Consider the following 144,179-nt stretch of genomic DNA (forward strand, 5'->3'; position numbering starts at 1 on the left):
AAACAAGGAAATTTATAATTTCATTGAAAGCTGGTTTCAATTAACACTTAAAGTCTAGAATATATACATAACAAGAAAGGAAGTTTACTTTTTATTATTATAAGATAATATGTCACAGAGCCCCAAAAATATAATTTATTTCATATTATTTTCCTACAAATTTTACGATCGTTCCTATGACAACTATACGATACAGTCGTCTGATTTTTATAAAATTTAATTCGATATTCAGACATGACTAGATCGACTCGTCTTGTGATGCTGATCAAGAATATATATACTTTATCGGGTCGGAAACGTCTCCTTCACTCGTCGCAAACTTCTGACTGAAATTATAAGGGTATAAAAAGACAGTTTTGCTTATGAATGTATAATAAAAAAACATTAAAAAAAAACGAAAAAATAATACTAATTTTGCACCTTCGCAGGTAATTGCCACAAGAGACAACACCTGAGGGACACTACTCCATAAGACGCATCAACACACTAATTACTTATGTATTATAAAAAAAAAATGTAAGCACACACATAGAATACAAGACACTAAAAGCAGATTTATTTCTCCAGAAATAATAATAAACTAATTTAATGCCGAATATTTTCAAAGGAAAAGCCTACTACCAACTTACAAGATTACTAGTAGAGGCTGTAGTAAGAAACAGATCCCTAGCGAACAAACACCTCAGGAAAATTCTCTATCCCTAAGACCAATTATTAACCCCCATGGTTCGTGACCATGGACACTATAAACAATTTATCATCGTCCCATCTCAGCATGGCGGCTGCCAACCCTGCTGAATTGTTTGAGTTAATGAGGATCCCAGACTTAATTCGCTTATTACCTTCATACTCAGGGGACCCATTTATGCTAAACGAGTTTATCAACAACGTTGAGAAAATAATTCTGATGATCAGTGGCACAGATCAGACTCCGTAAGGTCAAAAATGTTGCTTAGCAGAAAATATAGGAAATGGCGAATAAGGCAGTCATTGCTTCAGGAGAGAACTTAATTTGGGACGACATTAAGGATGCACTAATAAGACACTGTATGGATAGGAGAGATGAAGAGACTCTAATGACAAAACTGTATATTTTGAAACAAAAACAACTGTTTCTGCTAAGATTTTACCACGAGATTACTAAGATCAAGTAAGCTTTGTTTAGAGTAATCAAAATAGAGGAAACCGAACCTCTTGCAATTAGAGTTAGGCAGAGAGTCCCAAACTTGCTTGACATCATTCCTCGCGGGACTTAGAGAAAATCTGAGTGGCATAGTCCGAGCCTTTAAGCCTGCAGGGTTACAGGAAGCATTCCGGTCAAATTAATACCACTACCAAAGCAGGGATTATAACCAAAATCAAAACAGGGATTATAATCGTTACAACAGAAATAAAAAATCTACCATTAACCGATCGAACTACGATAATAACTATCGTATCCAAAGAGTCCCGGCTATCATGGAAAACGATGACATACCCAGTACATCGAATGCCGCAGCTAAAAGGAACTCAAATAATAACAGGAATCAGTCTAGTGGGCAAAAAAAGTTTAATAAAGAAACAAAGTGTAAGACAGGCGAGACCGAGGCAGCACATAATATTGACGATGAAGGAAATTTTCAGTTAAAAGCCATGACAGTGCAAACAGGATTCTTAAGTAAATTTCGATTGGAAGACAAACCGCATATTGAACTTTCATTTCAAGACGGGTGCAGAGGGCTTCTTTATCAACCCTAAATTCATAGCAGACAAAGAAAATATCAATCTCGAAAATTAATCAAGAACATCGAATCCGAAAGATGACAAATGATCAAAGAAAGTTCCCTTTTCTACTATTTAACTTTAACCAATTTTTCGACGGACTAATTGGCATGAACATACTGACCCAACTCCCGGCAGTAATTGATATTTCTGAACTAATCTTCACTACACCAACGGCGGATATGCTATTGCTTATTAGACGAAATCGTTCCTCTGGTATATGTGAGATGAAGAGAAGAAGAAGAGAAGTCGAAATTGTTTATCAAAATTCCAGTAAGCGTTAAGGAAGGACCATTTTTTTGTGATCACATTCAATTAGAGCAGGTTTTTTTCATAACAGCAGGTATATTTACGGCACGCAAAATTTCGGGCTGATCGAAATTAATAATTTCCCGACCATACCTAAAAAGTCTAAACAGATTCAATAAGACAATTTCGCCCTTACTAATTTTATACCGAATAGTGTTAAATATAAAAAGGAACTTCGAGACTACTAGCACAAATCATTTAAGTGAGAAGGAGAAGCAACAACTGGTCCAACTTTGTAATAAGTTTCCTGGTTTAGTGTTTTATGAAGGTGATAAACTTTCATTCGCAAATCAATACATTCAAAACTACAGACGACAAGCCGGTACTCTTTAGACAGTTAAGATTCACCCCCACAGAGTCGACAGAAATTCAAAACCGAATAAACAAACTCTTTGGAACGCTCCAGTTTTCTTGGTTTCAAAAAAACTGGTTACGTAAAAAATAAAAAAATGAAAAATAGTTGTGGATTTTAGAAAACTTAATGAGAAAACAGTAAAAGACAAATATCCCATGCTTAAAATTAATGATGTTCTTGACTGAACCGGCAGAGCTAAATATTTCACAGCCATAGACCTGGCTAGCGGCTACCATCAAATTGAAATTGAACCTAGAGACACGCCTAAGACACAAGGAGGGCATTACGAGTTTATTCGTATGCCTTTCGGTCTTACAAACGCTCTAGCGTCTTTTCAAAGAGTGATAGATAACGTGTTGGCCGATCTCAACGGAGATTGCTTTCTAGTGAATTTGGACGATATTATAGTTTTCTCACCTTCCTTACAAGAACACATTGCCGATTTAAATTCCGTTTTTCGTAGATTAGAACAGGCCAACTTAAAAATTCAACGAGAAAAGTCTACACAAAGAAATACACTACTTAAGACCCATTGTCACAAAAGATGGCATTAAACCAAATCCTAAGAAAATTACAACAGTAAAGGCCTTCCCAATTCCGACCACCAAAAAAAAAGATAAAATCTTTTCTCGGTCTCTTAGGAAATTACAGTAAAAATTTCTCAATAACAACCAAACCTATGACGCGACAACTAAAAGGGAAAGCCACGGTATTACTTACCGAAAAATACAAAAAATCTTTTGAAACCTTTAAAACCTTACTTTCTAACGACCCTTTATTGATTTACCCGGACTTTAAAAATAGCTTCATTTTGACCACAGATGCCAGTAATGTTGCAATAGGAGCCGTCTTGTCGCCAGAAACTCTGGGTTCCGCAAGCAGAACACTCACAAAAGAAATGTTAGCCATTATTTGGGCAACCAAATACTTTCGACCTTATCTCTTTGGTCAAAAATTCCAAATAGTCACGAATCACAGGGTTTAACATGGCTGATGAATTTAAAAGAACCAGTTGCAAAATTAGTTAGGTGAAAATTGCAACTCTTAAAATGTGACTACAGAGTTGTATACAAAAAAGGATCCCAGAAGGTACTGGCCGATGGTTTGAGTCGTGTTACAATACCAAATGAATTGTTCGATCCCATATTTACATCTGATAGACCATTAAACTAGTTTAAAGCAAAATATATTTTCGAAATAGGAACTAAAGAGAAAAGTAAAAATTGCATCTTGTTCAAAAAAAAAATTCAGACGCATTGTGTTCAAAGTCAATTTTTATTTAAACTTGATTATTGAAATTTTACGAGAAATTTTAACTCCTAACAGATTACATGCCATTTTCGGCCCGAACCAATCTTTAAATTGATAAAAGTTCAAAAAATCTTCAATTACGCGCAGCTCTAAATACAACTGCAACAAAAACCTCGAAAACAAACAATACCAAAATAAATCTCAGTAAGCGGGTCCGACCATACAGACCGCAATAGATTTGCGCTTAAAGCTGAAAATAAATCAGAGCTAGGAAAAACTACTTCACGTACCAACTAATAAGCAGCAAGGGCCTGCAAGAGGTACACTGATAAAAAATTATAACAGTAAATTTAAATATCCACATATTGCATCCAAAATTTTATATTTAAATGTAATACAAAAAACATAGTATTTAATACGAAACATAATAATATGCATAGTTTGATATTAAAAATATTTAAATCAAAAAAGAGTATATTTATTATACCCTTGCAGAGGGTATAATGATTTCAGTCAGAAGTTTGCAACGCAGTGAAGGAGGCGTTTCCGATCCCATAAAGTACATACGAGTATATTCTTGATCAGCGTCACAAGACGAGTCGATCTAGCCATGTCCGTCTGTCCATCCGACTGTACCTTTCTAAGCTTGGATATAACATTTTTAAATTAGTTCTCAATTTCGAATTAAATTTTATCAAAATCTGACGACTATATCATATAGCTGTCATAGAAACGATCGGATAATTGGTGGGAAATAATAGGAAACAAATTATAACTTTGGGGCATTTTAACTTATCTTATATATTGGGAATATAAATTTTTATATTTTTAAAAATTTCGAATTCAATTTAATAAATTTAATGATTATTTTTTATATACGCAAGGGTAAAAAAACTTCGGCTTGCCGAAGCTAACTTACTTTCTTGTTTTTTCATATTTTCCAATTTTCCGATCGTTTTTATGGCAGCTATATGATATAATCGTCCGATTTTGATAAAATATAATTCGAAATTCAAAACCAATTAAAAAATGTTATTGCCAAGCTTAAGAGGTTATATGCTTAAAAACACCGAAGATATAATTTTTTCATATTATTTTACCATTAATTTTCCGATCGTTCCTCTGGCAGCTATATGATATAGATTTTGATAAAATTTAACACGAAACTAAGAACTAGTTAAAAAATGTTCGTTCCAAGCTTAGAAAGTTATATGTTAAAAAACACCGAAGATATAATTTCTTTTTAATTTTTTCCCCGATACTTCCTATGGAAGCAATAAAATATAGTTTTCCGAACCGGCTGGTTCCGACTTATATACTACCTGCAATAGAATGAAGACTTTTGGGAAAGTTTCAGCCCGATAGCTTTAAAACTGAGAGACTAGTTTGCGTAGAAACGGATGGACAGACGGACGGAGAGACGGACATTGCTAGATCGACTCGTCTTGTGACGCTGATCAAGAATATATATACTTAATGGAGTCGGAAACGTCTTCTTCAACGTAAAAAAAGGGTCAAATTAGACAATATAAGCTGGTATTTTATTAAAAAGAAAATAAAACTATACCCGAAAAGGAAATTATACCACGACAGCTTACAAATGTTCAAAATAATACACGTCAAGCTAGTTTCAGAAAACAGTTCTTGCTGATAGGTATTTGGAGAGGAGACAGCAAAATCGAGAAATAAGGTCCGTTGGACTTTTTTTTATGCAAGGAAGCACAGCAGAATTTTTTTCACATACGTTTCAAAGAGCAACGCAGACTTCGGAGTATTACATTTCATCGAGAAATTTAAGAAGGGGTAATCAGAAACATAATAGAGTTATTTTTTCAGCAGAAGTCGTAGAATTATTATTATCATTATCAATATTATCAACTGAAAAATTCGCAGAACAATATTTAGACGCAGCTGACTGATTTTTTTTTCTAAAATTTAAAAAAAATTCGGTGTTACTATCAAATAACTGAGTTTCATCACTCCCAGGAAAGTTTAGTCCTTCGCGTTAACTCTATTGTAGACTATCAGCTAAAAATTGCTGAAACAATAAGTAACAAGAAAGGAAGTTAACTTCGGCAAGCCAAAGTTTGTATACTCTTGCAGTTAAAAAAATTATAAATAATTTTATTAATTTGAATTCGATATTCTTGAAAATATAAAAATGTGTATTCCCAATATTATAAGATAATATGTCAAAAAGCCCCAAAGCTATAATTTGTTTCACATTATTTCCCACCCACTATTCGATCGTTCCTATGACAGCTATAGGATATAGTCGTCTGATTTTAATAAAATTTAATTTGAAATTCAGAAATAATTAAAAAATGTTATTTTCAAGCTTAGAAGGTTATATGTTAAAAAATCACTAAAGATATAATTTTTATTTCATGTTTTCCGACTAATTTTCCGATCGTTCCTATGGCAGCTATATGATATAGTCGTCCGATTTTGATAAAATTTAATTCGAAATTCAAAACCAAATAAAAAAAGTTATTTCCCAGCGTAGGAGGTCATAAGTTAAAAAACACCGAACATATAATATTTCAATATTATTTACCACTAATTTTCCGATTGTTCCTATGGGAGCTATATGATATAGTCATCCGATTTTGATAAAATTTAATCTAGAATTCTGAATTGATATAAAAATGTTATATCCAAGCTTAGAAAGAAATATGTTAAAAAACACGAAAGATATAATTTTTTGTAATTTTTTTCCCCTGTAGTTCCTATGGGATCTATAAGATATAGTTGTCCGATCCGGCTGGTTCCGACTTATATGCTACCTGCAATAGAAAGAAGACTTTTAGACTAGTTTGCGTAGAAACGGACGGACAGACGGACTTGGCTAGATCGACTCGTCTTGTGACGCTGATCAAGAATATATATTCTTTATGGTCGGAAACGTCTCCTTCACTGCGTTGCAAACTTCTTCTTCTCTTCAAGGGTATAAAAACTATTCAAATTTGGAAACGGTTTAACCTTTTGTGTTCGTAGATGGCCAGAGTGCAACTTTCCTAAAATCTTTCTTTGTTTATTTTGATAAAACTATTTATAGATTTGATTCATTTATTCAATCCTTAGATATTTCTTTTAAAACAACACGCTGAATTTAAAGTATCCCCCGGCTTTTGAAGTGCCATGGATTTTAATCCAACAGTATTTTTATAACTTATAGACGGAATACGATAAAAATCAGCCAATTTGAAATCCTTGCTAAGTTTCCTAAAAAGGTAAGTTTTAAATAAGCATCCTTGTTATAAATGCAAAAAAAGATTTAAAGATGGCGATATATTAATTAAGCACTTGCAGCTTTACCAATTAAAATAGTTAAAGCTCCCTCCATTGTCTAAGGCATTTTACAAAGCTGGCACAAATGACGAGGCCAAAAAAAAAGATTCAAGAATCGATTATTTCTTTCTACGCGAACCCTTTTGAAACCATACAATCCGGAACACTCGTTTTTCAAAACATTGTTTGAAGACCCTAAGCCGTACCCAGAATTAAATGTTATTGCTCCTAAAAATAAAAAGGGCAGAGCTTCCTTTCTTCCTAGTAAAGTAGACATAATTATGATGCCTGTAGGTTTTCAAATAAAGTTATTTTTTGAACTTCCAAATATCTTGAAAATAACTTGTCAAAATCAGACATTGCTCGAGGCCACTAACAATATTCGTAATTTTGTTAATACAGAGTCCAGGACGAAAAAACTTAAAAACTATAATGACGATGATATTGTTATATCGCTTTTTTTGCATTTTGACGATTTCCATATGGATATGTGTGTATGGAATTTGTCAAACTCTAACGGCCTTGATAAAAGATACAATTTTAAATATAGATTTGAAAAACAACAGAAAAAATATGTTTCCGTTTGGCGAATTGGATATAAAAAATATTTCACGACCTTTAAATTTAAATAAATTAAGAAAAAATGACCTTAGAATGACAGCCGTTGAAAAGCTTTGTTTTGCCAGATTTTTACCGTTAATGATTGCTAATGATATACCCGAAAATAATGATGTTTGGATACTGTATATGCTTATGCTAGAAATAATCGATATTTATAGAATGAAGACTTTTGGGAAAGTTTCAGCCCGATAACTTTAAAACTGAGAGACTAGTTTGCGTAGAAACGGATGGACAGACGGACGGAGAGACGGACATTGCTAGATCGACTCGTCTTGTGACGCTGATCAAGAATATATATACTTAATGGAGTCGGAAACGTCTTCTTCAACGTAAAAAAAGGGTCAAATTAGACAATATAAGCTGGTATTTTATTAAAAAGAAAATAAAACTATACCCGAAAAGGAAATTATACCACGACAGCTTACAAATGTTCAAAATAATACACGTCAAGCTAGTTTCAGAAAACAGTTCTTGCTGATAGGTATTTGGAGAGGAGACAGCAAAATCGAGAAATAAGGTCCGTTGGACTTTTTTTATGCAAGGAAGCACAGCAGAATTTTTTTCACATACGTTTCAAAGAGCAACGCAGACTTCGGAGTATTACATTTCATCGAGAAATTTAAGAAGGGGTAATCAGAAACATAATAGAGTTATTTTTTCAGCAGAAGTCGTAGAATTATTATTATCATTATCAATATTATCAACTGAAAAATTCGCAGAACAATATTTAGACGCAGCTGACTGATTTTTTTTTCTAAAATTTAAAAAAATTCGGTGTTACTATCAAATAACTGAGTTTCATCAAAAACATCAAGTACCAGGACAAAATGCACATTGCTCTACTCCCAGGAAAGTTTAGTCCTCCGCGTTAACTCTATTGTAGACTATCAGCTAAAAATTGCTGAAACAATAAGTAACAAGAAAGGAAGTTAACTTCGGCAAGCCAAAGTTTGTATACTCTTGCAGTTAAAAAAATTATAAATAATTTTATTAATTTGAATTCGATATTCTTGAAAATATAAAAATGTGTATTCCCAATATTATAAGATAATATGTCAAAAAGCCCCAAAGCTATAATTTGTTTCACATTATTTCCCACCCACTATTCGATCGTTCCTATGACAGCTATAGGATATAGTCGTCTGATTTTAATAAAATTTAATTTGAAATTCAGAAATAATTAAAAAATGTTATTTTCAAGCTTAGAAGGTTATATGTTAAAAAATCACTAAAGATATAATTTTTATTTCATGTTTTCCGACTAATTTTCCGATCGTTCCTATGGCAGCTATATGATATAGTCGTCCGATTTTGATAAAATTTAATTCGAAATTCAAAACCAAATAAAAAAAGTTATTTCCCAGCGTAAGAGGTCATAAGTTAAAAAACACCGAACATATAATATTTCAATATTATTTACCACTAATTTTCCGATTGTTCCTATGGGAGCTATATGATATAGTCATCCGATTTTGATAAAATTTAATCTAGAATTCTGAATTGATATAAAAATGTTATATCCAAGCTTAGAAAGAAATATGTTAAAAAACACGAAAGATATAATTTTTTGTAATTTTTTTCCCTGTAGTTCCTATGGGATCTATAAGATATAGTTGTCCGATCCGGCTGGTTCCGACTTATATGCTACCTGCAATAGAAAGAAGACTTTTAGACTAGTTTGCGTAGAAACGGACGGACAGACGGACTTGGCTAGATCGACTCGTCTTGTGACGCTGATCAAGAATATATATTCTTTATGGTCGGAAACGTCTCCTTCACTGCGTTGCAAACTTCTTCTTCTCTTCAAGGGTATAAAAACTATTCAAATTTGGAAACGGTTTAACCTTTTGTGTTCGTAGATGGCCAGAGTGCAACTTTCCTAAAATCTTTCTTTGTTTATTTTGATAAAACTATTTATAGATTTGATTCATTTATTCAATCCTTAGATATTTCTTTTAAAACAACACGCTGAATTTAAAGTATCCCCCGGCTTTTGAAGTGCCATGGATTTTAATCCAACAGTATTTTTATAACTTATAGACGGAATACGATAAAAATCAGCCAATTTGAAATCCTTACTAAGTTTCCTAAAAAGGTAAGTTTTAAATAAGCATCCTTGTTATAAATGCAAAAAAAGATTTAAAGATGGCGATATATTAATTAAGCACTTGCAGCTTTACCAATTAAAATAGTTAAAGCTCCCTCCATTGTCTAAGGCATTTTACAAAGCTGGCACAAATGACGAGGCCAAAAAAAAAGATTCAAGAATCGATTATTTCTTTCTACGCGAACCCTTTTGAAACCATACAATCCGGAACACTCGTTTTTCAAAACATTGTTTGAAGACCCTAAGCCGTACCCAGAATTAAATGTTATTGCTCCTAAAAATAAAAAGGGCAGAGCTTCCTTTCTTCCTAGTAAAGTAGACATAATTATGATGCCTGTAGGTTTTCAAATAAAGTTATTTTTTGAACTTCCAAATATCTTGAAAATAACTTGTCAAAATCAGACATTGCTCGAGGCCACTAACAATATTCGTAATTTTGTTAATACAGAGTCCAGGACGAAAAAACTTAAAAACTATAATGACGATGATATTGTTATATCGCTTTTTTTGCATTTTGACGATTTCCATATGGATATGTGTGTATGGAATTTGTCAAACTCTAACGGCCTTGATAAAAGATACAATTTTAAATATAGATTTGAAAAACAACAGAAAAAATATGTTTCCGTTTGGCGAATTGGATATAAAAAATATTTCACGACCTTTAAATTTAAATAAATTAAGAAAAAATGACCTTAGAATGACAGCCGTTGAAAAGCTTTGTTTTGCCAGATTTTTACCGTTAATGATTGCTAATGATATACCCGAAAATAATGATGTTTGGATACTGTATATGCTTATGCTAGAAATAATCGATATTTTGTTTAAAAATGTATTCACTACTCATGATTTAAACGTTTTAGAAGGTAAAGTTAATTCGCATCATAAGATATTTGTACAACTATATTGTCCTTGTTTAAAACCAAAGCATCATTTCCTTTTACATTACCCTACTGGTATAAACAATTGTGGGCCAATTAAATATGCATGGGTAATTAGGTTTGAAGCTAAACATAGAGTGTCAAAGACGTATTTAAGTTCAATAACATTGCGGAGAAATCAATGCCGATCAGCAGAATCTTTAAAGTTTGCAAATTTTATAATGAATTTTAAAAATGAAATTCCCCCAATTTTTGATAAATATGGTTTTAAAAATGTGAATGTTGAAATTATAGAATCTGTAAAATTATTAAATCGATTTTTGTTCAAAACTAAAAATTTTGAATATGCAGAAAACTTTGTATACAAACGAATAACTTATAAAAAAAAATTCTTGTTTAGCTATTAAATTTGGTAATACTCTAAGTCTGTTTAAGGTACTTTTTTATATCCTTGCAGAGGGTATAATGATTTCAGTCAGAAGTTTGCAACGCAGCGAAGAAAACGTTTCCGACCCCATAAAGTATATATATTATTGATCAGCGTCACTAGACCAGTCGATCTACCATGTCCGTCCGTCCGTTTCTACGCAAGCTAGTCTCTCAGTTTTAAAGTTATCGGGCTGAAACTTTCCCAGAAGTCTTCTTTCTTTTGCAGGTAGTATATAAGTCGGGACCAGCCGGATCGGACAACTATATCTTATAGCTCCCATAAGAACTATAGGGAAAAAAATTTTTTAAAAATTTTATCTTTCGTGTTTTTTAACATATACCTTTCTAAGCTTGGATATAACATTTCTAAATTAGTTCTGAATTTTGGATTAAATTTTATCAAAATCGGACGACTACATCATATAGCTCCCATAGTAACAATCGAAAAACTAGTGGTAAAGTAATATTGAAAAATTATATCTTCGGTGTTTTTTAAAATATAACCTCCTACGCTTGGAAATAACATTTTTTATTTGATTTTGAATTTCGAATTAAATTTGATCAAAATCGGACGACTGTATCATATAGCCCATAGGAACGATCGGATAATTGGTGGGAAATAATATGAAACAAATTATAGCTTAGGGGCTTTTTGACATATTATCTTATAATATTGGGAATATACATTTTTATATTTTTAAGAATTTCGAATTCAATTTAATAAAATTATTGATTTCTTTTTACAACTGCAAGGGTATACAAACTTTGGCTTGCCGAAGTTAATTATCTTTCTTGTTAATATTTTAAATCAGATAGTTATTGTATTGATTTGAAATATGCATTGTATTTATGTTAAATATGTCTTATAATTAACTTAATTATTTAAAATACTAAAACCTATTCCAAAAATATTTAAATATAATATGAAAAAAAAGTTAATATGCGCATATTTAATGTTAATAAAAACCGCAATAGATGAAAATCGAAGCGAAAAATATTTGGGTTGAATATGAAATATTTGGATTTACTACTTTTTTATTATTGTACTAAAAGGAATCGAGCCCGATGTAACCGGGCTCTAAAGAAAAAGGTTTTTTTGCTAAGAGCGTCAGTAACATTATAAGCAGGAAAAAAGATCTGCAACCACAACACTTTTTAATTGGTTTTGAATTTCGAATTAAATTTCATCAAAATCGGACGACTATATCATAAAGCTGCCATAGAAACAATCGGAAAACTATTTGGAAAATATGAAAAAATTATATCTTTGGTGTTTTTTAGCATATATTTTTTTGACATCTGTATGTTAGAGTGGTCCGACTTTTATTAAATTGAATTTGAAATTCTTAAAAATATAAAATATTATATTCCCAATATTATAAGATATTATTTCAAAAAGCCCCAAAAGCTATAATTTGATTAAAATTTGATAAAATTTAATTTGAAATTCAAAACCAATTACAAAATGTTATTTCCAATCGTAGGAGATTATATGTTAAAAAACACCGAAGATATAATTTTGTCATATTATTTTACCACTAATTTTTCGATTTTTCCTATGGCAGCTATATGATATAGTCGTCCGATTTTGAAAATATTTAATTCGAAATTCAGAACTAATAAAAAAATGCTATTTCCAAGCTTAGAAGGTTATATATTAAAAAACACTCAAGACAAAATGTTTTTTTAAATTTTTTCCCCGATAGTTCCTATGGGAGCTAAAAGATTAAGTTGTCCGATCCGGCTGGTTCCGACTTATATACTACCTGCATATAAAGAAGACTTCTGGAAAAGTTTCAGCACGATAGCTTTAAAACTGAGAGACTAGTTTGCGTATGCAGGAAAAAAGATCCGCAACCACTCGTTACGGTTGAGCTGGAGTCAGACAGCAGAATTTTGAAGAAAAATTAAGTGCACCGCATTTATAACCTGCAATATTTATAACAACCAAGAATTAACGTGGAAGAGCCACATAAAAGGATTGGCCCAGTGCAGTGTACAAATTGTTAGGAGTATGGACACACCAGGGCATACTGTTCGATTCGTACAGTCTGTGTAGCCGGTGAAGACCTTTACAACTCGGGTGACAGCCCTGCCAACAAAGAAGACCCCAAAAAGATAAAATGTGTTAACTACCAAGGTAACCACAACAGGAAATGCTCAGCAGATCCAAGTAAAGTCACAAAGCACTCTGGCATCTATGATGGTCACCATGCAACACAATGTGATGGAATTCATGTCATTCATGAAAACGACCATGCAAAACACTGGTTTTAAACCAGAACATGGTGCTACAGCTAGTTGCAGCTAATCAGTGGAAATAACAGATGGCAAATCTACTAAAAAAAATGTGGAAAGCCAATGGCGTTTCACGGCACAATCTTAAAGTAACACAGCCCCTGAATGATAATCATATCGAAATTAAGTAAACCTTTAATTAATATTGTAAACAATTTATTTTGGCAAAACTTGCTATTGAGTTCTCACAACTTCTTATCATATAAACATTCCCACACTCCCAATGAAATATATAAATGAAATAAAAGTTTATAAATTCAAGTTAAATAATTCGGTATAAGTTATTTTTAATTTGCTCCCAACGTAGTCCCGCGAAGTTAAAAATAACGAAGTATTAAAAAAGACATTCGTGAGTGCTCCCAGATTTAATGATTTAATATTCAAAGACCCGAAAAAAAAGAAAAAATGCAAAAATCAGAGCAGATAATTAAATACAAAAAATTGTTTTTGTGCTAACCAAAAAAGTCAAAATTTAAAACAGAAAAGCAAATACAAAACATTATTTTGTGCTAACCAAAAATGTGCAGAAAACAAAACAGAACGTTAAATAAAAAATAGTGATTTAGGGATTCTAAAATAAAAGCAAGAAGACGTCAAGTATTCAAAAAACAAAAACTACAACCAAAACAAAATATTTCCAAAAAAATTAAATCAAAAATTAAAAAAAAAAAACTATGTATAAAAAAGACCAAACACAAATACCAAAATTAAATAAACACAGGAAGTGTAAAATCGAACTAATAAAGTCAACAAATAAGACGCATTTGTAACCAGGAAGATCCTAAAACAACCGAAGAACACTAGAAAAAAAAGCCAACTGTAAGAGGACTACGAAGACTTAGGATCAAAGAAGCCATCGTCGAACTAAACGGATAACCTGGACTACTGAAGAAAGCAATTCGTAAGAGTAGAATTACTTTTTAATATTCAAACAAATGAATATAAATATTCGGTTTCGCTAAAAGTGATAGACTAATCATGGAGGAACCAAAAGACGCATTAAAAAATTTTAAAATAACTCATTTAAATGGTTTAGCCACCAGCCAAAGCGCTAACAGACAAACACCCGAACAAACGTTAACCGCAGACTGAATCGTCCGATTGATCGCTAGTCACGTAACACCTTTACAAGACAAATTAAAAAAATAACCTACCCTTTTAGACTCAAAAGTTAATAAAGTAACCGATTTTGTAATCAAACAAATCGACGATAGCATAACATGCGAAGAAACTTTGGAGGTAGTTCAATTCCTTCCCCAGTGTTCAGGAAAATTAGAAAATTATGTGGGCTGGCGTAAAGCCGCAGAAACCACAATGGGTTTATACGTTCGTAAAAGTCGCTGATATTTTGTAGCACTAACCATTCTAAGAAATAAAATAAAGGAAAAAGCCAATGATGCCTTCATTTTAGCCAGGCGTCTTTAGCGACAAGCCACCTATTCACATAATTGAACAAGAACTAAACGTCCTTAGAAAAAATAAACTCTCAGTTATGGACTTCTATAATTTGGTTAACAAGAAGTTGACCCTATTAATACATAAAACCATAATGACTTATGGGAAAGAAAATCTCATAACTACAGAAATAAACCTCACACACCGGCAAAACGCCTTAAGAGTGTTTATAACTGGCCTGAACGGCCCAATTTCCGCCAATTTATTTTCGCTTAATCCTTCTGACTTTCCAAACGCATTAGACGCATTAGGCAAGAAATGGAAAGCAACCAATTGAAGGCACAGTTTTAGCTCGCCTCAACGCCGCTTTAACGAAAAATCCAAGAACTTTATATTATAAATCTCATATTATAAATCTGACAACTATAATCAGGGCAATAATTTACGGCTGAATAAAATCAATGATAATAATCAAAATTATCATGGAGATAATACAAACTATCAGACAAAAAGTTATCAAAATAATCATAGCTATCGACCTTTTAATAACTATTAAAATGTTAACAGCTTTCATAATGCTAATTTAATATTAATAGAAACCGGGGCTATAGACTGATACATAAAGAATGGTCTATACCAAAACGGTATAGAATTACCCATTTATAAAAGAGTGTCCACCGTCAACGGATACTCAATAATCAAAATATACCATTACATAACAATATTTCATACCAAACACATTTTTATGAAATAAAAGATTTAAATGCTGATCTATTATTAGGACATAATTTACTAAGAAAGATAGGAGCGATCATTGACATAAGCAATGATACACTGAACTATATTGGTAAAACCGAAAAATAACATTATGAGGAAAAATTAAATTCTTTATTAATTCAAAGATGAATCAAACAGTTTGGGCCTCTCAGATGCCGAACACTCCGTCGATGTCAAGCCCGACATAAACAAAACAAACACTTCAGAATATAATAATACCCCCGACATAAATCATTTAGAATCCACTGCAAACGAAGCAATGATAGTCAGTAATACAAAAAAAATAAAAGTATAAGATATAAATATAATATAAATATACAGAAATACACAATAAATACGAATTTTCCATTCCGGACAGATGTCCGATGCGAGATAGATACCATTAATAATAAACCTTTTTACTCAAGGCAATACCCATACTCACAAGCAGTAAATGGGTCTGTGAATCAAAAAGTATGTCGTATGCTTAAGACGAAATCATTAGACCTAGCAAAGGCCTTTATACTTATACTAGAATTTACCAGAGAGCAATGGACGATATAGAACATATTGGGAAATTTTGCCATGTTTACATGGACGATATAATTATATCGTCATAAAAATATCATTAGAAAAAACTGAATTCTTTAAACTAGAAACATCATTCCTAGGATATGTAGTGTCACAAAACGTTATTAAGACCGACCCTCAAAAAATATTATGATAATGATAAGGTTATCAAAATATCCAATTCCAAATAATATCAGGTAGCTACGTAGCTTTCTAGGTCTCACTGTATATTATAAAAAATTTGCAAAAAAAATTACGCGTAATAGACGCAAAACCACTAGATTTTTAGAACTCTCCAATGGGAAAATTTCCAAGAGAATGTCAAAAAATGTCTCAATTACTCCTTGACGAGCCCGCAATCCAAACCATTGATGGATGACAGCTATAGTAGCAGTACTTTCCCAAAACGGAAACCCAATCACTTTTATATCTAAAACTTAATAACTTTTAGCGATAGTTTGGGCACTAAAAAATTTAAGAAATTATTTATACGGATTATCAGGACTAGAATTTTATCACTCTCTTACGCTATTTCGAATAAAAATTTAAATGTTGAATTAAGAGGATGGTTCAATTATTTAGAAAGTTTGAACCCAATAATAATATATAAGCCCGGTACTACTAATGTAGTAGCTGATGCCCTGTCTTGAATTGAAGTAAATCATATTACAGAAGATAGGAATAAAGAACCTGATACGTACGCCCTCAATATAGAAAAATTCATCGACGAATCTTAAGTCGGAGGGAGGGGTGCATTTAACTAACCACACTTAGGATACTAAGGCCAAAGGAAAATTGCAATTCGGCATATTACTGGTATCGCGTGGCCAGAACAACGGCAACGATCGACCTACTGGTAACCATACCCCGGTACCCTGTTGACTCCAAAGATATTGGATACCGAGATATAGTAATCCTAGGTGGGAACACCTACTTTATCCGCTTCAAACTAGCAGCTAAGTAAAAGGTCTACTAGGGTATAAAAGACCTTAGACAATTAGAAAATGGGACAGAATCCATTCTGGTGTCTTGCTGACGGAAGCCGCCGGCTCCAAGGAAAGGCGACCTTTCCAGGGCAGTCGTCCTCTCCTCCAGGATCAGCCACCAAGGCCCGAACGGCCCAATTTCCGCCAATTTATTTTCGCTTAATCCTTCTGACTTTCCAAACGCATTAGACGCATTAGGCAAGAAATGGAAAGCAACCAATTGAAGGCACAGTTTTAGCTCGCCTCAACGCCGCTTTAACGAAAAATCCAAGAACTTTATATTATAAATCTCATATTATAAATCTGACAACTATAATCAGGGCAATAATTTACGGCTGAATAAAATCAATGATAATAATCAAAATTATCATGGAGATAATACAAACTATCAGACAAAAAGTTATCAAAATAATCATAGCTATCAACCTTTTAATAACTATTAAAATGTTAACAGCTTTCATAATGCTAATATTTAATATTAATAGAAACCGGGGCTATAGACTGATACATAAAGAATGGTCTATACCAAAACGGTATAGAATTACCCATTTATAAAAGAGTGTCCACCGTCAACGGATACTCAATAATCAAAATATACCATTACATAACAATATTTCATACCAAACACATTTTTATGAAATAAAAGATTTAAATGCTGATCTATTATTAGGACATAATTTATTAAGAAAGATAGGAGCGATCATTGACATAAGCAATGATACACTGAACTATATTGGTAAAACCGAAAAATAACATTATGAGGAAAAATTAAATTCTTTATTAATTCAAAGATGAATCAAACAGTTTGGGCCTCTCAGATGCCGAACACTCCGTCGATGTCAAGCCCGACATAAACAAAACAAACACTTCAGAATATAATAATACCCCCGACATAAATCATTTAGATTCCACTGCAAACGAAGCAATGATAGTCAGTAATACAAAAAAAAATAAAAGTATAAGATATAAATATAATATAAATATACAGAAATACACAATAAATACGAATTTTCCATTCCGGACAGATGTCCGATGCGAGATAGATACCATTAATAATAAACCTTTTTACTCAAGGCAATACCCATACTCACAAGCAGTAAATGGGTCTGTGAATCAAAAAGTATGTCGTATGCTTAAGACGAAATCATTAGACCTAGCAAAGGCCTTTATACTTCACCGGTAATTGTAGTATCAAAGAAAGGTATAAATGAAGACGGTACTCCCAAACACAGTCTCTGCATAGATTTTAAAAAATTAAACCTCAACACAATTCCAGACAGATACCCTATGCAGGATCCATCAGCTATTTTATCTTATCTAGGGAAGGCTAAGTATTTCAGTACCATAGAATTGGAATCAGGCTTTTATCAATTCTTAATGAAAGAATCAGACCATTAACAATAGAAAATACGAATTTATAAGAATGCTTTTTGGTCTTACAAACGCGCCTAGAATTTACCAGAGAGCAATGGACGATATAGAACATATTGGGAAATTTTGCCATGTTTACATGGACGATATAATTATATCGTCATAAAAATATCATTAGAAAAAACTGAATTCTTTAAACTAGAAACATCATTCCTAGGATATGTAGTGTCACAAAACGTTATTAAGACCGACCCTCAAAAAATATTATGATAATGATAAGGTTATCAAAATATCCAATTCCAAATAATATCAGGTAGCTACGTAGCTTTCTAGGTCTCACTGTATATTATAAAAAATTTGCAAAAAAAATTACGCGTAATAGACGCAAAACCACTAGATTTTTAGAACTCTCCAATGGGAAAATTTCCAAGAGAATGTCAAAAAATGTCTCAATTACTCCTTGACGAGCCCGCAATCCAAACCATTGATGGATGACAGCTATAGTAGCAGTACTTTCCCAAAACGGAAACCCAATCACTTTTATATCTAAAACTTAATAACTTTTAGCGATAGTTTGGGCACTAAAAAATTTAAGAAATTATTTATACGGATTATCAGGACTAGAATTTTATCACTCTCTTACGCTATTTCGAATAAAAATTTAAATGTTGAATTAAGAGGATGGTTCAATTATTTAGAAAGTTTGAACCCAATAATAATATATAAGCCCGGTACTACTAATGTAGTAGCTGATGCCCTGTCTTGAATTGAAGTAAATCATATTACAGAAGATAGGAATAAAGAACCTGATACGTACGCCCTCAATATAGAAAAATTCATCGACGAATCTTAAGTCGGAGGGAGGGGTGCATTTAACTAACCACACTTAGGATACTAAGGCCAAAGGAAAATTGCAATTCGGCATATTACTGGTATCGCGTGGCCAGAACAACGGCAACGATCGACCTACTGGTAACCATACCCCGGTACCCTGTTGACTCCAAAGATATTGGATACCGAGATATAGTAATCCTAGGTGGGAACACCTACTTTATCCGCTTCAAACTAGCAGCTAAGTAAAAGGTCTACTAGGGTATAAAAGACCTTAGACAATTAGAAAATGGGACAGAATCCATTCTGGTGTCTTGCTGACGGAAGCCGCCGGCTCCAAGGAAAGGCGACCTTTCCAGGGCAGTCGTCCTCTCCTCCAGGATCAGCCACCAAGGTCCAGCAGCCCTTAAGGAGGACACCTATAGCTCAAAAGATTTTCATGTGTCGGACCATCGCCGCCATTATAATCAAAGAAGGAGGGAATATCATCCGCAAGGACGACATTAGACATACTGGGATGCCGCAGTACTCGAAATCCTCATAAATCCTCAGAGGCTAAGTGACCGACTGCATACTTCGAAAAAGTTGAATCAATCATTGAATCAATCCAAGCTAAAGTGAAATTATGATTAACCAAAGGCAAATAGCCTTTGGTGTCATTGCAGCATTTTTCAAGCCCTTTTCAATGGTATAATTTTCTCTGTTCTAAAATAAAAACTGCACATTTTGAACAAAACTCACAAAATTAAAATTTCACACCTTCGCGCACAAGCAGTCATGAGCAAGGATTCGAGGGTAGGGGTGAGATTCGGGTTCGTGGGTACGCACGTTCACTTTCTCCTCCTCATTTTCAGAAGATAACGAGGGGTCACAATATTTGAAATGCAATAAAAAGGGAGGGTTCCGTGGAATACCAAACACACTGATTCTGGGATGAGTATACGCTTGCAATTAAAAACAACTCATACAAAATACATTTAAAACCGCCTAAAAAACCTCCGCAACCGCTTTTAATAGCTACTCTTAGCTTACGGCTTAGGAAATTCGAATGGTTGCATCGCGACATCTTATGCCAATGCTGGCCCGACCTTAACTGACCATTTATTCATATCTTGCTTACACAGAGATTGCCTTTCCTTAACCTATGTCGAAATTGCACACCTTCGATATTTACCTACATCCAGCCCCCTCCTACACCACGTTCACCCCCGGTAACTTGTTATCAATCCTTGTGTTCGTTTTCCTTCTAATAACCATTCTACTGGAGTATTGGGCTGCTCCTTATGTTCGAGAACCAAAAGGATTGGTTCTAGGAATACAACATGCCTGTATGCACTCCCTGTAGATGTCAACCTGTTAAGTGAACATTCTGGACTATAAAAATGACACCACTCAAATTGCTCAGGATCAGTTCTTTAAATGCCTCAGTACTGTATTCTAATAAAATAATTAGATCGACATCGGTTCTTGCAATCGCGCCTAACAATTCTAATCGTGCTTTTTACCTTTTAAACGAGTGGGTGAAAATTGTTAACAACATTATCGTGCTTTTTACCTTTATAACGAGTGGGTGAAAATTGTTAAGAACATTACACATATAACAATATATTTTTTGAATAAAAATATTAAAACCAAAACCCTAAAAATGGAGTCATTCGTTGCTTGCGATTTGTGCACCAAAAATGTGGAGATGAGTGAGTTTAAAATTCATTATGTTCAGTGCTCAAAGCCTCGGAATGCCTTCGAGGTTTTAATGTGTAAATCAAAAATAAGGTGTGACTTATGCTCTACCTTAGTTCATAATTATGAATTTGACGAGCACTATCAAAATTGTAATGGACCTATAAATGCCTTCAATGTTTTAATGAATGTTGAAAAACGGCAACCACAAAACAGAAGCCCAAATCATTTGGACAATCATCCCACAACAGCATCAAGTGCTCTCAAACGGATGAGAATGGATGAGGGTAAGCAAGTACTCAAACAAGGAAAAAAAGCTAAGATTAGCGAAAATAAAAATGATTTAAAATTAGAACTTTTATGTCCTACTTGTGGTGACAAATATCTTGCATCAAGGGAACGACAACATATATTGACTGATAAGCATAAAAATGCATCAGCCAGAGAAGTAAAAAATAATGAAAACATAATTCTTCTTAACTCTCAAACTGTTTTTCCTGTTAAATCATATCGAATCAATAGTACAGTCCAAAACACTATTGATTTAAAAGATTTTTATCAGCATTGCCAAAAAAATATAAATGAAATTATAAAGCATTGCATGATAGAATATATAGCCATTAAATTCAACCTAAGAGTTTATGGTACCTATATTAAACAAACAGACGAAGGAGTTACTGTTGAAACAACAAAACATTTTGGGACATCATATAAATCTGTATACCAAAATGAAAGCATTATCGATGAACTTAATATGGCAGTAGATAGCTTACTAGCATCGAGCAGTGAGTTTCAAGAAAAAGACTCTGGTTGGGCAATACAAAATTTCCATTATTTTGAAATTACTATAATAAAGCTAGAAAACATTCCTGCTAGCGGATACATTCAGGCCCCGAAGAATATAAGAGCCCGAAATGCACTTATAAACGTACAGAGTACTGACGTATTTGGTTTCAAATGGTGCATACTGGCATTCATAGCTAACAAAACTCATGAGAGTGCTACCTTTACAACAGCAAAGCAAAAAAAGTATTCACGAGAGAAAATGACAAAGCCCACAACTTACCACATTAATAATATTAATGAAATAATTGTATATGACGGAATAAGATTGGATTTTTCAGTAATCGAGTTTCCAATAACGAATATAGGGATTATCCATTTCGAGAAAAATAATAAATGTTTATGAGATCGACGCTGATGGTGATAAAATTATCGGCCCAACGTTTAGAACCAAATGTATTCAAACTAACCACATCAATATATTAGGAATAAATAACGTAAACCAAGACAGTATGCATTACGCTTACATTACAAGTGTAAAAAGATTATGCTACTCACAGCATTCCAAGGCAAAATCAGGAGGATATTTTTGTGATAACTGTCTACAGTTTTTCACAGTTAATAATACCACCCACAAAAAACTTGTATGCGGAAAATTGGCCTCGTTTTACCCTGAACCAAACTCTAGAACTTCATTCAAGGGCTTTCATAAAAAATTATCTCCTCCGGTGGTGATATATGCCGATATTGAGGCTGTTCTTGAAAACTGTAGAACATGCCTAAATTCGTCTTCAACGTCGTCAACAACAAAAGTGCAGAAGCATACATGATACAGCATGCATGTGCCGCATCATTTTATATAGCACATAAATATAATCCGGATCTTAACAAATTGAGGACATATGAAGGTATGTAAAAACAATAAATAATTAATTTCTTAGTATTTTAAAAACTAATTCAAATTTTGTATAATTTTATAGGCGCTGACTGCATACAAAAATTCTGCAAATCACTAAAGGAGCTTGTTTGACATGTACTGGTCGACCCCCAAAAACCCGATTGCTAGCACAATCCATGAACAGGAAGGAAATGGCTGTGCCTGTGAAAAGGAAATAAACGCTGACGACCTGGACAAATATTTTGATCAATTTTCTGGAAAATACATGGGTCCCATTCATAAAAATTGTAAACCAAAGTACAAATTAAGTGATCCCTTCTTTCCTGTAGTATTTCATAACTTATCTAAATATGACATACATTTATTCATTACTGAATTAGAAGGAGACTTAAGCCCCATACCCTGTAATAAAGAGCTTTATATAGCGCTAACGCAGACAATTAAAATAAATGCATCAAATAGATATAAAATAAGATATATCGATTCGATTAGATTTTTAAATTTTAGTTTAGAAAAACTATTGAGCTACATGGAGGACAAAGATTTTAAAATTCTAAGTACTAAATTTCAGGGAGAAAAATTTAAGCAAATGCGTAGGAAGGGTGTTTTCCCTTACGACTATTTAGATAGTTTTGAAAAATTTGAGGATACCCAGCTTCCTGACATTGATAGTTTTTACAATTCTCTCAGCGAAGAAAATTGTAGTATAGAGTATTAAAATTTTGCACAAAAGGTTTGGAAAACTTTCAACTGTAATACTATAAAAGATTATATAAAACTTTATTTAGAAAGTGATGTTTTAATTTAGACCGATGTTTTCGAAAATTTTAGAAAAATTTTTCAGAACATTTATAAGCTTGACCCTATTAACTATGTTACAGCACCGTCAATATCTTGGAATGCTATGCTCAAGAATACTACTGTAAATTTAGAACTTATTAGTGACGGGGACATGTACAACTTTTTAAAAAGAGCGATAAGGGTAACCTACCCCTCCCCACTCAATGTACTTAAAGAATTTCTACAGCTAATAATAAATATATAACTAACTTCGATTCAAGTAAGCCAAATAACTACCTCAGCTATATTGATGGAAATAATTTATATGGTTGGGCAATGAGTCAACCCTTACCGCTTTCAGGATTTAAATTTTTAAGTAATGATCAATAAGAATCTTTCCATTACAAAAATATTTCTGCTGAGGGAAATGTAGGATATATATTAGAAGTGGATTTAGAATATCCTACTGATCGACATGACTCGCATAACTACTTGCCTTTCTGTCCAGAAAACAAAGTTCCTCCAGGAGGCAAGCAGAAAAAACTAATAGCTGATTTATCGAATAAAAGCGAATACATTATCCACTTAAAACAGCTTCAACTTTGAATACAGCATGGTTTAATTGTAAAAAAATACATTGGGTTTTGTCTTTTACACAATCATGCTGGTTAAAGCCCTATATTGATTTAAACACTGATCAAAAAAAAAAGCCGAAAATGACTTTGATAAAAAATTTTTTTAAGTTAATGAATAATGCAGTATACGGCAAAACAATGGAAAATGTCGCCAAGCGTAGAAATATAGTATTAGTAAAACATTATAAATCAAGACAAAATTCGCCAGGCTTCAGGCAACGCATAGCTAGACATGACTTCCATAACGTTGAGATATTTGGGACAGATCTTGCAGCGATTGAATCAACACCATCAAAAATTATGTATGATAAGCCAATATACATAGGAGTTGCTGTTTTAGAACTATCTAAAGGGTTAATGTATGAATTTTATAATAATTTTCTATTTCTTAAAAGTCCTTCTTCGAAAATAATTTATATGGATACAGATTCATTTATTTTATCTTCAGAGGAAAACTTTTACGAAACTATAAAAGAAAATCCTGAACGATTTGATACCTCAAATTATAAACTAGAAAACCAATTTAATATAGTTCAAGCTAATAATAGGGAACCTGGCAAAATGAAGGATGAACAAGCAGGTAGGGTTATGACTTCTTTTGCTGGACTTAAGGCTAAGGCATATTCTTGTTTAGTTGATAAGGAAGGATACGAAAACGAATATATAAAAAAAATTAAAGGAGTTAAGAAATCAGTTATTAAAAAACTGAATCATGAAGATTATATAGAATGTATAAAATATAAAAAACATTTTATGGATCCCAGCGAGTTATTCGAAGTAGGTCGCACATCCTCTATAAATAAATAAATAAGTCTTAATTATAAGGATGATAAGAGATATATTTTACCAGATAATTGTAATACATTGGCTCATGGTCATTATAATATTGAAGATATATTAAGTAGTCAAAATTAAACCCGTTATTAAATAAATGTTTATATGTTTATATTATAAGAATAAAAATTTGTAAATAAATAGATAAAAAATTAAACTTTTTATTGTTGCGTTTTATTACTTTAGCAGGTCATTTACAGATATCCATGAGTTGTGGCTGGAATCGAAACCGCTCCATTTTACAAAAACTTGATTATTTTTCCTTTTTAGTATTTTCTCTACTAGGAAAGCATTTTTGTATTTCACTTTTTGAAGTTTCTCTTCATAAAATGACCCATTAATAGGGGTACCCATATAATCTTGCATTTCATATGTTACGGGGTATGTCGAATTGACTTTTAAAACTTTAAAAACTTCTGTGGTTCAATTAGGTTCGTATCCCTTCATAAATGTTCCCTTGTATTTACTTATTCTAACAAAATCACCTACTAAAAATTTATTTTTTGGAAATATTTTTGGTATATTATATACCGATTTTAAAATAAACTCTTCATTTTTCGTGCAGACATCTATAGGCTTCATTTTAATTGTTCGGTGATATGAATTATTGTATTGATTTACGAGATAATTGATGTTATGAATCCACTTATATTTACCCTGCATACTAAACATTTTCCACATACGATTTTTTAATGTTCTATTAAGCGTTCACATATAGAAGCCTTGAGATGCGTATAAGTATGATAATGATTTATATCAAATTTATCCATTAATTTCCTAAATGTGAAATTAAAAAATTGTTTCCCTTGATCTGACTGAATATTCTTGGGTGAACTTTTACTCCTTTTAAAAAAAGATTTCATTGCCTCTGCTACATCCAAGGCAGACTTTGACTTAACTGCCTCGGCGTATGCATACTTTGAGAACGTGTCAATAACGTTCAGTAAATATCTAAAACCCTTTTTTTCTTTCCAAAATGGTATCATTTTAACTAAATCAATTTGCCATGTGTCATTTATCCCTTTTTGAACGAACTTTCGCAGTATGAAGTTTTTTCGCGCTGCCTTATGAATTTCATCGACAACTTGTTGTTTGCTCGTCTTAAGGTGTTGATTTATTAGTGTTATTTTTTATTTGATGACAATGGTTGCTTAGTCAATAATGCTTGCTTATATAGAAGAACATCCCTTTTTATTTCTGAACGCATCTTTTTTGAAATTTCAAAACATAATCGTGTTAAATCAATTTGCACATCCTTATCATAGGTACCTTCTAAATCAGATAGTTGAATATCAAATTTTTGTAAAGATACACACTTAGGAATAATATGATTATTGTAAAGATATATATACTTGCTGTCGTAATATGGAGTTCCAACATAAAAATGTAGTACAAAATATGCCTAGTCTTAGTAATGATCTCCAGGACTCAGAATCAAACTCAATTTTGTTACCATACTGATTAATCACAAAAACGTACTGATTATCTGATTTCCTAAATCTAAAGTTGCATTTTATGGAGTGCAAGCACGGATGATCAATAATTGTATCAGGCATAAAGAAGTCATACTGGTCCAGTTTCAACTGAATAAATTCCTTATACGTAAGCAGTTGCATCCATTCGCCTTTGTCAAATCCAATGAAATTATTTTTACTTTGCTGCATCCAAACCATCGTCAAAAATTTTCGAGTAGTTGACAGACCACATTTCAATTTTAAGTTATGAACAACATAATACTCGAATCCAAAAATGACTTCGTGGTTTTGTTTCTTTCGAGAAGTTTTATTTCTTTTAGTTACACACATGTCCATCAGGTAAGAATACTTTAAATAAACTGTAAATATATTCTAGTCTTACCGGTATATAAAGGAGAAGCCCTAGCAAGCACACTCTCAGTTGATTAAAAAATCTCAACCAATGATGAACACAGTCGATCGTAATTCAAGCAATATAGTAGATTTTCAGAATGTACTTGGTAACAACAAACAAGTTTTCATTATGTTTATGCCTGCTGGAACTGTTATACCTAATTTTTTCCATTTCAAACCGCTATATAACATAAAAGAATTGGATTCTCTTAAGCAGCAGCACCTTAACCAGCAGAACATAAACGGATTGGATTGGTCAGCTGGAGATATTCCATACACAAGTCTTGAAGAAATACTCACACCACTCAATAAGTATCACACAGTTCTTGTTCGTGATGGAATTAAAAAGAATTTTTTAATTAAGTATTTATCAACAAACATTATCGATATAGATATCGGAAGAAGCTTAACTCAACTACCCAATTTTTTTCGAATTGTAGAATACACAAGAAAAAACTTTCACTTCGATGTTCATTAAATAATTTATTTAAGATGTTTGTATTCTTAGAAAACACCAATTATGAAATATATAGTAATGGTGCACATGTGTTTAAAATTTAGTAAAAATAAATTCATGGTGCTATCAGGTTGTCTCTTATTATGGATTCTTTTAAGAGATTTTTTGGAAATGATCCCCGTAAAAATGGATAAACGCAACTTATTTATTGTAATTATTGCGGATCTGATACTCGTTTCGAGAAGAACTGCTCCAAGAAACGCGATCAAGAGAATATTAATAAAACCTAGTATAACTTAAAAACATTATATAAGCAATTAGTAATAATATAATATATTAAAATTCATTCCGAATAAAATAAATTTTTTTAATAAAAAATGTTTACACAATTTGTACATCCTTTTACAATGCTTATTTGTGGACCCTGAGGATCGGGAAAAACAACCTTTAGAAAATCTAATCACCAAAAAGAATGATCTTTTTAATATTTCAATAGATCGAATTATTTGGTGTTATGCAGAGGAGAGTGCCAAGCCCAATTTCGAAAAGATTGAATATTTTAAAGGAGGTTCTGAAACAGTTGAAAATGAAACGAATGAACCAATTCTTTTAATATTGGATGACTTGATGATGGGAGCCTTTAATAAAAATGTGTGTGAGCTGTTTACAAAAGGATCACACCATAGGAATTTATCAGAAATAGTGGTAACTCAGAATATATTTCATAAATCTTCGCACACCAGAGATATTTCACTAAATACCAAATACATTGTTGCTTTAAAAAATCCTCCTGATAAGCTTCAATTTCAATGTTTAGCAAGACAAATTTACCCAGAAAACCCCACGGAGTTATTTAGAACATATAAAGAAGTAACGGTGCAACCTCACGGATATTTACTTATTGATCTCACTCAGGGCATTAACGATCTCTTAAGATTTAGATCTGACATTTTTAATTCAAAATATTCTGTGTGCTATTCAAATGAAAATGGTTTACAAAAAGAGCTTAAATCGCTTGAAAGCGAACAAACATTTATTGTATGTGCTCAAAAAAGCCGACAATAGACTACGTAAGGCAATTATAAGCAATAGTAATAGTGAACTGGTAAAAACAATAGTAGAGATTGTATTGAACACATTACACGGAAACCATAAAGTTACTAAATCCCATCTTAATGCTCTAAAAAAGTATAAAAATGCATTGCGCAACCTTTCGTGCCCAAAGCGTACATTAAACTCAAAGAGAAAAGTCCTTATTCAAAAAGGGGGATTTCTAATAACTTCATTGCTTTCTGGAATTTTTGGAAAACTATTAAAAAATGATTAAGAATAAACATAATTTAAGCAAAGTAATTTTAATGCATCCTAAAAGCTATCAGAAATTGATAAACAATGATAGAGGAAATGAATTAATAAATATAAAATTTTTACCAATATTAAATAACAACAAAATAAGTGATTTCGAAAAATGGATAAAAATTCGTCAAGAATTAAGTTACTATCAAAATAAAAAACGTAATAAATCATGGAATTTTCAAAATTAACAAAAAGCCACTGGGATTCAATTGTTTTGGTTGTAATAGGATTCGATTTTGTTCATTTTAAAAATTCCAATCACTCACGTCCGGAAAAATTTAAGTTTCCCGATTTACCACCTGAAAGTGATAATGAGGATTTTAGTTCAAATAAAAAAGAAAATGTTGTTTCAGATAAACGAAAAGTGAGTGATACCTCTTTTTTAGATAGTGAAACAGATAAAAAGAAAATATGATTAATGCGAAAGGTTAGAACAAAAATTCCAGTACAAACTGGTAAAAATAAATTAAATTGGATTTCGTATCATTAACTTCCATAAATATCAAATATGGGTTATTTAAATGAGATTTTTATCACATTGTTAAGTAATGACTCAATGAATGTATTTCCTGACAACGTAAAGTGTGCATTTACAAACATTGTTAACATTCCAGAAGACATGAACGATGATTGGGAAGTCGGTATTTCAGACATATATTTGAATAATTACATTAAATATACACCTAACCAAGATAAAAATGTCGTTGAAGAAACCGAGTTTGTTAGTCTTGTAAATGCTTAAACATTTAGGTATAAAAATGTATCCGTTCAAACGAATATTCCTGAAAATGGATTGACTTTTATTTACACTGACATAATAAAACCAAGGTCATTAGGTAGTAAAAGACCGCGATGTCTTCGTGTAATGCATTATAATGGAAAGGAAAGAAATATTCAATTTAAAAATATTGAATATTACCCTTTGGACATATGGTCGCCAAATGAAATCTCAATACTCATTACTGATTCCAATGGATATAAGGTACCATTTGAAACTTCAGCTGTTCCGATTTTTGTTACTCTTACCTTTAGAAGAAGAAGAAGGTCAGAACTATAAATAATACATACCCAAATATTATTTATTTAGAACCAAAATAGTCATCATGGTGAAATCTTATCAGGATTATTAAGTAAATCAGTGTGGTGGGGGCATAAGCAACATCGGAAGTCTTTACATATCTCCGCATATAGTGCAACAAGGACGAGGAATCGGAAATTTTTTTAGCGGTCTTATTAATTACCTAAAACTACTTTGTCTTTCGGGCATAACTGCTATAAAAAATCAGGCTGCTGAGACTGGTAAGGCTGTAATCAATGAATTTGGGAGAAAGCCTTTAAGAAATATAATTCAAGAACAAAGTAAAATCGCTTTACAAAATCTTTCAAATAAAGCAATTGATAAAATTACCCGTTTTCAAAGTGGAAGTGGAAAATGAAATAAAAGGCTAGGTAATAGAAATAAACGACTTCATTACACATCTAAACGACCACGTAAACATACCCAAACGCAACATAAAAAAAAATCAACAAGAAACTTAAATATTAAAGATATTTTTTCTAAAACAAAATGAGTATGCATATCGAATGTATGAAAAGTGAATTAGATTTGTTTGCGGCACACCCCACGCATAGTTCTATTCTAAGAACTGAAGAAGTCTCATACAACCCAATTGCTTCTTTGGACGATGCCTCTTCAATCGAATTTGTTTGCTTGGGAAATGGTGAAACGTATCGAAATTTATCCAGTGTTTATTTACGACTTGTTGTGCAACTTAAAAAAAATGATAACAACAGCATTGAAGGAAATGCTGTTGGTGTTGTAAACAATATTCTACATTCAATATTTAGAAGTTCGTCAGTTTATTTAAATAATATACTGGCATCGCAAAGTTATAATAATTATCACTATAGAGCGTATTTGCAAACAATTTTAAACTGTGGGAGTGACGCCTCTGAAAGTCACTTGGCCTCCCAAGGTTATTTTCCCAATTTTGGAAGAATAACAGCAGGGAAATATGTTTATCCGGACTCGAATGAAACCCTTAAAAATATGTTTCAAAATAGTAACAAGGTTGAGTTATTCGGAAAAGGTCATGGAGATATTTTCAATCAAAAAAAACTGCTTGTTAACAATGTTGATTTAAGAATCAATTTCAATATTGAAAAAACAGCGTTTTATTTAATGGAAACTGGTACTGAATCAAATTTAAAGATACTTGAAGCACAACTTTTCATGAACCACATAACAGTTAACCCAAGCACTTTATTGGCTCATCATCATGTTTTACAAACAAAAAATGCTCTGTACCCATTCAGCAAGGTTGAAGTCAAATCATTTACAATATATCCGGGCAACAATACACTGTCGATAGATAACGCAGTTATTGGTCAAATACCAAATTTTCTGGCCTTTTGTATGGTTAAGAACCGCTCATACTCAGGAAACCGAGGCTTAGACCCATTTCAATTTGAACATTTTAAAATTCAACGCTTTAACCTATTGGTTAACGGAGTTCTAGTTCCTTCCGAGGCTCTGGAGTTTGATTACTCGAACGCTGAAAAGGTTCAGAGCTCAAGAGGTTATAATAAGCTTTTTAGATCATGTGGAATTAAACATTACGATCTTGGACTACAAATTACCAATGCTACAATGTTTGATTCAAACAGTTTTATATTAGCCTTTGACTTAACTGCTGATCAATCAAATTCAACTAAATGTTCAAATTTAATCTCTCAAGGTACTATAAGAATCAAAGGAAGATTTTCGAAACCACTTGCTGAAGAAGTTACTTGCTTGGTATACTGTAAATACGATTCAATGATTGATACTGATAAGTATAGAAATATTCGTACGCTCTTTTAAAATGAATACTTTACAAATTGAACATTTTCTTTCTAAGCATTCAAAGACAAAATCTATTTTTAAAGGAGTTTTTCCTTCTGGTAGGTTACCAAAAACTATTTTAAAGTATCCCGCACTAATAATTGCGAATACCAACACTTCAGATCAACATGGAACTCATTGCATTGCATTTTATTTTGATAGTCGTAGGTCAGCAGAATTTTTCGATTCATATGGTCAATATCCCCAGAAAAAAGAATTTTTAAAATTTTTAAAATCTAACGCTTATAAATTTTGTGTTAATAAGAAACAACTGCAGGGATATTTTTCTAACACTGGCGGACATTATTGTATGCTGTTCGGTCTTTTTAAAAGTAAAAAGAAAACACTTAATTTCTTTTTTAAGAAAATTCAAGAAAAGCGACTATTCATTTAATGATAAATTAATAATAAAAATGTTTAAGAACCATTTTAAAAAATAAAAAACATATATATATATTTAAGTAAAATTAATTCGTTTTATTTATGGTTTTGGAGCAAGACGTTTTTTTAACATATAATATTTAATCATTAGACTAAGGGCTTCCTCTTTCAGTGCAGGCAGCATATGACACTGACATGTGTCTGGTCCAGATGAGGCATCATCGTCGCTCCAGGGACAAAGTTTATAATGGAATCCAAACTTCGAATGGATCAACTCTTTTTCCTCTAAATCCTCCAAAGTAGCTTTTAGGAACTCCATCCTTTGTAGGTGTTGCTCGAAAAGCATGCCTTCAAATTGCATCAAGAATAGTTCTATCTGTTGAGCGTACATTTTTAAGGAAAACTATTTCTTTTTAAGACTGATTTAAGACTGTTGTTGGATTTAAAAACTCAGCTCTTCATATTGAAGAATCTTATTTACTTTACTTATTTACTGATAAAAATTCAATTTGAGCACAACTAAATTTATTTCCTTTTCCCTTATATACCATATGAGTTATTCCATTCTCATTTAATTTCTTAAATGGTGTCTTTGTAGAAAATTTGTTCACATAACTTTTAGGTAGCAATATCCAAACATCTTTATCGTTCTTATCAGTTAAATACAGAGCTATTTTAGTTCCATATGGTGTCTTTTTCAGCTTACATCCAGTGATCTTATACTCAAATCCGATACATAGATTTTCAATTTTTGTGTAGCCAATCACAGGCTTCATGTCATTTAAGGTCTCTAAGATGTCCTATAAAATTCAACAAAATTAGGTGATAAAGTATTTACTTTTAATTTATATGCATACCATTTTTGATCAGCGTAAGATTGGATTCGTCGTGCACTAGTACCTAACTGTTGTATACTAATTCTTAAACCATAAATTACATGGTCTTTTATACTTGTCAAAAACTATACATTTCTATCAATTCATGTGGAGTAAATGAGATAACAATATTTCTTCATTATATGCACAAAAATACTTATTCAAACTATGTAATACTTGACAATAAAGTCAGAAATACATATCAGTATTTCTATCTCTTTTTATATTTATATATATCTTTCAATAGCGTTAAAATAAAGTTAGTATATATAACGTAAGAATTGTCCCTCAAATGCTATATAAGATACATTTTTCATAGAAAAGTCAGTTTATTTTTAAAAACATCGAAATGGTATAGTACCATTGCGAGTTGTGTTCAGAAACAAAATACTTTACTACTCGCAGCGGTCTAAAAGCGCACACATTAAAAATACACAACTTCCCCTATCAGAAATCTAAGTCCTCCTTTTATTATTGTTATTTCTGTCTTAAAGTACGGATAACTTGGTTGCGGTACGACTTTAATATGCATCGTCTATTGGTTCACAACGCAGAGCTAAAAAGTATTTGTAAGGCAAAGAAAAATTGTTCAATAAATAAAAAACAATTATGAGCCCTCAATTTTAAAAAAGTTTTTACTTTATTTTTCTTTATGCATGTTGTATTTATAATTAAAAATTTAAGAATCTAGGTCAAATAAAACATCTAGTAAAACGTCGTCATCTCCATCATCCAGCAAAGTTTAATAATGGTTAGGCGGTGGCGGTTGAAGTCCCATAATTTCACACCTTCGCGCACAAGCAGTCATGAGCAAGGACTCGAGGGTAAGGGGTGAGATTCGGGTTCGTGGGTACGCACGTTCACTTTCTCCTGCTCATTCTCAGAAGATAACGAGGGATAACAATATTTGAAATGCAATAAAAAGGGAGGGTTCCGTGGAATACCAAACACACTGATTCTGGGATGAGTATACGCTTGCAATTAAAAACAACTCATACAAAATACATTTAAAACCGCCTAAAAAACCTCCGCAACCGCTTTTAATAGCTACTATAAACAAATAACTAGACTCTACTATTAATCAAACTTTTACAAAAAATCAAAAAAATAAATAAGAAATTGCTAAATTTACAATACAAACAAACATAACATAAATTTAACAACAGTTCCGAATCGGAGAAGCTCCTATTCCGAGAATAGAAGGTCAACACTTAGATATTATTTTTACGCCCAATATCTAATGTTTTTCACTTGCCGATGCAAGTTTATTCATACTCTAAATACCTCGTTGTAAAGGAAATAGTAACAAAAAGAACATCGAATCAAATTGTATGAAATACTTAAAACATTTCCACTAGCAAAAACCATTATGACCGTATAGTTCATATTTTTCTTACCCCAGGCATAGCTTATCTAATGGACAAGTCGAAAGAATCCATTCAACCTTAACAGAGATAGCTCGTTGTATTAAAGACGAGTACCACCTACTAGATTATTCTGAAATTATTATAGGATCAGCAAAAAATTACAATTTAACAATTCACTCAGTGACAAACCAAAAGCCTTACGACATCCTTTTTAACAAAACTAACCACAGTGACTTACTAGTAAGATTACAGATAGCACAAACTAAAATGTTAGACTATCAAAATAAAAATAAATTAGAAAATAATTAAAACGTAAAGAACGTATACTGAAACCATTAAAGAAAACGAGACTTAAAATAATCTTAAAATAACATTTGCAGAACTCAAAAATAGAATTTCCTCTCTCACAACCCAAGTGTAATAAGTAAATCGGGGGGATTCATCTTAAGGGGGAAAATTAACAATACTTTTAATTAATTTTGTAAACAATTTATTTTGGCAAAGCTTACTACTTAGTTCTCAGAAGTTCTTATCACATAAACATTCCAACACTCGCACCCAATAAACAAACTGCGACCCAAGCTTGAGACTGATGTAAACAACTTCCCCCTAGCTAGAGAGCAACGTCGAGACAAGCTCAAGTCTAAACATCCGCTAGAGTATCCGCGATCGTTTATTTTAGGCGTCGCTTTGTTTCAAAATTATCCATGCTGATCACAGCAATCCTACTCGGTTATTAACTTTGGAATCAAGACAGGCAACGGAAATCTCACCATGGCCGCTGCCTACTGCCCGCCTCGCTTTAAAATTTCTGAAAGACAATTTATGTACTTCTACAACTTGCTTGGAGATCGCTTTATAGCTGCAGGGAACGCCTTGTGCCTCACAAAAGAAGGTAATTATACAATAAAATCATAAAATCGAAAAACAAATTAGACTATGTTTCCCCTGGCTGCCCCACATATTGGCCAACAGACCCCATTCGCTAGTGCTAATAACTCTTCTTCAAAGCACAAAAACAACAGATCCCCCCCTCAGGCTAACGTCGCACAGAGCCAACGGGTTAAAGTATAAAAAGTATGCAAACTCACACATCAAATTAACCCCTCACTTCAACATCGAAGCGAACACCAACTGTTCTACCGATGCTCTTGAAGAAGTATTCGTGGCAGCTTAACACCACTAGGCAGGGACGTGCAAACCAACCACTTTAAAACTAATCTGCAAATTGAACGGCTAGTCCTAGAAAAAAAGAGCCTGCGACGGGCCTGGCAAACCAACAGATTGCCGTCATCAAAACAAAGTCTTAAGGAAACCACTCGCACACTAAATCGAGCTCTAAAGCAAGAAACAGAAAATGCACAGCTGCGGTACATTAAAAAACTTTCGTCAGCCAGTACAAACCATCCTTTGTGGAGGGCTCACCCAAATCTTAACTCTCCAATCAAAACAGTCACTCCAAAAAGAAATTCATCCGCAGCTACGAAGATAGAGCCATACATTTGCTTTACATTTCAGAAACGTCTTCCAGCCAAACCCTGCCACTGGTTCACTTGTCCTACACAAATCGAATCTGAACCTATTTCCCTACCACCATTGTTTCAGCCAAAAGAGATCGCGGAAGTCATTGGGGAAGAGAAAACGAACGTGAAAAGAAGTTAACTTACAGTTATAAGAAATAATCAACGTCAGTAACACCGTGTGAAATTTTTAAAGATTGTTGGTATCTTCAGTGATATTAAAAAAAATAAAAATTTTATTATTTCTCTGAAGTGATCATTAATGATAACTTTCGCCTACTATCCGAAAAAATGGAAAAAATCTTTTATCATTATAATATCGAAGCCCGGAAAAGACCACATAATTCCGTCATCCTGCAGACCAATTAGTTTATTATCGTGTCTGTCTAAGTGGTTCGAAAAATCTTTTCTAACTCGCGTAATACTATATCTGGGAACACACAATTTTTATCCTGCTCATCAATTTGGATTTCGTCAAAGCCATGGAACAATGGAACAAGTTAACAGAATAACATCTGAAATACGCACAGCCTTAGAGCATGGAGAAATCTGCAGAGGAATATTCCTCGATGTATCTCAAGCCTTCGGTCGAATACGGCTAGATGACCTAAGACAAAAAATCAAAACACTTGGTTGATTACACTCACAAGCTTCTTGAGTCGTATCTATACAACACAACCTTCGCAGTAAGGTGCATCACAACAACATCCGACGACTACATTATCAAAGCTGAAGGCCCGCAAGGAAGCGCGCTAGGGCATACTCTGTTTCTCCTCTACACAGCAGATATTCCCACGAACAAGCAGCTAACAACATCTACGTTCGCTAACGACACCGCAATTTGAAGTCGCTCGAGGTGCCCAGGCCGAGCCACAACACAGCCAACATTCCATCTCCTATCGGATTAAAATAAATTAACAAAAATGTAAACACATAACCTTTACTTTCAACAGGCAAACATGGCCTCCACTATCACTGAACATTGAAATCGTATATTTTCAACAAAAGCATCCACAGGGACCTAAGCATTCGAACTGTAAAATATGTAGACGAACAAAAAGCGTCCTACAACGAAAAAATTTCTGTGTCGCCAGAATTTTTTTTAAATAAATAGCGAAGCATGAAAAGTATTGTAGTATTTGCTAAATTACAAATTGGTCAGATGCAAATACCTTTTTACAGATATCACGACTAAAACGGAACAAGAATCAGTAATTAGTGATTATGATCGGAAAACAAACCATCGCTGAACAGAAGAACGATTAAACCATCTAAAGAGAAAAATCTACTTCCCTACATGAAACAGAAAAAATAGCAGATAATTAACAAACACTCAAGTATGACAGAAGATCACAAAGACCGATATAACAAGAGACTGAAATTTCCGAAGTACTATTACAAATAGTACACATCGACATTTATACGATAAATGGCCAGACAATTTTTACACTGATTGGCAAGTATTCCAGCAAAACTAATATTGACCGGGTCGCAGAATTCTCAGGAAAAATGTTTGCTAGCAATATGATATCATCACTAATGTCACACCATTCCAACAATCTACGAAAGATTGCGCTCGTCCCTGCTTCTGTGAATGTTGGTGGTTAACAAAAGAGAGCAGTTACGTCCAGATGGTTTCTCATCTCGCTGTAGGGCTGTTTACAGTCTTTACCCCCGCTCTCCTAACATTAGAGTTAAGTAATAACTGCTAGTTCCAATTAAATCTGAAACAGGGACCACGCATTGGCCAATATATTGAAGTATTCTTGAAAGTTTCAAAAGTGCCTTCTAATTTCGAGACAGGAACCAGACGACCACAGACCCCAGGAAAGCCGCCACCCTTCATTTCATGATCCATCGACTGGATATTTCCAGGAGTTGACAAGTTCCAGCGTTCAGCTGCGGAGTTTCCAAGTTCTTAAAAAAAAAATCCAAGACAAGTACGAACCAGATATGGTACAAGCCAGATATTTCCCAAAAACTTATTTTATTTTTTTATATCTGTCTGATCGGCTATTTCCATTGTGCATACGATCGCCATATTTCGGCTTCCTTTTCGTATTCGCCATTTCCATACATATTCATATTCATATACACATATTTCCATGCGTAATGGACAAGTTCAATAAAAGTAAGTTAACTGAAATATATATAACTTTGTGCAAAATGCGAACGCATGTATGTATATGTGCGAGTATTTGATCTTCATTTCCAAATAAAAAATTTCCCAGGGGGATTCCAAGGGGACATGTCCTGGCGCACGGGGGGATATCCGTTTTTTCCGATGGGAAAATGCAAAGAAACATTTTTTGGAAGTCCCCTTGATTTTCCCCTGTTGCTTATACACAGTTTTCCATGGCGATTTTCCATCGCGATTTTTCCATTCAAATATTCAATATTCAAAAAATATACATATTTTATTTAAATTGTATAATTTAAATTTTCTGTAGAATTACAATTATTATTAAATGCAAGTCTATTTTTATACCCTTGCAGAGGGTATAATAATTTCAGTCAGAAGTTTGCAACGCAGTGAAGGAGAAGTATATATATTCTTGATCAGCATCACTAGACGAATCCATCTAGCCGTGTCCGTCTGTCCGTCTGTCTGTCTGTCCGTCTATCCGTCCGTCTGTCCGTCCCTTTCTACGCAAACTAGTCTCTCAGTTTAAAAGCTAGCGGGCTGAAACTTTCCCAAAAGTCTTCATTCTATTGCAGGTATATAGGTTGGACCCAGTTGGATCGGATAACAATATCTTATAGCTCCCATAAGAACTATCGGAAAAAAAATGTAAAAAAAGGATTTCTTCGGTGTTTTTAACATATACCTTTCTAAGCTTTATATAACATTTTTAAATTAGTTCTGAATTTCGAATTAATTTTTATCAAAATCGGACGACTATATCATATAGCTCCCATAGGAGCAATCGGAAAATTAGTGGTAAAATAAAAAAAAAAAAAATTATATCTTCGGTGTTTTTTAACTTTTAATCTTCTACGCTTCGAAATAATATTTTTTATTTGGTTTTGAATTAAATTTTATCAAAATCGGACGACTAAATCATATAGCTGCCATAGGTACGGTCGGAAAATTAGTAGTAAAACATGAAAAAAATGATATCCTTTGTGTTTTTAACATATAACCTTATAAGCTAGAAATAAAATTTTTTAATTAGTTCTGAATTTCGAATTTAATTTTATTAAAATCAGACGACTAAATCATATAGCTATCATAGGAACGATCGGATAATTGGTGGGAAATAATGTGAAACAAACAAACAAAAAAGCTTTGGGGCTTTTTGACATAACATCTTATAATATAAGGAATATACATTTTAAGAATTTTGAATTCAATTTAATAAAATGATTATTTTTTTTTTTATAACTGCAAGGGTATACAAACTTCAGCTTGCCGAAGTTAACTTCCTTTCTTGTGTTTTTAATATATTGTTTTTAATATTTAACATTGCTTTTCGGTCCGGGTCCTCGGAGTCCCTGCCCAACGCTCCTGAAAAAATTAATGGCATGTGCTTAAAAAAATGTTTTACTTGTATACTTGTACATTTACCTTTTCAAACTGTGTAAAACCCTTGAGGGATTTCATCACACCACTATATAAAATCTCAAAAAAGGAATTCTTTAAACGTGGATCAACGCACAACATCTTCAACTTGAAAAAGCACTTACCTGACTTGATTATTTTTCAAAAATTATCACTTTTATTAATAAATGCAAATGTGTCGCAGAGCACAATTTAAACAGCCGCTACTTCTTTTTTTATAACTCAAACAGAATACACAAGGTCTTCTTTTTCTTTTGGTTTCTTTCTAAACATAACTGAGACATGCAAAAAAGAGGACCGAGGAAGGTTGCTCTCTGAGAGCCGAGGGCAGGCAGATTATAAGACACAGAAAGAGAGGGTAATATCCGAAGATCTGCCTCTTTTTCTTGCCGAACTGCTTTCGTCTACGCTGCTCCGAATTCTCTGCTGACGTCGACAGCAGCATACAGTTTCAGGCAGAAAAAAAAACCAAAAAAGCTTTTTGCGCTCGCACATATCCCGGTGACCGGACTGCGGAACTGAAGGGTATGTAAATGATATGTATTCTCCCTTTTTCACATACGTGTACATATGTACATACATACTTTAATTAACTAATTAACACTTATTTTTCTTTAAATACAGGAAGCGGAACTGTGTTGAACGATGAGAACGCAGAAAACATTCCAAGTCCCAAACGGACAAAAAATGAAATATTAAAGGTATGGGAGTTTTTCAAAAAGGGCTCTAATCAAACAGCGACTTGTTTAAAATGCGATAAAGTCTATAAGACTTCTGGAAATACCAGTAATTTAATTCAGCACTAAAATACTGCTCATTCAGAAAGTGTGCAAAGCCCTACAAGTTCGTTGTCGCCATGTATCGACAAATTCCCCAACAAAAAAGTAAACAATACGAAAATGGCTCTGCGCGGAAGGCTACAATTGACAAAGCAGCTGGTAAAAAACTTGGATCCCATGTATAAACTGCCAAGCAAAACACATATGCGTAACGTTACACTTAATAGAGAGTACGAGACCTTAAGGGTAAAACTACAAATTATTTTAAATCAAGTGGAATATGTTACAGCATTACAACAGATTGCTGGACGTCAAAAGCCAATGAAGGATATAAAACAGTTTCTGTTCACTTCATTTCACCAACGTTTGAGCTCCAATCGGCAGTTTTATCGACGGTTGATTACTCCAAAAAGCCATTCAGCCGATACAAAAGCGGCTTCTTTAAGAAATGTATTAACAGAGAGGGATCTACTTATAAAAGTAAGCACTATTGTCACTGATAATGACGCGAGCATGGTAAAGGCTTGTCGAAATTTAGAGTATAAGCACTTCCCATGCTTCGTTCCCATCCGCTGGAACTCTGCTAGCTACAGTAGAACGTTTCGCCCATTATCAGGTTAGAACAGTCCCAAGAGTCGCAACTATTTTCGATTCGATGTTCAAAAAAGATAGTTTTCTCTCTCAGTCAAATGCAGACCAAGCTGCAAAGGCTTAAGAGAATGAATTATACAACACATTGTCCAAAACACAGCACGATCTGCCAACACCACCAAATCCTACTTTCCTACAGCAGAAAGTCGCAGTTAAATCTAAGTCGGCCAGGACAGACGCTGTTATAGCTCTAGGGCAATATTTGGAGGCTCCAAATTCCCCGATAACATATAGCCCCTAGCGTTTTTCAACGTTTGAAATTGTACTATATACCCTTTTATGTCTAATGGTTTTTTTTATAGATGTGCCCAAATTCCATGGAAGCTTTGAAAAGCATTGCAAGACAATACTTTTGCGTTCCAGCATCTTCCACGGCGTACGAGAGGATCTTCAGCGAAGCTGGCCAAGTCATTAGCGAGCGCAGGAGCTTTCTTAAACCAAAAATTCTTAATATGTTCCTATTTTTTAAATAAAACAGCTTTCTGTATGATCTCACTTAAATTAGTTAAATTTAAACGGAAAACAAATATTCGTTTTTTTTACGATAATCGATTATAATCGATGTTTTCATCCCAAAACATCAAAAACATCGATTGTGGCCAGTTTTTCCAGCTCTACCATACATACACACATGTAACTCCGATGCATGCTTACCCTGAAAGCATTTTCTATCGCGGAAGACACTTCTAAGTGACTTCTAGAAGATGGAAACTATCGTCCGCGATATCGCGTTCGGATCGCGGAAGTCACTCCCGTGGGGAAGAAATGTGCCACTTCGGCGGCACTTCTTGAAGTCACTTCGGCGACACTTCGGGAAGTCACTTCGGCGACTCTTCTTGAAGTGTGTTCGGCGACACTTCCAGGAGTGACTTCGGCGAAACTTCTGGAAGTGTCGCCGAAGTGACTTCGAGAAGTGCCGCCGAAGTGGCACATTTCTTACCGACGGGAGTGACTTCCGCGATCCGAATGCGATATCGCGGAAGTCACTTCTGGAGGATACTTAGAAGTGACTTAACAGACGCTTGTGGAAGATACCAAAAGTGCCTTTCCCCATTGGAAATCTTAAATATCTTGAATAAAAAAACTTGTTACATGTTAGGCAATATTTTGCATTTACTTTTTCCATAAGGTCTTTGAGCACTTGTAGACACGGTCCTTGGCATATCGGAAATGCTGCTTTATAATTTTATTTATGTCCAGCTCCGTTCACATAAGAAATTTAATAATAACCATTTTTAAAATAATTAGATGTAAAATTTCTTCTATATTTAAAATAAAAATAAATTTGGAGGAATTAGCTTTTATAATTAGGTGGAGAATCTTTGAATGCTTATTTCACTGCAATCGAGCCAGGTAAAGTAAAAATATCTTCAAGTAATCGTACAGCTACACGTAAATTCGCACTCTTCGTTGAGTTGGACATTTTAATGTGTTAACAATTTTAATTAATTACGAAAAACAAAGCAATACACAAACTTTATAAAAACCTTGACTGATCACAAGCAAAGTGTGAAATAAGACAATAGCGTAGGTAAAAAGGAAGTGGAATTTTCAGAAATAAAGGGTAATGGCACTTATCGTGTCCTCATTTTTCTCAGTAACTTTGTTTTTGTATCGTCTAACTATCGTCCAGAACTGTCTCAGAAGTTACTTCTTCGCGATCACGACCCTTTTTGTTTTTGTAAAATGTGTGCTATCTTCTAACTATCGCCCAAAAGTGTCTCAGAAGTTACTTCTTTGCGATCGAAATGTGTGCTATCGCCTTTCTATCTTCCAGAAGTGACTTAAAAGTGACTTCTGGACGATAGGCGGTAGAATTATCGTCTTTTTGCTTGCAGGGTTATAGTACACATCCCTGAAAGCATTTTCTATCGCGGAAGACACTTCTAAGTGATTTCTAGAAGATGAAAAATATCGTTCGCGATATCGAATTCGGATCGCGGAAGTCACTCCCGTCGGGAAGAAATGTGCCACTTCGGCACTTCGGGAAGTCACTTCGGCGACTCTTCTTGAAGTGTCGCCGAAGTCACTCTTGGTTCCGGCCTTATGAGCCATTTCAGAGCGATGATTGAAACTCCAGGACCGTCATCTCCGTCTGTCCACGCCTCCAAGTCTGTAAAGAACAAGTCCGCTCACTTTGGGACAAATCCGAGAAAGAATTTGAAGCGTGTCTACACACGATTTCCATCATGACGACTGAAGGTGCGGAAGAGATTCTGGCTACTCTGGACAGGCTACTCTGTACGAGGAGCTAGCGGCTCAGCTCAATGAGATAATCGATCGAACCAATTCTCAGCATCCGCCCACGAGAACCAATAATCTGTCCACTTACATTCCGTCTGGGTGCCGGTTACCGCCATGCGATACGGAAGTATTCGAAGGGGACTATCTGAAATGGCCTACATTTAGGGATCTTTTTACAGCCGTTTATGTCAACAATTCTAGGTTGGCATCGGTCGAAAAATTTTTTCATCTCAATGCTAAAACTAGCGGCGAGGCTAAGACAATCTTAGCCAAGCATGAGCAGCGCTTAAAAACGTTTCGAAAATAGGAGACTGCTAGTAAACAGCCAACTTAAACTGACCTAAGTTCTGAATCTGACCAGGCTCCGAAAGACCTACAGAGCACAATACAATTTAATAGCGCTGGCTCATTCCAACATTCCAACCCAGCTAAGAGTCAACCCTTTTCCAGGAAACTAAACTCATTCGAAGCTAAGGTGATCACAAAACCAAAGAGTTGCAATCTGTGCTCAAAATAGAGTCATTCAGTGCGCTTATGGCAGCGTTTTCTTCAGATGTCTGTGGATGCGCGAAAGAACTACATCAATAAAAGCAGCTTTGCACAAATTCGAACGCAGCATCATACACTGTTGCATAAAGGCAACCCCAATTCCCGTGGATCAACTTCCGCAGTTAGTCCTTCAGCAAGCCCACAAAATCCAGCTGTACAGGGGAGGCCAACAGTATATAAAATCTGCCCAGTTTGCAGAACTCTTTCGCAACCGGTGCTAGAGCGGTTTTGCTAAGCACGGTCATTATGGACATATTCCACTTGAGAACGAACTACAGGGCTCGCGCTCTAATAGCCTCGGGTTCTGAGGCTACGTTTGTTACGGAACGCCTGTTCAATCTGATTAAGCTGCCATTCCGCCATATCCAAGCCCAAGTTTCGGGCTTAAATCAGACCGTTTCTGCTCAGGCGACCAGGCTCCGCCATTTTTCTATTCGAGCCCCTAATAAGCAAGGCCTTCAGCTCGAAACCGCAGCTTACGTTTTGCCTGAATTGGCCGGAAAGTTACCGTCTTACTTAATTCCACCTTTACCTGCCATGCCCCTGGCAAATCCAACATTTTTAAAGAGTTCCCAGATAGATGTTCTGATCGGAGCCGACATTTTACCGTCCGTGTTGCTGAGCGGCACACGCACAAACATTTGTTGTTCTCTCCTAGGTCAGGAAACTATTTTCGGCAAGGTGCTTACCGGTCCAGTTTCTAGTACATCTAGCCAAAATCTGGTATAAGCTTTCACGACACAGATAACCGAAACGAGTGACAGGGTCTTGGAAAAACTTCTCACTAAGTTTTGGGAGGTCGAGAACATACCAACGAAGAGATTAAAAAAATCCGATTTCTATTGCAAGAGCAATTTTCTATAAACCCCACTAGAGACGCAAGTGGGAGATACGTCGTAACTTTATCGTTTTGCGAACCCGAAAATTGCGGATCCAAATTAGGACACTCGCGATCCATTGCCCTAGCTCACTTTCTTAAAAACGAAAACCGTTTGACTAGAGACTTGCTATTAATAGAGCAATATGACTCAGTCATTTAAGCGTATTTGGATTTGGTCACATGAGAGAAGTCCCCCCCGTCTTACGATTCTCCAAGCTATTATCTTCCACACCACGTGGTAATCAAACCTAAAAGTACCACCACCAAACTTAGCGTGGTATTCAATGCTTCTAGCCCTTCAGCAAGCTTGAACGGTATTCTTCATGCTGGTTCAGTCCTACAATCTGATTTAACCATTCAGATCTTGAAGTGGCGTTAATTCCAATTCATGTTCAGTGCAGAAATTACAAAAATCAACGTTTCTGTCACTCCGCATACTCCAACAATTGCCAGATGCCGTAGAAAGGGAAATATTTTTTGGTATTTTATGTACGTAGAAGACGTTCTGGCGGGGGACAATTCCATTCAAGAGGCTCAACTTTTGATCAGCGAGTTTCACCACGCTTTTAACCGCGCCGGGCTTCCATTGAAATAGTGGACAGCTAATCAGAAGAGCATATTCGAAGATATCCCAAACGAGCATTTACTCCGCGTAGACTTTCGTCCACTTAATACCGAAATACCGAAAGCTTTGCGAGCTTTGTTCGGTGCAATGCGACCTCGAATGAGTTCTATTTTGTCCCATCGCCAGTTTCGATTGAATCTACTTATTCCCAAATCGCGAAACTTTTGACCCAGCCGGATGGCTGTCTCCGTTTATTCTCCGCTCAAAAATCTTAATGCAAGAGATTTGGCAAATATCCCCACAGAAATGAATCAAAGATGGCAAGAATTTTCGCGCAGCTATTACGAGCTTGAACCGTATTCCAAGGTGGGTTGGTTTCCAGTCAGAGGTGAATGTAGATGATGCGTCGCAGAAGGCATACGCGGCCGCTGTTGTCAGAAATGATCGCAGCTATCCTTCCGAATATGTCAATTTCCAAATCCGACATTGTCTGTTGAACTGATTTCACCTTCGTCCTCTCCTAGTTGAATAAACCGGCATGCCACTGGACAACGTTTGTAGCCAATCGAGTGACCAAGATTACTCAGGTGACAAGCGCTGGGCATTGGGCCCATGTACGATCTGACCACAATTCCGCGGACCTAGCCAGTCGATGCGTTTCGCTGCGGGAGACGTTTCATAGGCAACTGTGGTGGGAAGGACCGGTTTGGTCACAACAGCCAAAAGACATGTGGCCAACACTGGGGTCACAGACTTAGAGGAGCGTGCTGTGAAGGTCAATTTCGCAAAGGACCCATACGGTACTCTGCGGGTGCTTGCGTACCTGTTACGGTTCGTTCAAGTTTATAGCCAATCTGTTTCCATTTCTAGACCAGCGAGGCCTGTTAAGGGCATGTGGTTGAATTACCGCCCCAACGACCTTTCAGTATGACGAGCGACATCCTATTATACGGCCATACAACCATCGACTAGCTCGTCTGCTCATCCTTTTTTCACACCAGACTTCCCTGCAAGGCGGCAACCAATTGGTGGTACGCCTCATTCATTCGATACTGGATTCCTAAAATCAAGAATTTGGTAAAAGCTATGTTAAACTCCTGTAAGGTGTACACTATTTACAAGAAAAGAGTACAGACGCAATTAATGGGCGATCTTCCTACCGATCGAGTTTCCTTTTCCAGGACATTTACATATACTGGCATTGATTATGCAGGCCCGTTTGAGATTAAAAAAAAGGGCAGCGACTCTACTTACTGTGACTGATACCTATAGCCATCAATGACATTTGTGGCGGTTCATGCCACCAGGAGTGAAAAGCACCAAGTCACTTTTCCACAAGTCGACGTCAAGTCGGAAGTACACGTTTGAAGAGTTCTCAACTCTTTTATCCAACTTTGAAGCATGCCTCAATTCCAGGCCGCTGTCTCCCATAACCGAAAATCCTTCTGAGTGATTGGCATTGACGCCAGGCCACATTCTGATTGGGGGTTCGTTGCATTCCACAGCTGAAACCGAAATTAAGGGCGAAGCTAAATCGATTATAAATCGCTGGTAACACTTAACGGCCCTGCATCAGCAGTTTAGTGCGCGATGGAAAAAGGAGTAAAATTACTTAAAAAAAACTTCACAAGCACAATAAGTGGCAGAATCCTTTTAGAGGTATCCATGTCGATGATATGGTGGTCGTCAAAGAAGACAATATGCCATCAAACGAGTGGCGGCAGAGTTATATATATATATTATATATTATATTATATTTTCGACACGGGAACCAACCCTGATCGACCCCTGTACACCAGTGAGCACCATCGACCGGTCGCTGGCCGCGGCGTTCTGGCTTCCCACTACGAGCGTCGGGGACGAGACGGTCTGTTGGGCGACCATAATGTCACGAACGGGCACCTTCAAAATCGACGTGGTGCTGAAGGTGAGACCCAATTTCTGCACTTGCACTCCAATCCGTGTCAGCCGACGATGTTTCCGCTAGGTTCAACGACAACCGCCTCGCTGACGAACAATTTCATCGTCCAGCGAATATATCCGTGGTGTTGGGCTCTGACGTGTATCGTGACGTCATCCAACCCGGGATGAAACTGGATAAGGGTTTGCCTGTGGCGCAAAGCACTGTGTTCGGCTGGTTTGTCTCGGGATCATGTCGACAATCTTAAGGAGAATGTCCGCGTCAAGGAGGTGCTAGTGGTTAACAGACGAGAGCAGTTACGTCCAGATGGTCTCTCGTCTCGCTCTCGGGCTGTTAACAGTCTCTACCCCCGCTCTCCTAACATTAGTTAGTTATAGTTAATTAGAAGCTGCTAGTTCTAGTTTACAAGTGAAACAGAGCCCACTCATTGGCCAATAAATTGAAGTATTCTTGAATGTTTCAAAAGTGCCTTCTAATTTCGAGACAGGAACCAGACGACCACAGACCCCAGGAAAGCCGCCACCCTTCATTTCATTGAGAAAAATAGGAAAATTGGTGGAAAAATAATATAAAATAAATTATATCTTTGGTGCTTTTTAACATATGTAAACGGCTCTTTCCAGGTGTTTTTTGTTTGGTGGTTGCAGCAAAAATGATCTTTATTGCATAGATTTGTACAGGCTTAGTCTATTTGTTATGTTTAATAAAGTTATTATGTTTAATAAAAGGGTTACCTAACGTATAGTAGTATGTATGTATAACAGATGCTTAGGGATATATGTGTGTGTGTCTGCTTGTTACCATTGGGCCATCCCCACCAGAAAGCTCCTGATATCTTCTCTATTATTTTAATTATTATTCCATGTTCGTTTATTTGCGAAAGCGTATATTTGTTGAAGACCTTCAACATTCTTCCAGACATACCTATCATTATAAAGTAACTCTGTCACTCTGTAAGGGCCTTTAAGTTTTCGATTAATTATCTTTTTCGATACGCCCACATAAGAATCGAAGTATTTGATCATTACTAAACCGTCCGTTTGGTACTCTTAATGATTATCTCTCTTGAGGTCTGTCCGTAACTTATTGTATTCTTGCACCTTATTAGTGCTGTCACTAGCTTTTTCTCTAATTACTTCTAAATTTCTACTTTTTCTTTTTGATACACTCCCAGCTGATCTTTGGATCGTACTCCTAAGTGCTTGTTCTACTGCTTTTAAAACTTTATCCCAGAACAATCCTTTGTCGGGCACAGTCAATTTAGCGATAATGGGTCCTATGCTTCTATTTAGACATTCGACTTGCAGGCTAATGCCTGCGGCCGGCGATCCAGTGGCTGACTTAATGTGTTTTACTTAATTTCCTCTTAAATGTTATTATTGCTTCATTAGACTTTGTAGTTTATGCCGGATAAAGCTTTAAACATTTTTGTTGGCAGTCTTGTCAACCGGGCCATAATGGTCAATGTGCATGACATCAAAGAGAATTCTTATTTTAAAAAACCTTATCGGAATAAGGGTAACTAAAAAGAACGTGGCTTTCCATTTCTCTTGACAAATAAAACAAAAGACCATCCTTATCCTTCCTTTTGTAAGCTATTCATTTTTTTGAGATAGATTTTAAAGTGTTGTATCGAGTAAACTACAGCGAGCATTTTTAGTTTGAAGCTATGGTATTTTGCCTAGCTTAGAAAAATAAAATACCAAAAGATTTATTTCAAATATTTCAAAACGCTGTAACTCTTTTGCACCGATTTCGAACTATCTGTCCTTTCTTACAAAATCATACGATGGCTTTGTTTTGTTAAAAAGTGTCTGAAATAAGATCACAGTCCAAGAAAACTTTTAGCTTTATGTGTTTTTGTCTGTACTGGAAAGTCTTTCACTGCCTCTTCCGATATTATGTACCCTAAATACTTTATTTCTCTTTGATGGATCTCAGACTTGTCTTACCTAAGCTCAATATTTTGTTCCAAAATCTTTGAAAAACTGCTGATGCCTTTCTTAAGCCAAATGGCATACTGAGGCATTTATACTGACCCATTGGTTTTGTTAAAGCGGTATATTTAGTTGAATTCTCCTGCAAGTGCACGTGAAAGAACCCATTTTAAAGTCTCACTTGGTAAAAATAGTTTTTTCGGACAGCTATCAATACAGTAATCTGGGCTGGGGTAGATATCTTAAAGCATGTTTTTGTTAAGGTTTCGGTAATCCACATTCTTAATTTTCCAGACTTTTCCTTATCTATAACTATCAGTGATGCATACTCAGACTTGCTTACTCGAATAATATCGTTTTTTATCATCAAATACATTTTGAACTTGAATTTTCTCTGCGAATGATAGACGCCTTCGAGGGTTTTAGCTTTATCAAAATTCAGTTTCATTTGCCATTTTACTAAGGGGATCTTCGGCCGTTCCGGTTTTGTTTAATACTTATAAAAAATATCTATCAATTTTTTTATTTAACATAAACTTACACTTACCGCTATTATTTAACAGGTTGCATTCGGCTAGATCAGGGTACTCAATTGACATAATTTAATTTTACACGAATCACTTTGCCGTTCTTTTTCAGCTATCAGTAGCACAATCGTTTCCAATCTGACCAACATTTAAGTAATACAATCTAGAACTACTATCCTTTTCACTATTACTACCATCTGAGCAATGATTTGGAATCTTTTGAACAACTATCATTTGAACAATAATCAACACAATTATCATTTGAACAATAATTTTCCCTAACAATCCTAAAGTTGTTAATGTTTATGAAATTTCAAAATTAAATTTAACTTTTTTCATAATAACAAAACATGATATCTATCCATATATATTTAAAGGGCTGTGGATCAAGCCAAAGTAATGTAAAAATTTGTTTCCATTAATGTTTATAATATTACTACTTAGAATGTTTTCAACACAGGATAACTTCGTTAAACTAATTAGACTCCCAGAATCGATTAGGCATTCTGCGACTGTTAAACTGTGAATTAAAGTAAATTTTTAACGGTCTCACATATTCATTTTTGGTTGCGTTCTTTTTCTCGTTGCAATGGGATATCAGATGCTCCGCAAAGCCACTTTGGAGAAAGCCTGCAACAGCTGGGCAGACGAATTAAAACTGTGCATGTGTGCCTGTTGTCGTCGAAGAGTATCGGGTATTCCTTCGATGATACTGTCGATTAACTCCTCGTCGTCCATTCGGATGTGTGCAGCCAACAGGGTCTTGTCGTTGAAATATGGACCTAGGCATTATCTTACTCTCTTTTGACTGAAAAGCCTCTGCGAATTGAGATAAGAGTTCCTTGGCTGGCAGGGAGAGAAAGTTCTTAGAAGAGTGCAATCAGATTTGGGCACGGTCTTTCAACCAGCATGCGGGTTATGTCTTCACTCAGCTTGTACATTTTTATGATCGCGTTGAACTGTGCGATCCACGTGCTAACTAACACTTTGCTGTTAGCAGCACTGTCAAAAGGTAAAAGCGTTTCTTTAACAAACAATATTTTCCAAATTTGTTATGATGACATTGTTTTGTTTTGGTGTGGAAGCATTATTCTGGACTTCTGGCAAGTTGCTTTTCGAAGTTGCGGTCCCTCTATGCAATGGCTGACGCCGGGAACTTCCAACTTGAAAAAATAATTTTTCAATTGGAGCAATTAAGAGATTATAATTGCATTGAAATTTCTGAAACGCACATGTTGTTGCTGGCTGCTTTGTCGTTGTTTTGAGCGTGTTGATCGGTTCTATAGTCTGCAGTTGTATTTAATCTTTCTTCGGACCCAGCTTCAATGTCGGTAATGTCCGCACACCTTTGCCTGCTAGTGTTGCCTTAGTGCCGCTTTTCGCCAACACAAGTAGTAGTTTAAAATAACTCACTGAATAACTTTTGCTTTTGTGCAGAGTTTTGCATTGAGTTGCTTAAGAGTAACATAAATATATATATGTTATTTTTAATAATGTAGTATGTACCCTTCATTTCCGAAAAAGTTTCCATTGGGAATCCCCTTGCGATTCCGGAGGGACGTGTCCGCTTGCACGGGGGAAGAACAAGGGACGCCCCATATAGAAAATTTTATGGTATGTCGGCTATTTTCCAGGAAAAAAATGCAAAGGAAACTTTTTCGATGTGCCTTCGGATTTTCCTTGTTCCTTATACTCCTTTGTTGTATGACCTCTCCCCTGCAAGGAAAACGTTCGAGGGAAATCACTTCGGAAATTCTGAATTTATTCAACGAGTTTCACCTGTGAAGACAATTGTCCAAGGGAAATCACTTCGGAAATTCTTAATTTTTCCATTGAGTTTTGAAAAGGTTTCAAATATTACATTTAAAATACATACATAGTCATTTACATTTTACTATATTTTATTTTAACTATATCACTTTAATTTGTTTTGTGCAATTAGAGTTATTTTTTGTAAATCTAAGTTTTTGTTTTAATAATTTGTTTTTAATGTTTGTCATTGCATTTCATAAACATTAATCCGAGTCCTTGGAATCCCCGTCCAACGCTCCTAAAAAAAAGGGTATGTGTTAAAAAAAAGAGTTTTACTTGTATACTTGTATATTTACTTATTCAAACTATGTAAAACCCTTTAAGGGATTTCATCACGCCACCTTCGGGAACCAGAACTAGCTGGATTATGTTATAAAACCTATAAAAAATCTCAAAAAGGGAGGTTCTTTAAACATGGATCAACGCACAACATCTTCAACTTGAAAAGCATTTACCTGACTTGATTTTTTTCAAAAAATATCACTTTAATTAATAAATTTAAATGTGTCTCAGCGCACAATTTAAACAGCCACTGGTTCTCTTTTCGTAACTTAAACAGAATGCACCATGTCTTCTTCCTTTGGTTTCTTTCTGAACATAACGGAGTGGCGCAAAACAAAAGGACTGTTCCGAACGTTGTCTCTCTGAGAGCCGCGAGAAAGCTGATTATAAGACACAGAAAGAGACGGTAATCTCCGAAGATCTTCCTCTCTTTTTTGCCGGACCGCTTTTGTCGACACTCTTCTACAACATACAGTTTTAGGCAGAGCCTACTAATAGCGCCTACTGTAGCTTTGCAGCCCGCGATGCTGACAATTCGTGCTGCGCAATCCAGGTCTCCATTCATGAAGTCTGGGATCTAGTTGTGGTGCTGACCCGGGTAAACTGTTATTTTTTACATACTAGCTTAGAGTAGGCATTCGTGCAGCGTTCGTCATGGCAGCCGCTAGCGTGAGTAGTAAGAATTATTTATTAAATCTAAAATAAAATGAAAATGCAATGACAATTATTATCGTAAATTATTCTTATGGACCTCCCTACTGTAATATGAACTTTCTTCCCAAGGTTTGCCTTAATTTTCTTATCTGAGCGTATGGGAGACAGTTTATTCCACAGGCGTTTATTTGATTTCAAGAAATCTTTGTCGCCGACCTGATATTTTAAAAAAAATTCTGTTTTTCTTTATCTGGTCTAAGCTTTTCTATTTGGCCTTTTGAATATTTTTGCTGATCTCTGTCTTAAATTCTGCAGAATCAGAGTGTATTAGTTGTTTAGGCGTTTTGTTAGTCACTGAATGGATGGTTCTATTGTATTTAGTTGTGGCTAGTAAGAAAACTTTTGCAGTGTCGTCTATTTGTTTTTAAATTTTTAGGCAAGGGTGCTGTGAAATCTTTCGCATTTGAGGAAATATTACAATTATTAAGTAGAATTGATTTTAGCGTTTCTGAGTTAAGTGACCTCTTGTTGTCATAGTAAATAATTTTTACATTTAATATTGGGGCTTTTACATCAACGATGTAAAAGTTACTTTCTGCACTATAAATACGTGTCAGAAAAAGATTTCCATTCGTCGAGAATATGTCGATGTGAAGAATTTCCGCTACGTAAGAGGGTTCTGGTGTTTTGCCGACCTTCTGTTTGGTGCGGTGGCGGCTGTATTTAGCCATGGAACAGATTTAAAAGTAACTTCTGACGCTAGGCTGAGCATTTAGAAAGAAATAGCCCCGTAAAATTTGTTTTACATTTTTCTGATCAGCACGTTGGGCTCCATTATGCTCATTAACTACAATTTCTTTTTACTATGTCCGGATTAATTACATCTTGAATCGTATTAACAAGGCTATTGCGGTTTGAGAACTTCATTATATGTCTCATTTTGCTTTTAAATAAGATAAAGTTATCTACAAAAGAACTTTTTCCTTCCTTGATTATAATCTGATTTTGGAAGTAGTAGACCGGATTGTCGGTCGTGTCGATTGCGTAGGAAAGCGACTGTTCGCTATGTATCGTAGCCACGTCCAATTCTAAGGGTGTCTTGTAAGACGTTTATATTTCGGCGAAATAACCGGTCTGCTACAAGGTTTTCTTTGCCTGGCTTGTAAATTTCTTTTGCTCTGTGATTATCAATAATACCTTTCCAGCGTTTTTAGTTTCGCATTGGGATTTTTATCTGACGTAGCGAACGTTAACAGCTGGTATTCAGTATAAATGTGTAAATCTTTTACTACGTATAGGTAGTTGCGGAGGTTTTTTAGGGACCAGACTATGGCAAGTATGTAGCTCCCATTCGTTTATTGCACAGTTTTCTCGTTATCACGTAACGCGCGAGATATCAGACTTAGACCTGAAGCGTCCGTTGTTAAGTCAAACGTCTTCGTAAAGCCTGAAGCTAGGATTTCTCTTTTGAAATGCGCCCCTCTGTTGTTTAGTCATTTCGATATAAATTTTCCTCTATTGATACTTGCTTACTTTTCCATTTTCCCCTTCTAGCATTCCTGTAATAATTTTCGCTATTAATTCGAAAACTTTAATACCAAAAAGGATCGGAGATTGAAAAGGTTTTTTGGTAGTGAAAATTCCTTGATAGCCTTGACCTTTTTAGGTGAGGTTCGTAAGACCCCTTCTAATACTAATAATCCCAATATTCAACGCTTTTTTTTTAGAAAACTTTGATTTTTCTTGTGACATCCTCATGCCTGCTTGTAAGAGTTTATCGAGAACCCAGTGAATATCATTAACATGGTCCTTCTTTGTCAGAAAAAAACTATTACATCATCGACATACACGTAGCATGTCTTTGAAAATTTTTTTCGTAATACATCATCAACAGCCCTTTGAAAAATGCTAGGAGCATTTTTTTAGGCCGAACGGCAATCTACAAAATTCATAATTCATAATCTCACAGTGGAAGCCTGATATAAGATCAATTGTTAAAAAATCGCGATAATAGGGTATCTATTGTCGACTATTTGTTGGTTCAATTTTCTGAAATCAATACCATATTGCTTCTTTTTTAAACCATTTGAGTCGGTTCTTTTTTTTGTCGACGACCCAAGTTGGATTGTTGTACGGTGATCTAGATGGCCTTATGAGGTGCGGGTATGACTTGGAGTACACTGGTTCCCCATCTGTTTTTATTGTGGCTATAGTGTTTATGTTAAAAGGTAGAATTTCGTCTGGGTCAAAATTTTTTTTTTGATCATTTTGTCAAAAACGGATTATATTGCATAATAAGAGCGTTTAAGAGGAAGAAATGAGGCATACCTAGAAAAATTGAAATTAGTTTCTTTTTTATGATTTGTGTGTGGCCATGAATTGACTTAAAAGGAACAGGGTTTCTACTTCTACGACGCCTTTAAGCATCGGGAGGGGTACAATGTAATTTTTTGAAGTTACGGTATCAATTACCAGTTTAATTTCACGCTCTGCTAGCCTTCCTCTAATTTACGGGAGCAGGGATTTTATTCTAAACAAGGAAGAACGATATAGTCGAGTGCCTCGACTTTCAGAAACCCGTTACTCAGCTCAGGAGCCAATGGATAATGAAAAACCAAACCAGCAAAGCGATATTTTAGGGCGCCACCGTTAGTTAGAGTGGGCGTGGCACCTTTTTTGGTGAGTCGATAGGTACAGATGAGACAAATATATTTCAGTTTAAATTTTAATTCAGTTTAAAATCTAATGGTTTTTTTTATAGATGTGCCCAAATTCCATGGAAGCTTTGAAAAGCATTGCAAGACAATACTTTTGCGTTCCAGCATCTTCCACGGCGTACGAGAGGATCTTCAGCGAAGCTGGCCAAGTCATTAGCGAGCGCAGGAGCTTTCTTAAACCAAAAATTCTTAATATGTTCCTATTTTTTAAATAAAACAGTTTTCTGTATGATCTCACTTAAATTAGTTAAATTTAAACGGAAAACAAATATTCGTTTTTTTTACGATAATCGATTATAATCGATGTTTTCATCCCAAAACATCAAAAACATCGATTGTGGCCAGTTTTTCCAGCTCTACCATACATACACACATGTAACTCCGATGCATGCTTACCCTGAAAGCATTTTCTATCGCAGAAGACACTTCTAAGTGACTTCTAGAAGATGGAAACTATCGTCCGCGATATCGCGTTCGGATCGCGGAAGTCACTCCCGTGGGGAAGAAATGTGCCACTTCGGCGGCACTTCTTGAAGTCACTTCGGCGACACTTCGGGAAGTCACTTCGGCGACTCTTCTTGAAGTGTGTTCGGCGACACTTCCAGGAGTGACTTCGGCGAAACTTCTGGAAGTGTCGCCGAAGTGACTTCGAGAAGTGCCGCCGAAGTGGCACATTTCTTACCGACGGGAGTGACTTCCGCGATCCGAATGCGATATCGCGGAAGTCACTTCTGGAGGATACTTAGAAGTGACTTAACAGACGCTTGTGGAAGATACCAAAAGTGCCTTTCCCCATTGGAAATCTTAAATATCTTGAATAAAAAAACTTGTTACATGTTAGGCAATATTTTGCATTTACTTTTTCCATAAGGTCTTTGAGCACTTGTAGACACGGTCCTTGGCATATCGGAAATGCTGCTTTATAATTTTATTTATGCCCAGCTCCGTTCACATAAGAAATTTAATAATAACCATTTTTAAAATAATTAGATGTAAAATTTCTTCTATATTTAAAATAAAAATAAATTTGGAGGAATTAGCTTTTATAATTAGGTGGAGAATCTTTGAATGCTTATTTCACTGCAATCGAGCCAGGTAAAGTAAAAATATCTTCAAGTAATCGTACAGCTACACGTAAATTCGCACTCTTCGTTGAGTTGGACATTTTAATGTGTTAACAATTTTAAAAATTACGAAAAACAAAGCAATACACAAACTTTATAAAAACCTTGACTGATCACAAGCAAAGTGTGAAATAAGACAATAGCGTAGGTAAAAAGGAAGTGGAATTTTCAGAAATAAAGGGTAATGGCACTTATCGTGTCCTCATTTTTCCCAGTAACTTTGTTTTTGTATCGTCTAACTATCGTCCAGAACTGTCTCAGAAGTTACTTCTTCGCGATCACGACCCTTTTTGTTTTTGTAAAATGTGTGCTATCTTCTAACTATCGCCCAAAAGTGTCTCAGAAGTTACTTCTTTGCGATCGAAATGTGTGCTATCGCCTTTCTATCTTCCAGAAGTGACTTAGAAGTGACTTCTGGACGATAGGCGGTAGAATTATCGTCTTTTTGCTTGCAGGGTTATAGTACACATCCCTGAAAGCATTTTCTATCGCGGAAGACACTTCTAAGTGATTTCTAGAAGATGAAAAATATCGTTCGCGATATCGAATTCGGATCGCGGAAGTCACTCCCGTCGGGAAGAAATGTGCCACTTCGGCACTTCGGGAAGTCACTTCGGCGACTCTTCTTGAAGTGTCGCCGAAGTCACTCTTGGTTCCGGCCTTATGAGCCATTTCAGAGCGATGATTGAAACTCCAGGACCGTCATCTCCGTCTGTCCACGCCTCCAAGTCTGTAAAGAACAAGTCCGCTCACTTTGGGACAAATCCGAGAAAGAATTTGAAGCGTGTCTACACACGATTTCCATCATGACGACTGAAGGTGCGGAAGAGATTCTGGCTACTCTGGACAGGCTACTCTGTACGAGGAGCTAGCGGCTCAGCTCAATGAGATAATCGATCGAACCAATTCTCAGCATCCGCCCACGAGAACCAATAATCTGTCCACTTACATTCCGTCTGGGTGCCGGTTACCGCCATGCGATACGGAAGTATTCGAAGGGGACTATCTGAAATGGCCTACATTTAGGGATCTTTTTACAGCCGTTTATGTCAACAATTCTAGGTTGGCATCGGTCGAAAAATTTTTTCATCTCAATGCTAAAACTAGCGGCGAGGCTAAGACAATCTTAGCCAAGCATGAGCAGCGCTTAAAAACGTTTCGAAAATAGGAGACTGCTAGTAAACAGCCAACTTAAACTGACCTAAGTTCTGAATCTGACCAGGCTCCGAAAGACCTACAGAGCACAATACAATTTAATAGCGCTGGCTCATTCCAACATTCCAACCCAGCTAAGAGTCAACCCTTTTCCAGGAAACTAAACTCATTCGAAGCTAAGGTGATCACAAAACCAAAGAGTTGCAATCTGTGCTCAAAATAGAGTCATTCAGTGCGCTTATGGCAGCGTTTTCTTCAGATGTCTGTGGATGCGCGAAAGAACTACATCAATAAAAGCAGCTTTGCACAAATTCGAACGCAGCATCATACACTGTTGCATAAAGGCAACCCCAATTCCCGTGGATCAACTTCCGCAGTTAGTCCTTCAGCAAGCCCACAAAATCCAGCTGTACAGGGGAGGCCATCAGTATATAAAATCTGCCCAGTTTGCAGAACTCTTTCGCAACCGGTGCTAGAGCGGTTTTGCTAAGCACGGTCATTATGGACATATTCCACTTGAGAACGAACTACAGGGCTCGCGCTCTAATAGCCTCGGGTTCTGAGGCTACGTTTGTTACGGAACGCCTGTTCAATCTGATTAAGCTGCCATTCCGCCATATCCAAGCCCAAGTTTCGGGCTTAAATCAGACCGTTTCTGCTCAGGCGACCAGGATCCGCCATTTTTCTATTCGAGCCCCTAATAAGCAAGGCCTTCAGCTCGAAACCGCAGCTTACGTTTTGCCTGAATTGGCCGGAAAGTTACCGTCTTACTTAATTCCACCTTTACCTGCCATGCCCCTGGCAAATCCAACATTTTTAAAGAGTTCCCAGATAGATGTTCTGATCGGAGCCGACATTTTACCGTCCGTGTTGCTGAGCGGCACACGCACAAACATTTGTTGTTCTCTCCTAGGTCAGGAAACTATTTTCGGCAAGGTGCTTACCGGTCCAGTTTCTAGTACATCTAGCCAAAATCTGGTATAAGCTTTCACGACACAGATAACCGAAACGAGTGACAGGGTCTTGGAAAAACTTCTCACTAAGTTTTGGGAGGTCGAGAACATACCAACGAAGAGATTAAAAAAATCCGATTTCTATTGCAAGAGCAATTTTCTATAAACCCCACTAGAGACGCAAGTGGGAGATACGTCGTAACTTTATCGTTTTGCGAACCCGAAAATTGCGGATCCAAATTAGGACACTCGCGATCCATTGCCCTAGCTCACTTTCTTAAAAACGAAAACCGTTTGACTAGAGACTTGCTATTAATAGAGCAATATGACTCAGTCATTTAAGCGTATTTGGATTTGGTCACATGAGAGAAGTCCCCCCCGTCTTACGATTCTCCAAGCTATTATCTTCCACACCACGTGGTAATCAAACCTAAAAGTACCACCACCAAACTTAGCGTGGTATTCAATGCTTCTAGCCCTTCAGCAAGCTTGAACGGTATTCTTCATGCTGGTTCAGTCCTACAATCTGATTTAACCATTCAGATCTTGAAGTGGCGTTAATTCCAATTCATGTTCAGTGCAGAAATTACAAAAATCAACGTTTCTGTCACTCCGCATACTCCAACAATTGCCAGATGCCGTAGAAAGGGAAATATTTTTTGGTATTTTATGTACGTAGAAGACGTTCTGGCGGGGGACAATTCCATTCAAGAGGCTCAACTTTTGATCAGCGAGTTTCACCACGCTTTTAACCGCGCCGGGCTTCCATTGAAATAGTGGACAGCTAATCAGAAGAGCATATTCGAAGATATCCCAAACGAGCATTTACTCCGCGTAGACTTTCGTGACCTTAATACCGAAAGCTTTGCGAGCTTTGTTCGGTGCAATGCGACCTCGAATGAGTTCTATTTTGTCCCATCGCCAGTTTCGATTGAATCTACTTATTCCCAAATCGCGAAACTTTTGACCCAGCCGGATGGCTGTCTCCGTTTATTCTCCGCTCAAAAATCTTAATGCAAGAGATTTGGCAAATATCCCCACAGAAATGAATCAAAGATGGCAAGAATTTTCGCGCAGCTATTACGAGCTTGAACCGTATTCCAAGGTGGGTTGGTTTCCAGTCAGAGGTGAATGTAGATGATGCGTCGCAGAAGGCATACGCGGCCGCTGTTGTCAGAAATGATCGCAGCTATCCTTCCGAATATGTCAATTTCCAAATCCGACATTGTCTGTTGAACTGATTTCACCTTCGTCCTCTCCTAGTTGAATAAACCGGCATGCCACTGGACAACGTTTGTAGCCAATCGAGTGACCAAGATTACTCAGGTGACAAGCGCTGGGCATTGGGCCCATGTACGATCTGACCACAATTCCGCGGACCTAGCCAGTCGATGCGTTTCGCTGCGGGAGACGTTTCATAGGCAACTGTGGTGGGAAGGACCGGTTTGGTCACAACAGCCAAAAGACATGTGGCCAACACTGGGGTCACAGACTTAGAGGAGCGTGCTGTGAAGGTCAATTTCGCAAAGGACCCATACGGTACTCTGCGGGTGCTTGCGTACCTGTTACGGTTCATTCAAGTTTATAGCCAATCTGTTTCCATTTCTAGACCAGCGAGGCCTGTTAAGGGCATGTGGTTGAATTACCGCCCCAACGACCTTTCAGTATGACGAGCGACATCCTATTATACGGCCATACAACCATCGACTAGCTCGTCTGCTCATCCTTTTTTCACACCAGACTTCCCTGCAAGGCGGCAACCAATTGGTGGTACGCCTCATTCATTCGATACTGGATTCCTAAAATCAAGAATTTGGTAAAAGCTATGTTAAACTCCTGTAAGGTGTACACTATTTACAAGAAAAGAGTACAGACGCAATTAATGGGCGATCTTCCTACCGATCGAGTTTCCTTTTCCAGGCCATTTACATATACTGGCATTGATTATGCAGGCCCGTTTGAGATTAAAAAAAAGGGCAGCGACTCTACTTACTGTGACTGATACCTATAGCCATCAATGACATTTGTGGCGGTTCATGCCACCAGGAGTGAAAAGCACCAAGTCACTTTTCCACAAGTCGACGACAAGTCGGAAGTACACGTTTGAAGAGTTCTCAACTCTTCTATCCAACTTTGAAGCATGCCTCAATTCCAGGCCGCTGTCTCCCATAACCGAAAATCCTTCTGAGTGATTGGCATTGACGCCAGGCCACATTCTGATTGGGGGTTCGTTGCATTCCACAGCTGAAACCGAAATTAAGGGCGAAGCTAAATCGATTATAAATCGCTGGTAACACTTAACGGCCCTGCATCAGCAGTTTAGTGCGCGATGGAAAAAGGAGTAAAATTACTTAAAAAAAACTTCACAAGCACAATAAGTGGCAGAATCCTTTTAGAGGTATCCATGTCGATGATATGGTGGTCGTCAAAGAAGACAATATGCCATCAAACGAGTGGCGGCAGAGTTATATATATATATTATATATTATATTATATTTTCGACACGGGAACCAACCCTGATCGACCCCTGTACACCAGTGAGCACCATCGACCGGTCGCTGGCCGCGGCGTTCTGGCTTCCCACTACGAGCGTCGGGGACGAGACGGTCTGTTGGGCGACCATAATGTCACGAACGGGCACCTTCAAAATCGACGTGGTGCTGAAGGTGAGACCCAATTTCTGCACTTGCACTCCAATCCGTGTCAGCCGACGATGTTTCCGCTAGGTTCAACGACAACCGCCTCGCTGACGAACAATTTCATCGTCCAGCGAATATATCCGTGGTGTTGGGCTCTGACGTGTATCGTGACGTCATCCAACCCGGGATGAAACTGGATAAGGGTTTGCCTGTGGCGCAAAGCACTGTGTTCGGCTGGTTTGTCTCGGGATCATGTCGACAATCTTAAGGAGAATGTCCGCGTCAAGGAGGTGCTAGTGGTTAACAGACGAGAGCAGTTACGTCCAGATGGTCTCTCGTCTCGCTCTCGGGCTGTTAACAGTCTCTACCCCCGCTCTCCTAACATTAGTTAGTTATAGTTAATTAGAAGCTGCTAGTTCTAGTTTACAAGTGAAACAGAGCCCACTCATTGGCCAATAAATTGAAGTATTCTTGAATGTTTCAAAAGTGCCTTCTAATTTCGAGACAGGAACCAGACGACCACAGACCCCAGGAAAGCCGCCACCCTTCATTTCATTGAGAAAAATAGGAAAATTGGTGGGAAAATAATATAAAATAAATTATATCTTTGGTGCTTTTTAACATATGTAAACGGCTCTTTCCAGGTGTTTTTTGTTTGGTGGTTGCAGCAAAAATGATCTTTATTGCATAGATTTGTACAGGCTTAGTCTATTTGTTATGTTTAATAAAGTTATTATGTTTAATAAAAGGGTTACCTAACGTATAGTAGTATGTATGTATAACAGATGCTTAGGGATATATGTGTGTGTGTCTGCTTGTTACCATTGGGCCATCCCCACCAGAAAGCTCCTGATATCTTCTCTATTATTTTAATTATTATTCCATGTTCGTTTATTTGCGAAAGCGTATATTTGTTGAAGACCTCCAACATTCTTCCAGACATACCTATCATTATAAAGTAACTCTGTCACTCTGTAAGGGCCTTTAAGTTTTGGAATTAGCTTTTTCGATACGCCCACATAAGAATCGAAGTATTTGATCATTACTAAACCGTCCGTTTGGTACTCTTAATGATTATCTCTCTTGAGGTCTGTCCGTAACTTATTGTATTCTTGCACCTTATTAGTGCTGTCACTAGCTTTTTCTCTAATTACTTCTAAATTTCTACTTTTTCCTTTTGATACACTCCCAGCTGATCTTTGGATCGTACTCCTAAGTGCTTGTTCTACTGCTTTTAAAACTTTATCCCAGAACAATCCTTTGTCGGGCACAGTCAATTTAGCGATAATGGGTCCTATGCTTCTATTTAGACTGCGGCGTTAGAATGCGTCTATAATCACCACGACGTGTTTGTTGGCAGTCTTGTCAACCGGGCCATAATGGTCAATGTGCATGACATCAAAGAGAATTCTTATTTTAAAAAACCTTATCGGAATAAGGGTAACTAAAAAGAACGGGGCTTTCCATTTCTCTTGACAAATAAAACAAAAGACCATCCTTATCCTTCCTTTTGTAAGCTATTCATTTTTTTGAGATAGATTTTAAAGTGTTGTATCGAGTAAACTACAGCGAGCATTTTTAGTTTGAAGCTATGGTATTTTGCCTAGCTTAGAAAAATAAAATACCAAAAGATTTATTTCAAATATTTCAAAACGCTGTAACTCTTTTGCACCGATTTCGAACTATCTGTCCTTTCTTACAAAATCATACGATGGCTTTGTTTTGTTAAAAAGTGTCTGAAATAAGATCACAGTCCAAGAAAACTTTTAGCTTTATGTGTTTTTGTCTGTACTGGAAAGTCTTTCACTGCCTCTTCCGATATTATGTACCCTAAATACTTTATTTCTCTTTGATGGATCTCAGACTTGTCTTACCTAAGCTCAATATTTTGTTCCAAAATCTTTGAAAAACTGCTGATGCCTTTCTTAAGCCAAATGGCATACTGAGGCATTTATACTGACCCATTGGTTTTGTTAAAGCGGTATATTTAGTTGAATTCTCCTGCAAGTGCACGTGAAAGAACCCATTTTAAAGTCTCACTTGGTAAAAATAGTTTTTTCGGACAGCTATCAATACAGTAATCTGGGCTGGGGTAGATATCTTAAAGCATGTTTTTGTTAAGGTTTCGGTAATCCACATTCTTAATTTTCCAGACTTTTCCTTATCTATAACTATCAGTGATGCATACTCAGACTTGCTTACTCGAATAATATCGTTTTTTATCATCAAATACATTTTGAACTTGAATTTTCTCTGCGAATGATAGACGCCTTCGAGGGTTTTAGCTTTATCAAAATTCAGTTTCATTTGCCATTTTACTAAGGGGATCTTCGGCCGTTCCGGTTTTGTTTAATACTTATAAAAAATATCTATCAATTTTTTTATTTAACATAAACTTACACTTACCGCTATTATTTAACAGGTTGCATTCGGCTAGATCAGGGTACTCAATTGACATAATTTAATTTTACACGAATCACTTTGCCGTTCTTTTTCAGCTATCAGTAGCACAATCGTTTCCAATCTGACCAACATTTAAGTAATACAATCTAGAACTACTATCCTTTTCACTATTACTACCATCTGAGCAATGATTTGGAATCTTTTGAACAACTATCATTTGAACAATAATCAACACAATTATCATTTGAACAATAATTTTCCCTAACAATCCTAAAGTTGTTAATGTTTATGAAATTTAAAAATTAAATTTAACTTTTTTCATAATAACAAAACATGATATCTATCCATATATATTTAAAGGGCTGTGGATCAAGCCAAAGTAATGTAAAAATTTGTTTCCATTAATGTTTATAATATTACTACTTAGAATGTTTTCAACACAGGATAACTTCGTTAAACTAATTAGACTCCCAGAATCGATTAGGCATTCTGCGACTGTTAAACTGTGAATTAAAGTAAATTTTTAACGGTCTCACATATTCATTTTTGGTTGCGTTCTTTTTCTCGTTGCAATGGGATATCAGATGCTCCGCAAAGCCACTTTGGAGAAAGCCTGCAACAGCTGGGCAGACGAATTAAAACTGTGCATGTGTGCCTGTTGTCGTCGAAGAGTATCGGGTATTCCTTTGATGATACTGTCGATTAACTCCTCGTCGTCCATTCGGATGTGTGCAGCCAACAGGGTCTTGTCGTTGAAATATGGACCTAGGCATTATCTTACTCTCTTTTGACTGAAAAGCCTCTGCGAATTGAGATAAGAGTTCCTTGGCTGGCAGGGAGAGAAAGTTCTTAGAAGAGTGCAATCAGATTTGGGCACGGTCTTTCAACCAGCATGCGGGTTATGTCTTCACTCAGCTTGTACATTTTTATGATCGCGTTGAACTGTGCGATCCACGTGCTAACTAACACTTTGCTGTTAGCAGCACTGTCAAAAGGTAAAAGCGTTTCTTTAACAAACAATATTTTCCAAATTTGTTATGATGACATTGTTTTGTTTTGGTGTGGAAGCATTATTCTGGACTTCTGGCAAGTTGCTTTTCGAAGTTGCGGTCCCTCTATGCAATGGCTGACGCCGGGAACTTCCAACTTGAAAAAATAATTTTTCAATTGGAGCAATTAAGAGATTATAATTGCATTGAAATTTCTGAAACGCACATGTTGTTGCTGGCTGCTTTGTCGTTGTTTTGAGCGTGTTGATCGGTTCTATAGTCTGCAGTTGTATTTAATCTTTCTTCGGACCCAGCTTCAATGTCGGTAATGTCCGCACACCTTTGCCTGCTAGTGTTGCCTTAGTGCCGCTTTTCGCCAACACAAGTAGTAGTTTAAAATAACTCACTGAATAACTTTTGCTTTTGTGCAGAGTTTTGCATTGAGTTGCTTAAGAGTAACATAAATATATATATGTTATTTTTAATAATGTAGTATGTACCCTTCATTTCCGAAAAAGTTTCCATTGGGAATCCCCTTGCGATTCCGGAGGGACGTGTCCGCTTGCACGGGGGAAGAACAAGGGACGCCCCATATAGAAAATTTTATGGTATGTCGGCTATTTTCCAGGAAAAAAATGCAAAGGAAACTTTTTCGATGTGCCTTCGGATTTTCCTTGTTCCTTATACTCCTTTGTTGTATGACCTCTCCCCTGCAAGGAAAACGTTCGAGGGAAATCACTTCGGAAATTCTGAATTTATTCAACGAGTTTCACCTGTGAAGACAATTGTCCAAGGGAAATCACTTCGGAAATTCTTAATTTTTCCATTGAGTTTTGAAAAGGTTTCAAATATTACATTTAAAATACATACATATTCATTTACATTTTACTATATTTTATTTTAACTATATCACTTTAATTTGTTTTGTGCAATTAGAGTTATTTTTTGTAAATCTAAGTTTTTGTTTTAATAATTTGTTTTTAATGTTTGTCATTGCATTTCATAAACATTAATCCGAGTCCTTGGAATCCCCGTCCAACGCTCCTAAAAAAAAGGGTATGTGTTAAAAAAAAGAGTTTTACTTGTATACTTGTATATTTACTTATTCAAACTATGTAAAACCCTTTAAGGGATTTCATCACGCCACCTTCGGGAACCAGAACTAGCTGGATTATGTTATAAAACCTATAAAAAATCTCAAAAAGGGAGGTTCTTTAAACATGGATCAACGCACAACATCTTCAACTTAAAAAAGCATTTACCTGACTTGATTTTTTTCAAAAAATATCACTTTAATTAATAAATTTAAATGTGTCTCAGCGCACAATTTAAACAGCCACTGGTTCTCTTTTCGTAACTTAAACAGAATGCACCATGTCTTCTTCTTTTGGTTTCTTTCTGAACATAACGGAGTGGCGCAAAACAAAAGGACTGTTCCGAACGTTGTCTCTCTGAGAGCCGCGAGAAAGCTGATTATAAGACACAGAAAGAGACGGTAATCTCCGAAGATCTTCCTCTCTTTTTTGCCGGACCGCTTTTGTCGACACTCTTCTACAACATACAGTTTTAGGCAGAGCCTACTAATAGCGCCTACTGTAGCTTTGCAGCCCGCGATGCTGACAATTCGTGCTGCGCAATCCAGGTCTCCATTCATGAAGTCTGTGATCTAGTTGTGGTGCTGACCCGGGTAGACTGTTATTTTTTACATACTAGCTTAGAGTAGGCATTCGTGCAGCGTTCGTCATGGCAGCCGCTAGCGTGAGTAGTAAGAATTATTTATTAAATCTAAAATAAAATGAAAATGCAATGACAATTATTATCGTAAATTATTCTTATGGACCTCCCTACTGTAATATGAACTTTCTTCCCAAGGTTTGCCTTAATTTTCTTATCTGAGCGTATGGGAGACAGTTTATTCCACAGGCGTTTATTTGATTTCAAGAAATCTTTGTCGCCGACCTGATATTTTAAAAAAAATTCTGTTTTTCTTTATCTGGTCTAAGCTTTTCTATTTGGCCTTTTGAATATTTTTGCTGATCTCTGTCTTAAATTCTGCAGAATCAGAGTGTATTAGTTGTTTAGGCGTTTTGTTAGTCACTGAATGGATGGTTCTATTGTATTTAGTTGTGGCTAGTAAGAAAACTTTTGCAGTGTCGTCTATTTGTTTTTAAATTTTTAGGCAAGGGTGCTGTGAAATCTTTCGCATTTGAGATGGAAATATTACAATTATTAAGTAGAATTGATTTTAGCGTTTCTGAGTTAAGTGACCTCTTGTTGTCATAGTAAATAATTTTTACATTTAATATTGGGGCTTTTACATCAACGATGTAAAAGTTACTTTCTGCACTATAAATACGTGTCAGAAAAAGATTTCCATTCGTCGAGAATATGTCGATGTGAAGAATTTCCGCTACGTAAGAGGGTTCTGGTGTTTTGCCGACCTTCTGTTTGGTGCGGTGGCGGCTGTATTTAGCCATGGAACAGATTTAAAAGTAACTTCTGACGCTAGGCTGAGCATTTAGAAAGAAATAGCCCCGTAAAATTTGTTTTACATTTTTCTGATCAGCACGTTGGGCTCCATTATGCTCATTAACTACAATTTCTTTTTACTATGTCCGGATTAATTACATCTTGAATCGTATTAACAAGGCTATTGCGGTTTGAGAACTTCATTATATGTCTCATTTTGCTTTTAAATAAGATAAAGTTATCTACAAAAGAACTTTTTCCTTCCTTGATTATAATCTGATTTTGGAAGTAGTTGACCGGATTGTCGGTCGTGTCGATTGCGTAGGAAAGCGACTGTTCGCTATGTATCGTAGCCACGTCCAATTCTAAGGGTGTCTTGTAAGACGTTTATATTTCGGCGAAATAACCGGTCTGCTACAAGGTTTTCTTTGCCTGGCTTGTAAATTTCTTTTGCTCTGTGATTATCAATAATACCTTTCCAGCGTTTTTAGTTTCGCATTGGGATTTTTATCTGACGTAGCGAACGTTAACAGCTGGTATTCAGTATAAATGTGTAAATCTTTTACTACGTATAGGTAGTTGCGGAGGTTTTTTAGGGACCAGACTATGGCAAGTATGTAGCTCCCATTCGTTTATTGCACAGTTTTCTCGTTATCACGTAACGCGCGAGATATCAGACTTAGACCTGAAGCGTCCGTTGTTAAGTCAAACGTCTTCGTAAAGCCTGAAGCTAGGATTTCTCTTTTGAAATGCGCCCCTCTGTTGTTTAGTCATTTCGATATAAATTTTCCTCTATTGATACTTGCTTACTTTTCCATTTTCCCCTTCTAGCATTCCTGTAATAATTTTCGCTATTAATTCGAAAACTTTAATACCAAAAAGGATCGGAGATTGAAAAGGTTTTTTGGTAGTGAAAATTCCTTGATAGCCTTGACCTTTTTAGGTGAGGTTCGTAAGACCCCTTCTAATACTAATAATCCCAATATTCAACGCTTTTTTTTTAGAAAACTTTGATTTTTCTTGTGACATCCTCATGCCTGCTTGTAAGAGTTTATCGAGAACCCAGTGAATATCATTAACATGGCCCTTCTTTGTCAGAAAAAAACTATTACATCATCGACATACACGTAGCATGTCTTTGAAAATTTTTTTCGTAATACATCATCAACAGCCCTTTGAAAAATGCTAGGAGCATTTTTTTAGGCCGAACGGCAATCTACAAAATTCATAATTCATAATCTCACAGTGGAAGCCTGATATAAGATCAATTGTTAAAAAATCGCGATAATAGGGTATCTATTGTCGACTATTTGTTGGTTCAATTTTCTGAAATCAATACCATATTGCTTCTTTTTTAAACCATTTGAGTCGGTTCTTTTTTTTGTCGACGACCCAAGTTGGATTGTTGTACGGTGATCTAGATGGCCTTATGAGGTGCGGGTATGACTTGGAGTACACTGGTTCCCCATCTGTTTTTATTGTGGCTATAGTGTTTATGTTAAAAGGTAGAATTTCGTCTGGGTCAAAATTTTTTTTTTGATCATTTTGTCAAAAACGGATTATATTGCATAATAAGAGCGTTTAAGAGGAAGAAATGAGGCATACCTAGAAAAATTGAAATTAGTTTCTTTTTTATGATTTGTGTGTGGCCATGAATTGACTTAAAAGGAACAGGGTTTCTACTTCTACGACGCCTTTAAGCATCGGGAGGGGTACAATGTAATTTTTTGAAGTTACGGTATCAATTACCAGTTTAATTTCACGCTCTGCTAGCCTTCCTCTAATTTACGGGAGCAGGGATTTTATTCTAAACAAGGAAGAACGATATAGTCGAGTGCCTCGACTTTCAGAAACCCGTTACTCAGCTCAGGAGCCAATGGATAATGAAAAACCAAACCAGCAAAGCGATATTTTAGGGCGCCACCGTTAGTTAGAGTGGGCGTGGCACCTTTTTTGGTGAGTCGATAGGTACAGATGAGACAAATATATTTCAGTTTAAATTTTGTTTCTATCATAAAAACTGTAGGCGCTATGTATTTTCGGGGATTGTGGGAGTAAGAGTGGGCATGGCACCCCGCTGAAATAAACTTGCGCTGCATAGGAAGCCCTGCATGCTAAGTATGAATATTCTAGCTCTTATAGTTTCCCAGATCTCAGCGTTCATACGGACGGACGGACTGACGAACATGGCTAGATCGACTCGTCTAGTGATCCTGATCAACAATATATATACTTTAAGGGGTCGGAAACGCTTCCTTAAACCTGTTACATACTTTCTGGCGAATCTAGTATACCCTTTCATTCTACGAGTATAAAAATTATACGGGTATAAAAATTGAAAGTATCATCTGCATCTAATTCATCTTCAATCTCCTCCGTGAGTTTTTCCTCTGGCAGGTAGTTAATTTTTTGTTGGCTCCGTAATGACTGCCCTTTTCGCCAATTTTTGGATTGTCTGAATTGCGAGAGAGTATCAACATCCATCGGCTCAGGTGCGGGCCTGGCTTGAATAAGGGCTTGGTTTTTGTTTGAAAGAGGGAGTTTTATTATTACCCTAGTTTTGATTTTTTACAAAATGATGGTTTTTTATTGTCCCCGTATTTTTATATTGTTCATGATTAAGGGAATTTGAGGGAAATTCTCAGCGTGGGCAAAGCTTTCCACAAACATGCTCCTATCGTTACTTGACTAGAGCCAATGCTGTATGTAGATCCCGCGGTTGTGCTGGGAAAACAGCAACTTTTAATTTTTTTCTTATGACAGAGTCGAACGCAAGGAGTGCGTCTTTCCTAAATTTCTCATTTAAAAGACGCTGAGGCTGCGTCATGCGCAATTATCATTTAATTGTAAGAAGTGTTGGCTGTTTATTAACCACATCGTAATATTTAAGAAGTGGTAGATCTCCCTTAGTTCGTAATATATATGAATGTTGATGCACTTCGAACAGTACAAACAAGTGGCATAACGGCACGTGCTTGTTATGCGCGGGGCCATTTTATCAATTTGGGCAAAAAATGCGAGTTTGCAAGGAAGATACATAAAACAAATGGAGACGGGACACAACTGAAAATAAAACCCACAACTAAGAATGAAGCAAATGAGTTAAAATATTAGTTTTTAATACCGGGATAAAAGTTGAAATGCAAATTAAATGAATCACATGCGTTGGAGTCTTCTCTGCGTATGTAAAATCGAGACCTGCCAATATGGCGTGAAAATTCAGCACTGTATTAAATGAAGTTAATACGGCTGCTGCTGGACCTCTAACCTTATTTTTTGGAATGGGCACTGCTTGATAATGCCGACCGATGCCATTAAAGGCTCGAAGAACTTATATTCCGCAATGGCTGCCTGTCACCAGGATATGAATGTCTCTTGCTTCCCATCGAACTCGGAAACCGACTTTATAATATCTAGAGGCCCCTGGTGTGATGATGCTTTCTTTAAGTGTCTTGATTTTTGGGGTTTCCACTTTCTTTTTTATAAATACTTTTTAATTTCGGAGAAAGTGATTTCTCTCAGTGTAGACCGACACCAGATAATTATAGAGATTTTTGTTCTTAAACATTAAGTTCTTTTTCCTACCTGCAAAATTGTACTTACAGACCATTTATTCATACTCTATATTTATTTCCGTTTTCTTCTGACCATAATGCGAATAATTGTATTCCTTTCCCTCGAGTGTGGCAAAGGGGCTGGTTGTTGGCGGCAACTACTGCTGACGATTGCTAGCACTAGGTATCAGGCGATGGGGCTACGGTACCCGAAGTGTAGATTCAGCAGTTTCCTTACTGCGCGATATTGTATAGCGCAACCTACCCGCTATTATAATATATGGCAGACTGATTAAATCGTTTTGCCCATTTGTAGGCGTTAGAATAGATGTCGCCAACTTTTTTTAAGGTCTTTCGTTAGGTATTGACTAATATATTTCAGTTAAAAATAAATACATATTAAAATTGGCACCATTCTAAAAACAAACTACTAAACTCTATCTTTTATAATTTCCGACATCTCAGCGTCCATACGGACAGACACTCATTTCTAGGATGACACGGCTAAGATCCTAATCAAAAATATATATGTAAGCTTTATGGGGTCGGTAACGCATCTTCTACCTATTACATACTTTCCGACGAATCCAAATGACGTTTTTGCAAGAATACTTCAAAAGATTAAATTTCTTATTCTTTGGGCTGCGGCTAACCGTGCCTATCGAAATTTCGTTTGTTAAATTTACTATTTAACTAATACGGTTCGGCGAAGGACAAGCCGTCAGTTTTCGAGAAAGTTTTTTCTTTTCCTCCACGGTCACACTGTCTAGGCCACCGAGAAAACCAATTCAGCCACGACCTTTACCATAAAAGGTTTTTATTGATAAATGTGATAAATGTTATTTACCCTTATTTTCATTGCAGCTAAAAACGTGATGCACTATCCAGCCGTTTAACAAGTGGAAACATCTGGATAGTGTATTTACGAAAATCAAAAAAAAAAAAATTGTCCCACGTATCAAATTCTACCGTTCTCCAATTACCGCTAAGTCACCGACGCTAATTTGACGTACATTAATGTATATATAAATATATTTTTTTCATATGGGTAGCCTTGAATTGGTTTTATTTCTAAAATTCAAATTCTTCAAATTTTCGGAATTTTTCAAATTATACTAATATTGACTAAGTTTAAAACGCCGACAATGTTGGGGGTGGGAAATCGATTTTTTCGCACGGTCTAAATATCAACAACATTTTTTTTTTTCATTTTTGATAACATTACAGACCTTACCATGTAAAATGGTGAGAACTAGTTTTTATTTTTTGAAACCCCAAAACAAGTTTTGACCTTCGCGCTGACAAAAGCTCTAAATCCTGTCAATATATTAGCCACATAATTGCGTGCAAATAAAAAAAAAATACTCAAAAAAAAACATAAAATGTACAAAATGTTCTTGTTTGGCCTAGAATGTAGACACCATGATCTACAATTTTGGTTTACTATGTGGCCAAATTTTGGCAACGATTATTAATCAAATGAGTTAGTTTTTAATACCGGGATAGATGTTGAAATGCAAATTAAATGAGTTTATTATAGTTATTACATAGAACGCGAAAGGGCTCGAGCAGACAAAAATTTGATGTACATCGTGGCAAATTTAGAGGACAATAATTTCGTGTTAGTCTAACGGGAACGTTGAATGTTAGGCGGTTTAAAAGATCTGCAGAATCAATGTCACCTCTTATAAGATTTTGTATAAAAATTGTACCAAGCATTGTTCTACGATTTACAAGTGTAAGTAAATTAAGCAATTGTAATCTACTCTCGTAGGAAGGAAGCCTTACGTTTTGATCCCAGTTCAAACTACGCAGGGCAAATAAGAGAAAGTTTTTTTGTACCGACTCAAACGGTCGATATTCACTTGATATTGTGGACTCCAAACCGACGAACAGTATTCCAAAATAGGACGGACAAGGGAGGTAAATAATAATTTGGTCGATTTATTTGACTTAGCCAGTACAGAAGCTTTTAGTCCGGAAACAAGGACTTCAATCGAGCTAGCTGTGTCCATACGCACAGTTGGTTCGCTTACCCCTGTGTTGGCAGGAACTGCTTCTACCATGTTCGGATTTGGGTTGGATTCCATGGTGGTATTAACGACGGTTAAGCTGGCTTTTTTTCGTCTAGGCGACTCTGTTAATAATTTTTTATTATTAAACTGGGCACAGACGCTATTGAACCCCTCATTGAGTTGCCTGAAAGCACCCGAGATATTAAACAGGCTGTCTCGAGTCTGCTTCATAAAGCCGCTCATCTCAACCACCATTTCCTTGGAGGAACCACATGACCACATAAGACCAGAGTTAAGATCAATAAAATCTTTTACTCTGCCGGGGTAAAGGGGTCTTTTGTTGAAGACGCAAGTGTGCAGTTTTTCTTGGAACTGACAAGGGCCATTATAAGACAAACAAAAAGAAAAATGAAATAAAATATCAAAAATACCTCAAAGTAAATTTGGCACTGGGATCAAATTCAAAAATCACAAAGGCACAAAACACAAAGAAAAAAAAGATCGCGAGATCGCGAAAAGTTATCAAACGTAAGAGCACGAGAGAAAAAATATTCTATCGACTGAGCGTGGCTTGTGCGACACTAACAACTTTCAGTACGAACAAATACAAAGTAAATCAAGCAAGAGAGAAAGAGTTGCAGAAAATAGCACCGAAAAAGTCTACTAGAAATTCAGCGGGTGCATAGAGAGTAGGTTACAGTTATAAAATAGAGCGAGGGAGATTGAGAGGGAGTAAAAGAGTTTAGAGCGTAAGTTACACAAACAAAGCTATGAGATTAAAAGAATCTAATAGAAATGCTAAAATACTTATTACATACAAAGTATACAGAAAGAGTACTTCCTTTTTATAAATAAATGTAATATATTGTTCATTATTGATGTCTGAAATTGCCTAAGCAATGTTTAATGTATTTCTTAAAAACTTTCTGAACCGAGCGAGTAACTGAACCGGTATCCATTTACATTGATCGCATCGACAATGCATGATCATATTATTCTCCTATATACATATTAGTTGCAAATATGCTCTTTATGTGAACGCAGACACGGCGGCTTCGATTATAAGATTTGCCAGCTCAATAGATTATGGGCCACGGTTAAATCGGAAGAGTGTTTAAAAGCTAGTTACTTTGTGTAACTCAAAAAAAAAATTATGAGTGGTCAATATCAAATAGATAAGTTAAATGAAAATAGCAATGATTCGTGAAGTATATAAATGTCATTTGTGTTTGTGCATTCTGGATTGCGGAGTGTAAAGTCCGGAGATTTGACTCCTACAAATGCTTCTGAAGGCGTCGTTTGGAGTGCTCAAGACCAAAAGGCTTTGGCGACAATAACAAGTGTAAAAACATCGTTGTTGGTCCACATAAAAAATTGGTAATCTTCGCAGCATGGATAATACTGAAAGAAGTGTAGTCCTTACGAAAGGTACAGAAGTATAAGAAGTTGCTTGTACTTAGGAAATCCTGAATGTTCCGGATGGACCTAAATAAGGTGCTAAGCACAATTGTTTTATTGTCGAGTCTTTGAGAACAATTCGAAAATTTCGTGGTGACTATCGAGACCTCGTTTGAAACTCTCTGCATTTGCTCAAAGAAGAAAGCGAATAAAGGGGAATTGCAAATGAGCAGGATGACGATACCATGGCTTTTGTCGCAGCCCAGAAGAAAAATTTATTTACGAAGAACAAGAAGAAAAGAATTAATATCGGCAGTTTTAAGTGTGTCGAGCGTGGACATGTAAAGTACCATTGTGCACAAGCAGTTAAAAGAGGCAACCATAATCGCTGTTCGACCCCACAGTGGATCCACAATTCAGCTTGCTAAATGCGTTGGATGCTGGCAATTTTCAAAACTCTATGTGACAGTGGGACGACAAGCCATGTGTGTTGTGAAAGAGTGTGACAGAGAGATGATTGGTCTTGCCAATTCTGGTTTCCTTGAATCTGAAGGAAAAGGGTAAGTAAAGCTTCAGGCAGAGCTGTAAAATGTGCATTAACCTTCAAGATCGTACTTTATGTTCCAAAAAAGCATGGCAATTTTTTGTTAGTTAGTAGTGCGGTAAAAAACATGTGCATGGTAATTTTGTAATTTTGCAAAACGCAAAGGTCGTGGAAGACGGCGAATGTATTGTCAGTGCCAACAGAATTGGCAATCTATACTTGTTTCAGAGCACAAACGGCAAGTGTTTTTCCGCCACTGTAATTGACGCCGTTTTATTGCGGAAGAGATGTGATCACCTTAATTTTTCTAGTCAGAGGGAAATGGTTTTGAAAGGTATGGTTCGTGGTGTGGATGTCAATAATATGATTTCCAGCAGCTATCGCCAACCTAAAAAGTGGATCAAAAAGTATAAAAAATAAAATTATGAGGCAAACAAAAAATGTTTTAAAACGATTTTTGAGTCCATCTTAAATTTAAAGATCATGCATGACCTAAAATGTTGCCCATAATTATTCCGGACAATTATTGTGGACAGCACAACTACAAATCTGAAAATTATATTCGATGGTTCAGCGATTTCTAATGATTTTTTGCATGCATCCATCCAGCAAAAGATTTTCACTACCTTGCTTGGTTTCTTTTTATGCAGAATAAACAATCTTGAGAACGATAGTTTTGATGCGTGCATATTTCTATCTTTATCCCACTCTTCTTAGGGCCTCTTTCTCAAGTTTGTAAAGTGCCAATACATGGCTTGCTTTGGTTATTGTATTAGCTGTGTAGGCTTTATCAAAAAAAAGTATTAGAAAATTTAATCTTATTAGGCTTATTAAAATAACCTGTCACTTTATCGAGTCGAAAAAGACTTAACAGGGAGTCTGACTTCCTATCAAAGTTAGCTCTCACATTGAGGCTCGAGAAAGTCAAAATCGCTTGGCAGAGACTTTTTCTATTTGAGAAATATTAGCCGGCACTCGAGAAATCGGCCCTTAGCTAAGTAAAGGGTATATTATTACGAAAAATGCATATTAAAAACAATTCAAGCGCATGGGAAGCTTATTTACAACAACCTATATCGCTTAAATTAGAGCCTATATTTTGGTTGGTATAAGCCGTATTTATATTATATACTCTTAGAGAGTATAATGATTTCAGTCAGAAGTTTGCAACGCAGTGCAGGAGACGTTTCCGACCCCATAAAGTGTATATATTCATGATCAGCGTCACTACACCAGTCGATCTAGCTATGTCCGTCTGTCCGTCTGTCTGTCCGTCCGTTTCTACGCAAGCTTGTCTCTCAGTTTTAAAACTATCGGGGTGAAACTTTTCCTAAAATCTTCTTTGTATTGCAGGTAGTATATAAGTCGGAACCAGCCGGATCGGACAACTATATCTTATAGCTCCCATAGGAACTATCGGGGAAAAAATTATATCTTCGGTGTTTTTTAATATATAACCTTCTAAGCTTGGAAATAACATTTTTTAATTAGTTCTGAGTTTCAAATAATTTTTTTTTTTTAATTGGACGACTGTGTTATGTAGCTGCCATAGGAACAATTGGAAAAATAGTTGGAAAATATTATCAAAAAAGTATATCTTTGGTGTTTTTTAACATATAATCTCCTGCGCTTGGAAATAACATATTTTCATTAGTTCTAAATTTTGAATTAAATTTTATCAAAATCGGATGACTATATCATATAGCTGTCATAGGAACAATCGAAAAATTGGTTTGAAAATATTATGAAACAAATTATAGCTTTGGGGCTATTTGACATATCTTACTATATAGGGAATATAATTTTTATATTTTTCAGAATTTTGAAATCAATTTAATTAAAATCGGATTACACTACCATATAGATGGCAAACAAATAACCTAAACAAATGACAACATTTTTAATATCACTGAAGCCAGCAACAATCCTTAAAAATTTCACATGGTGTTATTAAGTTGATTATTTCTTATAACTGCAAGGGTATACAAACTTCGCCTTACCGATGTTAACTTCCTTTCTTGTTATTTTGAAAACAACTACTTAAATTTCGGAGAAAAACTTACATTTTTCAAATAAATAAATTTAAAACCAAAAGTGTTTTTCTGTGAAAGTATAATAGCAACCAGCTTTTTGTATAAAGACACCAATCCGATTTCAAACTGTTTTTCGCTTCGCAGCAGACATAACCTTTAGACTTACGCCTAGGACATGCCAGATAAAAGTGGATAGATAATTTAATTGCGGGCGGCTTACATGGAGTCAGTCTCACTTGTGGAGCCAATTTCGGTAGCACACGAGAAAACATCTTTTTAGTCCGGGACACAAACCATGTGCTTGAAAGCTTTTTACATTATTTTAATGTTTGTTTTATAACGACCAGTTTAATATTAAATTTATATTACAGGAAATGTTTTAAACAAATTTACTCTCTGGTAAATAAAAAATATTTAAAATCTTTTTGAAAAATTGCATATGTATGTATATATAAAATAAACTTTTGCAGGAACTCGTGTTTTCGTATCACTACATGGCTTCGGTCTGACAAAATGCGTTCGGAGCCCATCACCAAGTGTTAGGAGTCATGCGCGAAAAGTTGACACAACTTCTACAAAAGAAAGCAATCAATAAATAAAAAATATTAAACGAGGATTAATTATAAAGCACATAAAACTATGTTAACGGGCCCAGAATGCGTTCTTCTAAGCGTAAAATATTAAGCCAGTCATACTACAGTTTAAAAACAAAAGAATATCGACCACCAAAGGTTATTCTTCAGTTTTCACAACTGTTTCACAGAAATAAGCTCATCGGATGTACTTATTGATTTATGCATAAACAAAATTAACGGATTTAACACTTCGCTATAAAAAAAATTAAAAACAATTAAGAAAAAGTTAATATGCGAATTGCACATGTGTGTATGAACCATTCGTATTAACCTGTTGAAGATATTTTAATCGAAATAAAAATTTAAAAGTTGTTATTAAAACATGTACATTTTGTCGTGTAATCCAAAAGTGAAAATATCATAAATTGTATGTTAAAGTTGAAAGTCAATGAACAAAAACTACATCTTTTTTTGTTGAGTAAGTATTGGCTTTCCATATAAATCGACAACAATATTGACATTTTGTCCGTTTTCCGGACAGATCTGTTTGTATTCTAACGACTTTATCTGGAAATATGAAATAAAATTATAGATTTGGTGTTATTAACGTATTATTATTATTATTGTATTTTTAATAATTTTGATTTAACTGTCGAAAAACGGTCAGAGAAATAAAGAAAAAATTATAAACAAAAAACAATTTTTTTAAAATTGATTGACATTTATTATTTCTTAGGGTATACAACCTTCGGCTTGCCGAAGTTAACTTCCTTTTTTGTTTAGGATTTTTTGTGTCAATCCTTGTTATAAACTTTGCCGATGGATACTTTTATATATAAACTCCTTATAAAACCCACTTATTCCATTAAAAAAAAAACAAATGTTTAAATAATATTTTCGTTTGGTTTTAGTAGTTAAGATAAAAGCAATCTATTTATAACACTTTCGCAGGTGAAGCGGCTGGCCACCTTTGTACTGTACATATGCCAAGTTTCAATGTCAAAGAACCTGAGAAATTTTTTAAACTTTGCAAATTTATGTATCAGTGAAATCCGACAACTACAAATTGCCATTTATTCTTCTGATCATAGGTTTATTACTCACTTGCTTAATAAGCAGCCTATCAGCGCAACACTGGTCTAGTTCAAACAAGTGGTCCCACGACACCAAAAATCACTGTGGACGGCATTCCACATAGTGACAATTGTTTCGAGTGCTACATCAATCGAAAGGCATTGCAAAAACTAAAAGAATTGCATACCAATACCAAATACCAAAAAAATCAATTGATGTGTCAGAAAAAGTGGTGAAAGAGTAGAAGTTTAAGTTTTGGAAAATTTGATGGGGCCGGTGTGGATAATTACCCTCGATTATCTACCTAGTTATATTAAAATCAATTAAAACACGCCTCGAATAACACCCAAACTGTCAAAATTCATTCAAAAGTAACAAGCAACAAAAAACTTTTCGGAGTCCCCTTAAAATGAAAATTGTATTTTGTTTGTCAGTTTGCCCGTTTGTCGAAATACTATTTATGCCGTTTGAACACGATTTGTCTAAATAACATCGTTTTAATATTATGGTCCAACATTTTTTTATTTATATTTTTTTTAGCCTTTTTCAGATTTCTCAAAACCGGCTTCAACGATTTTAAATAAAATTTTAAGGTATATGGCCTTTGATATGATATGGCATATGCATTGATCTTTTTTAATCCAAAATCTACTGGAACGCCTTAAAAAGTTAAGATGATGTTAAACATCTCAACTGAACACAGTAGTGTCACTACTTTTGGAAAACTATCTAATTTGGCGAGGAAAACGGCTTTAAAAAACTAAATTTTGTATACCTTAAACTTGTGAAGAACTGAAGCAAATGGCTTGTGCTTTAGGTCGATAGAAAGGTATTTTAAAATACTATGTAAGCCCTTTAAACACAATTTGTCTTGTTTGTTTGTTTATGTAGATTTTTTTGTAGCCTTTTTTCTAATTTCTCAAAAACGGCTCTAACTATTTCAAATAATATTCTAAGGCGTAAAGCCCTTGAGACTCCTAAACTTTTTCTTAATTTTAATTTACATTACGCTGCTATTCAGTTTGTAAAAGCTTAAGAAAATGTATTTGATATCAAAACTTTCGTTTGCTGTAGGTGCGATCGTCACTAGATCAGTTCAGAGGTGTTTTAATACAATATAAGCATAGAAAATTAAAATACATGTACGATATCGATTAGTTGCTACGTAGGAAAATATCAACGACTTTAATACAGGCGGTAAAAACTTTTTTTTAATAAGTATTTCATTATTTCTCTGACCGTTTCTTTGACAAAATAAAAATTCTTAAAAATATTAAAAATTAGATTCCCAAGAGTATAAGATAATACGTCTAAAAACAACGAAGCTATAATTTGTTTTATATTATTTTCCTACCAATTTTCCGATTTATTAAATTAAATTCGAAATTCAGAACTGATTAGAGAATGTTATTTCCAAGCCTAGTATGTTAAACAATTTTCCGATCATTCATATGGCTGCTATGTATTATATAGTCGTCTGATTTCAATACAATTAAATTCGAAAATCAAAACTAATAAAAAATTTTGAAGTTATATGTTGAAAAACATGAAAGATATAATAAAAACAATGTTTTCGTGAAAACTGACCGATTTAGCGTCGCTTGTGAACAGCTGTGTTTACTTTTGTGCTCCGAGTTGTTGTCTTTTTCTGTGATTTTGTGTGGTATTTATTTACAAAGCTTGTAAACAATTGCGCTAGTAATTTTGAATAGATCTCCCACTAAACGGGTACGTGTTTATAGTTATTTTAAAATTTCTATTAGATTGGTTTAATCTCTTAGCTTTCTTTTTGTAACTTACGCTCTCTAAACTTGCTAAAACTCTTTTTCTCCCTCTCAATCTCCCTCGCTCTATTTTATAACTGTAATTTATCCTCTCTATGAACCTTCTGAATTTCTGGTAGACTTTTTCGGTGCTATTTCTAAACCTTTCTGTCTCTTGCTCGATTTACATTGTATTTGTTCGTGCTTAAAATAATAATAGAATATTTTTTCTCTCGTGCTCTTACGTTTGATAACTTTTCGCGATCTCGCGATCTTTTTTTTCTTTGTATTTTGTGCCTTTGTGATTTTTGAATTTGATCCCAGTGCCCAATTTACTTTGAGGTATTTTTGATATTTTATTTCATTTTATTTTTCTCTTTGTTTTCTTATAATGGCCCTCGTCTGTTCTAAGAAAAATTACACTTGCGTCTTCAACTAAAGAAACTCAATTAGGGGTTAAAAAAAGACAACTTAACCTCCGTTAATATGACTAAAGAATCCAACCCAAATCCGAACTTGGTAGCAGCAATTCCTGTTGAAACAGGGGTAAACGAACCAACTGTGCGTATGATTACAGCTAGCTCGAGTGAAGTCCATGTTTCCGGAATAAAAACTTCTGCATTGGCTAAGTCAAAGAAATTGGTGACGACCTTACCTATAAGTACAGTAGGCATAATTCCTGGATCTCAGCCTAGTAAGGTTCAGACAGCTGCTGAGGGACGTAAGAAACTTTCAGTCGTTCCACAAAGGAAGCAATTATTTGTTTCTAGATTCACCCCAGATACCACATCAGGGATGTTTTGGAACTTATACGTAAAATTCCCATCCGAAGATATTGCAGTTGAACAATTTCGATTTTCATACGCTCGTGGGATATCGTCTTTTAAAATATTTTCTCCGCCTGATGTTTTCAATGTTTTACTTTCTGAAAGCTTTTGGCTTAATGATGATTTAATAATTAAAGAATTTGTTCCAAGTAAACCGAGAACAAATAACAGGACCTCCACTGTGCTAAAAAGCTAAAAAGTTTAATTTTGGCTGTTATGTTAGGGGACTAAATATGAAGCTACCCAAGCTTGATGCTAACTCCTCTGCATTTACTAAAGATATTTTAGCTTTTACGGAAACTTGGCTGAAACCAGAGATATCCGACTCTGAAGTTCTATCTAATAACGTTAATACTTATAGGACTGATCGCCACTCACGTAGAGGGCGGTGTGCTGATTGCCGTTACCTCTAACATAACATCTCAAAGAATTCTCATTCATATCCCGAATGAAATTGAATTTCTAAGTGTGAAAGTTTCCACCTAGCTCTGATCTAGTAATTTATGAGCACCATCTGTCTGCAATAAAATTTGTTTTATCCCTTCTTTCTAACAGAGACCGTTTGATTGTTTTAGGTGACTTTAACCTACATGATATTTCTTGGTCTCCTCCTACTGACTCATTTGTCGCTATTCCTTTATCCGCCCATGAATTTATGAATGGCCTTTTAGAATTATCGTTACAGCAAGTAATCTTTATAAAAAAGTCCTTAAGTAGAAAATTAGTTTGTTTGTTTGTTTCAAACCCGTCTGAAATTATAATATGTAGAATCGACGCTCTTGTTGTACCTGAAGACCGATATCATCCAATTATGGAACTGACAATTCGGCTCCCCTGCTCTGATACCGTCTCTCCTTTAGTTTCTCCAACTATTATTATATTTATATATACTTAACGACATGAATTCTCATTATAATTGGACAGACTTGTACAATTGTACAGAAATTGAAAGTGCCACTGAACTATTCAATACAGTGCTAAATACGTCTTTTAATGAATGCGTACTTGATAGGTTTCTTTCAAACCTAAACAGGCCTCCTTGGTTTACCAGTGCGCTTCAAAGACTTAAAAGCCCTAAATCTAACACTTATGAAAAGTATAAAAAATCGGGTAGAACAGCAGATTTTTCGAAATATGTGGTGGCTTGAACAGATTTTAATGTTCTCAACAGTCATTGCTCCGAAATAGTTTTACAACTTTGTTAATGCCAAGCGTAAGTCATCGGCATTGCCTTCATCGGTACGTCTAAACTCAATGGAGGCATCGACGGATTCTGAAATTGATGATTGCTGAGTTTTTCCAAACTACTTATAGTTCGACAGCTTGGTCGAATTCTAACTACCCTAATCCCTTAAATGTATTTTTTCTCCTGTAAACACCGAAAGCTCTATTTTTCAAGAGATTTAGCAACAACAACGCCAACTTATTCTCCCGGTTCAGATGGACTTCCCGGATGTGTGCTTTAGTTTTGTGCGTCAACCATTTGTAAACCGATTCTTAAACTTTTTAATTTGTCATTTCATCATCAGTTTTTCCTTCCCTCTTTTAATTTACACGCCATAAAAAAGGTGCGCAGGAGGATGCCCAAAATTATAGAGGTATTTCTAAATTGTCGGCAATTCCTAAAGCATTCAAACCTATTATCACTTCTCATTTGCAACATTTATGTTCCTCGCTTATATCACCGTGTCAGCATGGTTTTGTTAAGCGACGATCGACCACAACCAACCTTTTTGAATTGACATCTATGTAATAAATGGATTTAAGAAAAAAATGCAGACTGATATTGAATGTACAGATTTTAGTAAGGCCTTTGACTCCGTTAACCACTCTCTTCATTTATTTAAATTAGATCAGCTTGGGTTTCCTGGTAATGTACGAGTATTATCTTAGATTTCATGTTACTTGAATGGTAGGACTCAAATATTCAAGAATGCTGTTTCAAAATTGATCTACGTGATTGATCTGGAGTGCCTCAATCATAACACTTCCCGTGTACTAATGTATGCTGATGATGTTAAGCTTTGTTTATCATATAGTGATATAGCGTCGGGATTTAACTTACAGTCGGATATTGATTGTTTTCATGGATGGTGTGAGTACAACCTTTTAAATTTGAACTACCATAAATGCAACGTTATGACTTTTTATAGGGGTACTCCTACGTTTATCAGTTACTTTCTTACAAATACGTCCCTTGACCGTATATATTCAGTTGACGATTTAGGTGTTCTTTTTGACCCTGCCACATTATGTCCACTGTTAACAAAGCCATGAGTGTTCTTGGGTTTATAAAGCGTTGGCCAAAAGAATTTGATGACCCTTATTCGACCAAATTATTATTTACCTCCTTTGTCCGTTCTATTTTGGAATATAGTTCGTCGGTTTGGAGTACACAATATCAAGTGCACATTGACCGTATTAAATCGGAACAAAAAAAAATTTATTTTATTTGCCCTGCGTAGTTTGAACTGGGATTAAAAAGTAAGGCTACCTTTTTACCAGAGTAGATTACAATTGCTTAATTTACCTTAACATGTAAATCGTAGAACCATGCTTGGTACTATTTTTATACAAAATCTTATAAGAGGTGATATTGATTCTGCAGATCTTTTAAACCGCCAAATGTTCCTGCTAATTTTCCACGTTGTACATCAAATGTTTGTCCGCCCGAGCCCTTTCGCGTGCTGTGTAATAACTATAACAACCTTTAACATTTAATTTTTATTTCAACTTCTATCCCGGTATTAAAAACTAATATTTTGACTTATTTACTTCATTCTTAGTTGTGCCTTTTAATTTCTTTTGTGTCCCGCCTTTATTTGATTTATGTATCTTCCTCGCGAACTCGATTTTTTTTCCCAAATTGATAAAAGGGCCCCGCGCATAACGAGCACGTGATTGGTATCGTTGGGCCATTTGCTTGTACTGTTCGAACTGCATCAACGTCCATATATACAAGTATATATAGAATTATTTATGGGTCGGAAACGTCTCCCTCACTGCGTTGCAAACTTTTGACTGAAATCATAAAACCCTCTGCAAGGGTATAAAAATAATGATACAAATAAATTTTAGCAAACAAAAAAAAGTGGCCACCAAAGTTTTAGGCGCATCGTGAGCATTACAATAAAATTTCTAGCATGACAATTGTGGCCATCACAGTTTTGGGTGGTTGGTGGGCGTTAAAGTGGGCGTGGCACATATTTTTTTGGTCAATTAATCAGACAAATAAATATCAGTTAAAATTTTCTTTTTATCATATATTTTTAGGATTGTTGCTAGCTTCACTGATATTAAACCAAAAATTACTTACGTTTATTCTTTCCTATACTTGCAAGGGTATACAAAGATCGGCTTGTCGAAGTTAATTTCCTTTCTTGTTTATTTTTCTGATAATCCAGTAACGACTTACGAGTATGCTGTACACCGCAAAACTTTTTTTCTTGCGGGAGTCTACGGAGTTTGACTGCCAACGGCTCCTTTATATTTATTATTTCGTTAAAAGTTAAAAAAACATAGTTTAAATGTTGGGCTTTAATATGCCTATAAAATAATTTCTCTGACATTAACCGTATTGTGTGAAAATTTTTTTAAAATTGGTTTTTTGGCCGAATTAACCATACCCCATACAGCATTACCACCAGTTTCAGTCGGTAGTGTGTTTTATTATTACCCTGCAGTTCCACAATTCAGTTTAAGCGCTAAATCAGCACGAAGTGGACTGGGACGTTGTCAGAGGAGCCAGCGACTCGAGAAGAACAATAAGAGCCGCGCTCTTTAGCGGGAGAGAAATCACAAAAATACATTTTTTGTTCTCCTTCTCACGTCATGTCTTTTCTGAAAAATGCGGGTGAAGGCAAATAGGCCTAGCACTTAAAGAGACTAGACTGTTATACACCCTTTCATTTAAAATAATGCAAAATGTCTGGTAAATTTAAAATAAAATAATTTAAATAATTTGTGTAGGGGTTAATATATTTGTTTTTCTTTAGTTTCAAGCTAATCCATAAAACGATTTTCATAATGGAATTTTCAAAAAAAAAATTTACATAACGATTTGCATAGTCGAACATGTCCATAAGTACCCTAAATTCAAGTATAACGGAACATGCATAGACTAACGGGACATAAAAAAAACAGAACAACAGCGGATTAGCGGTTGATAGTTGTTTTTCTGGAAGTACTTGTCTTTCTTCGTCTTTATACCCTTGCAGAGGGTATAATGATTTCAGTCAGAAGTTTGCAACGCAGTGAAGGAAACGTTTCCGACCCCATAGAGTATATATATTCTTGATCATCGTCACTAGACGAGTCGATCTAGCCATGTCCGTCTGTCTGTCCGTTTCTACGCAAACTAGCATCTCAGTTTTGAAGCTATCGGGCTGAAACTTTCCCAAAAGTCTTCTTTCTATTGCAGGAACCAGCCGGATCGGACAACTATATCTTATAGCTACTAGGGGGAAAAAATTAAAAAATATATAAATGTTCGGTGTTTTTTAACATAAAACTTTTTACGCTTGGAAATAAGCGAGTTATTTTCCCACCAATTTTCCGATCTTTTCAATGACAGCTTTCTGATTTCGATAAAATTTAATTCAAAATTCAGAACTAATTAAAAAAAATTATTTTCAAGCTTAGAATTTTATATGTTAAAAAACACCGAAGATACAATTTTTTCATAATTTCCTACCAATTTTCCGATTGTGTCTATGGCAGCTATATGATATAGTCGTCCGATTTTGATAAAATTTAATTCGAAAATCTATACCAATTAAAAAATGTTATTTCCAAGCGCAGGAGGTTATATGTTAAAAATTACCAAAGATATAAATTATTTTATATTATTTTACCATATAGTCGTCCAATTTTGAAAAAATTTAACAGGAAATTCAGAATAAATTAAAAAATGTAATTTCCAAGCTTAGACGGTTTTATGTTTAAAAACACCGAAGATATCATTTTTTTTTAATTTTAATATATAGTTGTCCGATCCGGCTAGTTTCGACTTATATACTACCTGCAATAGAAAGAAGACTTTTAGCAAAGTTTCAGCTCGATAGCTTAAAAACTGAGAGACTTGTTTGCGTAGAAACGGACGGACAGACAGACGGACATGGCTAGATCGACTCGTCTTGTGACGCTGATCAAGAATATATATACTTTATGGGGTCGGAAACGTCTCCTTCACTGCGTTGCAAACTTCTGACTGAAATCATTATACCCTCTGCAAGGCTATAAAAATTATATCTTCGGTGTTTTTAAACATATAAACTGCTAAGCTTAGAAACAACTTTTTTAATTAGTCTATATCGACTATATCATATAGCTGCCATAGTAACGATCGGAAAATTGGTGGTAAAATAATATAAGAAAATTAAATCTTCAATATTTTTTAACATATAACCTTCTAAGCTTGGATATAACATTTTTTAATTAGTTCTGAGTTTCGATTTAAATTTTATCAGAATCGGATAACTATATCATATAGCTTTCATAGGAACAATCGGAAAAATGGTGGGAAAATAATATATAACAAGCCAAAGCTATGGTGCTTTTTGACATATAACCTTCTCAGATTGGAAATAACATTTTTTAATTAGTTCTGAATTTAGAATTAAATTTTATCAAGAACGGACCACTATATTATATAGCTGTATATCAAAAAGCCGTATTGCTTGTATAACTGTATTGATTATTTCTTATAACTGCAAGGGTATACAAACTTCGGCTTGCCGAAGTTAACATCCTTTCTTGTTTAACGTGTATCCTCCTACGCTTGGAAATAACATTTTTTATTTGGTTTTGAATTTCGAATTAAATTTTATTAAAATCGGACGACTATATCATATAGTTGCCATAGGAACGATCGGAAAGTTAGTCGGAAAACATGAAATAAAAATTATATCTTTGGTGTTTTTTAACACATAAATTTATAAGCTTTAAAATAACATTTCTTAATTAGTTCTGAATGTCGAATTAAATTTTATTAAAATCGGACGACTATATTATATAGCTGTCATAGGAACGATCGGATAATTGATGGGAAGTAATGTGAAACAAATTATAGCTTTGGGGCTTTTTGACATATTATCTTATAATATTGGGTATATACATTTTTATACTTTTAAGAATTTCGAATTCCATTTAGTAAAATTATTGATTATTTTTTACAACTGCAAGGGTATACAAACTTCGGCTTGCCGAACTTATTTTCTTTTTTTGTTTATTTATCTTTTACAAATTTTTTATTTAAAAGCTTAGAAACAAAACAATCACTATGCATTGGCGAATCGGATGGATGTTGTCCCAATTGATTGGTCAGCATCGACCTATTTTAGAGTAGGAAACCAGTCGTTCTAGCTAAATCTTCGCCTGTACAACAGACCAACCTTCGCCAGTCATTCAGGCCAACAGAAAAATACACTGTTAGGACACAAAGCTTCTACAGCACTATTCAGTCCGTCGCTCTGCCAACTGAATCATGCTCTTAGATGGTGCCTGGACTTCCTTGCCAGTTTCTGTTTTTTCTGTCTTTTACGAGTATATATTCTATATCAGCATCACTAGACGAGTCGATCTAGCCATGCCCTTCCGTACATCCGTTTCTACGCAAACTAGTCTCTCAGGTTTAAAGCTATCGGGCTGAATCTTTCCCAAAAAGGTGGTTTATATGTCGGAGCCAGCCGGAGCGGATAACTATATCATATAGCTGGCATAGAAACAATCCGAAGAAAAATTTTAAAAAATTATGACTTTGGTGTTATTTAACATATAACCACCTCTCATATAGCTGTCGTAGGAAAGATCGGAAAATTGGTGGGGAAATAATATGAAACAAATTATAGCTCTGGTGTTTTAGATTCGTCGGAAAGTATGTAACAGGTAGAAGAAAGTATATATATTCTTGATCATGATCTAGCCATGTCCGACTGTCCGTCCGTCCGTATGAACGCTGAGATCATGGAAACTATAAGAGCTAGAATATTCATACTTGGCATGCAGATTCCTGGTCTTCCTACGCAGCGCAAGCGGGTTGCAACGACCACTTAAACGCCTACAATCGGAGAATATCTGTAGCGCCTACAGTTTTTATGATAGAAAAAAATCTTATCTGAAATGTATCTGTCTCATCAATACCTATCGATGCCACGCCCACTCTAACACCCACAAATTGCAAAACGCTTTAAACTGTCTGCCGCCCACATAACATCTCCTGAAAAAGGCGCCGTAAAATATCTTTTTTCTGCTTATACATCTTCATTATCCTTTTGTTCCCTTAAGCTGAGTAACGGGTATCTGATAGTCGAGGCACTCGGATTTGCGGATTGTTACAAGTTCGCAAATCACCAATAGTTATATAACGAGTGCACGCGACCAAATTGGCGTTGCGAAACAAGCGCATCGCTCATCCGGAGCGCCAATCGTCTTCTCATCGTAGAGGGAGCGTATATCAGCTGCGTCCCTAACCTTCATATCGTCACAGGAGAGCATCAGCGGGCTTCAACCTAACCTCGTCGCGGGAACACATAGAAAAAGGAGCGCCTGAACAAAGATTCGCATTTTATATCGATGGTAAAGAGGACTATGTAAATAAATTCAATCTTTATATTCATCATTTCAACAAACACATATTATAATGCACTTGGGTTTCAGTCATCATATCCAACACATACACACACACACATTCAGCCTCACTTAAGCTGCCTTGCTTTGATCTTCGCGAGCTCTTTTGTTGTGTCAATTTTATCGCCTGCCTTGTTTCAAGTGCACATAGTCTAGCAGATATCTTCAGTGCAGTGTGATAGTGCAGATATTATATCGCTACCAGCAGCATTGCATTGGCACTGATTTGTTAGAAATAATCTAATAGGGGAAGTTGCTGGTCACAATGGTTGGAAGTAAGAAACGTATTGGTAGAACCCTCTCTGCGGAGGACGACACAAAAAAATTTCTTGAACGGCTTGAGCGGAAAAAGAATCATATAAATAAAATTGAGGCCATAGTTCAAGAAAATCCCCCTAATCCGTTTGAAATGAAATATCGTTTATGTATGGAAAAGGCGATCGAGGTGCAATAACAATAAGAGGCAATTAATATAAATTTAGCATGTAGAGAGGAGTTAGAAGAATTATGTGTATCAGCAAAGGTCTTATTAATATCTAATTTTAATCGGTCTGAAGGAGAAAAAAATCATTGTACCTCGCGAAAATAATAATAGTTTAAGTTCCTCAGGCAGTCACAGCAGTTCGACGCCAACTAAGCCGAATTCAAAAATTGTATATGTCTGCTTAGCAGCTTAGTTCTCCACGACGAATCTTTATCAACTGTCGAAAAAGAAAAAGATGCCTTAGGAACAGTAAAGGCTTACCAGACCACCGAAACAAATTACGCAAGGACCCACGCGGCCTTGGTCAAAATTTATGAGATTCCGTGTTTAATGTATTTTAAAAGTACCTCTCGCTTGTTTAAAATCCCAACAATGCAAGCGCCATCCTCCCCGCCGTTACGATTCCTTAGCGACACTGAAACTGCTATGTATGAATCTTTCGCTCGCCAACGAGAGAATTCTCGCCAACGCAATGATAATTTATATCGTCATGTCTATAGATGGTCCCAAGCCGCAGTCGAGATGGGAAGAACTACTAAGTTATGATTCTATTCTGTTATGGAAAGGTTGCTTACAGGCGCATTAACCGGCTAAGGAAAGCACGAAAGGGTGAAGAGCTCCCAAACAAAGACATCTAGGGAACATGCCTAGATATAGCAAAGCGGCACTAAAAGAATCCCTACCTGCCAAAGAGCTTAAATCTAAATATCACTACTGCAAGTCAGATGAACATTTTATTTAAAGTGGCACTTCCTTCGCAAGTATCTCATTAGAAGCTCGGTTCTGACAATCAGTCCCATAATACTTCGCTTAGTCAACCCTTACCTCAAAGAATCGATCACGTCTTACTCACAACGGCCCTCTTCGATGTTCAAAGTCAGGCAGGAGACAAGCTGTGTGCTAGAATATTTTTTGAGTCGGGGTCGCAATGAAACAGTTGCAATCGCTCCTGATTGGATTACAACAGGCATCTTTCCAGCAGGCCCTAACTTGCTTCGGCGCTAAGTTGTTTTTCGACTTGCTTAGGGAAGGACGAATACGTTACAAACACTCAGGTCCAACCCTACAAAATACTGTCTTTGGCCGGGTATTCGTAAAGTAAATCCGCCAGCACGATCAAATCTCATATACCACTATAGTAGCTACAGGGAAATTAGGGAAATCGAAAAGATACCCGATTTAACCAATCATTTATGCACCCTTGACCAAAAGTTGCAAGAGGAATCAATTGCACATGAATCTGCGGTAAAAATTGTAGTAAATGGGTCACCCAAATTATGTCCTCCCTCTTGAAACTGTGGAATCACCTGCAGAACTCAGTTTGTCCTTTTCTATCTTCGCGCAAGCTTTTGCACTCTTGACCATTTCACTCTTTGTTATTATTTTGTGTGTTCGTTGAGATGACCGACTACCGAAAGCAGCGACTATCTATCATCGTCAATAAATTTCCCTCAACAGGTCGGTAAGCAACAATCACACTAAAATGACAACAAAATTATAGACGGAGTCGTAGGTGGGCAACGTACCAGCAACGAAACTTATACAGCACGGTGCCCTGCTTACACGGAGCAGCGACCAGGCGCTCAGTGGTAGACTACCTATACGAAGCAGCGACCAGGTGTTCAGTGGTAGCACAACAGAGCGAATACATTAACTGTCCGGTGCGCTGCTCACATAGCAGCAGATGAGTGCATTTAGCACCGCTGATACAGCGGCATGCACAGTCAGTCAGCAGTCAGCAAAAGGAAAGATCGTCCTGCTTACTACATCCCCTTGTTCCACGGCGACGCTCAAGAGTCGTCTATCCACTACCGGTTAGGGACAAACAATAACAATGTAGTATGGAAGAAGATCTGAGGAAAGAGAAAGAGTTGGTAACATTGTTAAATATAAAAGCTTTTGGAATAAACTCACAATATACACAGTTGGCGGCTTAGCAAGGTTTTAAATAAATTCAGTGGGTTCGCAAGATTGTATATTCACTCCTGCTTCCTGAACAAATATATGCAATGTTATTGGTTTCGCAATGTTAGTAGCACACAAGCACAATAAGATGGTCAGTTTCAGCAAGCAAAAATTATTACCTATTACTATTCGATTGCATTAAAAATGGTTAATACTTAAAAAAAAAAATGTGTGTATAAAGTATTGTGCAAGGCCTACAACAGCCCACACTTTTTATACAAATTCGTCGAACTTGTGTAAAAATTAAAATAAAAAGTATTTTATAATATATAATATACATGTTGTTGCCTCTTATATTTGTATTCTTGATCGCAGCTATACTTTGACTAATAAGGTTGCCATTTCCCAACTGAAAAAACTCACATTAACCCAATGTTCTGTTATACCAAATAAGATAAGACTTAAAAAAATAGGGAATACTCTTTAGTAAATAAACGATTAAGAAGACGGGGTTCCATCTTTCGAGCAACTTCTTATTTATTTTTCCTAAAAAAAGAAAACAACTAAAAATAATTATGAACCCATTAGTCGAGAGCCTCGACTATCAAATACCTAAATGTAAAATAGATAAGCAGCAAATCGATATGGTAAAGCCGCTTTTTTAATGTGGGCAGCAGATAAATTTAAGCGGTTTGGCTATTTGTGGCCGTTAGAGCGGGCATCAATCGGTAGGTATTGTTGAGACAAATACATTTTGATTAGCTTTTTTTTTCTTCCTTAAAACTGTAGGCGTTACAAATTTTTGCGGGTTGTGGTCGTTAGTGTGGCCGTGGAAAAATGCTAGTGGACTATTGATCCTGATCGAAAATATATTTACTTTAGGGGGTCGGAAACGCTTACTTTCCGGAAAACTAACAAAGCTTTCACTTTCGCAACGAAAGTCACGGCAGTCACGTAGTGACAAAGGCCCGCAAAAAAGTGCGCGATTTTAAAAAAAGTTAAAGTGTAAAAGTGAAAGTGTAAAAGTGAAAGTGTAAATGTAAAAATTTAATTTGAAAAATAATACTTTGTGCTAACATCGTTTAAAAACTATGAGCAAAAGTTTTGTTTTTATTCCAATTTCTTAAAAGTTTTTTTTTCTGATTTTCATAAACGGATCTAACGATCTCGGGTTATGCCTTTAAGTGCCGGAAGGGATGAATACCCACGCCCATGAATGATACTTTGGTTAAAATCAGGTGCTCCGTTGAAAAGTAATACTTTGTGCGCCTTTCTAACATGATTTGTTAAGTTAACATCGATTAAATACTACGAGCAAACTTTTTATTTTTATTCCGATTGTTTTAAAGTTTTTTTCCTGATTTTCATAAACCAATCTAATCTTTGAAATAAAAAACTTTTTAAACTTTAAAATTTTAAAATAAAAAAAAAATAAAACAAAAAAATTAAAATAAATCTAATTTGCCAATTTTAATTATAAATATTTAAAAAAGGTCTTGTTCTACCACTTTTATTAAAAAAATTGAATGTAAAACTTGAATGAAAAAATATCTTTTGATCCAATTGGAATATTACAATTATTACAATTGGAAATAAAAACATTTATGATCCGCAAGATTACAGTTTTCATATTATGACCTGTTGTAGTTGTAATATATTTAATGTCTTCTTAAAAACAGAAAAAAATATCTGGATTGTGAATTATAGCCATTCTCATTTTCTGGTGTTATATAGCTGGATGGTTTTATGTTTGTTTAATACTCAGAACTAAGAAACTCCAAATAAAAATAGCAGAATAAGTCCTGAAAATGTCCTTTCTTCTTGTAGGTCTTGGAGCGTAGAAACTCCAAAAGGTGTCATTAAAAGTCTTCTTTTCATGTCACATTTCATATAAAAGAAATCGACTTGTTGATCTTAAATATATTTAAAATGCTACAATTTACCAATTCTTTCAAAGTTTGCATTACATTTTTTTTAACTTTTGGGAACAAGACTTATTTTTAATTTATGTGGGATGTGGTAGTGGAGGGACAAGGAACACCAGAAGTGGACTCACCTTCACTTCAACGAACTCGAAATACTTTCTTGAAAGAGGATCCAGAAATTTTTGGGGGCTCAGCGGAGTATAGCTTACTATTCGACAAAACCTATAATTTGACAAAAACAAATAGGTTTGGAAAAGATCATCAGAAGCAATTTGGCTGGATTGTGACCAAGAAGCCAAGAGTTGAAGCAGACAGCTGAGTACACTCTTCCCGAACATCTGTATCAAGAGAATATCGTTATTTGTTTCGTTGTTAGAGACGTAAAGAATATTACTGTATTGTATGATGAATCATTATACCCTCTGCAAGGGAAAAAAAATTAGCCCATTTTTTTGACCGGCCAAATCGTGAATTAGATGAATCTATCGGCGTACAGGGTAAGTGTGCATCGAATGACTTCATTATATTCCGGTACATCAAGAGAAAAATGAGGGGCCGATGATATTGATCACTTCGGAACCCTTTTTTTTTAAGGCAATCGCGGACATGCCCATATATTCGCCATTCTTTCAGTAAATATTCGATTTTAAAGGATGTTAAAAGCAGACAAGCCCTTTTTTCTTAACAAAGATTACAGATACTTCGGTCCGCCGAAGGCTATTATATTAGATCGTGGAATTGTGCTTACCTTGTAACAATTTTGAGAGAGATGTAGCAAAACCAAATTCAATATTTAACAAACGCTGTACGAAGACATTTTGCCACTGCTAAAGACGCTCCCGGACTATTTTCAACTATGAACGTACTATGAACGGCAACATAAAAGTCTAAAGGAGAACGCAATCTTCAATGTTGTTTAAGCTCGAAAATTAATGCAACATTAAGATTTTTTCATGCCAATACAGAAAACCAGGATGAGGAGTCTATCTTTGACAACCGAAAGCAAACTATCGTCAGCTTGTTTATGCGAGCGAGGCAAATAGAAACAATGGTTTGCCAGCCCAATCCTTCTGTCTACACCATTCGTAATCGTTTGGTCGAAATATATGTTATAGACGAGTAGAGCAAGCTCAAACAACTTTACCGAGGACCTTATTTCATCGTCGATGTCTGCGGAAATGTTCGCACTGTCTCTCTCTCCCTCTCCGAAGGAGTTACTGCGTCGTTTCGTCCGATGAAACACACCAAGGAATAGTCGAAACAGTGGACTTCACCCGGCGAGCCTGCCTTTTAAAGTTTGAATAATAATAAGCTTATCTTTCTTCCTGGATTTGCCCTTCATTTTAATGGATTTGTTGTCTATGACTTTAATAAAGGGGTTCGTTTTCTTGCGTATTATACTCGGGTCTTCTTGCGTACTTAAATATTTCAGCTGGTATTCTTTTGTAATTGGATTCCTTCTGAATTCAGCAGTTTTTTTAAAGCAACCTTTTGAACGCTTTTTTAAGCAGAAGAACAAGCACAGGTTCAGCTCAGGTTGAGCGCTTGTTTAAGCAAAAGAAAAAGCACAGATTCAGCATAGGTTGAGCTCTTATTTAAGCAGAAGAAAGAGAACAGGTGGAGTGCTTAGCAGATATATAAATATAAAATATAATCTTGGTTTTCTTTCATTGTGTTTATTTTCTTTTCAATTTACAATGTTGGCTAGGGTGTTATTGGATCGTTGGAGTCGTGGGTACCTTACATCAAGGGTCTGAGTAGCCTTAGCAATAGGAAACGTGGTTTCTGGTACAATTTGCATTACAACGGCCACGCCCCTTCAGGTTCTGATTAATATTAATGGGTTTCGATAATGGATTTCCCCATTATGAGCAATTAAGGGTCATCAGGTAAAAAATGTCGCACACCGAAAGTATCCAAAGGCTGTTATCTTTCAAAAACAAGTCCGATCATGTTTGAAAATATTATGTTCTATGACTGTAAAAGTAATTTAGAAATCAAAAGTACCCCAATAAAATAAATTTTTCATGTCAATGATTATCAAATGTCGAATATTTTTTAAGATATATTTTTGTTTCCGCCCCAGACTAGTCCTTTCAACAAAAGGGACAGAAAGATATCAGCCAGAGCTACCCAAAAAGGACTATTACCTGATCGCAAGAAAAGGGACACTCGCTCATTACCATGATAATAAGGGTTCAAATCGCTACTCGCAAGTAGTTGACTTATCTTACTATATGAAATATTTTCCATATCCCATATCAGTCATTTTAACTTAAATTGGACAATTTCCTCATGAAATTTAATTTTATTTATGTTTCTTATAGCTCTTTACACATCTAGTCTCAACTTAAAAAGTACGTACATAACATTTTTTCTTGTTTTGGTCCAATACGCGGAGCAGCATATTCTCGTTTGTCTTTGAATTGTTTGGATGGAATCGCAGCTGATCTCAAGCTGGTGGGGGAGCGGGTCGAGAGCGTGAAGAATGAGGAGGCCGTCATACGATACATTTTTAAAGGGTGAAAATTTAAAGACGTTCAACCACAAACTCTGCTTTTCGCTGAGCTCACTCCGCCGCCGAAATTTGCCGACATTTTGCGGGCAAGAGAAACGCAAAGATCCTCAGTGTCTGTCATTATTAAAATGGAAAACTGTCAGCTTACAACTGATAGGGTACGACTCACAAGCCGCACTCTATATTAATAAGCCACTTTTAAGAGAGCACTATATCATTTTTAAAGTGGCCATAAAGCCTAAGAAAGCATACAATTTTGTCAATTGTTTTTACTCGCAGAAGCCTTGTGCATGTCCGCTGCTATGACAATATATTATACCGCATCGAGCGCATGTATGAGCTTTAGTGCTCTCTCATGATCTGGGCCTACAAACGCAAACCGCTCTTCTCCTCTCTTTATTTTCTACATCGGCTACAACTTCTGCTTCTTCACCTGGATCGCATGATATGCTTGCCACTCCTAACAGTTAGAGCTTTCGCCCCTAAAATTGTATCTTAAATTTATTTTAATTTATCTGTAGTGTTAAATCATTTATTTTTAATTATTGTTAACTGTCAAGGGCTTGCAACTATCTGTTTGAATCTTGAATTCCTTATTTTCACTAAAGAGCCCTTCCAATAGGTTAATAAGTTCGACCAGACTAAAATAGGTAGCAGCGAGTTTATTTACAATTTAAGTTAAGGACAAATGGGTCCATATTAAAGCGCAGAGTCTGTTAAAAAAATGTATGAATTTAGGTACTTGTTGCTGGTGGTATTCTTGACCTTTTCTTTGTTAATGTACCTAGTAAGATTTTATTGTATGTTCTCTCTGTACCAGTTCTCTCTAAGCATTACCTCATCTTTCTGACGTATTATGTGACCTTAGCTTATAATTTTGACACTCAAATTTCCAAATTTAAAAAAAAATTTAAAAAAAAACATGCCGTGAATTTTTAAATTGGTAAAATCAAGTAGCTGGCCAAATATTAAGTGGACGTCAACGATTTGAACAGTAAGTTCGATGAAGCTACACGTAACAAGTACCTACACGACAGACTGGGATAATAGATTTAGTTTTATGTGTGTGTTCGTGAAGTTCTTGAATGTTTACCGTAGGTGAAGTCAAACGCTGAAGGCCTGGATGGCATCAGCTCAAAATTTAATAAATTGTTGTTACCTCTACTCCTTAGCCATATTACACACATTATGAATACAGCAACTACCACATCAAATTTTCACTCCGCATGAAAGTTCGCAAAAATTGTCCCTATACCGAGAAGCCAAACCGAGTTCACCCCCATATCCCTACTTCTTTTTTTGTAAAAATTTTTTGAATAAAAATTCCAAGCTTAGAGAGGAGCAATCTGGTTTCAGAATAGCTAGGAGTTGTATCAGTGCCATTACTGATGTAGTTGAGGACATTCGATCAAGGCAGATGAAAATTGGATAACGTTTTTGACTCTACTTGATTATAGAAAGGTTTTTGATACCGTCAACCATCGTATTCTATGCACCCAAACTAAAAACACTTATATTTTTCGTATCTAATAGGAAAACAAGCAGTTGTTTCAGGGTCGAGTACTTCTTTTGTTTCTTTGGCTTTGTTTCGGTGTCTTAAGGTGTTGTTCAAGGATCTTTGTTAGGGTCCTTATTGTTTTCAATCTATGTTCATGACTTACCAAATGCGCAGTTCTATGTTAGTAAGCCTCTGTGTATCACCCTGCTTTTCAATATTAATATCTGGGCCATCGAAAGCGGTCTTTGCCTTAACCCAAAAAAATTAGCAAGTATATAGTTATAAAAACCCTTCCGAATTTAATAATTGGCAATAGCCCAATCAAATATGAAGAATCTGCAGTCAGCCTGGGTACCACCTTTATTAAAACGTTAACATGGAGCAAGCATATTTCCAAAGCAGCTGGGATTTTGAGACATCTTTCGATTTCTATATCCTTTTTGCCAACTCAGCTGCGTAGTGCTAGTGGCCTTAACAATTTTAGTTCCCACCCTGTTTTACGGTGCTGAGATTTTTGGGCATTGCGACACTGAAAATACGCAAAAATTGTTCCTTGTTTTCAATCGTTTGTTATTTCTTACATAATCAATAATAATCTTTACCTTAGCCTTAGTCAGTGGATCAACTTTAAGACATTAATCTATTATCAAAAGATTGTGTGCACCCTCGAACCGTCTTACTTGTTTCAGAAACTTTCAGGTAAATCGCAAAGAATACCAAACAATATTATTCCTAGATAAAAAACCTTATGTTCGAGAAGGCAATTCTGTATTAATGCTATTCGCCTATGGAAACATCTACCTTATGCTCTTAGGACAATCAGAAGGAATCAGAATCAGGGGAATTATGCGTCCTTTCTCGCGTACACGATGACACCTGTTGAATATAAATTGCTCAAAACGACAGAAAAGACTACGATATCAATACTGTCAATTGGGGATGTGAGGGTATGGCCTTTAAGTATATGATTTATGGTATGATATTTTTATGACCTCGAAACCCATTAAAATCAATCATACGCTTATGATACCACTAGCCTTCCGCTTATGGCACCTCGAGTTATTAACACAACTCATTGCCTTTTGCAGCGTTTTCTCAGGACGCTCCGATGGCCCTACTTGAGTGATTGCATCTACAAAAAATTAGTTTTCAAAATAGAATTAAACACGAATAAATTGGTAAGTTTCATTTTTAATAAAAGAAATGTAATTTCTTGAACTTAATTAATACTTACTTAGTAAGGCCGCCACAAAATTTGGGTAGGGTTTCAGCTTCTTTTTGCTTCGCCCCCTCTAAATTATGAGTAAAAAAAAAAACAAATAAAATTTGTTATCGAGCGGCTGAGCCTTCCACTTTTCAACGGGTTTGCCATCATTTTGATCTAAAAATTAATAAAAATGAAGAAAAGGGAAACTATAGACTAAACTTACATATTTTTTTTTTCTTTTTCACCACACATTTTAGTTCCAACGCTTAGAGGTCCTCGTTTTAGAAATGGGAAATGATCGCCCAATACTCTCTATAGCCCTACTCCCTGCTTTCCCTGATGATTTGACATAGCCTGTAAGCGTTTCCACAGCTTCCGCTGGGGTTCGTAGGGTCTCGCCAATTATTTTAACTCCGTCAGAACTACCGAGAGACTGTTTTCAAATGTGCATAGTAAACTAGAACATTTAGGAAAAGTATTATACATACCGCTGGCACACAGCGGGGAACTCATTTTGTTAAAAACTTTTAAAAGTGAATAAATAATAAATAAAATAAAAAATAAATATGCACACGAAATTAAAAATATTGATCAAAATAAAATAAGGTAAATAGGAAATAATTAAAAATAATATAAATAAATAAAATAATCTAAAAATAATAATTAAACAATAAAGGAAATTATTTTCGGCAAGCCGAAGTTTGTATACCCTTACAGTTATAAAAATTAAATAACAACTTAAGTAACACCATGAGAATTTTTTTTTTTTTGTTGCTAACCTAAGTGACATTAAAAAAAAATGTTCATTCTTTTTTTTCAGACCATTTTTTTGACATCTATATGTTAGATTAGTCTGATTTTTACTAAATTAAATTCGAAATTCTTAAAAATATAAAAAATTATATTCCTAATATTATAAGATAATATGTCAAAAAGCCCCAAAGCTATAATTTGTTTCATATTATTTTACCACTAGTTATTCGATTGTTCCTATGGCAGCTATATGATACAGTCGTCCGATTTTGAAAAATTTTATTTAAAATTTAACACCAATTAAAAAATGTTGTTTCCAAGCATAGGAAGTTATATGTTAAAAAACACCAAAGATATACTTATTTAAATTTTTTCCCCGATATATCCTATGGGAGCTACAAGATATAGTTGTCCGATGCGGTTGGTTCCGACTTATATACTGCAATACAGACAAAACTTTTGGGAAAGTTTCAGCCCGATAGCTTTAAAACTGAGAGACAAGTTTGCGTAGAAACGGTCGGACAGACGGACGGACAGACGGACATGGCTACATCGAGTCGTCGAGTGACGCTGATCAAGAATATATATACTTTATGGGGCCGGAAACGTCTCCTTCACTGATTTGCAAACTTCTGACTGAAATCATTATACCCTCTGCAAGGGTATAACATATGTTCCGTATTTTTATACATATAACCTTCTAAGCTTGGAAATAACATTTTTAAAATTTTTAAGAATTTCGAATTCAATTTAATAAAAATCGGACTACACAAACATAAAGATGTCAAGAAAATTTTATAAAAAAAAGATGAAAACCCTTTTTTTTAATATCACTGAAGTTACCAAACAATTCTTAAAAATTTCACATGGTGTTACTAAAGTTGATTATTTATATAATATAACTGCAAGGGTATACAAACTTCGAACTAAGCACCCGATGCTTAGGTCGGGGCCCTTGATGCTTCACTTGCTGCGCAGCTGCAGGCTGGCCAGGTAATTCTTGGGTAAAACTGTTGCTTGAGAGCATTCGCCACCGCTTCAAGTAGGCGTAGCCGGCCTTGCTGGGTATTCCGTTTGTGTCGAATTCTGGCGGCAGCGTAAGAAGAGGCTGGCTGGATCAGAAGATGTCCGGGGTCAGCGCTCTTGTGGCGACACAATGGGACGAGAATACTCCATCAGGTGGGTGCTAAACTCGTCTGCTGTGAGCTTGGCGTTGCCGACCCCCCGCAGCAACTAATGCTTGGCGGCCTTGGCCGATGCCTCCAATAGTCCTCCAAAGTGTGGTGACCTCGGCGGTATAAAAGACTTCTGGACGCCTCGTTAAGCCGCGTAAGGTGCGTTCCGCTTCTCGAGGACCTTGCTCGCTTCCATGAAGTTGGTAGCGTTGTCGCATTACATCTTCCCACCCACCTCCCCCCCAGCCGATGAACCTTTTGAAAACAGATAAAAATCAGTAGATAGATCGACAACGAGTTCAAGGTGAAGAGCCTTTGAAGGGGGGTTTTCCACGAATCTTCAGCATAAGTCTACCCTACAAACCAATAAGGGGCGAACTCTCTTGACCCCATTTGCGGTCAAGTTTCCCATTATCTGACACAGTAGTACGGGCTTGTTACGAAAACAGTGGACGCAACCACGGACGATCTTCGAACAAGCCACTCGCGCATTGATAAGCCAAATCTGCTGCGACAGACACCATCACCTTGCGCCTGAATAATAATGGGCACTATGTAAGTTGCGAAGAAATAACGTTACGAATTGGGATTTTAGCGATAGAAGTAAAGGAAATGTTCATCGGTATTGGCGCATTCAACAATCTGTTTCCAACACGAATCAAACGAAGCGTCACACCTTACACATCGTCACATCTTATTCTGTAACGAACCGCTACACTTATAAAAACTCTAGGCCAGATGTTACCTCGAGATGCCAGCGCACGCGACAAGTTATTCTCCGGCTCTGGCTCTTCGGCTATGGGTGTGATGGTCTTGCCGACATCTCGGAATGCCTATTCCTAATAAAATTCCGATATTCGCGTGCCTCACCAATCTAACCGGTATAGAGAACACACACATCATGTTGCTGGACCTTTCTTATATACAGGGTTGCCCATATTCGACGGACCCATCTGACGACGCCATAACTTTTGACAGAGATGTCAGTTTCGCTTAATGACATACCGCGTTTGAAGCGTCAGTCCAAGCAGATTTTTACCATGGAACAATACACGCCACGCGAGCGCCCTTAAATAGTTGAAATTTACATTCAACAGTACAAGTCAATTGTGAAAACTCAACGTGCTTTTAAAAAATTAAAAAAATGTGAAAAGTGCGCCTTCTAAGAACACCATTAAGCGTTTATACGAAAAATTTACGACTGGTGAGCCTCTTTCTAATCCGAAGAGGCCAAATAAAAGTCGACCAAGGCGATCGGACGAGAATATCGCTGCCGTACGAGCCAGTGTTGAGATGTCCCCAAGAACATCCCAAAAACGCCGTTTTCAGCAGTTGGGCATGGCTCGGTCCACTTTACAACGGATTTTTCGCGTTGATTTGCATTTGTTCCCGTACAAAATTCAATTGACGCAAAGATTGTTGCTTACGAACAAGCCTCGTCGATTGGAATCGGCCCAAAGAGTCAACGAAATGGCCGAAGATGACGATCAATTTTGGAACAAAATTATCATGTCCGATGAAGCCCATTTCACATTGAATGGGAACGTAAATAAGCAAAATTGCCGTATTTACGCCACTGAAAATCCTAAGAAGATTCAAGAAGTGCCTCTTCACGACGAAAAAGTCACAGTTTGGTGCGGCGTTAGTTCGAAAACGGTCATTGGGCCGTTTTTCTTCCAAAATGAAAATGGCCATGCTGTTACCATCAACCAGGAGCGTTATCGCGACATGATGACCAATTTTGTGATGCCAATTATTCGTCGAAAGCGTATGAGGCAGTTCTGGTTTCAACAAGAAGGCGCTCCACCGCACACAAGTCGCATAACAATCGATTTTCGGAAGAAATTGTTTCCGGGCCGTTTGATGTCGAAAAGTGGCTATTTGGACAGGCCACCGCGTTCGCCCGATTTGACGCCGCCTGACTTCTTCTTGTGGGGATATTTGAAGTCAAAGGTTTACGTTAACAAGCCAAGCACCCTAGAAGAGCTCAAGGACAACATTCGTGAAGAAATAGCCGCTATTCCGGCCGAAATGTTGGCGAAAATGATGGAAAATGCTGCAAAAAGGGCACAATACGCCATCAACGCCAGAGGCGGCCATTTGAAAGATATCATATTCAAAAATTGATGTAAACAAATCTACTTGGAACAAATTAAATGATTAAGATTGCCAACCGCCAAATTTTTATTTTTTCCTTTGATTTAAAAAAAAAAACATGGGTCCGTCGAATATGGGCAACCCTGTACTTCCTATCCGACTGATCTGCCCCTCTCGCCTCCCTCGATGTTCTGGAGGTCTTGGTCATGCCCACCCTACCAATGGTCGCTCTTGCCCCCATCGCTTAACAGCCTGAGCGACCCCTTTTTCTTTTCAAGTGCACTCTTTCATTGCAGGTCAACGCCAGCCGCGGCCAACACTAATAACTTTTAGCACATTATAAACATTTTAATTACAGTAAAATACAAACATAACTTATTCTAAGATAGACGATAAAAAATCTCATGCGAATAGACGACAATTTAAAAATTACAAGATTAAAGACTTTTGTGACTAAACTGATAAGCGATTTCGCAAATCCCCTTGTTGGACTTTGCCTAAATTATTAATGGTATGATTTTCTTGTCGTGCTTGCTAATATTGGGGTTTCTTCATGGACATTTCAAATACAAATTTTAAGTAAAATTAGTCAGACAAATTTTGTCGACTGGCCAATTTAACAAAACTCAAAACGAACGAAGAGCTTGGAATCCACGCGATCGAGCTTTCTTTCGCTCATGTTTTCCCGGTTCGCTCAGATGTTGTCGTAAATTTTTTTCTCTACTTCATGCTCATTCGGCCATCCCTTCTGATCTTTCCTTCTTAAGTCTCACCCTCCAATTTATTACATTTCCTTCCTACTCCCTCTCTTTTATGTAATGAATATATGAAAATTTGGACTCACCACTGTTTCAAATCCATCGACGAAAGCGCTTTCTTCGGGATGATGCTGAGAGCTGTGAAAGGGGGAAAGAAAATGCAAAAAAAAAAGAAGAGGGGAAAGGGAGACACTCAAACCGACACAGCAAAAAAATGTAAAAAAAAAATTACTTTCGGGGCTGGCTGAAACTTCGATCGCGGCTTCAACGCATCCCTGCTTTTTCTTCTTTTTTTTCTTAGCTAGCTGCCTAAGGCACTATTACACCCACATATTCACAAGCACCAATACAAAAAAAACTATGCTTACACTTAAATTTGCTTAAACTATGTTCTAGCCGCCAACTAACTCGCGGGCAGCTACTACAGGCTTTCACCGACGCGTGCGGCGGGTGCGCGTAAATTGATCTTTTCCTCTAAATTCTTCTTTTCGCGACGGAGCGCAACGAAGGCGACTGGCGTGATCCGATCCGTGTAGGAGACTGAAAGCTCCCGCTTTTGCGAAGCCCCGCCTCTCTTTACCCACGCAAACGATAGCGGCTGCTTTTACGGCTCAATTTAAACTGTGCTGTCGTAGGTCGGGATTTTGTAACTTCTAAAACCGTGGATATCTAAATTAGAACTCTCTTCTCCTTTTTCTTGCTCAAACCCACGGCCGGTACCGCCTAGGGTTATGGGGTCAGACGCAGCTGGTATAATTTGGGTCAGGTTAGGTCGAAAGTGTATATATAAAATAAATGCTTGATTTCCAATGCTGCTGCCGCCGCCTTTTTCGCTCGGCCGCCGAATTTCTCGCTTTCGTTTGGCACCAAGATCCACATCCGTTTCTTTTCCTTTCCTTCCCCAGCGCCTTCTCGGGGACTTTCCGAATCGCCTTCCGCCGACCGCCTACAATAATTTCCCCGGCTGAACTCAATTTTCTAAACATTCCCTTTTCTATCAAAACTCACCAGTCTAGGCGCGATCCAACCGAAAATTGAACAAGTAAAAAAAATTCCCTCTTGGGCCACTCGCAAACTGACTTGAGATGACTGCGTCTATACGCTGCCGCTGCCGAAAAGGAAAAGAAAGCATCCGCCTCTGCCGACCCGCCGGTAACCTCGCTCGTGGGGCATGGTGAATTTCAAGGGCCGCTTGACATTTGCCACTGTTATTCTCCTAGACCCACCAGTACCTATAAACCCTTTCTAGGCCTGTCACAGGCGGCGCCACCGCTGGGTTTTATCGGACCCACAGATGGAGCTACCAAACCATCTAGCATTTTAGACAAGAGTTTCAATTCGTTGGTGTGTATGAAATGGCTTAGATGTTGAAGATTTGGGGCAAAGCTATCCGATTCCTCTAATTTGTTGTTTTCTGACCCGAACTCAAATCTCTGAGTTATTTGGACCAGCCTTAGTAACGATACCCGTAGTTCTTTTGCCGAAATACGATTCACGTTTGCCATGATCCGCAGTAAATTATTAAAAGATTAACATCTTTCAACAAGATCAGCAAACACATTCTGTTGGCCTTTAGTCGCGGAACATACTGACACTCTTTTCTTGCTCTCGGACAGCTGTAAATCAGGCGAGAACTCATTCTGCTGAAAACGAGGTATACAAAGTAACTTAAGAATCTGACCAGAAATTAATACTTTTCAATTCGAAGTTGTTTAGCAAGAGAGCTTCTTGAGCTCATAACTTGGCGAGAAGATGTGCCGCACCCAGCCATAGGGGGTCACTCTCGAATTGGCAGTTAGCAATCTCGACGAATGTTTTCTTCAAGCAGTAGCACGAACATAGAAGCAACAGCAGTATGCTTCATTAAATGCATCAGCGATGCATTAGCATCCGTGGGCCTGAACAAACTCTCGCAAATTCTGCTTAAACCTATTCAGCTAATACACATATTTATTGGATCCGACTAGTTCCAATTCAATTTTTGTTCCAGCTCTTTCAAACTGTGTGAATAACACATTCGATGCAACAGGATTTAGCTTAGCGTAGATCTTTGATAGCTCAAAGAAGCAATGGATGACCAAAAGCGGAGCTGTCCCGTAAGTGATCGTGTTTAAACGATATGTTTGGAGAACATTTGTCGATTTTGCCTGCATAAGATAAGTTGGAGGTTCCGATCTTCTGCGGAAACGTTAACTTGCCTATACATACATTTTCGAAATGTCAGCCGTTAGGCATACTCGTGGAATCGAAATCTTGCTAAAATTTCCTAAAACACCCTCTGAATAGTTGCACCCACCATTAAGGTTTCATTCATTGAGATAGAAGTGGACGTCTTGTTCGATGCATCGAACACGACTCTGAACTTTGTGGTGCTACTGTCAGGATTCAGGACACATAGATGTAGAAAATACTTCTGGACTTTGTGCCGTATAATCGAGTTATTCTTTCTAACAGTGGCGATATTAAGAATCAATTCTTCTCTGGTTACCCGTAGACGCTGTGATAAATCCTTGGCCACCAAATTGTTTTGCGAACCAGAATTTAAAAAAACACGTGACAACTAAAATTTTTCAAATCTATCGACTTGGTCACTACTTGCAGCATGGCATGAATGTGATAAATTGGGATGATGAATTTTGTGTATGCGCTCGGAATAGCTTAATTATCATTTGGTTGCATCTCATTTTCACTCGTTTCGAAAAATATTGTAAGTTAATTTAATAAGAGAGATTGCAAATACATATATTAGAAAAGGGTCAATGATTTCTATGCTAACGGATCGATGCTTATTTTATCAATTTCCCAAATATAAAGAGGCAGAAAATGTATTGGTCATATTCGGGTTAATAAATTCAAAAAGGTTTATTTATGTTAGTTGTAATACCAAATACACAGCGGCAAAGTAAACCAACTTTTGATTTCTATTTCACCAACAACGTGTTCCAAATTATTTATGTGGATCCCATACGGGTTAATGATGCCCACAAAACACCGCCTAAATGCAAAATTTATTATTTTTTTTTGAGAGAATATAAAAAAATAGGACCAAATATTTATTTATCACTGCCTTTGCATATTAACATATGTACAGCTGTAGGCCGAGATAATTTCTACTGAACGCTTTTTGCCGGTATGTAGTGCCAACAAAGAACTGTCTGCAACTGGGGACCGTTTTGCACAAAAGGGAATCGCAAATTAGAGGCGCATCTCCATCTTCATTTAAGCGGTAATTTGTTCAGTTATACAAAATGTGTATGTGAACACAAATAATTTTCCACACAAGTTAATTTGTCAAAGGCACTTCTCTTTTATTCAGTTGTTTTATTACTGGTGTAAAATTGGTTTTCTTATTTTCGAAGTGCGTAAAATTTACTCATTTTCCCAAACTTTTCTTGAGAGTCTGCGCCGAAAGTTGTTGCGCCGAAATACACCAGCCAGGTTATGTTCGCACCCGGAAAAAAAGAACAAGTGCCGAAACGACGAAAAGTTCTATTTAGTTTAATTTCCGAAGTAAATTTAAACAAAGACTGCTAGCTGTAGACCCTGTTACTACAAAACAAGAAAGGAAGTTAACTTCGGCAAGCCGATGTTTGTATACCCATGCAGTTATAAAAAATAATCAACTTTAAAATCACCATGTGCCATTTTTAAGGATTGTTGCTGACTTCAGTAATAAAAAAAATATTACAATATTTTTATACCCTTGCAGAAGGTTAAATGATTTCAGTCAGAAGTTTGCAACGCAGTAAAGTATATATTCTTGATCAGCGTCACTAGACAAGTCGATCTAGCCATGTCCGTCTGTCCGTCCGTTTCTACGCAAACTAGTCTCTCAGTTTTAAGGCTATCGGGCTGAAACTTTCCCAAAAGTTTTCTTTGTATTGCAGGTAGTATATACTCGTATCTACACATATTTTTTTTATAATTCTTCTTTTCTCTCTTATATCCCTTTGCCAAAATATGGCCTTGCTGCATGCATATCTCCCTCCATCTCTCTTTCCGAGTAACGGTTATCTGAGTAGTATGACTCCACTCGACTGTAACGTTCCTTATTGTTCTTTATTGGCATTACCTATTTAAGCATAACTGTTTTTCTTGATATCATCTTCATGTAGTATATTGGTATTTAGAACTAGTATTTTCTTTTTATTATTTAACTTATATAATCTATTTTTAGTATATAGTACCTTGCAAACATTTTGATAAATAATTTTAGCTATTATTTGGGAAATTAACTGTAATTTACATTGGAAACAGTGCGTGCATCGTCGAATAACAGGTACTCGTGTAGTGCATTAATCAACCATTGTCTGCCGAAGAAAGCTGACTAGCGCACGTGGCTCTGTGTGACTAATTGCGCACTAGGAGTGATCAATATATAATTGATGTTAAATTGGACTGCAAAAGTATCACACTGAACATCTTGTGAGAAGATAGGAAAGGAAAGGCAGAGTTCTGCAGCTGATAAAACGTGACCATCCATTCCGTATGCAAAAGAGAGAAGAATTTTCGACTATGTGTAGGAATAGATGATTAGAATCCGAGCAACTATCTGAGCGCTAACGTGTAATTTCCTTAGTTCCCTAGCCTATGGGTTGAGTCCATAGACAAAAACTAAGGGTACCATACGCAACGGTGGTTAGACGATAATTTTGTAGAGGGTCTTGAGGGGTTTCACACCATATGATCTACTGAAACTTTCTATGTGCCTTATTTAATACTAATGCCTACAAATTTTGGTGCAGCCTTCCGACTATGCGAGTTTAAGGAGTCTTAATTCTGGCAATTTTGGCTGTTAAGTTGTCCCAACCAAGCGAAAAAAATTTAATTTAATTTTCGGTGCTTCTTATTCGACGAGCTTTTTGGTGGGGGAGCACATTGATATAGGATGAAATAACGAGGCTCTTTGGGTTTCATATTAGCCCTTCTATTACCGAAAGCTAAATACTCAATTATAAATGGGACATACAATGAGTGATTTGATGAGTTTACTTTCCTGCGCCGCTTTAAGGCACGCCTTCGTGGAGTCATGCAAGGCTTTATTTGCAAATGATTCCTTACTCAATATTTGGCCAGTGCACTATGGTCCAGAACCCGTTTTTTTTTGGCATAAAGTCGAAAAATTGAGCTACAGGGTTCAAACTTTGCAGAATTTATTTTTATGGCATTCAAAATTTCTATACAAAAAATTGGGTCAGTGCGATCACGCCCACGCCTGCCGCCCCTGCAAACTGATTAAGAATAAATATATATTATTTCCTGTTCTATTCAATTACTTACTTATTTTTTAAATGCAATTTTCTTCTTCATCCAATTCAATATTCAATTCAATATTATAATTGTCCAGATCGTCGTCAGAATCGCACTGCAGATCTGTGAACGAAAGGTCCAAAAGACTTAATACCCCTTTTTTTTTTAGAGATACACTCGATAATAATGGATCCGAGGAATCTATAGCTCTGTAAAATATATCTCTCATAGTATTGAGACGACTATTTTTCCTTGAATGCGACAATCTATCTTTTTTGTATATTTTGTTGCGAGCTTCAGAAGCATTTTCGCCTAAGCATCCTAGTGGAACTAAGCTCGAATTATTATTCTGGTAACCATGAACCAATATTTTATGAATTGTTGGTGACATCGGATACCAAGGGTAGCTTCGCAAATATAATAAAAAAGTTGTTTCACAAAATGAGCGAAGTTTTTCCGAATTTATATAATGATTGGAAGAAATGGCGATTAAAATTGCGTAAAATTTATTTAAAAGATCTTCGTTGAAGTTGGTAATAGATGCTAGTAGCTTAGTATTGGCAAAAGCTCTCCTTGCCGTATTACCATCATTGGTATTGCCGCTTCCATTCTGCTTTGGCATGCTTATCCGAAGACCCATTTCGTTCCAAAACTTTTCTTAAACATATTTTTTCCGTTTGCTCATTTCAATCTTGTCATTTCCTTTTAAATGCCATTTCCTTAATTCAATTTTATATGAAATGTTTAAGACAAATTCTAAGAACCGGATCCAGGCATGCAATGGACTTACGCCAAACTGCAAAGCTCCAGGCTTTGGGACAAAATGTTTAGAATTAAAATCTTTTATTCAGTTGAGTATTCGGGTGTTGTTATGGCTTTTTTTTAGAACAAAAGCCGTGTCCTTCTTGCTTTGTTTCTTTGTAGAGACTGCTGCAGCATGTGCCAGAAGATTTGTGTCACAATTATTTTCATTTGCGAGCTCAGATGCCAATTTCCTTTTTAATCTTGTATTCGTGTGAGATAAGGTTGGACGTCCCATCTGCTGTGGTGTTTTGCAGGATTCATCAATAGTAATTGATATTTTTGATTCCAACCATACGGTATGCTTAGACATGAACCGTTCAAGCATGTAGTTATATTTGGGAAGCCGTTTATGAATATAACTATTAAAATTACTAATTTTTTTGTCTATTTCCTTTATCGTATTGGATTCCAAAGCGTTTTTATTAATTGTTGTGTATATCCAATCAGCTACACATTGATTTTTGCGATTGCCGCTGCGCCATATTTCAAAAAGTTCGCTGTGAGTAAACTCAAACGTGCCTATAAATTACCAAAATGCGAAAAAAGAGGGACGAACGGGGATGAGTTTTTGGTTTGTGGCTAAAGACAACACTCACAAGTACATTCTGGACCAATTAGTTGCTGTCAGCATGGAGCAGCTCATTAGTAACATTCCACGAAACACGGAGAACGCATGTTAGTTTTCTAAAAACATACACATAAATTGGACATTACACAACACTAAATACGTAGAACTACACATAAAATAACAATATACATTAAATGGTGCATACCTTGAGGATTATTTTCCATATTTTAGTTTAATTTTTCGGACTAAATTAAAACGTGTGACACCACTCAAAGCAAGTAAATATTTTGGGGCGAATTTCTATTCGGAAATCAGCTGATCGCAATCGCACTTTTAAAAGCTCACAATAAGCTTTGGTGGCACATTTAAAGCTTTTAATTAACATTTTTATAATGTATGAAGAATTTACTTTAAGATAAAAACAAGAAAACAACGATATATTGACATAAAAAAATTGACTTTATGCCAAAAAAAAAACGGGTTCTGGACCATAGTGCAGTGGCATACAACAATAATTTTGATAATTCTATCGCTTTCCCTAATGATCCCTGTTAGCTTCTGTAGTTTCTAGAGTGGAATAGTGGTAGAACGTATTTAACGGGTGCAGGTTAATTTTCTTTACAATTTCCGACGCTACCCAGCCGGACCTGAGTGCTTGTGACAGATTCGTCCTTCCCTAAGCAAGGTCTAAAAAAAACTCCGCTCTGAGCAGTATGTGGGCGCATTTAGGGATAAAAAAGTTAGGTTCTGCTACGAAGATAGCATTTTGAATCCAATCAGGACCGATTGCAGTTGCTTCTGGGCGATACACTGAGACACCCGGAATTCCTAACACCAAAAATTTAGTATGTTGCTATGGCTTGCTTAATAATTTAAACTACTATTATTCGCTTTTTTCGCGACGAGGTAATGTTGAAGCCCGCTGATGCTCTCCTGTGAATTTAAATAAATTGTTCGTTTTTTTTAAGAGATTGTCCATTCAACAATGTTACTAGCTCACTTTTTTCATATCTTCTTTACGTAATACATTGGTATTTAGAACTAGTATTTTATATAACCTATTATTTTTAGTATCTATTATTTTGAAATAATTATCGTTCCTTGTCGACCTGTTGGAGGTAATTTATTAGCTATAATCACTAATGCTACGCCCCTGCTCGCAACTTTTGATAGTCATGCTTCGCAACGAACAATAAATAAATATAAATGAAACAAAAAGATGAAACAATGCAAAATGACAATACTGATATTTTAGTCAGACAAAAAGTTTACCGTTATTTTCTTCAAGTTTTTATTTTCAATAATTTAAATGTTTGCTCCCTGAATTACGGTTTAGTCGATTCATATTAAATAATACTCAAATATATCCGAACTATTTGTAGGATAAAAATGCATTCAGTGGGTATACATTCCGCAATGGCGATTAAACGGCAAAGAAAACGGCGAGATGAACAAAAAAGAGCACGAGAAAGGCGTTATAGCACACAAAGTTCCGAGAGTGGCGAAACATTTCATTCACCATCGGGATCTGTCAGACGCAAATATCACCATCCCCATCAAGCAACCAAACCCGGTACCAGAATGCTTGACAGCCAGGTTAATTTTGGAAATATAAATATATATTCATTAATTAATATTTTTTTAATATAGGTAGTTACTAGTATTGGAATGTTGCATATTGGTATTGTATTCGTTGTATTTGGAGTTTTTCTTTGCGGAGCTGGTATTGTCCCAGATGAAAGTATGTCTTGGAATGTATTTAGTATGTAGTTATAATAAAATATTTACGTTTAATTTGCTTCAGATAATCCTTTTGTTAGGTTCTAGCGCAGCCTGGTGGAATGAAGTAACCTGCACCGGATTGTTTTCTTTCGGACTGGGACTATTTTTACTTATTTTAAATTGTCTCATAAGCCGAAAAGAAGAGGAGGACCTTGAAGACTACGTTCAGCGTCAGCTGACTCGATCTCGTTCTGGTAATATGTTCTTATATATGTAAATGCAAATTCTTTCGCACGAGATCCATGTTATTTAGGACACCGACTTGAGCGAGATGTAGAAACAGGAGTACTGACCACCCGCCATGCTCGAAAAGCGGTTGCCTTACAAAAAAACGGACGTCACAACATTCCAACAGATGTAGCTGTCGTAAATTGTGGCTCTACAGAAACATTGTGCAATGGAATAGTAGTTGGACGAAATGGTAAGAACATAGCAGTAGCCCAGTAAGAACTGTAATTTCAAAATGTTTTTAGGACTTAAAAGCTCTGACGTTATTCTCGAAAAAATTGTGGAGGAGGACACTAATTATTTAAATGACCGAAGTGCTGGGATGTCACCGATTGAAATAGAAAATGATACTAAACAGCTCTTAAGAAAAGAATCCAGAAACGAAGTTATAAATATAACACGAATATGAAAATTTGTGTTAACAAATTTGTAATATTATTACTAATATTATTATTATTAATATTTTTAAATCTATAGAAGTAAAATGAAAAATAGTCGCTTTAATTTTAATAAAAAATATTTTCATATGTCATACGGACTGCCCCAGACATCGCAGAGAACCCTTTCAGCGTTAGTTTCGTATGTGCAGCAATATGAATTGTGTAAGATTTAGAGTTGGCGATATTTCTAAGGCACTTCTGACTATCTTAATAAATCTATCTATCTCAAAAACAGCGTAATAAAAAAGAGAATAGGTTAATATTTAATCGAAACATTTAAGTACATTTACATCAGCTTTCAGGCTCACATGTTAAACCTAAATAAAATTTTTAGTTTGCAATTTACATTTATTTTCCAATTTTGAAACATGCGGACGAGAAAACGGGCCTATAGATGCCTGATATAATAACTAATTCAAATGCTGATCATAATTTTTATTTATTTAAGCAATAAGTAACTATCTGTGTTGATAAGTGGGGACAAACGAGCTAATCGTCAATTTCTCAAATCAGAAGTAGAAACATTTATTGTATTTATTTAAGGTATCCCATTTTTGACTGATAAAGAATCCTTTTGGGCTTACATTATATATTTTATTATACTATTGTATAAAGTTTTTCCTTAGAATCATACAAAAAAATAATTCTAACTTACAATTAATAAAATTTGCTTATAAACAATAAAACATCCAACTTCAGAAATACAAAATAAATGTATTTAGTTTCTTTATTTTTATTATTACAAAGTGGCATATACGATTTTTTATGGAAACTGCTTACACAGCATCTGGCCGGAAGCCAGTGCATAGCCGGTGATCGCACCCAAGCAGTAGCCCAGTTGGGAGCGCCACCCATTGGGTATGAGAATAGCTGATCAACATATTATATTTAATGTCAACGGTTGACTTACTTCTCGACGGCGCACTGACCCACCAAAGCGGTCAGCCACTATCATCGAAAACCACTAACCTACTTTAGAACTCTTGTCAGAAACACGGAAGTGTTCTAAGTAGTATATAAGCAAATACATAAGAATAAATCAGTTATAAAAGCACTCATAACTCCGCTGTTCTACTTCCAACCTCTGGGAATAGGCATCGTAATACATTTCAACTAGCAGCTAACTAGCTCAAACCTCAGCGCAGTGCCCACATCCCCTCTCCGTTTATCGTAGTGACGCGATCGTCCTGCCATGATAGTGTCCCAGTGCCAGTGACAACGCTCACTATAACCCCCTTCACTTCGGATTGGTGATCCCGACGTGAACCTTTATCAACAAAGAATCACACCCGAGCGACCCCTTTCAACCAATAGCTGAACCTCTAATTGGTGGAAAATACCGTTAAGTTCTCACTATATCTACCCGCCTTAGGATCCACAGCTTGATCCAGCTCCACAGGATACGGAGCTTACTCCAGTTTCACAGGATACGCAGCCTAATCCTGCTTCACAGGATATCACATCGTATTCCAGCTTCACAGGATTCGCAGCTTACTCCGACTTCACAGGACTCGCAGCTTAATCGAGCTTCACAGGATACTATAGCTCATCCAGCTTCACAGGATACCAAGCATCGTCCAGCATTACAGGACTCACACACACACGAGTGTGTCACGGACTATGTCAACTTCATTCATTGAGAAAATAAGTCACACAAGACACGATTTACACAATCGACTACTAGACAACCAAAATGAGCTACAAGGACAGATCTAACAGCTCATAAAGAACTATGGAAAGGATTCTGCCGATCGACGTCACCGAGACGGTATTATTCTAGTAAGCTAAGCCAGTTGAGTGATCTCTGGCTTCAGTTTTGTCACCTTGATGAGGAAGTCCAGCAAGCAGCATTACCCACTGGAGATGAGTACGCCTCAAGACTCACAGCATTAAAGGAGGTGGTAGAAAAATATAAGTAAGTATTCAAAGACAATATGGCGCCATCTCCAAAGGTACCTCGGCGAATCCAAAACAATCCAAAGGTTAATCAAGCAAATCAAGAACGACTTGTCAGCTACAGAGGCGATGCAACGAATTAGAATCATGTCACATTCTTGCCTTAAATTCGCCAACCATCACCCCAGCTCTACACCTCGGGGTCCAATGGGACCCTGCCTGGGGGACTCTGCCTGGGGCAGAGGCAGCCGCCATAGAAGAGGTTAATCAATTTCAGATCTCATATGAAAAATATAATATGGCCTTGCTTCGAGAAAACGACTCACTAATGAGTCTAAATATGTCTCTACCACCAATCAGTATTATCGAATTTGATGGCGAATATCTAGATTGTCCCCAGTTTCACGATTTATTTGTGGAATAAGTGCAAAAGCTGCATCCAAAAGCTAATTTTGACAGATATGGCCTTTTCTCAAGGCGGATACGACGACACCGGCAAAATTGTAGTCTTTGCGGCAATAGGAGGATTGAAGCTTCGTTCCCATTAACGGGTCTGCGCAACTGCATCAAGCACTACATAAAACAGTGCCAATGACTTTAAACACCCTTAAAAACCTCGATATCTGCACAAAATTATGGGATCCGGTTCTGTATATTATTTTTAGAAGACAACTAGACCAACAGACTATGGCCTCACTGATGCACCTGGATTAGCTCCAACGTTAGGGAGTGTACTGTCGTTTATTGAGCGGCGCTCTTGCATGCTTGAAACGATAAATGCACAACCTACAACAACGCTACGCCATCAGCTAGTTCGCAACGAAGAGAGCACAAGAGTCGCAACTGTCGCATCCCTACGGAAAAGGTGCAGACAACTTACCATTGCAAAAAGGCAGGAGAGGTGGGCAAATAGCAGCAAAGGACGATGGACGTACAAGATTATCCCAGAACTGCAGATATGGCTGGGACGAAAGCATGGACATGTGGACTTTTACGTTAACACAACTGCTGACAGGACATGAATGCTTTAAATACTATTTGAATAGGTTTAAGCATGAACGTTATCGGCACTGCCCAATCTGCGAGTCGGATAAGAAAGACGCAGTGCACGTATTTTTTGTCTGTCTGAGATTTGAAAATGAACGTCAAGATCTGAGCATAAGGGTTGGGAGGACGCCAGCCGTTTGTAACCTGGTGGAAACTATGCTTGAACCAGAAGTAAATTGGTATGCTGCATGCAACGTGGCCAAATCACCACCAAAAAAAAAAACATACATTTGTTAGGAAAATAAAACAGAGTTAAACAAATTTGTTGGTAATTATACAATAATGAATCGACTTGACTTTAAATTCAAGTACAATGAAAATATTTTAACTTACAACATTTCATTATATTTTTAAGAATATTTTCAACTTTGAAAGTTACAATTCTTTCCGTAAACTTTACCAAAGTTAAAAAATATTTTAGTTTCTTCTTCTACATTGTATTGCAGCCAATAACTGGGGTTTTGGGTGTAAGGCTAGCTTTCGATCCTGTACCTGTATAAGTCAGAAGAATGACATAGAATTGTTGTTATTATTTAAAAACTTGATAACATAAATCGAAATTGATTATCAGTGGAATAAAACTTTTTATAAAAACTTTCTTACAGGTCCGTTATAATCTTCCTCAGCTTTCAACTCAAATAATGTAAAAAATAGAACGCTATAGTCAAGTGCTCCGACTATCACATACCCGTTACTTAGCTTGAGGAAGAAAATAAAAATTAAAATATATGAGCAGAAAAGAAATATTGTAAAGCGCTACCGGCTATTTTGGTATTTTTATGGGGGCGGCAGACATTTGTTTAGGTCAATCGAAAGATTTTAATGAGACAAATAAATTTTAGGAAAACCAATTTCTAGCATGCCCAGTGTAGCTACCAAAGTTTTGGGCGGTTTGTGGGCGTTAGAAGAGGCGTGCCACATTTGTGTCAATCGATAGGCATTGATGACCCAAAGGAATTTCGCTGTTGTGGCACCCCGCTAAAATAAACTTGCGCTGCTCAGGAATCTGCATGCCAACATTTAACTCTTAAAGTTTCCGAGATCTCAGCGCTCATAGCACGGACGGACAGACGGACATGGCTAAATGGACTCAGCTAGAATATATACACTTTATAGGGCCGAAAACTTATTTACAATATTTTGTGACGAATCTAGAATACATTTTCACTCTACGAGTAACGGGTATAAAAATTCTAAGCAACTAGAAACATGTACTACCAGGCTGCAACACCTGAACCATAAGCATGAGACAGAAATTTTATTAAAATACTTTTCTATATTAGTCCAATAATGCCTTCGAAACTGTATTAAATTATGAAAAATATTTTGTATTTTTTTGAAGAGAGGGATAATATACCGGCTATTTCTTTCATTAGGGTGGACTTACAAAATTAGTTATATAAATGTATATTTATTTCTATGATTATAATATAACATGTTCTCATGATAATAATAACAAATCTCAGAAAATATTTTTCTGTCTGTATTTAAAGTACTGGTACTAAAAAAGGTGTAGAATCTTATAAGTGGTCCTGCGCATTGTGCCTTGGGCGAGTGACTTTTATGACGAGCAGGTAATGAGGTGTGCATCTCTATTATTGATGGCATGTTTTTGGCTCACTTGCGGAAAGAAGTGAATCTTTTTCATTTTAAAGTTAATGCTTTTGAAACGGAATGTCTAAGACATCTGAGGAACATTTACTTGTAAGATTTAATCATTCTTAACAATAGATTATAGCAGCTCATTTAATAACAGTTAGTTATCACCTAAAACTAAGAGATTTAAAGTAAGCAACCATCTAAAAGCAAGTACTTACAGAAAGTAACCATCCAAAACCAAGTCTAAACCATCAAGATAACAGCTAAGTACAACATGTGACCAAGACTAAACAGCTAGTATCTATAACGGTAGCAAAGAGCTAAATACAACGTGTAACAACTGTACCAAATATAAAAAGCTCAAAAACCATCATAAGAATATTGTAATTAAAGAGTTAAATAAATCTAATAAAAATACGCTGATGTCGTAGAAAAGGATGCTTGAAAATGTAAGATTCCTGATCTCAAGGCGGAGCGGAAAACAACAAAGGTTGGAGAATCTTTAAAGTCAAAGTTAGAGACGAACTTCAGCCTATCTGTACTGTTAAAAAATTGGTTGGGGTTTGCGGAGGATAATAAAAAACTTTTGTTAAATGTAAACATGAACTTGTGTTATTGCGAACTAAAATTTTGGCGATGTGATAATGAACAAAGTTTAAAACTAGACAAATTGATACAATAATTTGACATTTTGTTGAAGTAGTTATAAAACAATTTAAAGGACAATTAATTGGCCGGCACTTTAAAAACCTTTTGAACATAAAAACTATGGTCATGAATCAAGATGGACATTATCTCAAAACTAGGAATTATGGAGTATACTTTACATTTTGTAATCCTGAATTAACTTCTGAAACGTGCGCCTGCCTCGTTATGCCATTCACTGGAATAGGGCAGAAAATTAATATCAATATATAGCAACAACTTGTTCGCAATACCAAAATAAACAAGAAAGTAAGCTAACTTTGGCAAGCTGAAGTTTGTATACCCTTGCAGTTATATAATAATCAGCTTTAGTGAATAATTTTTTCATATTATTTTACCACTAATTTCCCGGTTGTTTCTATGACCGCTGTATGATATAGTCGTCCGATTTCGATAAAATTTAATTCGAAATTCAGAACTAATTAAAAAATGTTATATCCAGGCTTAGAAGGTTATATGTTAAAAAACACCGAAGATATAATTTTTTTAAAATTTTTTCCCCTATAACTCTAAGGGTATCACCTTGGCAGCGCATAAAACCGAAGCAGTCCACTGTCAAAGTTGGAGAAGCCACTATAAAATCTCGCCCAAGCCTAAAATACTTGGGTGTCATGATTGATCACTGGCTTTCATTCAAAGAGCCTCTAGCGTACGCTAGTGGCAAGGCAGATTCGCGGCCGCAATTTCGCGAATTATGGCGTACACTCGGTGCCGAGGACGTAGATTACTGGTTGGCTGATGTACGCTGCTCCCATATGGGCCCGAGCCACAAAAAATTAGAGCTATTTGCTGGAGGGCGACTTCGTACACAGACTGTGTGCCCTGAGGGTCTGCTGTGCGTTCCGCACGGTATCCCATGACGCGGCGCTAGTAATATCAGGAGTCATACCGACGGACCTGCTAGCACAGGAGTCGCAACTGTCGCATTCCTACGGCAAAGGTGCAGACAACTTACCATTGCAAAGTGGCAGGAGAGGAGGGCAAATAGCAGAAAAGGACGATGGACGTAAAAAATTATCCCAGAACTGCAGATATAGCTGGGACGAAAGCATGGACATTTGGACTTTTACGTAACACAACTGCTGACAGGACATGAATGCTTTAAATACTATTTGAATAGGTTTAAGCATGAACGTTATCGGCACTGCCCAATCTGCGAGTCGGATAAAAAAGACGCAGAGCACGTATTTTTTGTCTGTCCGAGATTTGAAAATGAACGCCAAGATCTGAGCATAAGGGTTGGGAGGACGCCAGCCGTTTGTAACCTGGTGGAAACTATGCTTGAACTAGAAGTAAATTGGTATGCTGCATGCAACATGGCCAAATCACCACAAAAAAAAACACACACACATTTGATTACATTTGTTAGGAAAATAAAACAGAGTTTTTTAAACAAATTTGTTGGTAATTATACAATAATGAATCGACTTGACTTTAAATTCAAGTACAATGAAAATATTTTAACTTACAACATTTCATTATATTTTTAAGAATATTTTCAACTTTGAAAGTTACAATTCTTTTCGTAAACTTTACCAAAGTTAAAAAATATTTCAGTTTCTTCTTCTACATTGTATTGCAGCCAATAACTGGGGTTTTGGGTGAAAGGCTAGCTTTCGATCCTGTACCTGTATAAGATAAAAGAATGATATAGAAATGTACAATACAGTTTACATAGTGAAGGAATTTTTTCATATTATTTTAAAACTTGATAACATAAATCGAAATTGATTATCAGTGGAATAAAACTTTTTATAAAAACTTTCTTATAGGTCTGTTATAATCTTCCTCAGCTTTCAACTCACTTTGTTCCAAATAATGTAAAAATTAGAACGCTATAGTCGAGTGCTCCGACTATCACATACGCGTTACTCAGCGTGAGGAAGAAAATAAAAATGCATATATATGAGCAGCAAAGAATTATTGTAAAGCGCTTCCGGCTATTTTGGTATTCTTTATGGGGGCGGCAGATATTTGTTTAGGTCAATCGAAAGTTTTTAATGAGACAAATACATTTTAGGAAAACCAATTTCTAGCATGCCCACTGTGGCTACCACATTTTTGGGCGGTTTGTGGGCGTTTTAGGATGAATCGATAGGTATTGATGAGACAAATACGTTTTAACAAAAAAAAAACTTTCTAGAATGGCAATTGTGGCCACCACAGTTTTATGCGGTTGGTGGGCGTTGAAGTGGGCGTGGCACATTTAGGTCAATCGATAGGTATTGATGACCCAAAGGAATTTCGTGGTTGTGGCACCTCGCTGAAATATAATTGCGCTGCTCAGGCATCTGCAGGTCAAATTTGACTTTTTTAGCTCTTATAGTTTCCGAGATCTCAGCGCTCATAGCACGGACGGACAGACGGACATGGCTAAATGGACTCAGCTAGAATATATATACTTTATGACGTCGAAAACTTATTTAGGATATTTTGTGACGAATCTAGAAAAGCTTTTCACTCTACGAGTAACGGGTATAAAAATTCTAAGCAACTAGAAACATCTACTACCAGGCCGCAACACCTGAACCATAAACATAAGACGGAAATTTTATTAAAATACTTTTCTATATTAGTCCAATGATGCCTTCGAAACTGTATTAAATTGTGAAAAATATTTTGTATCATTCTATGGGAAAATCTGCGTTCGGAGAGAAGGATAATATACCGGTTATTTCTTACATTAGGGTGGACTTACAAAATTAGTTATATAAATGTATATTTTTTTCTATGATTATAATATAACATGTTCTCACTAATAAATTAGATAATAATAACAAATCTCAGAAAATATTTTCTGTCTGTATTTAAAGTACTGGTACTAAAAAAGGGATGGTCTTGAGATGTAGAATCTTATAAGTGGTCCTACGCATTGTGCCTTGGGCGAGTGACTTTTATGGCGAACAGGTAATGCAGTGTGCAAGTTATATGACACAATATTAGGGGCTCTAAAAACAACTTTTAGCCGAGAGTCAATTTCCAAATACCTCTGACAGACCCGAGATAAATCCGTGGTCAGCAATTTCTTTCAACCAGGCCTCCGAATCATTCCCACCCAGATCAATTTCACGCAGCCCAAATCAAGCAGATGCTGTAAACATCCAGTCCGCTATCGTAAACAAAAGATCCCCAAAGCGAGCCCAGAGTCCGTTAACGTAAACAACAAGATCCCCAAAGCGGTCCCTAAACTCCCCTGATGTAAACACCAATTTCCGGCCAAGATTGGACTTCAAATTTAATTGGCAAATTGCATCATCCTATTTTCCGTTTCTCTTGAGCCATTCTCTTTATCAATTTTTGGGGATAAATTCTCTTAAGCCGAGGTTTGATTATTGATCATTGAACTAGAGATCAGGGAGTCCGGGTTTGAGATCCGAATAGAGCAGTAGTGCTAATCGAGAAAAAGTAAACGAGCAGTGAATTAACTAAGTTCGACCTATTGAAAAATTGTAGTAAAGATTAAGTGATTAAAAAATAAAAATAAATTTTTTTAATTAAATCACAAGGGAAAAACTTAATTAGCGCCCAACGTGGGACCGTGCGATTAAAAAAAATTTTAAAAAGGCAAAGCTTTAAAATAAAAACGAAAAAGTTTTAAAGTAAGCAAAGGAATTTAGTGCGGCCAAAAAAACCCGATACAACCGACGAATAAATATAAAGTTTGTGTTGATCAAAAAACTAAGGTGGAAAATAATTAATGAAATAATCCCCTTGAAATCTCAAATTACAAAATAGTGATCGTAAAATAAATTCACTGCTCGGATAATATAAAAATCAAAAAGCGACAAAAAATTTTTCATCAAAAAAATAAACATTATGAAAAACAATTTAAAAAAAAATCTTCAAAGACATTCTAAGAAAACAGGCTGAAAGGCAATCCCTCGCCAAATATTGGAAAAGAAGGAAGACCCAATTTAAAAACAAAATTATAGCAGGAAGACCCCGAGACAAAATCTAAAAACAAAAAAGGAAGGACGACCCCAATCAAGATCATCATTCAGGATAAGGACGACCCCAACAGGCAAAATAACAACGAGAAAAAAAAATATAAGGACGATTCCTGAGCGATACTATTTTATTATTTTCATTCATTTTTTATTATTTTTATTATATTAAAAATATTTTTAAGAAAGGAAATATAAATATACAAAGTGGAAGAGTTAATTTCAAATTTCGAAAAAGTTCTCAAAATGCCAGAACCTTCAACAAGCCAGACTGGAGCAAATAAAAGACTCCACATGAATCCGCCACAAGAAAATACAAGCCATCAGGCAATAACAAACAACACCATGGTAAATGTAGGAGATTTCATTAAGCAAATTGTAAATTTTGAATTAAATCCATTAAAGGAGGAGATCGTTAACTGAAGATCGAAGCTTTCTCACAAAATTAAAACGGTTGAGGATTATCAGATAGAGATTGTAGATCCAAATATAAAATGCGACACATCTTATGAGATCATCAAATCTTTTATAAAGGTGAAGAGAACAAATATGTAAACTGGAGAGAATCGGCAGAAGTAGCCATGGGGCAATATGCCAGAGGGAATGAAAGATTTTATTCTGCCTTATCTATATTACGAAACAAAATAACAGGAATGGCAAACGACGCCTTAACCCATAACGGTACTGTATTAAATTTCGATGCCATAATGGCCAGACTTGACTTCGTCTTTAGCGACAAACGACCAATTCACATTATTGAACAGGAATTAAGTGTATTGAGTCAGGGAAAATTATCCATAATGGATTATTATGGTATAGTTAATATAAAATTAACTAGGCTAATTAATAAAACTATTATGACCTACGGTAGAAACAAACCTATAACAGCGGAAATGAATGAGAAACATAGGAGGACAGCTCTTAGAGTTTTCATTACCGGCCTCAACGGCCAAATTTCAGATACTATTTTCTCAATGAATCCACCTGACCTACCAAATGCAATGGTTATAGTTCAGGAATTGGAAAGCAACAACATGAGGGCTCGTTTCGCAAATAGTTTCTATACTACTCAGAGAAAACATAGCGAGCCAAACTCTAGTGGAAATGGACAAACACATTTCAACCACAAGTCAAGACAGCAAAATAATAGTTACAGTAACCAGCGAAACAATAATAATTTAAGGTTTAATCATGACAACAACCAGAAAAAAATACTTATGGAAAATACGATGGATAGATTTAATAATAACCAACAAAAACAGTGGAACAATGGAGGTAGACGAGTCTATCCAGGTTCAGAATAAGGTTAACAACGGCTATAATCAAGGCTATAATAAATATCAAAATAATAATTATAGTCAGAACAAGTGGGATCAAACAAAAAAATTTGAGACACAGAACACTCAGCAAGGCCAAGCCCAAAATGAAAGGGTACCAACTGGAACTGTTGACCAACCGGCTAACAAGACCATGAGATTAAATAACATTGAGGAGAACCATTTTTTATACAAAAGTCTACCTTACCCTACTTATTTAAAAAAAATCCAAAAATAAATAAAAAATTAAAAATATTAATTGACACTGGGGCAACCTCGTGTTATATAAGAACAGGAATTTATAAAAATAAGAACGAGCTTCCAATTTACAAAAGAATATCTACAGTGAATGGATATTCAATAATTAAATATTATCATATAATTACTATTTTTGATACGCGATATACTTTTTATGAAATAGATGGGCTAGCCTCAAATTTACTGGTCGGCTATAACCTATTAAAAAAATAGGAGCGGTAATTGATACAGCTAAGGGAGTAATTAAATATAATGGAATAGAAGAAAAATTAAATTATGATAACGGAAACATATTAAATTAACATTCTTTAACAGAAGAAAACACAATTTTACATTAAAAGAATTTATATTAAAAAAATACTTTGATGAAAAGGCTCAAATCAGATCCGAATCTGAAATGGGTATAGATTCAAAGCGAATCTAGTTTAGGATAGACAAATCCTGAACACGCCGTCGTTGAAAAATCCGACAAAAATAAAAGTTTGGAATTCAAAAATTCGTTGAGAAATCCGACAAAAATTAAAGTTTGGAATTTAAAAATTCTGAACACGCCGTCGTTGAACTACCCGACAATCAAAGAATAAATCTGCAGATCAAAGAAAAGATTTGGAGAACGAAATATTAAATATTATCAATGAAGAGCATTCAAAAATAAATATGCAGATTTCATTTAGGACAGATATCCGCGGTGAAATAAACACCGTAAATCATAGGGCCATTTACAATGATAGCGCCTTATGCTCAATCAGCTTCAGATTTTGTAAATTCTGAAATAAATCGAATGTTAAATGAAGAAATTATAAGGCCAAGTAGAAGTCCTTATGTACTGGTTGTACCAAAAAAGGGTTTCAATGAAGACGGAAATCGTAATTGATTATAAAAAACTTAATGAAAATACAATAGATATCCAATGCAGGACCCTTCAGTGATTTTATCAAATCTTGAGAAAGCCAAATACTTTTCAACAATTGACTTGGAATCTGGATTTCATCAGATTCTCATGAATGAACCAGACATTCAGAAAACCTCATTTTCAATAAACAACGGGAAATACGAATTCCTAAGAATGCCTTTCAGTTTGACCAACGCTCCAAGAATATTCCAACGAGCGATGGATGATATCTTAAGAGAACAAGTGGGTAAAACATGTCACGTTTATATGGATGACATAATTATATTTTCAAAAATTAAATAAAAATAATTCTCATAACTAAAATTTTGCTGAACGCAAACATGAACATTTCAATTGAAAAATCAAAGTTCTTTAAATTAGAAACCAATTTTCTCGGTTACATTGTTTCTCACAATGTGATAAAAACTATTCGAGAGCTTAGAAGCTTCCTAGGCTTTAAAGGATATTACAGAAAATTTGTGCAAAATTACGCAAAGATAGCTAAACCTTTAACAAAATATTTAAAAGCCCAAAACGCAAAGTATCAAAAAAGGCATCACGTAAAACTTTAATACAGTTTGATGATTCAGCTGTAAGAGCTTTAAACGAGCTCAAAGAAAATTTGATTGCACAAGTAGAACTAGTACAACCAGACTATAATAAAAAATTTACTCTAACAACGGACGCATCTGACTGAGCAATTGGTGCCGTTCTTTCTCAGGAAGGAAAACCAATTACATTTATTTCAAAAACTCTGACAAAAACCGAACAATTATTCGCAACCAATAAAAAGGAACTTTTAGCCTTTGTATGGGCTTTTAAAAATCTTCGAAATTACTTATGTGGGGTTAACAACATCGAGATCTATACCGATCATCAACCTCTTTCATTTTCCTTTTCTCAAAAAAAATCCAAATATTGAGATGAAAAGGTGGTATTCCTTTATTGAAAGCTATTCACCCAAAATTATTTACAAGCCAGGAGCAACAAATGTTGTTGCGGACGCTTTATCTAGGATTCAAATAAATAACTTAACGGAAAGTAATCAATCGGTCTCAGATCAAAATGCTCAGCATTCAGCAAAGAGTAGCTTTGATAATGTAATACAAGAAACCCGAAAACCCTAAAACCAGTATAAGCAACAATTGCTAATAGCAACGGGGAGGTATACAATACATGAGTCGATTAATGTATTCGGAAATAATAGACATATCATAGAGTATGACACTCCAGAAAATTTAGTATCAATCTTAAGGGAATATATTCCAGCCAACATAACAATAGGAGTTCACTGAGTCGAGAACGCTGAAGACAGATCTCTTATTATTACAGAAACTCATTGTAGAGCTCATAGAGGGCTTGATGAAAATTATAAATAAAGAACTAGACTCTATTATTGGCCAAATTTATACAAAAAGCTTAAGGAGTTTATAAAGAATTGCACTATCTGCAATCAAATCAAATACAACAGACGCCCAGTACAGATTCCTATCGGTCAAGCACCAATTCCGGAAAGAGAAGGTGTGAATTTGCATCTTGACATATTTTACGCCCAAAATCTTATATTCATTACTTGTATAGATTCGTATTCGAAATACTTAGTTGTAAAAGAAATCCCTAATATACTAAATATAGAAAATAAAGTTTCCGAAATTTTACAACAATTTCCATTAGCCAAATCTTTGATGATAGATAACGAACCAAGTTTTTCTTCATCCCAATTTAAATCTTTTGCACAAAGAAATGGGATATCTTTATTCTTTGCAGATCCTCGACATAGTACGTCTAACGGACAAATAGAAAGAGCACACTCTACCTTAACAGAAATTGCTCGCTGCATTGAAGATGAGCTTAATTTAATTGATTATCTCGAAATTATAATTAGAGCAGCACAATAATACAATTTAACAATTTATTCAATAACCAATCATCGACCTTTTGATATATTATTTAATAAAATCAAACACGATGATATTCCTAAATTATTGTTAAAATGTTACATTTTCACAATAAAGACAGACAAAATAAGAATTATCACGTAGGAGGGGTAATTTACGAAAAGAAACACGGGGAAAGGAACAAGCTTAATTCTAGATATAAAAAACAAGTAGTTAAGGAAAATCTCCCAAGTAAAGTTATTATAAATAACAGAAACCGTACGATTCATAAAGATAATATTAAATAACTTGTTTCAAATTACAAATGTTTCAAATTATAATGATTTCAATAATGTACTTATTATTGCTGGTAGCTACAACCAAATCCGAAATTATGGATTACACGAACCATGATTTCCTTCTTTACAAGAATACCAAAGATGTTCTTACTTATGAATCACACGCAGATTTATTTCATATAACTAATATATATATATATAGAGAAATAATTAATCTAGAAAGAGAATTTCTAAAGGGTCACGACAACAAGAATTTTCTTTGGGAAATATCCCACGATTTAAAAATTATCAAAATACTTATCTCTCAAGTTATACCCAGAAGATCAAAAAGAGGCATTAATGAAATAGGCACCATTTGGAAATGGATAGCAGGAACACCAGATCATGATGATTTCATAACAGTCCAAAATAAAATCGATGATTTAATACAAAATAATAACGATCAATTCGATATTAATTCTAAAATATTTAAAGAGATAAAATCTTTGTCTGAACAATTCAAAACAGCCTTTAAAGATCAAGAAATTCCATTTAGAAAATATCGCCTGCGCTTGCTTACGATCTTATGAATTTAATGGACACAATTACAGTTGCCAAAATTGATGTATTTAATACTAAAATTCTAAACAATGATGATATATAATAATTGTATAGAATAGAATAATAGAAATAAGTATTATGTAATTTCTAATTTTAAGACAGAAATATTTAATAATTATTGCACACTTAACCCAGAACGCTCTTGTTTCACTAGATTACTAAATGGAGAAAAATCCTTTTGTAACAAAATCCGAGAAAAAAATAAAAATATAGATGTAATCCAAGATGGAGACATTTTTGTAAGTGGCGAAAATACAGTTAATGACACTCATTTAAATGGGTCATATTAAATAACTTTTAATGGCGCCACTAAAATTAATAATATTTCCTACACCAATGTAGACAATAAGATATTGGAATACCTCACAGCTCGACAATATACAGATTTTTTAGTATCCGAATATATTATATCTAATGATTCGGAACTCACTTTCGATAATATTAACGTACTAAATCCATTTATTCAAATTAAACAAACTCAAATACCAGTTACGTTAATATTAATCATATTCACATTTATATATTTAACTATTATGATTATAATCAAATTCAGAAAATTTTTAATATTCAAACCATGGCAAATTCATATAGAAATCGAACCAGAAAATTATATTTCCGATAATGAAATAAATAAGATACCCGACAATGAAAATACCCTAGAAGAAAATATTATTGTCGAATTAACCCATCAATTACATTCAATATACCCATCAGTTCAAAAGAATCGGGACGATTCAATTTAGAATGGGGGGTGTTAAATGACACATTATTTAGGGGCTCTTACCCAATTTATAAACAACTTTTATCCGATAGCCAATTTCCAAATACCTCTGACAGACCCGAGATAAATCCGTGGTCAGCTATTTCGTTCAACCAGGCCCCCGAATCATTCCCACCCAGATCAATTTCACGCAGCCGAAATCAAGCGGATGCTGTAAACATCCAGTCCGCTAACGTAAACAAAAGATCGTCAAAGCAAGCCCAAAGTCCGTTAACGTAAACAAAAAGATCCCCAAAGCGGTCCCTAAACTACGCTGATGTAAACACCAATTTCCGGCCAAGATTGGACTTCAAATTTAATTGGCAAATTACATCATCCTACTTTCCGACTCTCTTGAGCCATTCTCTTTATGAATTTTTGGGGATAAATTATCTTAAGCCGAGGTTTGATTATTAATCGTTGAACTAGAGATCAGGGAGTCCGTTTTTGAGATCCGAATCGAGCAGTGAATTAACTAAGTTCGACCTATTGAAAAATTGTAGTAGAGATTAAGTGATTAATATATAAACATAAATTTTTTTAATTAAATACGAGTGAGAAACCCAATTTGCATCTCTATTATTGTTGGTATGTTTTTGGCTCACTTTTGGAAAGAAGTGAACCTTTTTCATTTTAAAGTTAATGCTTTTGTAACGGAATGTCTAAGACATCTGAGGAACATTTACTTGTAAGATTTAATCATTCTTAACAAAAGAGTATAACAGCTCATTTAATAACAGTTAGTTATCCCTTAAAACCAAGAGCTTTAAAGTTAGTAACCATCCAAAACCAAGTCGAAACCATCAAGGTAACAGCTAAGTACAACATGTGACGAAGGCTAAACAGATAGTATCTATAACGGTAGCAAAAAGCTAAATACAACGTGAAAGAACTGTACCAAATATAAAAAGCTCAACAATCATCATAAATCAGGAAAACCATAAGAATATTGTAATTAAAGAGTTAAATAAATCTAATAAAAATACGCTGATGTCGAAGAAAAGGATGCTTGAAAATGTAAGATTCCTGATCTCAAGACGGAGCGGAAAACAACAAAGGTTGGAGAATCTTTAAAGTCATAGTTAGAGACGAACTTCAGCCTATCTGTACTATTAAAAAATTGGTTGGGGTTTGCGGAGGATTATAAAAAACTTCTGTTAAATGTTACTTGTGTTATTGCGAACTAAAATCTTGGCGATGTGATGATGAACAAACTTTAAAACTAGACATGACCAATATAACCTGAAGACTTCCTCATGTTACTCTGAGCGATTTACCAAAAATTAAGATTTACCATAATGTTAAACCTTCCAATCGGATTTACGATTTGCAATTCATATGCTAATCCCAAATTGGAGCATGGCAGCCAACACAGCTGGAATGTAAAATTGCCCACATCTATAAAATTAATAAAAAATTTCAATCTAGTTGCTATTATTAAGAAATGGGGCCCCTGTTATTGTGGTTTCTTAACGTTAAAAAATGACAATTTAAAAAGAAAAAAATATTTTTAAAAGTGTGGAAAATAAACGATTTCTAGAGAAGTTTTTTGGAAGTCGTCAGCTCATCAACATGAAAAGAAATGGAAATGGGCTGTCATCCTAAGGGCAGGGTTTGTGCTCTTAGATATGTTTACAATAATTTGACATTTTGTTGAAATAGTTACAGAACAATTTAAAGGACAAATCCTTTGAACACAAAAACTATGGTTTTGAATCAAGATGGACATTATCTCAAAACTAGGAATAATGGTGTATGCTTTACATTTTGTAATCCTGAATTAATTTCTGAGGTGCCTGCCTCTTCTTGCAATTCTCTGGAATAGGCCAGAAAATTAATATCAATATATAGCAAAAACTCGTTCGCAATACCAAAATAAACAAGAAAGGAAGTTAACTTCGGCAAGCCGAAGTTTGTATACCCTTGCAGTTATATAATAATCAATAATAATAGTCATCCGATTTTGATAAAATTTAATTCGAAATTCAGAACTAATTAAAAAAATGTTATTTACAACCTTAGAATGTTAAAAAACACCGAATTTAAAATTTTTTTTAATTTTTTCCCCTATAGTTCTTATGGGAGCTTTATTATATAGTTGTCCGATCCGTCTGTTTCCGACTTATATACTATCTGCAATAGAAAGAAGATTTTTGGGAAAGTTCCAGCTCAATAACTTCAAAACTGAGAGACTAGTTTGCGTAGAAACGGACAGACAGACGGACGTACAGACGGACAGACGGACATGGCTAAATCGTTGTACTGCGCCTTAAGTCCTTGACGAGGACTACGTTGTCAACTTTTGGAGTTACTGTTAAACACTCTTGGTGCCAGCGTTTCCAAAAACAGCGATTGCAAGTGCCCAGGCGATTGATCGGCAAGTGGGTCCGATCTCCCTCTTGCATATGTTGAAAGGTTAGAACAGTTTTTCCCACAACTCGACGCGGATGTAATTTAATGTAGGGAACTGCTGACTCTCACTTCCCTCCCAAAAGTGGCGAATGGGGAGGATTACAGCTTGACTTGATTTCATCATTGGCCAGCGATTGTGTTACATTGTGCAACAAAATTCGTTCCATTGTCGCTGAAGATCTTTTAGCACTTTCCTCGAAGGTACCTAAAACCCCGAAGACATAGCATGAATGTGTGTGTGCTAGATCGGTGGCCAGTTTCAAATGTATGGCTGATGTTACATGGCAAACAAAGATGCATATGTAGTCCTTATTTTTTCGGGTATTGCGGACTCTCCTTTCCTTCAGTATAAATGGTCCCAGTCACAACCTGAGCGCTGAATAGGTAAGGCCTCAGTTATACGAATGCCTGGTAGATCGGGCATGAATTGGTGCTCCGTGAGTTGATTATAAATAGCTATGGGGAGAACATCAAATGCAGTTGTGTATCAGATTCAAATCAAGTTCCGCGCACCAAAGTTCCAGTAAATTTAACGAGCACTTACAAAAAGTGCAGAAACTTCAGTATCAAGACTGGATGTATGTTTTGATCGAGAATCATTCTTGGGTTGCGCTTCGACTACAGAATGAATGTTTCACATCAGCTGATAAGTGTGAGTTGTCTAATCGTCCACCAACTCGAAGAAAACAATCTTCGCTGACTTGAAATACTTTTGAAATACTTTGTAGGCTTTCCTTACATGGTTTGTCTTAATACCAATTCGTGTTCCGATTTCGTTTAAACTCTTTTCCAATTTCCCAAAAGCGTCAATAAAGATTTAGGGCTAAGCTTTAAAGTGAACCAGTGACATTCCTTAACTTTTTACATAGAAAACATAGTTGTATAAAATCACGTTTTAAAATCTGTATTTCAACCTATAATACTGCCTCAGCTTAGTACATTAGTTTTAGGGTCTTTGAATCATTTGAATTGTTATTAACAGTTCCACGTAAGAAATTGGAAATCTGCGATTTTTGTGAAAAAAAGCTTAATTACGAGTATATGTTTGATTTTAAATACAAAATCTTCTGATATCAATCAAAAACACCTCTTAACGAAGTAAAAGTCTAGTGAGAAAAATATTTATATATGCTATTCGATATGCTGTGGCTTAGTTGTACGATTTTGATAAAGCATTCGGCATTTGAAAAAATTTTAAAATGTGTACTTATTTAGTAGATCGTGTATTATATATTTTCGTCACTATATTTTTACCTCATTAAGAGGTGGTTTTGATTGATTTTATATACCAAAAGGAGAATAATTTCTAAATTCAAATATAAAATATATGACAACTGCTGCAATGCGCTCATAAAAAAAGGGACTGAAAAGGAATTATCGAGGAAAGTAAGAACGACTTATCAGGATATTCACTGTCAACGGTTGACTCGACTTCTTACCATGCGGATCGAAGGCTCACAAGTACGCCAAAACGTTCAGAACTCAGTGTCAGTGTTTTTGCTTAAAACCACGAAAATATAAAGAGCATAATGAGCTGATGGACACAAAAATTCATTATTTGACTAGGAAAAATTAAACTAATCAGGATATTCATTGTTTACGTTTAAATCAACCGTTCAATCAACATAATCCCGCAAAAGCTTTCAGCACTTTGTCAGCGTTTACGTATTAAACCACGAAATCATAATGAACATAACGAACTGATGAACACAAAAATGGGATAAATAGGATAAATTAAACGTTGAATGAGGTGAGTTAAAAAATAAGCGGCAGCCTGACAATAGCTGACTACAATACAGGCCAACAAAAAAAAGAAGATCATCAAGAAGAGGAAATAGAGAGGACAACGAATAAAGCTCATTCAACAACGATTCCTTAATAATCGAGTAATCGAGAGGGAACCTTTGCAAACTCGCAAAGAAACGCAAGAGTAGCTACATCTATGTCAATGGCTGACTTAATTAATTTAAATAAAAAGAAAGGAAGTTAACTTCGGCAAGCCGAAGTTTGTACCCTTGCAGTTAAAAGAAATAAACAACTTTAGTAATTCCATGTACAATTTTTAAGGATTGTTGCTGACTTCAGTGATATTAAAAGAAATTATTTCATTCTTTTTTTCAGACCATTTTTTTAGAGTACTAGTCAGAGTAGTCCGATTTTTATTAAATTGATTTCGAAATTCATAAAAAAAAAAATTATAAAAAAATTATAAAAAAAAGCCCCAATGCTCTAATTTAATTCATATTATTTTCCAACCAATTTTCCGATTATTCCTATGACAGCTGTATGATATAGTCGTCCGATTTTGATCAAATTTAATTCAAAACTCAGAACTAATGAAAAATTGTTATTTCTAAGCTTAAAAGGTTATATGTCGAAAAGCATCAAAGCTATAATTTGTTTCATATTATTTGTCCACCAATTTTCTGATCGTTCCTATGACAGCCATATGATGTAGTAGTCCGGCTTTTATAAAATTGTAGTCGAAAGCATATTATTTTCCCACCAATTTTCAGATCGTTCCTATGGCAGCTATCGGATTTTGATCAAATTTATTTCCACGTGTAGGAGGTTATATGTTAAAAAACACCAAAGATATAATTTTTTTTACATTTTTTTTCCGAGAGTTCCTATGGGAGCTATAAGATACAGTTGTCCGATCCAGCTGGTTCCGACTTATGTACTACCTGCAATAGAAAGTAGTTACAGCCTGATAGCTTTAAAACTGAGAGACTATCAGACGGACGGACAGACGGACGGACCGACAGACAGACGGGCGGACGGACGAACAGACGGACGGACAGACGGACATGGCTAGATCGACTCGTCTAGTGACGCTGATCAAGAATATATATAGTTAATGGGGTCGGAAACGTCTCCTATACTTCGTTGCAAACTTCTGACTGAAATCATTCAGAGGGTACTCTGCAAAGCCCAACTCAGGAAGTGCTGCTTAAAAAACACTAACCATTGGTAGTCTTTGTACTAAAACTGTACTTATATAGATTTTTATAGACCATAGAAGTATATAGAAATTAAAAGATCCATTTGGATAAGTCATACAAACCGTTAAAGCAAAATCTGACAACACAGAAAAATACTATAAACAAACATTCAGAAATATAAGTAACTTGCTTTAGCAAAGAAAATATACCAATTCATACATATAAGCAAGCCACAGGAAAATTACCATAACACAAAAACCTCAGCTTGTAGACTAATTAATTAGAACGAGCAGCTGTTCAGACTATCGGCACGTTCTCACAATTCAAGATAATCAGATTTCGGGACCGAAAACTGAAGTCTAAAGTCCAAAGTTAGAGAGTCTCTCAATAGAAGCCAAACCCACTCACAAAAAGCTATAAAACTCAAAACCGAGGTATGATTGTAAATGAAGTAGGAGTTAGACAGCGAGTTCAGCTTGAGTTTTGTCAATAGCAAGTCGGTGTTCTTTAATCACAAAAGTATTGTAACCAGTTGAAGAAAAAGAATTAAATAAAGTTTTTTTTTTAACTTTAACTTATGCTGCAAGAATTTAATTAGCGTAGTCGGTAGGATCTCAAAAGTTCTTAAAAAGTCACCAGTACTGATCAAAAGAAGGACAATACTGTACAACTAGTTTATCCTGATCAGCGTAAATTCCATGAACAAATAAAGACAATAAAGTGATCCGCAAAAGAATCTAAGTGCAAATGATTCGCACGCATTACTTAAACAAAATCCAAATCGGTCAATACGCGCTTATTCTAAAAATTAAAAAGTGTCTGTATTGAAATTAAAAATAAAAAGTTTATAAGCTAAAACAAAAATTCAAATCGGTCAATACGCGCTAATAAATTAAAGTGCAAATATTTAAAATTAACAAAAAGCAACGACAACTAAAAATGGCGCTACCACAGCTGTCCTAGATTCATTTGAATCCATTGATTGGGCAAATCGACGAATTGCCATACTTTGATGGAAACCCAACAGAGCTAAGCCGGTACATCGCCAGGGTTGAGTACCTCCTACAACTATACCCTACTCAAGATGCCTGACAAACATACATCATATATGGAGCCATCGAAAGGAACATTGTCGACTCAGCGCGAGCAGTCATCGAAAAAGGAAAACGCTTGGGTAATTACAAAAGCAACTCTAATCAAGGCCTTCAAGGATCACAGGCCTTATGAAGACATCATCCAGCATATCCGGGACACCCCATATCAAGAAAGCATTAGTAGGTTCGTAAATGAACTTTAGTTTAGTCTTCAAAAGTACACAATAAATTTGAATTAGAGTAAAACCAAACAGAAAGATTACTTTACACAAGTACATTAAATAAAACTATTAACGATTGTGTCTAGGGAAAACTTCCCGACAGATTGCATAATTGTTTATCCAAAAAAGATATCACAACTCTTGCTAACTTAAAAGAAGCAGCAATGATTTTAGGTCATTGGGATGCAGACCTATTCAATAACTATAAACTTAGTCGTCATGATAATCGAAGGTATACGGAGAGTTCACATCAAAATTATTATTATCAAAAATTTAATTCTCAATCAAAAAGTATAACAAAAAAATTCAGGGGATAATAATAATTCAAAAAATTAATCAAGTCCTCAAAGTTTACAATATAAAAATCAAATTCCCCCTAAGAACCAAGGTAATTATCACGAGTTTAAGAGAAATCTAGATCAAAATCAATCCTCTAAATTTCCAGGCATCTACTTCAAGTAATTCCTTCATCTATCAATTTAATAAAAAAAGAATTTTGCAGGCAATAAAGAAGTAGAAGAAAAATAAAAAGTACATACAATAAATGGATCAACGGAATTAAGTAAAAGTGTAAATTTAGATCCTTGCTAAATCTGTCGTACTAAATACAAATTTTATTTACATACGTTTCTGACATATACGATATTTTGATAGGAAGAGATTATTTAAAAGAAAGTAAGGAAAAAATAAATTACTTTATATAAAGTATGGAGAAAATGATATAGGAAAGGATAAAACCGCAGTAAAATGCCTTAATCCACCATCAGATTGAAAAGACCGCATAAGAATGCCTTAATCCACCCTTGTCAAATGACAAATTTAATTTTGCCATAAACAATTTTTTAAAAAAATGTAATGAATATAGGTTAGAACACTTGAATGAGGAAGAAAAAGACAATTTAAAGAAGGTTTTATTTGAATTTAATGACATCCAGTACAAAGAATGTGAAAATTTGACTTTTACAAGTACTATTAAACATACAATACAAACCAAGCATGATGATCGAGGGTATAGGAAGCCATATAAATACCATCAAACTTTCGATGAAGAAGTTAACAAAAAAATAAATGAAACGATTGATCAGGGAATAATTTGTAAAAAAAATTCACCCTATTGTTCACCAATTTGTATAGTTCCAAAAAAAGCGATGCATCACGCAAATGAAATTCAGATTAGGAGTAGACTACAGAAATTTGAAAAAAGTATTCAAAAAATTACGAGTTGCCAATTTAAAATTACAATTAGATAAATGTAAATTTACAGAAAAGGAAACCGAATTCACATTATCACATTATCACATTACAGGTATAAAACCAAATTCAAATAAATAAGTGCCATCATAAATTTACCCATACCAAAGACCCCAAAAGAAATTAAATCATTACTAGGACTGTGTGGATTTTATCGGAAATTTATACCGAATTTTGCAAATATTGTAAAACCAATAACTATGAAATTAAAAAACAATTAATATTAAAGACAAACCCTATGTAGAAAAGAAAAATTAAAGTCTTTTTTACATCCGACCCGATTTTAATTACCCCGTCATAAACCAGTTTGTTATGCCAGCAGAACCCTTAACGAACACGAAATAAATTATGCCACGATAGAAAAATAACTTTTAGCAATCGTATGTGCGGCTACCAAATATTTTAGATCATATTTATTCGTCAGATATTTTTAAATAATAAATGATTTTTTTTCGACAAACTGAATGGATTAAAGAAAACGATGATAAGACAGAAGTGAGACACTTCATAATTAAACACTTTATAAATTAAAAATTAAAATTATTTGTGAAGAAATGACAGAAACTTCAGCGAAAGACATATTTGAAGAATATCTATGTACCAAAACGAGCGCAATTTATTTCCATAATTACTCAGATTTTATCATATTCCAGAAAGCCTATGTAGAAATTACAAGTGTAAATCACTTAACGAAACTAGTGAGATGTATAATAAGACTCGAAGATATTCTGACATACACAGACTTCAAAGAAAGAATTATAAAACGACATGAGGAACTTCTACACCCAGGAATTGAAAAAAACTTCCAAATGGTTCAGAGAAAAATATTATTTTTCTAATTATCAAAAATTAATTCAAAATATAACGAATGAATGCGAAATTTGTAATGTTGCTAAACCGGAACATAGAAATACTAAAATGACATTTGAACTTACCCAAAAAATTCAGAATATAAGAGAAACATTTGTTATGGATTTTTTTATGGACAATTCTTATCATGCATTGGTGTATATTCCAAATTTGCTACTCTAGTGGATGTTAAAGGTAGAGATTGGCTAAAAGCCAAAAATGAAATGGGAAAACCCCAAAAAATTAAAGCAGACAAAGATTCAGCATTTATGTGCGTAGCCTTACGTGATTGGTTAAACTCAGAACGAGTTCAAATTCAAATAACAACCAGTAAAAACGATATTTCAGATATAGAAAGATTCCATAAAACCGTAAATAAAATGTTAAGAACAATAGGAAGTGAATCAGATATTGAGAATAGATATACCAAATTCGAACTAATTCTTTATATTTACAATCACAAAACCAAACATAATGCTACAAATAAGATACCCGTTGATATTTTCATGTATGCAGGAAGTCCAGATTACGACACACAGATGAAGAAAAGTAACATAATCGAAAATCTAAATAAAAACACCATGACTATGAGATAGACCCGAAATATAAAAAAACACCTTTATTAAAATCTAAGACTTCAAACCCATTTTAAAAGACAGGTACTTTAATGAAAGTTGACGAGAAACATTTGGAAAAAACGAACAGAGGAAGGAAAATAGTGCATTATAATACAAAATTTAAAAAGTAAAATAAATAACAAAAATATGTTAATAATACCGGGCAAACGGAAGGAAACGAACGGACCTGTGAAAACAATAATTTTCTCTATTATATTAGCAACTGACAATCGGACAAAGTATTGAGATAAATCCTATAAAAGATCAGAATGGATACCTCGTATTTAAAAGATGATCAGTAGAAATCCCAACAAACTACGAATATCATTATTTAGGCGTAAATATAACGAAAACCGAACAAACATTTGAAAACCTTTTTAAATAAGCGAAGAATTTAATGATGTCATTCAAATCCGTTATTTAGTAAAGAAACTTAAAAGAGGAGTTAATGAAATTACTATAGCTAAACGCAGTAAAAGAGGTTTATTTAATATTGTAGGGTCTGATAACAAATATCTATTCGAAACTCTAGATAAAGATGATATAGACGAAATGGAACAAAAAATTAATAATTTGGTATACTCTAGCGCCCAAAATACTGTGTTAAATAGAATCATCGTTGTTATAAATAACGGAATTGAAATAATTAGCAATCTGAAAAATAAAAGAGAAACAGATCAACAGATCAACAGGATAGCGTATTAATATTTAATTTACAACATTCCACCGAATATGTAGAAGACATCGAATTAGGTATGCAAATGACAAGGTTAGGGTTATTTAATCCAAAATTACTATACCATGATTATTTAAAAAATATTAAAAATCAAAACTTCTACTTGGCTCAAAACAGACAAAAACGAAAAAGAAACCAAAAAAAGATGAAGACCTGGTGCATTCTAATTGAGTTATGAAAAGAGATGTAGCTGATGTTTAAATTAAGCGCTGCGACTTATTTTTATTTATTCATAAAAGTGATATTTAAAAAAAAAATCTATTCAGGTAAGTGCTTCCTTAAGTTGAAGATGTTGTGCGTTTGATCTACGTCCCTTTGAAGAACGTCCCTTTTTGAGAATTTTTATAGGTTTAATAACATAACCCAGAAAATTCTGGTTCCGTAACCCGAAAGTGGCGGGATAAAATCCCTCAAAGGTTTTTAAACAGTTTGCAAAGGTAAACATACAAGTACAAGTACATACAAGTATACAAGTAGAACAATTTTTTTAAACACATGCCCTTATTTTTTCAGGTGCGTTGGACAGGGATTCCAAGGACCCGGACCAAACTATAAGAAAAACTATATTAAAAACAAATTATTAAAAAAAAACACAGACTTCCCAAGAATTATTGTAATTCTACAGAAAATTTAAATGATACAATTTAAATAAAATATAGTGAAAAGTAAATTAATATACATGTATTTTAAATTCAATATTTGGAAAGGGTAAACCTCCATAGAAAAATCGCGAATTTCCGATGGGATCTCCGTGGGACGTGTCCCTTGCAGGTGAAAGTCCATGGAAAAATCGCGAACTTTTGATGGAACGTGTCCCTTGCAGGTGAAAACTCAATGAAAATGTAGCGAATTTCCGATGGTATTTTACTGGGACGTGTCCCTTGCACGAAACAGGCCATACAACAAATGAGTATAAGGAACAGGGGAAATCCGAGGGGACTTCGAAAAAATTTCCTTTGCATTTTCCCCTCGGAAAAAACAGACATCCCATACAATTTTCCTATGTGGCGTCCCGGGGAATTCATCCGTACGCGAGGACATGTCCTCTAGGATTTCCCTAGGAACTGAAGGGTACTTACAAAAAGCTCTAAAGCTCAAAACCGATGTATAATGTTGCAGATTTGTCAATAGCAAGTCGGTGTTCTTTAATCATAAAAACATTGTAACCAGTTTAAGAATAAGAATGAAATAAAATTTTCTTTTTTTAACTTAAACTTACAGGTGCATACTCTCACTTACAATTACAATTAATTTTTTATGCCTTAGTCGATACATTGTTTTCATACCACTGTATACTCCGATACTTTGTTCCATAATTTAATAATGTGAAAAATAATTCAATATTATAATGCTTTAAGTCCACTAAGAGGGGTGTGCTGATGCGAGAATTTGAGATAACTTTCGACGTACAAACTTGATGGTAGGTAGTATTGCACGGCGCGCGGTGATCCATTATGCATACGTATGTGTGAAGTGGAGGGAATAAGGCCGAAACACTATCCGATCGTATAACGATCAACCGACAGCTAAGCTGTAAAGTTTACGCACTAATATGGTTTTCCAGGCACTTTAAATATTTATTCTCGTTGTGTTGTAAAGAAGAGACGCTGACCAAGATTCCAAGACCCTGAGCATCGGACGCCTCTCCCTTATATACCCACAACCTATGAAGATTTAATTTTGAATTCTAGGATGGCAATTGATTTTGTGCTGCTCACCGATTTTATTTGCCAATATGATAGGTTATAGTTCCTTTACGCTAGCGCTTGTGTGAGAGCTTCTCAAGTCCTGATCTGATAATTCAGATTGATTGCGGACTATAAGAATCAATATCTTCTGCCTTTTCTAGGTAGACAAGTAGTGAATCTGGTGATTCAAAGTTTAAGTTTCTACTATTAAGGGTGTTTTTAGAATATTTGAAAATAGTTTAAATGTACCTTTCCTTAATAGGTATGAGATATGACCGTAGTCTAGTTTTAGTTTTAGTTTCTACTATTCAGGGTGTTTTTAGAATATTTGAAAATAGTTTAAATGTACCTTTCCTTAATAGTTGAGAGACATGACCGTAGTCTAATTAATAATAATTTTTAACCTCTAATTTTTATGTTATCGATTTATTTGTTTTTTGATAAAGTGAGCTACTAATAATTCTTCAATTTATAGTAATTTGTTATATTGTCTGATTGTCGTCAGTCCGTCCGTTTCTACGCATTGAATTTCGAATTAAATTTTATCAAAATCGGACGACTATATCATATATCTGCCATATGAACGATCGGAAAAGAATACCCAAAATGCGTACACTTACTCGCGTACGACGCCGAAAGTATTTTTTGGCACGGCTGCAAGATCCACGTTTGGTCAACTAAATACCAAGAAGGGCTTCTCATACGCATACGATGCCCTTCAATCATATATCATAATCATATCGACATTATGCTACTGGTAGAGACGCACATCACAAACAAAAACAACTTCCAAATAAGAGGCTACACTTTCTACCACACAGACCATCCAGATGGTAAAGGCCACAGCGGAACCAGCATTCTAATCAGGGCATGCATCAAGCACCACTTTTACAAAATAGTTGCAACTTATTACTTGCAAGCACCGAAAACCTCACTATAGCCGCTCGAATGTCATTTGGCCTTTAAAATGTCCCCGCTACTTTCCAAAGATGTATGAACAATTTATTAGAAGATTTAATCTATAAAGATTGTTTAGTATATCTAGATGATATTATAATTATTGCTTATGCCAATTTAAAATTACAATTAGATAAATGTAAATTTACGGAAAAGGAAACCGAATTCACATTGTCATATAGTAACCACTACAGGTATAAAACCAAATCCGAAAAAATAAGTGCCATCATAAATTTACCCGTACCAAAGACCCCAAAGAAATTAAATTATTACTAGGACTGTGTGGATTTTATCGGAAATTTATACCGAATTTCGAAAATATTTTAAAACCAATGACTATGAAATTAAAAAAAGATGCAACCATTAATATTAAAGACAAACCTTATGTAGAAACATTTGAAAAAATGAAAGTCTTATTTACATCCGACCCGATTTTAATTTACCCCGATTTTTCAAACTATTTTCTTTGACAACAAACGCAAGTAACTTGGCGATAGGAGCAGTACTACCACAAAATCATAAACCAGTTTGTTATGCCAGCAGAACCCTTAACGAACACGAAATAAATTATGCCACGATAGAAAAAGAACTTTTAGCAATCGTATGGCCGGCTAAAAAATATTTATTTTATATCATATTATCATATTTATTCGGCAGGTATTTTGAAATATTAACCTTTAGTTTGGTTAAACAAAGATGGAGGATAAAACTAAACGAATTTGACTATCAGATAAAATATTTACCAGGAAAAGAGAATTACGCAGCCTACGCTTTATCTATAACCAAGATAGAACAACCCATAACAAGACTTGAAGATATTCTGACATATACAGACTTCAAAGAAAGAATTATAAAACGACATGAGGAACTTCTACACCCAGGAATTGAAAAAAACTTCCAAATGGTTCAGAGAAAAATATTATTTTTCTAATTATCAAAAATTAAATCAAAATATAACGAATGAATGCGAAATTTCTAATATTGCTAAGCCGAAACATAGAAATACTAAAATGACATTTGAACTTACCCAAGAAATTCGGAATACAAGAGAAACATTTGTTATGGATTTTTTTATGGACAATTCTTATCATGCATTGGTGTATATTCCAAATTTGCTACTCTAGTGGAAGTTACAAGTAGAGATTGGCTAGAAGCCAAAAGTGCAATCATGAAAGTATTCAATAAAATGGGAAAACCCCAAAAAATTAAAGAAGACAAAGATTCAGCATTTATGTGCGTAGCCTTACATGATTGGTTAAAATCAGAAGTAGTTCAAATTCAAATAACAACCAGTAAAAACGGTATTTCAGATATAGAAAGATTCCATAAAACCGTAAATAAAAAGTTAAGAATTATAGGAAGTGAATCAGATATTGAGAATAGATATACCAAATTCTAACTAATTCTTTAAATTTACAATCACAAGAAAAGTAACATAATCGAAAAACTAAATAAAAAATGCCATGACTATGAGATAGACCCGAAATATAAAAAAAACACCTTTAGTAAAACCTAGGACTTCAAATCCATTTTAAAAGACAGGTACTTTAATGAAAGTTTACGAGAAACATTTTGAAAAAACTAACAGAGGAAGGAAAATAGTGCATTATAAAACAAAATTTTAAAACGGAAGGAAACGAACGTACCAGTGAAAACAATAATTTTCTCTATTATATAAGCAACTGTAATTCAATTGACAATCGGACAAAGTATTGAGATAAATCCTATAAATGATCAAAATGGATACCTCGTATTTAAAAGACGATCAATAGAAATCCCAACAAACTACGAATATCATTATTTAGGCGTAAATATAACGAAAACCGAACAAACATTTTTAAACCTTTTGAAAGAAGCTGAAGAATTCAATGATGTCATTCAAATCCGATATTTAGTAGAGAAAATTAAAGGAGGAATTAATGGAATTACTATAGCTAAACGCAGTAAAAGAGGTTTATTTAATATTGTAGGGTCTGATTACAAATATCTATTTGGAACTCTAGATAAAGATGATGAAGACGAAATGGAACAACAAAATTTATAATTTTGTAGACCCTAGCGCCCAAAATACAGTGTTAAGTAGGACTATCGTTGTTATAAATAAAGGAATTGAAATAATTAACAATCTGAAAGAAAAAAGAGAAACAGATCAACAGAATAGCGTATTAATATTTAATTTACAACATTTCTCCGAATATGTAGAAGACATAGATTTAGGTATGCAAATGCCAAGGTTAGGGTTATTTTATCCAAAATTACTAAACCATGATTATCTGAAAATTTGTTAAAAATCAAAACTTCTACTTGGCTCAAAACAGACACAAACGAAATTTTGAATTTTTACCATATTCCTTTAGAGAAAGTAAAATTTCCTGTTTTCCAAATTATTCCTTATCCTGACGAAAATAATAACATTTTAACAGAAAATATACTTGATAAATATTTTCTATATGAAGGCAAAGTATTTAATAAAGAAGCGGAGAAAATAGTAACTGACGAATGCATAAATGGAATAATTAGACAAGAAAACTCCGGAAAATTACCAAGCTACAAGAAAGCCACAGGAAAATTACCATGAAAACAAACCTCAGCTTGTAAACTAAACAATGAAGCTTTTTTGTCTTCTTTTTTCTGCCTAAAACTGTATGCTGCTGTCGACGTCAGCAGAGAATTCGGAGCAGCGTAGAAGACTACCGACGAAAGCAGTTCGGCAAATAAGAAAGGCAGATCTTCGGATATTACCCTTTCTTTCTGTGTCTTATAATCTGCCTGCCCGCGGCTCTCAGAGAGCAGCCCCCGTTATGTTCAGAAAGAAACCAAAAGAAGATGAAGACCTGGTGAATTCTGTTTGAGTTATGAAAAGGGAAGCAGCTGCTGTTTAAATTAAGCGCTGCGACTCATTTTAATTTATTAATAAAAGTGATATTAAAAAAAAATCAAGTCAGGTAAGTGCTTCCTTAAGTTGAAGATGTTGGGCGTTGATCTACGTTTGAAGAACGTCGCCTTTTGAGATTTTTTATAGGTTCAATAACATAACCCAGAAAATTCTGGTTCCGTTACCCGAAAGTGGCGTGATAAAATCCCTCAAAGGGTTTTAAACAGTTTGCAAAGGTAAACATACAAGTACAAGTACATACAAGTATACAAGTAAGAAAATTTTTTTTAAACACATGCCCTTTTTTTTCAGGTGCGTTGGACAGGGGTTCCAAGGACCCGGACCGAACTATAAGAAAATCAATATTAAAAACGCATTATTAAAAAAAAACACAGACTTCCCAAGAATTATTGTAATTCTACAGAAAATTTAAATGATACAATTTAAATAAAATATAGTGAAAAGTAAATTAATATACATGTATTTTAAATTCAATATTTGGAAAGGGTAAACCTCCATAGAAAAATCGCGAATTTCCGATGGGATCTCCGTGGGACGTGTCCCTTGCAGGTGAAAGTCCATGGAAAAATCGCGAACTTCCGATGGAACGTGTCCCTTGCAGGTGAAAACTCAATAAAAAAGTACCGAATTTCCGATGGGATTTTAATGAGACGTGTCCCTTGCACGAAACAGGCCATACAACAAATGAGTATAAGGAACAGGGGAAATCCGAGGGGACTTCGAAAAAATTTCCTTTGCATTTTCCCCTCGGAAAAAACAGACATCATATACAATTTTCCTATGTGGCGTCCCGGGGAATTCATCCGTGCGCGAGGACATGTCCTCTAGGATTTCCCTAGGAACTGAAGGGTACTTACAAAAAGCTCTAAAGCTCAAAACCGATGTATAATCGTAAGTGATGTAGGAGTTAGAGAGCGAGTTCAGTTGCAGATTTGTCAATAGCAAGTCGGTGTTCTTTAATCATAAAAACATTGTAACCAGTTTAAGAATAAGAATGAAATAAAATTTTCTTTTTTTAACTTAAACTTACAGGTGCATACTCTCAATTACAATTACAATTAATTTGTTATGCCTTAGTCGATACATTGTTTTCATACCACTGTATACTCCGATACTTTGTTCCATAATTTAATAATGTGAAAAATAATTCAATAATATGTATACTCCGATACTTTGTTCCATAATTTAATAATGTGAAAAATAATTCAATAATAATAAAACCACTATCCAATCGTATAACGATCAACCGACAGCTAAGCTGCAAAGTTTACGCACTAATATGGTTTTCCAGGCACTTTAAATATTTATTCTCGTTGTGTTGTAAAGAAGAGACGCTGACCAAGATTCCAAGACCCTGAGCATCGGACGCCTCTCCCTTATATACCCACAACCTATGAAGATTTAATTTTGAATTCTAGGATGGCATTTGATATATCTTTTGTGCTGCCCACCGATTTTATTTGCCAATATAATAGGTTATAGTTCCTTTATGCTAGCGCTTGTCTTAGAGCTTCTCAAGCCCTGATCTGATAATTCAGATTGATTGTGGACTATAAGAATCAATATCTTCTGCCTTTTCTAGGTAGACAAGTAGTGAATCTGGTGATTCCAATTCGTATTTAGTTTCTACTATTAAGGGTGTTTTTAGAATATTTGAAACTAGTTTAAATGTACCTTTCCTTAATAGGTGTGAGATATGACCGTAGTCTAGTTTAAGTTTTAGTTTTTACTATTAAGGGTGTTTTTAGAATATTTAAAAATAGTTTAAATGTATCTTTCCCTAATAGTTATGAGATATGACCGTAGTCTTTTTCATATTATTTTCCAACCAATTTTCCGATTATTCCTATGACAGCTGTATGATAAAGTCGTCCGATTTTGATCAAATTTAATTCAAAACTTCAAAACTTATATTATTTGTCCACCAATTTTCTGATCGTTCCTATGACAGCCATATGATGTAGTAGTCCGGCTTTTATAAGATTGTAGTCGAAATCATATTATTTTCCCACCAATTTTCCGCTCGTTCCTATGGCAGCTATCGGATTTTGATCAAATTTAATTTAAAATTCAAAACCAATTAAAAAATGTTATTTCCACGTGTAGGAGGTTATATGTTAAAAAAACACCAAAGATATAATTTTTTTTACATTTTTTTTCCGAGAGTTCCTATGGGA

At 35.5% G+C, this 144,179-nt stretch overlaps 1 protein-coding gene across 7 annotated transcripts; it reads left to right on the forward strand.

Annotated features, from left to right (window-relative positions):
* The first annotated feature begins 6,891 nt into the window (after positions 1–6,891).
* LOC108023841 (uncharacterized) lies at positions 6,892–111,856 on the forward strand. Of its 7 annotated transcripts, XM_044092646.2 has the most exons (7): positions 76,411–76,939; positions 97,170–97,259; positions 110,076–110,289; positions 110,344–110,455; positions 110,514–110,669; positions 110,729–110,896; positions 110,949–111,856. In XM_044092646.2, exons 3-7 carry the CDS (start codon positions 110,083–110,085, stop codon positions 111,110–111,112), a joined length of 807 nt encoding a protein of 268 aa, XP_043948581.1. In that variant the 5' UTR covers positions 76,411–76,939; positions 97,170–97,259; positions 110,076–110,082; the 3' UTR covers positions 111,113–111,856. The 7 variants fall into 7 exon arrangements, with proteins under 7 accessions (XP_050745757.1, XP_050745761.1, XP_050745760.1 ...); XM_050889800.1 differs by lacking the exons at positions 76,411–76,939; positions 97,170–97,259 and adding an exon at positions 6,892–6,909; XM_044092647.2 differs by lacking the exon at positions 97,170–97,259 and having other exon boundaries at positions 76,357–76,939.
* The last annotated feature ends 32,323 nt before the right edge of the window (positions 111,857–144,179 follow it).

Source organism: Drosophila biarmipes, unplaced genomic scaffold (assembly GCF_025231255.1).
Source record: "Drosophila biarmipes strain raj3 unplaced genomic scaffold, RU_DBia_V1.1 ptg000007l, whole genome shotgun sequence".
In the NCBI taxonomy this organism is placed as follows: Eukaryota; Metazoa; Arthropoda; class Insecta; order Diptera; family Drosophilidae; genus Drosophila; species Drosophila biarmipes.

What these genes read in the sequence shown, in the direction of transcription:
- LOC108023841 (XM_050889800.1), top strand. Translation starts at nt 110,083, where the DNA reads ATGCATTCAGTGGGTATACATTCCGCAATGGCGATTAAACGGCAAAGA. An exon ending in CCAGAATGCTTGACAGCCAG is followed by an intron (nt 110,290 to 110,343) that starts GTTAATTTTGGA and finishes TTTTTAATATAG; the next exon opens with GTAGTTACTAGTATTGGAAT. An exon ending in GCTGACTCGATCTCGTTCTG is followed by an intron (nt 110,670 to 110,728) that starts GTAATATGTTCT and finishes CATGTTATTTAG; the next exon opens with GACACCGACTTGAGCGAGAT.